At 39.9% G+C, this 120,134-nt stretch overlaps 1 protein-coding gene across 5 annotated transcripts; it reads right to left on the bottom strand.

Annotated features, from left to right (window-relative positions):
* Window positions 1–3,824: 3,824 nt before the first annotated feature.
* creld1b (CRELD disulfide isomerase 1b) lies at window positions 3,825–101,770 on the bottom strand. 5 transcript variants are annotated; one of them, XM_076276364.1, is made up of 12 exons: window positions 101,612–101,770; window positions 101,214–101,417; window positions 86,370–86,491; window positions 62,781–62,863; window positions 60,410–60,520; window positions 48,953–49,044; window positions 47,855–48,034; window positions 35,051–35,146; window positions 26,554–26,637; window positions 26,197–26,292; window positions 6,315–6,455; window positions 3,825–5,957 (listed from the first exon to the last, which is right to left on the bottom strand). In XM_076276364.1, the coding sequence occupies exons 3-12, from the start codon at window positions 86,484–86,486 to the stop codon at window positions 5,725–5,727; spliced, it is 1,233 nt and encodes a 410-aa protein (XP_076132479.1). In that variant the 5' UTR covers window positions 86,487–86,491; window positions 101,214–101,417; window positions 101,612–101,770; the 3' UTR covers window positions 3,825–5,724. The 5 variants fall into 5 exon arrangements, with proteins under 5 accessions (XP_076132479.1, XP_076132480.1, XP_076132481.1 ...); XM_076276365.1 differs by having other exon boundaries at window positions 101,230–101,417; XM_076276366.1 differs by lacking the exon at window positions 101,214–101,417 and adding an exon at window positions 86,992–87,129.
* Between the last annotated feature and the right edge of the window lie 18,364 nt (window positions 101,771–120,134).

Raw genomic sequence — 120,134 nt, 5'->3', positions numbered from 1 at the left:
CTATGTACTTGTATGATGCGTTCTCGCTGCGAAAATAAAGTCTGTTGCACTTTAAGGGACACCAGGCAACGTTTTTTGTGTTAATTATCATCTTCATAAGTCGGTATATGGTTAAATGACTCATTACAGGGCGAATGAAGACTCTCTCGCCCGCCCCTACTGCCTGTAGGAAGAATATCCCGCTTGCAAGTTCAGTGTATCCGACCCTCAGACTTCGCGAGAAGCAGGATCAGTTTACATCCTGCATCCCCAGCACAGAGGCAGGCTAACGAAACGCTAGCGATTGTTGCAAACGTGTGTATAATGGCAGAGCCAGCAAAGAAGCAGCGAAAACCCTTGACGGAAGATGCAAAGAAAAGGAAAAAAGCTTCAGACCGAGCGAGGGCTCGCACATGTATTGACATGTACAGATGCTAGGGGGAACTTCGTAGAGAAAAAGCAGCAGGCTTGCCTGGTGTCCCTTTAAATCGCTATAGGTTCCCGGCTTTCCTGATGACACTTTTCTAGCTGTCCAAATGAACAAGGTTCAGCTGGACTTGCAATGTCACTGTGGCTATCTCGAGGTCACAAATGTTTCTGTTTTGGACGTATAATGCACCTCCATGTCGTAAATTTCTGGGGGCAAGGCCTTTAAAACGAACATATATAGGGGTGTGATATTTATATTATGCTTGTTTCTAGCCGCCACATTTATCAACACAAGTTTATTCTTATGCTGGAATTGGAGTGATACGAAAGTTTCATGAATTACACGTGAGCCCCGTCGTAAGATGATTTCTGCGCTCAGATCTACGATGGTTTCTATGTTGATAAATGAGGTCCAATGGGTGCTACACTCGCAACATTTGCCGAATGTGACACCCATGGTTTGTAAATGATCTCTTAAAACCAAACATTTCAAAGACAACAGCATACAGAGGTGCCTAATGCATACAGAGGTGCCTATACACCACTATTTTAAATTTGACTTACCTCTTTAAACTGATGTTATTAATTGTGCTCACTCTCCAGTATCCAAGGTACTTGCTACATTTAAAGCAACACCAGAGTTTTTTGTTTTTGTACCTTAAAATAATGTTTCCCAAATCGTTTCAGTGGTTCATCAACTCGTAACAGGGTGAACGGCACTTTCTGCATTCGCTTCGCGGCCCTCTATCGGCTATAACCGCACTATGTAAGTTTGCCGGATCGGGTAGCGGATCTGTAGTTCGATGGAATGAGACATGAGATAGGGGTGGGCGATATGGCCTAAAATTCATATTGCGGTATAATTTGGGACACAGACGGTAAACGGTATATATTGCGGTATAATTTGGTGTGTGAATTTCAATATAGGTCTAGCAGGTTCTTGCATAAAATAGTCAAGATTGTTACTTATTTAAAAATGTATTGGCTATAAAAATGATCAAAGTTTTATTTAGCCTATTCACTGCAGTAGACCGGCATCACTGTATGAAACATTACAAAAACATGAAACATGACATATTACATAGAACTGTAAATCATCTGATCATCTAATATTTACAGATATCTAGGCTATATATAACATTTCTTTTATATTTGGCCTGTTATAAAATCATGTATTGAACAATTTAACCACAGCTCAGCTTTAAGAAACTCAAATAGCCTAGGTGCATGCTTAGCATTTTGTGATCATTAGGCTAAGGCTACTTTCACAAACTCAGTCCTCTGATTTACCAATATCTAGGCGATATTTGTAACATTTATTTTGTATTTGGCCCGTTATGAAATCATGTGGAACAATTTAAACACATTGTAAATTGGAGACATCCATGCATGTCGAAATTTACTGCAAATTCAAAACTGGATTACTCTGGAACGGCTAACTGTACAGGGGACTGCTTTACACCTTTGTGTTCGGTAAGGTCTGCTGTTTATTTTGATATGAGGTTTGTCGTGTGTTAAAAGAAGGGTTCGTGAAGTATTCCACCGAGGTGAATGGGTTGGGAGATCATGGGACGCAAAACCTTCAGTAGAATGTATGATTAAATTGAATTATATTATTTACTTTTCTCGCGAACCGTTCAACTAAGCAATTATCGGGTAACATCGTTTAAAAGCTGAGAAAAAGCTCTTTCATGTGATACTTGTGATGTCTGTGTGATGAATAGGCTACTTCGCGAGTAGTTCAACTGAGATGAATGGAATTTGGACGCACTTTCTTTCTTGCGCTGTCACTTTCTCCACTGCGTAAAATACTCAATTAATTTGCGCTGTGAATGCTTAGATTATTTTGACAGGCCACACAGGCTAAATAAAAATCGCTATTAGTAGGACGCAAAGCAGAATATTGAAAATAGGGGGCACCAAGGCCACCGTGGCCTGTAAACCTCTGATTTTCAAAGGGGCCTCACGGCCAACGCAAGAGGCAACGACGTGGCCGCCGTGAAATTCCTACCCTGTTAGGGGGTTTATGTCTGTATTTCTCCTAAGTTATAAGTCTAAAGTTAGCGTCTTTATCGTGACATGTTTCCCTTTTAGTTCTCCCTCGTGTGTGATCCTTTTTGTGTGGGGGGCTGCGTCCACCCCTGTATGTGTAGCGTGTGTGTGTACTTGACCTGCTCCGTGTGTATTGTGTTCTGGATCTGTGTCCCTGCTCTCGTTCTCAGCTAATAAACCTTTGATTGGACAACTGTCTGTGTCGCTATCAAATCGTTACAATACCTTCACCGCTCGCAGCCATTTTTCCTCACCTGTGGCCTCCTCGTGGTTGCTGCCGGTCCCGGCAGGCCAAGCGTGTTGCAATTTGATGACATAATGACCTATCGCAATATGCCGGTATAACAAAAATATCGTTGGCCAATTTTTTATCGCATACCGCTTATACCGTTTATATCGCCCAGCCCTAACATGAGAAACTACAAATTTGACTTGCATCTGATGTCGCAATACATCGTACTTTCATAAAATCACGCAACATATTCTACCTTGTCTGTGGACATTGTTATTTGCAAAGCCGGTGCTGGATAAACAAATAGTGCGTGCGACAGAGGAAAAGTTATTTGGTGTTGTTTTAAATGAATATCACAGAAGAAGTGGTGCATGGAAAATATGTTGCATATACAGGTGCATCTAAAAAACTTGTGGTTCTTTTTTTTCTCATAATTTCTGGATTTTTGATTTCCATGAGCTGTAAGGTGTAATCATTAACATTAAAACAAAAAAAAAGCCTCGACATACTTCAGTTTAAAAATAATACATCTAGAATGTATGAAAGTTAACTTTTTGAAATAAAAAATGTACTTTTTGAAATACATTATGGAACAATTATGGAATATCCATGATATTCTTATGTTTTGAGATGGACCTGTATGCCTCTGCTCAAGAAAAGTACACTTAACCAGTCTCTCTTCTTCCTCTCTTAAGTATAAGTATATAAGTATATATACTCTTTTGATCCCGTGAGGGAAATTTGGTCTCTGCATTTATCCCAATCCAAAGGTTCTGGAGAAAGTAGTCTTAAAGGAAGTCTGTGACATCCTATATCAAAACAACCTACTAGTCCCTAAGCAGTCTGGTTTTAAAAGCGGTCATTCTACTAAAACTGCTCTTCTGTTTGTGACTAAAGCATTGCCTCCTCTGCTCAGTCATCAGTATTAATTCTACTTGAGTTATCTGCAGCATTTTGATACTGACATTCCCCTCTCTACATTGATATTCCCCTCTCTACTTTATCTAAGCTGGGAATTTCTGGGAAAGCTCTTACCTGGTTTGATTTCTACCTTAAAAGATATTCATTCAGCTTGCCTTAGCAAGGACAGGTATCAACTCTTCTCTTAGTTATTCCCCATGGGCTTCAAATCCCTCACTTTGGCCTATGGCCACCTACTGGATCTGCTCCCAGCTATTTGAAGCCCAAATCTAGCTCTACAATTGGCAATCTTTTGTGCCGTTTTATTTATTTATGTATTAATGTTTGAGTAGCAAGAAAGAGTAGGCTACAAAAAGACAAAACATGGTATCACCCCAGGCCCTTCTTCTGATGAAAGAATGAATCATTCATATTTTCTGAGAGCAGTGTATGCAGAAAATTGAAAATTGTAAGAGTACAATGTCAATACATTTTGTTGCATTTAGAATATTAATGCTAATTTAATTATGAACACTACCTTGACATAGCAGCTGATTACCATAAACTGCACAACAAGAGAATTCATATCATGCCACCTGTGTGTGGCGGTTTACCCTGAAGATTTAAATGCTTATCTAACCAATATAAGGTGTGTAAGCTACAATGTGTGTGCAAGTACCATATCAGCTGGGCCAGCCGAAGGATGATAATGGAGGTGGACGTTAAGCATGTTCATGTGCACATGACTTTTTGCTGATTTCATTCTCTTTCAGATTTAGGAAGAGAAGTGTGTATTTCTGCGCGTATGTGTTTGACAACTCTCAAAAAAATCACACACAAATCAGATTTTGCGTACACATAGATTTACAGCAAGTTGTACACAAAGATTGATATATGTGTAAGATTGATTATCTGTAATTGTTTATGGCTCAGTCTGACTCGCTATAATGACTCACTATATTTGTTTGTCTTTCACAGATTCTTAACTGCGGAAAAAAAATAGTATGGACAGCTAGAGAATTGTGAAGAGTAGGCCTAATTTGTTAAAATATGTCAAAACATATAATTGACAGAACATGTCCGGTAATTGAGAAAAATTGACTGTCAAGAGCTCTAAAAAGAGAATAGAGGACATTTATATTGAAAATAAAACCTATGCCCTTAAACTTTAATGCATGAATTGTAGTATGAATTTGTAAACATATTAGCACTTAAGCCCTTTTTAATAATTTTGAAGTTATACAATGGAAATTATCGAAATGATCATCAGATTAACTATTTCCAGTGTGAGAAAAAAGGCATTATTGAACATAATGTTCTCTTTATTAAGTCAATGATGGCTAATGTGATAGACTCAAATTGAACAAATTTAAAAGATACAGCAATTATTCCCTCTAACAATATACACATTGCTTAACTTGATTTAATGAATCTTACCGACATGTGGGTAAATTTACCAAAATATAGTAATGCCCTTCTGTGAATGAGCAGTGCATATTTGATGATTTAGTAACAAAACCAACTTGGGATCAGTGGGCCAGGACACATCTTCCAGCAATACATTTGTGTAGGGATGATTCTTTCCATTTTCTTAGTTACTTCTCAGGCCCCTTAATATTAACAAACCACCTCTTCTGTATCGCTTGCTTTAAAGGTGCTATGCAGAGAGTTCTGTCGGCTTTCAGTTGTTACAGCCACCTGTCACTCTTCCATTGACTTGAATTGTTTTTAACACAGTGCCACAAGTGGTACAAAGTGACTTTACATGAGAGTCAGGCCGACACTAACTAGTTTGCATGTTAAATTCACTGGATATCTGAGCACAGAGCATATATGTTTTGACATTATGTCAAAACGGTTGTTTCCTCACATTCTGTTGATCTTTCTAAATGTTTCATTTTCAACTTTAAAAAAAAAATCTCCACATTGAACTTTGAGCAGGCAAATTGCAGCATTAAATGTTTAACATGTTAAACACTTACTTCCTCTCAGGTTTTCATTACCAAGATTTTTTTACTAACCACAAGTAAAGATGCACTTCACTTGCATCCTTAAACGCACGTTCTAAACCCAAACTTAATTTACTGGCCAACTGAAACTTTTACAAGAGGTCTTTCTTTCATGGTATTTTTTTAATTACCGGGCGAACGTCCTTTAAGTATCCCATCCAACATGCGATCCCCCTTTTCTGATATCCAATAACCAGCCATGGCTGCGATACCACCAATGAAAATAGCAGTGAAGACCATGTCACCCTTTGCTGCCAATGTGGCAAGGGCACAGATGACCACACCAAAGAACATCTGCTGCAAGACCAAGACTTCGTCATCTGTCATGTCATCAAATAATCCCTTCTCTGGCCCAGCTAGACAGAAAAAGGAAGACAGAGAATGTGTCATCACAGCGGTCATTCAATATATGTTTTAAATGTCATCAGCTATTTCTCAATAATTAAGTTGTATACCTTAAAGGAGTGGTTCCTTTAAAGCCACTCATGTGTGTTTTACTTCAGATGTTTATGTGTACAGTAATTCACACTACACGTTTCAATTTGTTGCAATTGCTATGCTCATATTGTACGTTTGAATTGCTCATACGTCAAGATAGCCAACAAAAAGAAATAAATTAAATGGAGGAATTTCAACATATGGCCAATGAAATTACGTTAAAATTCTTTCACTTAATCCTAAAATGCTCACATACATCCTGTTTGTATACTCACTGGGTAGTATGTTTTCCACACATATACTGTCTCTTCGAATGAATCCTTCAGCACACTCACAGCGGAATGAACCCTCCTCATTTATGCAGGCCTCATTAAGACCTGGGCATGCAATGGCACGCTCATTGCACTCATCAACATCTAAGAGTTGGAGCAAGACAAAACATGTACTTACTATATAAAGGTATGAAATACATAGCAAACATTACAAATATTGAACATTTCAGCATTTTCAGTGATATCTTGATCATTTCAACGATCCAAATGCATCACAAAGACTTGTGAACTTGTGTTTGATGCATAACCAAAGGACTCCAAACTGCTCCCCCCCCCACCCCCATGAGAAAATCATAGGTAATGCACTCCACCGCTCATTCTGCATGACTTTATTACCGAAATATGTCGAAGCTCGTCAAAAATTTGCAACATTTGGACAAGCCTATGAAATACTGAGAGAATGGATTCTGGTCAGAGAGCAACATTAAAGCAACACTAAAACACTTTTTCTCTGTCGCATGCACACTATTTGTTTATCCAGCACTGGCTTTGCAAATAACAATGTCCACACACACGGTAGAGTATGTTGCATGATTTTATGAAGGTATGATGTATTGCGACACCAGAAGCAAGTCAAATTTGTATGTGTGTCTCATTCCATTGAACTACAGATCCGCTACCCGATCTGGCAAACTTACACAGTGCAGTTATAGCTGATAGAGGGCCGCGAAGCGAATGCAGAAGTGCCGTTCACCCTGTTACAAGTTGATGAACCACTGAAACGATTTTGGAAACATTATTTGAAGGTACAGAAAACTCTTTAGTGTTGCTTTAAACTTTTTGGATGTAATACTAAACACCATATTTGGAGGAGAAATGGCACTGTGCATCACCCTAAAAATACCATATCAACAGTGAGGTTTGAAGGTAGGCTGGGTGAACTCAGCCTGATCTGACGGCAGTTTCTTTTTCGCTCAGGCTGGTCATCTGTGCATCTTTTTCTGTTGCCTCCATATTTTGCTGGGACCAATCTCAAGCTGGCTTATCCACCTGGCGCGCTATTGGCAGGTTTAAAACGATGACGATAGCAGGAGAGCCTGGAAATTTCGCGTCGCTCTGCAAACGTCACCTGGTTTGTTGGTCAGAGGGGTTTAGTAGATTAAGTGGCAAGGGCTGCATAAGAAAGGTGGGGGAGGATTGGGGGGGGGGGGGGGGGGGGCACCAACAAGGAGCACCCAAGAGCAACAGGGGCAAGGAAAAACTCCCTTACCAAGGAAGAAACCTTGGGCAGATCCACAGCTCAAGGGGCTAACCCAACTGCCAGGGGTCTTGGTGTATGTGTTGGGGGGATGACAGGGGAGATGGGATAGTGTGCTGTGTTGTGGGGAGAGGGCAGTGTGCAATATGTGTGTTGGAGAAGCTTCCTCATGAGACAATGTGCTGTGTATTGGGGGGGGGGGGGCAGTGTGCTGTAAGTATGTTGGGGATGTGTGTATCTTTGTAGGGAATTCTTATAAAAGGTCCTGTTTTATAATGTTTTGAATATTGTTTTTATGAATTTCTGCCATGTCAGAGTGGTTTTGTTATTTCTTTTTGTTACCTTTGTTATCCACACTAAATGATTGCAAGCCTTTGCTTCCTTATAATATGCTTATAAGACTAATCGATTTTCAGGTTGGCTGGTGATTTCTTTAATGTTTAATGCAATCAGCACTGACAATTGTTTTATTTTTGTTTGTTCTATTTTTTTTCTTTCCTTTCATGTGTCTTAATCATTCTGATCAGGGCAAGTCCAGATTACTGTTACTTTTCTTATCTTACTGTATTTTATTTCTATGGGGAACGCAATTGTATACATTTGCAATGAGCATGTATTCAGTGTTATTATTAATGTCTACATTCCAAGTGTCTGTTCCTTTACACACTTCCTTTTCCCCTCTGCACTACTAAGTTTGATTCATGCTTACTTAGTTTTTACTCAAGTCAATTAAAGCTAAAGATAATAAACCTTTAAACACTGTTCGTTGCTACCCCCCAAATTTGACCGGACAGTTTTAACTGCTCTTAACTCATTGAGTGCCAAATGCGTTGAGTGCCAAAAACGTAATATTATGTTTTTAGCGTTTTTGGTAACACTTTATTTTAAGGTTCACATTTTAGCCACCAATACATACCTAATTAATACCTGTATTAGTGACTTGTAAGGCATGTGTTAGGCAACATTAACCATTAGGTGTGTATTCACAAATTTCTTGTTCATGATGAATTAGGCCTTTATTATTGATATAATCTTAATAATGACCGTGTAAGCATTGATCTCTACATACTAATTAGTAGTAAATACCAAAATAGAATATGCATAACCTACTTGTATACTGTCTGAATAAATCCCAAATAGTAGGAGAACAGTTGTAGAATAAGCAAGTGTATGGCTCAACCTCATTGCTGCATTTCACTTGCTTATTCTACAACTGTTCTCCTACTATTTGGGATTTATTCAGACAGTATACAAGTAGGTTATGCATATTCTATTTTGGTACTTACTTACATACAGGTATTAATTAGGTATGTATTGGTGGTTAACATGTGAACCTTAAAATAAAGTGTTACCGCGTTTTTTTTTTTTAATTACGAAACTAGATACTCTAACACACCTTATATGTGATTTTGGGAACTCTGTGATGAATGGAAATGAAATATATGACGATCGTGAAACTAATGAAAACGCACAATCTGGACATTTTATCATAACTCGGTTGCCACTTTGGGTCGAATCAGTGACGCATGCACGTCAGGTCATGACGCATGCACCAGGCCATTTTCGTGGGTCTATCACTAGGTGGCAGTCTCGCCAGGTCTCACTGATCACTTCCCGGAAAGTTTACCCAAGTAAGTAACAGGCAACACTTCATATTTCATGAAAGACGTTATATCTCTATTTCTAAAAAAAAACAGCGATTTTGATGAAAACTAGCCACTGTTTAGCTTGGGATTTCTCAGGAACAGAGGCGTGTAGAAATTCACGGTTTGCACCCACCGAGAGCTTAAAGTCTCTACTTTTAATCGAGCTATTGTTTGTGTTCATAGCTATAACACAGAATATGCTGTGGCTGTACAAAAATCATCAACAATGGTCTAGTTTGCTGGCACTCTAGGACAAAGCTCCCGAAAACAGCTTGGCATTCAATGAGTTAAATACCAATTCCAAGACAAAAAGTATTATTTAATAGAACATTTATTGTAAACAGAACCTTATTAGAACATTAACAACTACAACATGTGTGTTTGTGTGTGTGTGTTTCTGTATGTGCGTGAATGTGTGCAAACACTTGTGGTTCACATGCACAAGTGGCAACATGACAACATGAACTGACAACATGAACTGTGTGTGTGTTTGAACATGTGTGTGTGTGTGTGTGTCTGTTATTCTGTTATTCTCCCATGATCTGTAACCTCCTTCCACACCCTATGACCTGAAAAGGAGGATTTGAAAGTATTGTAAATCAGCTTTATATGGTCATTTACCCAGGTGGATCTCATGTGTGTATCTTTGTCTGTATGCAGTGTCCTGTATCTTATCAGAATTCACTGAGAGCCTGGCTCGGGACCTTTTGCTTATCACTAGGTGTGAAACGTCAACGTTTAATGTGTAAAAACAGTATGAGGCCAGGCCTCTGAAGAACATGCAGGCAAGGGGGAGGGGGGGGGGGGTTGTAACTAAGGCCCTGTCCACACGTACGAAACCGATCTTTTTTTCCTCCGTCTTCCCTGAAACCGCATCAAGAATATTTGCGTCCAAACGGATCCATCTCAACACGACTCAACACGTTACTTCATACCCCAGGCCTATAGGTGGCATTGTTTCTTTACAGAAATTGACCAAAATTTGCGCTTTACAAACAGACAGAATAGGCTACGACCACATGGCTAGTGCAAGGTAACCAGAATTGTTTGTGTGGATTGATGGTGAACTGTCAACTGTAGTCAACTGTAAAACTAATAAACTTTATTTTACGGTTTGTGAAGGGTGCATTCCCGTCCTTTATTTGGCTAATGCAGGTAGGCCTACTAATCACCTTTACTTTCTTTGGTTGTAGGATAGTCCGTGATTCACATTAGTTTTGGCCATCACCGCAATTAGGCTACTAAACGCAAGGGTTACCCAAGTTCTAGGCTATTCTGTCGCCACATTTATACTATTGCTATAAAACCTTCGTTAGTAACAGTCAATACTTTTGCCTGCATCAAATCGCGCATTCGCATTCAGTGTGCTACCATCGGCTTAACGTGAGTTCTAAGCGTCTTTGTATGCTTATATCTGATTTCACTCGACTGTGAATGCATGTATATATGTTGTAAGACATGTAAAATAAATGAATGACACTGGCACTACGCACAAATTAATGTAGCCTAAACTTACACCGCACTTTCCTAATAACTTAAGTTCTCTCGCGTCACTGACAGTAGCTAGAATGCATAAAAAAACACCGGGGAAAACAGTGTTCAGTCCAAGTCATAAGCTATCGGCGCTGCGCAGCACCAGTTGTGATATTTAGTGTAATCGTAGGTAATGTCATGTATGAAAACTAGTATTGTTAGGCAATACTACAAGTGCAAGTCCAGGGCAGCTGAGGTGTGGCAATGACATCATCGCAAGCAGGATGTGCGGTTTCGCTGTCTAAACGAATTCAAACGGGCTACGGTTTCAGATTTCTCCACTCTGGGACCAGGTTTCAGAAAGGTGTGGTTTCGGGCAGTGCGTTTACAGGATTCGTTTGGACGCTCGGCCAAGACGAAGCAAAACCTCTGCGTTTAACCTAAAAAGCGTCTCCGTGTGGACGGGCCCTAAGAATAGTACTTAAGACTTTATAGCACCACAACAAGGGGCCACATCCCCACACATCCCCTTTCTACTGCATATTCATACTGGGTTGTAACTAGAGGTCACTCCCTACTTTGTTTGTAACTTACTTAAGCGTAAGAGACTTGTTTTGTATAGTCAGAGAATACTGGTGAATCCCATGGGGTTACCCATGGGCTGACACAAACATGTTTGTCTCCCTTGAGGGGCACTGGCCCCTCATTTAAAAGAATAAAAGCCTGTATCCTGATTTTCCATCGTTCTGACTGAGTCTCCAGAGAAACATGGTAGTAAGAAATATGCTATCAAGGCCTACTAAATGGCTTGGGCGACTGTAGCAAGATAACAAGGTAGCCAGATACCATGATTGGCCGTGTTAACTTGCTGACTTCTTTTAATAGTATAAGTTAAGTAAATTTCACCGCACGCCAGCAGCAGGTTCGTGGTGCAAGTCATGCAAGCATAGGGCTGGGCGATAAAACGATAGCGATATATATCACGATTAGGGCTGTCCCTTTATGTTCGAAAATCGATTGCACAATCGATTGGACCAACCAACAAGTTTTGAAAACTAAAATAGGGAATCGATTTTAACCTTAATATGTACACTTCATTTTAAATGAATTAAACAAATAAAAAAGATAGATGAGAATGAGCATGCGCGAGTGAGTGAGCAGCAGGTGATGTCGGGTGGCAAACTTCATTAAATATGGGAGAGTTATAAGTATTTTTTCGCGGATTGAAGGTAGAATTCAATTAAGAAACTTTTTTGATTTTGAATGGGCCAAATTTAAGTTGGCGTCACGCTCCAGTGGCACACTTTGGATCCGATTGTTTGATTCATGGCGTCTGACGCAACAAAGACGCCCGGAGTTTCAAACAAAAAAAGAACTGAGCCCCCAAACAAACGACCTAACTCGAAATTAGACAGCAGTCCGGATAATTCTTTTTCACTTACGCCCGATATGGAGGGAATCTTGAGCGATATAAATGAGAAATTAAAGAAACTTGACAAGTTGGACTCAATGTCGGACGATATCAAAGATTTAAAAGAGACTGTGATTGCAAATGGGATATCACTGGAGCAGACACGCAATGATCTCCAGTCTGTGAAAGAAAAGGTTAAGAAGGTCAAGTCAAGTCAAGTCAGATTTATTTATAAAGCGCATTTAACATGCACATAGTGCAATCCAAAGCGCTCTCTAAGGTGCAGAGGTCTGTCAGAGATGTTACCAGGGAAAACCTCAAGCTGAAGGAGAAAATGCTGGAGATGACCGCGCGGTCAATGCGAGACAACTTGATATTCAGCGGTCTCCCCGAGAAGAAGGATGAGAATGTGAGAGATGTGCTCAAAGCCTCTTTTACCAACGAGCTGGGTATCAAGGAAGAGATTGTTCAACGGATTGCTTTCCTCAGAGTGCACAGACTCGGACCAGCAAGTCCAAGAAAAGTTCCTATTCGAATGCTGCGGCGGCGGAGGAGCAGGCCAAACCAAGAGCCATCATCGCCTGCTTCGAGCAGTACACGTACAGAGAGATGGTCTTCGGGCTGGGGCCAAAGCTTAAGGGGAAACACTTTGGCATTAACCAGCAGTACCCTGTGGAGATTGTGGACAGACGCAAAGCACTACTTCCCATATTTAAAGAAGAGAAAAAGGACAAAAAAGAAAAGGGCAGGGTAAGACTTGTTGCTGATAAACTCTATATCGACGGCGAATTATACAAAGACATAACAATCACACCATGGCTCTTTTTATTGGAACCGAATGGTGATGATGATAACTTAGCCTAAATTAAGGTGAATCGAAATGAATTTGAAATGATCTCCCTGGAATAAGTTTTGTTATTGTTGCCACTGACTGACATGGCCTACTCTGTGGTCTTTTAATATGTCAATCTTATGGTATGTTCCTTTTAATTATTTTTTGTTTTTTCTTCGGTTTTGTTTTCTGTTTGTTTGTGCATACATAACATTTCGTTTTCAGAATAAGGCCACTAAGAATAATAAAACTCTATTGGCAGGAAAGCTAATTAATGATTTAAAGCATTATGAGCCTTGAATCCCTGTGTATTGCCAGCTATAATTGTAATGGACTGGCTAATGACACGAAAAGAAGTGAAATATTTACTTGGTTAGCTGAAAAAAAGGATTTGGATATAATTTGTTTACTAGAATGTCATTCTACTCAGGATGTGGAAGAAAAATGGAGACGAGAATGGAAGGGGTCTATTTACTTTAATCATGGAGCAAGAAACCAAAAAGGAGTATTGATATTGTTTAGAGAGCATCTTGAAACTTGTGTGCATAAAATAGAACGTGATATGGATGGTCGTATAAATTTTTTAGATGTTGAAATTGAAAGTAAACGTTTCTGTTTGGTCAATATTTATGCTCCAAATGATAATGATCCAACTTTTTTTGATACTGTTTATAATATGATTAGAAATTATGATATTCCTGTCATTCAAGCTGGAGACTATAATATTGCCCTCCAACCTACTAAAGACAGGGCTGGAGAGGGCAGGGACTGTTATGGACAGAAAAGACATGCTCTTACATCAATGATGTCTGCAATGGATCTTTTTGATGTTTGGAGATTAAAAAATCCAGATTTAATTAGATATACTTGGCGGCAGAATGCTTCTGCAAGTAGAATAGACCTTTTCTTGATTTCTTTCTCTCTTATAGCAAAAGCTATTCAAGTAATAATTGCGGAAAGATTTAGATCTGATCATCATCTTATTATATTAAAATTTAAGTTTGCTGACACTGACAGGGGTAAAGGCTATTGGAAATTTAATCAATCATTGTTAGAAGATGTAAATTTCATTGTTAAAACAAAGCAATTTATCTCAGATTTTTTTCTTTTTAACACTGACTCAGCAAATCCACATATTGTATGGGATGCATTCAAATGTGCTTTTCGAGGCCACGCTATAAAGTTCTCCTCATGGAAGTACAAACAAACCTGTAATAGAGAAAGAATTTTATTAAATGAGGTGCAAAACATTAAAAATCGCTTGGATGCAAATAGATCTGATTGCATTGAACAAGATCTCCAAATATTAGACGATAAAGAAAAAGAATTAGAGAGATTCTATCAGAATAAAATCAAAGGAATTATATATAGAAGTAAAGCTAAATGGATGGAACAGGGTGAAAAATGTAATAAGTATTTTCTGCAACTTCAAAATAGAAATTATCCCAGAAAGAATATATCAAAAATTTTGAAAGATGATGGAACAAATGTTATTTCAACTAATGGCATTCTGAAAACATTGATGGAGTATTATAATGGGATTTTCAACAAAGAGGCACATCATTTATCTCATCTTTCACTGGCTGAGCATATGGAAATGTATCCCCACCCAGAACTTACTAATGCTCAACAAAAATTATGTGAAGGTCTTATTACTGAGGGAGAGTTATATGATGCCATTTGTTCCTTTCAAAATGGAAAAGCACTAGGTCTAGATGGAATACCAGTGGAGGTATACAAAATATTCTTTACTGAAATTAAAGTCCCTTTGCTAGCATGCTATAACTATTCTTTTGAGATTGGTTGTCAATCAAATACTCAGAAAGAAGGTTTAATTTCATTACTTTTGAAACATGATGCAGAGGGCCAGGAAAAAGACCCTGTGAAATTAAAAAACTGGAGACCTCTTACACTCTTATGTTGTGATGCACGTATTTTGGCCAAATGTTTAGCACTTAGACTAAAAAAAGTCATTCAGGACTGATCAAACTGTTTTTTTTAAAAGGGCGCTTTATAGGCGATAACATCAGACGCCTGCTTGAAATAATGGATTATTATGATAAAGAAAATTTGCCCGGCCTGATTTTCATAGCTGACTTTGAGAAGGCATTTGATACAATAAATTGGAATTTTATATATCAATGTCTAAATGTGTATAACTTTGGTGAGAGCTTTATTAAATGGACTCATGTGTTGTATCAAAATCCTTGTAGTAAAATAATTAATAATGGGCACATTTCTGATACAATTACCCTATCCAAAGGAGTGAGGCAAGGCTGCCCCCCTTTCAGCATATCTATTTATTCTTTCAATTGAAATGCTGGCCATTAGAATAAGAAATAATACAACTATTAAAGGATTAGAAATAAATGGGTTAGAATCAAAGTCTTCCTTTTATGCTGATGATGCTTCATTTTTTATTAAACCCGATGTTCTGTCATTAAACTCTCTTATCGCAGAACTGGATTCCTTTGCTTTACTTTCGGGATTAAAACCAAATTCTTAGAACTGGATCGCTGAAAAATTCAAATCATATTTCCTGTAAGGTGCCTATAAAATGTTCAGAAGGCCCTGTTAATCTTTTAGGGATATATATACCAGAAGATAAAAAGCTCCTTGTAAAGATACATTTTGAGCTAAAATTTCAGAAAATGAATAAGATACTTCAGGCCTGGAGAGGTAAATATCTCTCAATATTTGGAAAGGTAACAGTAATTAATTCATTAATACTGTCACAATTTACATACTTATTGCAAGCCTTACCTTCACCTGATACAATGTTCATAAAAACATACGAAAAAGTCATTTTTAATTTCATCTGGAATGGTAAAACTGATAAAATAAAACGCAAATATGTGTACAATACACGTGACAATGGAGGTTTAGGACTAAAGAACCTTGCGACACTAGATATAGCCTTAAAAGGTGCTTGGATTCAACGATTATATAATAATCAACACTGGTTTTCATCTAAATTATTCATAGCTCAATGTGGCACATCAGTAGGTAAGTTATTCATTACAATTCATTTTTCCAGCTAGGCCAGGAATCAAAAGTAACCCTGAACCAAATTTGTCCTAATCTTTCCCTTTTTTTCAGAAACTCTTTGTCTATGTGGTTTTGCTTTCAGTTCTCAATGCCAAATAACACATTAGAGATTAAACAACAGATATTGTGGCTTAATTCCAATATCTGCATAGATAAAAAACCTGTATATTGGCAGTCATTTTTAGATAATAATGTACTTTTTGTAAATGACATATTGAATAGTAAAGGACAATTTCTTAGTTATGAATCCTTTGTGTCAATATATGGAGACTTTTGTCCAAAACTACGGTATTTACAGTTGTTATCAGCAATCCCTTCATCTTGGAAAATAACACTACTTGATTCAAATGCAAACCTAGGTGTCTGCCATCCGGCTAATAAAAATGATAAATGGTTGGGGCATAAAAAAGTAAATTTTGACATGTACAGCTTCTTTTTATTTTTTTAAAATACTGCAATTTCTCCATACTATTTTCAAGACTACTGGGAAAGTATTTTTGATACTCCACTTCCTTGGTTAGATGTCTTTAAGAATCTGTACAAATCATCCTGTTCAACATATGTATGGGCCTTTCAAGTAAAACTGTTCTACAAGATTCTACCAACAAAGAAAATGTTAAAGATTTGGAGAATAAATGAAGACAATATGTGTAGATACTGTGGTGAAGAAGTGGAAGACACCATGCATTTGTTTTGGTATTGTCCAGATGTCATGCTTTTCTGGCGCAAGGTGGCAGCTTGGCTGTCTGAGCAAGGACTTGATTTACCAATAACAACAATCAATATAATTTGGGGTTTGCAGGAAGAACAAAATATGCTGTTAAACATTATTGTGCTCCTTGGAAAAAAATTTATTTTCAAAAAAGAAAAATGTATTACATTGGAACCATTCATCATGTTTCTAAAACACCATTATTTAATGACTAAGAACATGATAAAAAATAAAAGAAAACCACAATCAGATGATTGGAGAAAATTAGCCATCACGAAAAAATGGGATAAAGATCAATACATTTTTTTATTATTATTATTTATTTAGGCTATTTTTTTATTTTTATTCTGATATTTATGGATAAGAATCTATCTGTTGCCACAATGTGTCATACTCTGCTATTTTTCTGTTCATGTCATGGAGTTAATTTACAGCTTAAATATGAAAATGACTGGGTTATATAGCTAAAATATGTATGCTTTTTTGTTTGTTTGTGTATGATTTTGGTTGTTGTTTGTTTGTTTGTTTGTTTTTATTACCGTTATTTACTTGTCTGTCTTCTATGTTGTAAACACCAATAAAAAAAAAATGTAAAAAAAAAGATAGATGTAACAAAACCCACAGACAATCAGAAAAAGAAAATAAAGAATTCCAAAAGTGCAGTAGGCATTGCGAAAGCTAAAAAGAAAATTCCCACCAATTTTATGCACCGGAAACAACTGTTTCAATCGGCTGCTCTGCTGCTGGTGTTTTGCCAAAAAATGAAGGACAACGTGATGAGCCCTAATAACTTGAGGTTTTGGGTAGATCAAACTATGGAGAAGGACAAAGTGGTATGCAAACTGTGCAGTCGTGAGTTCCTACGTCGGCGGAATTTGTTTGACAGTTTTAATCGTTAAAACAGCCACATTGAAGTCTGCAGTAATGTTTTTCACTGATGTTATGGCAGTCCACTCTGCTTATTGTTTTTCGAGAATGTTGCACTCCCGTGTGGCTTGTGCGTCTTCAAGCGCCCTCTTTACGTTCGTCCTAATGCCTATTAGTTGTCTGTGGAATGGCCTTTGAAAATGGAAACGTCTTTAGACATAGAAAATCGATTTTACAATCAATTCAATGAACACTTATGTTTCAAAAATCATTTTTCAGATTTTTTCATAAAAGTGACAGCCCTAATCACGATAGACATCGATAATCGATATCAATAAAAAATATGTTCGATAGAACATTCGATAATTAAAAGCAACACACACCTCCCGCCTTACTTTGTCCATAAATAGGCTATATCTTGCATTGTAGGTAGTATGTTCAATTCAACCAGAGTAGGCGATAGAAGTAGGCCTACCTTAACTCTCATTGAGTACTTGCCCTGTGCACTCTCGCTCTCTCTCCCTCTCAACAGGCGGTGCATCCCTCCTCAGTATGCATGCACATTTAATCCAAACATTCACAATCGTGCAAGACGACTGGCTAAATTGCTATTAAATCCGGTTAGCATCATTAGCACACTGCACTATTTGTTCAAAACTGTTGCATTCAAGTTGACTGCTAAGTTCTTATTATCTCAATCCCGAAAGAGGCTAAATGGAAAAGACTCAAAGGGCCTGTCCCAAGGAGAAAAAGTATTCATTTGAAACTTAAACACACGTGGGGAAACTGAATAGTCCAACCAGTAAACTATAATAAACTAACCAATTAAGCTACTTTGTTTACAATATTTCCAGGCTTCAACCAGTGCCGCTTTTCATTCAGACTTATGTGCACATTTATTTATTTGAGTGTTTTTCATGATTGTGTTGACATTTCTTTTCCCTGTTTGCTTTAAGTGATAACTGAGGTGATTAAAATCAGAGGAAGGTTAAAATAACTTTATACGTTTAAAATAAAATAAGTTTAAAATAAAAGTGTTTAAATTGAACTTTTTTTCCTTCTGTGAAATAGGTTTTAAAAAATCAATAATGATCAATATCGACTGATATAAAACACTTATAACGTGATACAGTTTTCAGCCATATCGGCCAGCCCTATGCAAACAGTTTAATTTGGTAGCGGTTCGATACCCACGTGGAGTTAATATTACGCAATTTAGGTATTTATTTTTTTGGTGACATACAGTGGGCATCGCTTTCAAATGGCCACTTCAGTCGCGCATTACGAGGCGTGAAGCTGTTTGAAGCTTTAGTACCACTTTCAGCCACTGTGCGTCGCTCTGCCACTGTACATCACTCTGTTAGTAGCCTGACTGCCGCCCCTTCTGAAAAAGCAGGAGGCTACCTTTAAACATAATTGTTACCGAGAGGAATCCCAGCCTACGAATTCAATAACAAAATAAATCATGCATAATTAAACATTACCTCGATTAAGGCTACTTGGGTATGGCTTAAGGCTTGACTACACTGTGGTAGCGAAAATCAAAATCTGCTTTTGATAGCCTAAGGTGCCGCTCCACAAAACGAAAAAATATCTTAATTTGCTGTCTACGTTATTGTCAGTGTTGGGGGTAACGCAACTACGCAAATCAAAACAGTGTCTTGTGCGATAATTGAGACAGTAGAGAAATAACTGTTCAGAATCAATCTGTAGCTTCTGCAAAACAATGTTGTTGGCGATTTAATATCTAGCGACATTTTTAACAGGCTAGACAACTATGACCCACGTTAATTTGCCCTACTTCTTGACTGCAATGTAGTCAATTGACTGCTTTACAATAAACAAATACATCTGCTTTATGCCGCAGAATTACATTCATATTTGGCTGACTGCACTCTAAAAAATGCTGGGTTATTTTTTCAACCCAAACGCTGGGTTGAGGCTGTTGGGTCATTTTGTTTGGTTGTTTTTACTCATATTGGGTCATTTCTGTAACCCAGCTTGCTGGGTTGATAGTTTATCACTGCTGGGTTGATAGTTTAGGGCTGTGCTCCCTCCTGTCCCCCACCTGACGTGGAGTACACTACCCAGCACCAGGGTGACTTCCAACACAGCTGCATAGTTATTTGAAGGTTGAGAAAAAAAAAATCGTCAGGCAGGCAGGCATATTCTTTCAACCGTCAAGTCCAGCAGCTGTCAACATGCAATGGAAATCAGGTGATTTCGGAAGGTATGTATCTGCTTTTATTTATTTATTTTAATCCAGACGGATTTTAAAAGTCCACCCAGAGACATACCCTTCGTGATATCAAGGAATATTCTGCCTGCCATTTCGTTCAGCTTCAAGCAGGTTAGCAGGTGTCATTCCACTAATATTAGCTACTGTTAATGTTAAATCTACACAAATACAGACTCATAAAAACATAGTTCTGTATTCACTGGGTAGGAACTGCTGAACAGAAACAAAACAAACTTTTACAACAAACTACAATTAGCATACCAGCAGCTGGTAGGTAATGTTAGCAGACTTTGAAACTTTATGCTAATGAAATATGCTTCGTGGCTAACGTTTGTCAACTAGCTAACACAGTCGAAGTAGCACTAGTCTCTTCACAACACGCAACTTACGATAATAATCATGCCAAACAACATCGTATTAAATCCTTCAGGTTAGCCTCATATTATAGCCATGTAACTTACTGGGTGGTTCTTGGTGGTAACATTAACTTGAATTCACTAATTGAATAATGTGTTAACATTAGCTAGCTAACGTTAGCACTGCTGAACTTATGTTTGTCAGCCTAATGTTAGGCTAATGGTAATGTTGTTATCAAGCTCATCTGACCTAAACGCACGTTTTGTAGGCTATTACCGGTATTATGTTTAAAACAACTCCATAATATTAGGTGGTCATGGTTTCCGAGTGTGTTGCACTAATAATTTGTCTCCTGGTGGATTTTTATGTCTGTCAATATCATTCACTGGTAATGGTTCATGCAAGTCTTAATATAAAGTTCTGTAACGTTAGGCTAACAGTGATTAAAATGCACTCTTTTTTTGTTTGATTGACAGGGCTGACCCCCAAAACGGACTTTGGAATCTGCCTGCCTTCATGGAAGTATCACATGCATTTTATACTAGGCTATCTATTCAAAAATAAAGAAAATTATCAAATAAATAATTGTGTCGAACTGTTTTATTTCATTGCATGGCTTTTGATGGCCATTTAATATAGAGTAGACTGTTTATATCAGGCCTAAAGCTGTTAACAGAAGGTGTGACTTTGTAAGTAAATACAAACCTTGAGTAATTAAAAGTTTGAAATTATCCCTTCGTAATTTAATTGACAAACTTAACATATTGTGACAGCAACAAATAAACGTCCCTTTCACATAATGATGATAACCAACATAGAGATTTGTGACTCACCAAGAAACTTCTGTGGAGGATGAAACGCTGCCATCGGTTCGTCACGTTAGAATTCTAGCTGATACTTTCGTTAGCCAAATGTATCGGTTCTTCACGTTAGCTGATACTTCCGTGAGCCAAATGTATCGTTTCTTCACATTAGCAGAGACATTTCTGGTTACCCAAATGTATTGTTTCTTTTACAGTTCACTGTTTGCTTTAGCTTTCAAGCTTCATAGGTGCATTACTGCCACCAGTTGTTTGGGAACGGAATTGCATCTCTGATCATCGTTCTCAACAAGTTTGACACTTATTGATGATTGACGGTACAGGGGCCAGTCAGGGGCCAATGAGATTTCAGATGGGGCCCGGGCCCCTGTGGCCCCGCCCCTAGAACCGCCCCTGCCCAAAATAAAGGCCTGTGGTTTGCGCAGCCTACAGTAAGTAGGTTAAATAACAGACCCGCCACAATGTGCGGTATGATGCTTTTTTACGATGATTTCCCCATGATTTCTGTCCGACTTTGGAAATTTAGTCGCCGACTGTGAAACAGACCAAAATCGTACAATGTAAGGCCGCCATAAGGCACGAGCGCATCTGTGAGGCCAAGCGTAAGGCCTAGTGCGTAATTCTGCTTCATAAAGGTGAACAAATATATTTGGTTATTTCACAGAAAAATATAAATAGCCAGTTAGGGTCTACAGTGCAGAGTTGGTAAGTTATGGTAGGCCAACTTGGAGTGAACATACAAACAGGGGAAATTCTTTCTCTAGTAGCTGAGTAGCCTGATGGTAGGCAGGTGCGCATGTATAAGGCCGAACATGCAAGCGCCAATGAATTGTGCGCTCACGACAATCCCGGTGTTAAACTTAACACAGATTCAGGTAAAACATCAGTCCTAGTGCTACTGGACCTTAGTGCAGCATTTGACACTGTTGATCACAATATTTTACTACACAGACTAGAACACTGGGTTGAATTTACAGGCATAGTTATCAGCTGGCTAAAATTATATCTACAAGAAAGGAGCTTCTTTGTTGCCATCGGAAACTGTACCTCAACACCAACGTCCTTGACCTGTGGTGTTCCCCAGGGGTCGATCTTAGGGCCACTATTATTCAACCTCTATATGCTCCCACTTGGACAAATCATCCAAAATAACTTCATATCATAGCTATGCAGATAACACACAAATTTACTTAGCTCTGTCACCAAACGACTATAGTCCTCTTGAATCTATGTGTCAGTGTATAGAACAAATCAACACCTGGATGTCTCAAAATGTTCTTCAGCTGAACAAAGAAAAAACTGAAGTAATTATATTTGGTAAAAAGGAGGAAAGACTTAGGGTTGCCACTCTCCTTGACACAAAAGGGTTGAAGGCAAAGGATACAGTTAAAAATCTTGGTGTATTAATTGACAGTTCTAAATTTCAACAGCCACATGAAAGCGACAACTAAATCAGCTTTTTACCACCTCAAAAATATTGCCAGACTCAGAGGGCTGACTCATTCATGCATTTATCTCCAGCATGGTTGATTACTGCAATGGACTGTTCACAGGCCTTCCTAAAAAGACTATTAAACAGCTTCAGATGATACAAAATGCAGCAGCTAGGATACTAGAAGTCCTTGCACTGGCTTCCAGTAAGTCACAGAATTGACTTTATGAGCTCTATTGCTTGTTTATAAATCAGTAAATGGAGCAGGACCTAAATACCTGTCAGACATGCTTCAGCAGTACACACCTTCTCGTCCTCTCAGGTCCCAGGTGAAAAACCTGCTAGTAAAACCTACTGTTAGAACTAAACATGGTGAAGTAGCTTTTAGCTGCTATGTGGCTCAGCTGTGGAATCAACTTTTGGATGACATCAAAAAGGCCCCAACTGTAGCCCGTTTTAAATCTAGACTTAAGACCAAACTGTTCTCAGATGCCTTCTGCTAACTGTGCCGAGTTACAAATTCTGAATCTGCCTTGATATAATTATTCTACTTTATCTTTTATTACTTTTTTTTACTACTTTTGCCTTTGTTTTTTGCTTACTAATTATCCTTTATTTTTAAATTATTTTACCTTGTGTTTTATGTTTTCTTTTTATTATGATCTTTACCTTTTAACTATTCTTTGACTATATTGCCTTTCTATGCTTTTTATTTGTTATTATTGTTTGGTTTTGTTTATGTAAAGCACATTGAATGACCTCTGTGTATGAAATGCGCTATATAAATAAACTTGACTTGACTTGAAATAGGTTAACATCACTCTAAGTTCGCCTTCAAGCAAGGAAAACGATGATTTGAAGACATCTGTTTCGTTGGAAGTGCAAGGGGGTAGCAACAGGGCAACACAGAGACAGGCCCGATGGCAGGGCTGTTATGAGAGTATTAAAATATGGGATATTCTATGGGAAAACATTAAAACGGCAAGACAGCGGGGGAAAGTTAAAATATGTAATAAACACTTAAAAAGTTGGCATGCATTGTTTCGGTCTCCGTGCACAGGGATTATTTGTCATATTATTAATCACATATGATTATTTGTGAAATTGTGCAAACAGGTGCAACACATTTGAAAAGGAAGGACTGGTAGCATGCAAGCTCACGGGAAAGATTGATTTAAGAACGTTATCACAGTGTGTGGGTGTGGCGCAAAGCAGCGCGGGCGGAAGACAGCGACAATTGGCAGGGGAGGGTCATGTCTTTTTTAACAATTCTGTCGGACGGTCATTGAACAATTTCTAGCAGGCAAGGGAGGGTCATGCAACTTTTGACTGAAGCACTCAAAATTCCTCCGGTGGCCCCTTCAATAAATAATGAACAGTCCCTAGATTGCTGCTGGGCTATATGTCTTGGTTCATGTCTGTTAACAACTCATTGCCGTCAAACGCGTAGCCTATCTTGTGGTTGCATCCATTACAAACAAACATGCAATGTGAACGTCTGGGATTGGGGAGAGCACTAAATGCTCTACTGAATAAGCACGAAGTCAAACCTTTAAATGAAAAACACTCTTTAACCCTTAGAACCCTAAGCTGTTTTTAGGACATTTTCACTACCTTTATTCATAAGGATTTATTCTGGTCATTGTAAGTGCCACACACACATATTATATATTGTTTTTTTCAGGAGAGTCGAGGCTATTCAGATCTGCCATCATTTCATGTATTAATACTAGCATTAATTTTATTTTGATTTTTAAAGAATTAAAATATAAAAATTGTATTATAAAAATTCTTATATTTCGACATGTATCTCACCACAGCAAGCTCACAGCTCTACATGCATTTCATGTGTGTGTAGGGCAGACTGTCCTGAATCGGGCAATATAATTGCCATGTTGGAGGCATACTCTGGGGCTGAGCAATTTGCAGAAATATTTGCTGTGTGATTTACGGAAATAAATGCCATTTTTTATTTAGTGATGAAAAATGACCTTTCTGCGCTCCATATCTGTGACACGAACTGATCTGACCTGACTTGACCCGAGGTTGCGTGTTAGCCTGCATGCCTGTGTGTATGCAGTCATAATAATTCTCAACTCTTTACTGCATTGCCATGAACAAAGTAAAGGCAAAAAAGGTGTTTATTTGTTGAACAAATTGGGATGCAATGTGAGCCTTGAATTGGATGCCATGCAGGAATTTGCTAGGATCTCAAAACCGGAATATGAACATGCTTTGCCATAGAGAAACACATGATAGCATTGGATTATAAATATGCTTTGCCACAAGACAAAAACGTGGGGTAAGTCCAGCTATATGAAGTTATTTTTTTGCTGTCACTTCGTCTGTTTTATAACCCAGAAGGATGTACTTGGTATCAAATGATAGCTCTGAGTCTCCTCTTTCATCTGACATGCGTGGCATATCTATGCGATCACGGGTCCGCGAGTAATTCAAACGAGAGTAATGAGTGTGCAGCATTGGTTTGTGTACATGACGTTATTATTTTGCAGTCACTTCGTCTGGTTTTATAAGCCAGAAAGATCGATAAACATGGTACCAATGGATAGCCCTGTGCCCCCTCTTTCATCTGATATGCTTGCCATATCGATGCGATCACGGGTTCGCGAGTAATTCAAACTAGAGTAATGTGTGTGCAGGTGAACACAGAGAAGTATAGACTGTAAATATGATGCAATTTGATTTAATTTCATGATTTTTTTTAATTTTCATACTTGATCGTAGAGACAAGTGTGTAGTCTCGTTGGAAAGCCCCACTTCTGCTCTGTCGTGCAATAAAGGTTTCATCTCGCTGCGATGAACCGTTCTGGAGCAATGTAACAGAGAAGAAAGGGTGTGTTTTTTGACGCACTTTGCGTCAATCGGGTTCTAAGGGTTAATAATCAAAAAAATAAACCGCTAATGAAGTAAACTTCTGACCATCAAAAATAGTTTATCGCCTGTAACTCCGTGATAACAGGACGTAACAGGAAGGTATTTGGCTGAGCAACGGAGGTTAATATGCTCTATATTTTGTCCAAATGATGTCCATCATCGTTGCACTCGGAGAAAACCAGAATGTTTAATTTGTCCTGCGTTTCTTCACTGCGTCACTGGAAAAATACAAATTAAAGTCGCGTGATACCACGTGATCCCGCGCGCGGACCACGAGTGAAGCTGACCAAGTCGAAGCAATGCCCACTGTATTCATGGCACAGTGCATGTAGCCTACTACAGACAATTTTGACATTTAAATGCCATGCGTATTTGTATTTGTTAGTCTCCAGTTTATATCAGAAAGTGACAAATCTGCAAGTGGCCACATCTGTCGAAGAAATGGCATAAATCGTGAAACGTCATCAACGCAGCCAGTTAACATGGGAGGCAGTTGACATGTAATAACGGTAAACAAAATCGGATTTTTCAGGCAGTAAATGCAACCGTTAAGAACCAAACCAGATTTTGTTCAAATCTACACACTAATGGCTACTGCAAAATGTAAGGTTCATTTATCAAATGTTATTTTGAAGTATTAAAAAACATATTTGTTTTAGAATTTTTGAAAGAAAAGGCCAGAAATTGGTGCTTTTACGATATACTTCATGCAACAAAACTTTGCTTGTTGAAAGACTTTGCACTGTGCCCGCCATTTACAGTAAATTGATACCCACTGTGTCAGTTTGGAGCCCTGATGGCCTGCAATAAACAAACAATAACTATAACAACAATCTTGCAGGATATGAAGAACATCATGTAGAAAAGGAAAAAGCTGAATACTGGAAGGCTTACCAAGGCACTTGGCCCCATTAAGCTTATAACCTCTAGAACACTTCTTGCATCTAGCTGGACCACTGCCCATGCAGCCCACACAAGATTGATCACAACCTAGAGAGAGAGAGGGGGAGGGGTAAGATTAAATAATATTGTGTATATATATATATATATATGTATGTGTGTGTGTGTGTGTGTGGAGAGAGAACGTTTTGAACTACTTTTACACAAGTGATTGCGGCCTTGAATTAACATGTTTATGATCAGTTTTACATCGATACACTCAACTTTTGAATGTATCTTTCATACAATTTGTACAAAACTAAATTTAACTAAAGTTTTTACATTTTTTGTTGGTCTTCCATACTCACTAACCTCTGCACTCATAAGATCCATCTGTGTTGAAACAGTAAGTATTAGATGGACAGCGAGCAAGCTCTGTGCCACATTCATCCACATCTGTAATAAACACATTAAAATAGTTATATGCATCAAATAGAGCTTGAATAAATTATTGCTGAAGATACTGCACACTACATGACGGACCCAAAATATTAATGTCATTCAATACATCCCCTTCAGTCTCCATCAATGGGGTAGATGTGGAAGTAGTTCACTTTTATACCTTGGAGTGCACTTATGGGGGCACTTTATGATGTTTTCTAAACAAAGTTCGGGAGGAGCCTGCGGGATGATTGACAGCAATTAACTCACCCACTGCCGCCGCAGGGTATGCCTATTTAAGCCGACCTCCTTTTCCATACGTCACACGCTCCGACGTTCGCGAAATCATTGGAGTCGCAAAGCCTCGGTAGGCAGACGTAATGGAGCTGGGTTTTTCACTCCTAACCATCCGAAAGCTACATCCAGTCCATGGGCTACAGCCACCCGGTTCACCAGCGTTTTCAGGTCACTGCTCAGAGCAAGGGTAGGCTACAACTATCGATTATGCTATAGCCTGCTCACCCCAGCATACTTCAAGGCTCTAACATCAAGCTGCTCCAAGCTCGCGTTTTCACGTCGCAAGATTATCCAGGTAACTCGAAATGCTCTAAATTCCACATGGCTCGGCACGCCAAGCGTCTGAAGTTTGTAGGCTATCCACTATCCAGCGGAGGCCTATCTTCCGAAGATCACACAATCCGTAATCCGTGTTGGCATCGGAAACGAACAGGTATTGTTAATTCACTCCTCTAGTCGTCCAGTGACTTCTCATAAACTGATACTAGCGTTGTTGGATATTTAAGCTACTTATAACGAACTGACAAGCCTCAACCTTAAGTGCCCAGTATTTCGCAGGCTCGTTCTGCAGTCTGTTTAAACAATGGCGCTGCGTCGCAGACGTCAGCAATTATTAAAGCGATAGTACACTTTGTAATTCGCGTCAGGCGACGCAGACAGCAAGGACCCTGATTGTCAACTCGTCCTGTGTCGATGGCCGACTATTCATGTAGCTTCTACGGGGTATAGCAACAAGCTAGTTCACTGATATAAGCTTTGCAAATAAACTCAAGTCATTTTGGTTACAATGACCGGTTATTTGTATGTCTTAAAATTAGCACTTCGCCAGCAAGCAGTGCTTTGTGGGCAGTTGCGTTTGCTCTCAGGAGGCCCTCAAACCCCAGTCTACAGCCAGAATATATTAATGACACTCTTTGAACACCGGTTTATTGTTTCATTCCATGCCAACACCGACAGGAGGGAGTTTACAGTATTGCACTGTAAATAAATGTTTACAGCAAACCCAAAGCAGTTTGCCCAGACAGCCAGGAGATGGCAGCAAAATTCACTGCTTAACACTTGTGTTTTAATGTTAAGACACTACAAGCAATACTACAGCCACAGCCACGCCAGCGGCCCAGGTTCTTAACCACCGACTTCCCTCCCGCAGCATCTCCGCCGTACGTCCGGATCCGACTCCACTTCTTCAGACGGCCCCGGTAGCGACAGCGTCGCTACTCCCTCCGCCCCCTCTTCCCCTTCCCCACCCACTTCCCCCAGCCAGGACCCGGTCCAGGGCTGCCCCTCTTCCAGTCGTTCCGACGACTGCTCCCTCCCTTCCCCCTTTTCCCCCTCCCCATTCCATTCCCGGAGTCACGTCTGTACAGCACGCCACGACTCACGAAGAGGCGTCCATTCAAACTCCCCTCGCTAGCTCCCTATTTTCTTTACGAGTTAGCGAGCACCTGGTCTCAGCCGGCTCCGGTAGCGACAGCGTCGCTACTCCCTCCGCCCCCTCCTCCCCTTCCCCGCCCACTTCCCCCAGCCAGGACCTGGTCCAGGGCTGCCCCTCTTCCAGTCGTTCCGACGACTGCTCCCTCCCTTCCCCCCTACCCATCCCCTCCCCGGCTCCGCGCTAGACCAGCCCGCCACAGCGGGTTATCAGCACTCCGCGAGTGCTTCGGATCACGACGTCCCATTCCGGCTCCCCAGCCATTCACTAGCCACAGCAAAGGCCTTCGACCACCTCCTCACGCTGCACGTTCCAGCTTTAACATCCCGTTCCGTCTACCCAGCTATTCATTGGCCACAGCCATTTCATTCCATCTGGATACCCACCATTCATGCTATTCATGCCTTATCATGTTTATCTGCTTATCATGTTTTATGTGTCGTATGTCGTATCATGCTGAATATGTCATGTTTATCAGGTAACGGTATTCTAAAAGTCTCTTCAGCCCAGGTTGAATTATTTAAGGCTGCCACAGATGGTAAGGAATGAGCTTGGACCCGATGCAACAACAGCTTCAGGGAGACCCATGCAGCAACTGCTCCGCTGAGCCCCTGCTACAACGGCTCCGCTGAGCCCCAAGAGCCATGCAGCAACAACTAAGCCGAGATCCAGGACCCATGCAACTTCGGCTCCACCAAGCCTCGAGAACCATGCAGCAACAGCTACGCTGAGCTCCAAGACCCATGCAATGTCGGCTCCACCAAGCCCCGAGAACGGCTCGCATCCGCAGCACTCTCCATTCCCGCGGCACCGCGTTCCGTAGGTCTGATAGGAAGTTCCATCTCCTCCGCCTTCTAACGCAGTCGGATAGCCCGGTCTTTTCGCCCTCCCGCTCCCTCCCTTTGTTTTCCTCCCCAGACCAGGAAGCAAGCTGCTCCTTCTGGCATCCCGGCGCGGTTCCTTCCGCCGGCCATTCAGCCGGACGAAGCACACACCACCAGCCACCTCGCGAACCGGGCATGCCGACAGCACTTTCCGGCACCACACCTTCAGAGCGTAGCATTCCGCTGCTTCAGCCACAGCCACTGCCACGTCAGCGGCTCAGGCCCATTTCCACCGCATCTCCGCCGTATTTCCGGGTCCAACCCCACTTCGCCAGACGGCCCCGGTAGCGACAGCGTCGCTATTCCCCCCACCCCTTCTTTCCCTCCCCCATCCACCTCCCCTAGCCAGGACTCAGTCCAGGGCTGCCCCACCTCCAGTCGTCCGTCGACTGCTCTCTCCCTCCCCCCTTTTCCCCCTCCCCTTTCCATTCCGGGAGCCACGTCTGTACTGCACGACTCAACTCACGAAGCGTCAGTTCGAAGATTCACCTCGCTAGCTCCCCATATCTCTTACGAGCTAGCGAGCACCTGGTCTCAGCCGGCGCCGATATCCCCCCCTAACCCTCCTCCTTCCCTGTCCCACTTCCCGCGACCCAGGTTGCTCCCCTTCCGGTCGCGTCAGCGACCGCTCACTCCCTCCCCCCCCTTTTCTCCCTTCCCATTTCTTCCCCGGCTCCGCGCTAGACCAGCCCGCCGCAGCGGGTCATCAGCATTCAGCGAGTGCCTTGGATCACGACGTCCCATCCCGGCTTCCAAGCTATTCATTAGCCACAGCAAAGGCCTTGCCACCGCCTCCTCACGCTGCAGCATTTGAACCACCACCCGTCACAGCGTCCACCAGGAACCTCATTTGTCAGGTGCAGACGTAGACCTTTCTACCATTCGTCCCTCCCTTCCTATTCCCTCTCATAACCGGGAATTAGTTGCGGCGAACTGGTTTGTCTTTTAAACATTCTGGCCCAGCATCAAAGATTCTGTCATTCCCCGAGTTCACCGTAGCTTTACCAACTACACAGAACTCATCTGTTTCATGTTCCCCAGCCGACGCAAAGAGCTAAATGACTACCTGGCCATCATCGCCGGCCTAGCCGTGTCCTACGGGGGAGCCCATTTGTATACGTACCACCGGCTGTTTTCAGCAAAATGCGCTGCCAGAGTCGGCCTCTGGAACCAAAACCCCTACTGGGGCGCGCTCGATATGGAGCTCCATAACCGCGCTTTCCTAGGACTCAAGCCATCTTGTCCTCTCTGCAATAGCCCAGTCACGGCGCGGTCGAGTGTCCACTAGTCAACTCATTCCCCAGGGCCGCCCTTTCATCTCGCATCTCATAAACTGCGCCTCAGCAACCCCATCTCTCGAAGATGTCGTATCTCTACATGCCCAGTGTCTGGCCGATATCAAACACTGGAGGATGTTTTAGACGAATGGAATGGTCTGTGCATGTTCTACGACGACTGCCAATCATCTCCAGAAGACCTCCAGTTGTACACCGACGCAGCCCCCTCAACAGGCTTCGGAGGCTTTTCAAAAGGCGCTGGTTTGCATCCCCGTGGCCACTAGAGTTCAGAGAGCTAACAACTGAAAACGAATCGTCAGCCGTGTTCGAACTCTACCCCGTAGCCATCACGGCCCTACTGGGGGAATGAGTGGACCTCCAAGAGTGTGCCAATCCACAGCGACAACGAAGCCGTAGTGCACGTCATTAATAACTCGAGCTCAAATCGCCTGCGCTTTCCCCTCTTATAAGGCGTCTAATCTTGATAGCAGCCAGCTACCAGTTCTTTATAAGAGCCGCGCACGTCCCCGGTCGCCACAATGAAATTGCTGACTCTCTCTCTCGTCTTAGCTTCTGAATCTCTGGAATTCATCTGCAGCCCATCACGGCCGACCTAGCCCTTCAAGCCCTCGCACCCAGGACCATGCAGTCCCGGACTGCTTGGTCGTGCTTCAAACAGTTCCACGCAAAGCACTCACTACCATTTCCCAGTTCGATGCTGTCACCATATCATCATTATTACCTACGCCCACACTTCACTCGGGATCAAAGTCTCTTCCATTAGAGTCTACCTAGCCGGCATTCATTTCTTCTACAAACGCCTCCACGGCTCCGAATGCCCTTCCTTCTCCGACACCATTCGATTTACCATCAAACAGAGTAAAACCGATCAGTCCCGAGTCCCTCCATATCCATTTTAACTCCGCCTCAGATCTTCAGCTTTCCAATACCTATCTCACTACATCTCATATCGGTCAGCTCAAGCTTCGTCTACTAGCCCGCTCTTCGTGTCAGACGAAGGGCTACCCATCACTCGCCACAGATTCCAGACACTCTTAAAATCATTCTAGTCAAATCTGGTTTTCCGCGGATCGCTACTCCGCACACTCCTTCAGGATAGGAGCTGCCACAACAGCTGCGCTCAACGGCTTATCGGAGCAACAAATTAAAATACTGGGCCGTTGGTCCTCGGATGCCTACCAGTCTTACATCCGCTCCAATCTAGCGGATTTATGACTCGCTCAGCAAGTACTTATGTAGTTGGTAGCGGCCAGCGGCCTTTCCCTGTGATCTTTGGGGTGCAAGCGGTCATCTATCTATCGCGATATCCGCTCCAGGCACTCCAGGACCACGGACAGCTACCTTGCCAAACACGCACTTCTCCCATACATTCTAGTCTAGCTGAAGCAATCATATCGAAGGGCGAACTAGTGAAATGATGTTTTCTAAACAAAGTTCGGGAGGAGCCTGCGGGATGATTGACAGCAATTAACTCACCCACTGCCGCCGCAGGGTATGCCTATTTAAGCCGACCTCCTTTTCCATACGTCACACGCTCCGACGTTCGCGAAATCATCCCCCCTCCTCCCCCTACTCCTCCATTTCACCAATTGCCCTATTACTCATCCTCCTTACACAGGGGGTGCAAGCGGTCATCGCTCTATCGCGATATCCGCTCCAGGCACTCCAGGACCACGGACAGCTACCTTGCCAAACACGCACTTCTCCCATACATTCTAGTCTAGCTGAAGCAATCATATCGAAGGGCGAACTAGTGAAACAAGAAAGGACAAAGCTGGCTTTACTTTCTATGGCGACTAAGATCATTCAATGTCTGCAACAAGATGCTACAGATGTTCTACCAGTCTGTTATATCTAGTACCATTTTGTATGTAGTGGTGTGCTGGGGATGTGGCATGAAAGCGAGGGATGCTAACAGACTGAACGGACTTATTAAAAAGCCAGCTCTGTCATATGAACTAATTCGTAACACTTTATACATTTAACTACACACAATTCATCATTGATTAAGCCTTTGTTACTTATTAGTTAAAGGTTTGTTCATTATTACAGTGCATGAAAATGCACTGTACTGTTCTTCCTAGGCTTCTTCTTCTTCTTCCGCTGTTCAGCTTGAACCGTTTAACGTATAAATTTTGTTCAAACTTGGTAATGTAGGTCTTTTTAAGGGCAAAGCTGCTATGTATTTTTTTATCTTTGTGACTTTTATACTTTTTAAACTATTAATTAAAAACTACTCGCCGGTCATTATCAGAAAATAAGTCCCGACAGGACATGCTTCGGACAGGACAGGACTCTTGCTTCGTCCTGAAGGGACTTATTTTCTGATAATGACCACCCTTCTATACATTATCCCGCTTATTACATGGCTACTTGCCAAAACGAAAAAATAAACTCCACATGATATGACTCTTTACATTTATTTGTTACCGTTTCATCGTTGCTTTTGCTGAGAAACAAATAGTTCACAACACACGCTGAATTTGAATCAAACATTCTTTAGAACACAGCTGATCACTTTCACTTTCAATGAAATTCCATTGCAATAAGCGAATGGACTTCTTGCGGAGTGATATGAAAGTCATTAATTAGAAGCACAAAACCCGTTGCCATTGACAGCGGTGATTATATACATTGCCGGTTTAACAGACCTCCGAACGTTGGGAAGGCCTATTCATGTGAATGGAGCATTCTGCAGCACTCTGAAGAGCTGTGTAATAAGTAACTGTTAAATAATGGAAATATTACTTCATCAAAGAATATTATTGCATCATTTATTAAGTATTAACAATAATTTATAAACATATTTTAGATATAGGCTTATTTACTATGAACAAACCATTTATAACTGTGTGTACAAATACTTTTATGAGAATTAACATAGGAGCAATGCTTTACAAAAAAAAAATTAACAAAGCATTTTGCAATAGTTTGCAACTGGTTTATAATGGGAAAATGATTTCATTTATAAGTGGTTGTTTCAAGTATAAATCATGTACTTAAACATATTTTTGGATAGGCTTATTTACTATAAAAAACATTTATAACTGTGAACAAATGCTTTACTGATGATGAATGATATATGAACAATAAACTACTAATGATGAACAAACCATTAACTAATAAGTAACAAAGGCTTAATAAATGATGAATTGTCTGTAGTTATTATAAAGTGTTACCAACTCATTTGTTTCCCACAAATCACCCACAAGTTTGCTGCAAATCTGCCGCAAACATTCATTTTTTGTAAGGGTAAAGTTTAAAGACATGAAAGGATAGCCAGCCCACATTCACCAATTTAACCCTTTGTTGACGAACCGTTCACATATCGTTCCTCCAGGAACGATGGCATTGCGGTTGTTATGATGACAAAATACCTCTACAAAGCAAAATATATGCTTTTGACAAGCCTTACTACAATATAGCCAAGCGAAATTCAAAGAGTAGTAAGCCAATATAAACCAAATTAATTCAAACAATTGTGTCTGTTGTTATTAGGTCCTAACACTCTAGTGCACATTGTTTGTATTTCCACAAGAAAGAACTTGTTTCAATAGGAGCTTTGACAACATTCTAAATCACATTTTTACACTGATCACTAAATGTATCATAACTTACGAACAGATAAGTATATTTGTTCAAATAAGGTTTTGTCAAATCACCCACAAAATTCACTGCATTTCATACACTCTACATTTTTCTCTTTCTTGTACACAAATATAGCAAAAATGGGTTGTTATGTGAATTAAAACAGATTTTGATGATTTCCGGATATACATTAGGAAAGGATTTTCAGAGACTGCACTCTGTATCAAAATTACCCTATGTATTTTACACCATTTTATAGAACTAGACTTTCTTAGTAAAATTATATGTATATTTCATTGGTGGGATAAAATATATTCGAGAAATATGTATTTTGTTTGTGAGGTGGTCATTCAGCAATGAAAATGGAATGTTCGGTACAGGCAACAAAGGGTTAATGGTGCAATTTTGTGATAAAACTTAATCAGTCATGGGTGTGTTTTAGGCGTAACATCCTTTAATGGAATGGAATCCTTTTTAATGGGGCGAATGGGGTTTAAACCCTAAATAAAAATAATAACAATAATAATATAATAATTTGTAATATGAACTATGGGTATGTATTGATTTGTACGAATGACAACACCAGTTATAGTGGGATGGTGAGAACAGATCTTTTTCTATGTGAGCAAAACTACTGGTAACTGGAGACTCGATTATACAACCTTTAATGAGACTCCTGCACTGAGTATCATTTCTCATCCAATCTAACTGACATGCATTGAAACGTGTATGGGAACCATTAAGACTCAACACTAATGTCATAAATGATGACCCACAAGCCCTTCTGTTACGATATTGTAGCCGAGTTACCCATTTACTACTTGTTAATTTACAGCAGAACTTAATGAACTGCCTCATTGGTCTGAGGTATGAGGTAGTTTTGTTCTGAATGTTTTTCTCTGATGTCATTCTTTGTTCTTGATACTCACCTATACATTTGTGGTCATGAAGTATCCATCCTGATTTGCAATCAAGGCAATTGTAATCATGTGGCCCTGTACACTTTCGACATGGGTGGTAGCATGCTGGCAGAGACCGGGAGAGAAAAGGGAGAAGAAACGATAGAGATTACAGTTTTTAAACTAAACTGGGTGTATCACCTGGCAACCATCATGTCATCACCTTCCTAAAATAATGGCATAAATAATTGTTTTCAGGTTTTTCCAGAAAACACAAAAAACGTTTGTAAAAACATTCAGGCTTTTCAGAAAACACAAAAATTAAAGGTAACACTTTACTTGACGGGTGAGTTCATAACACATTCATAGCAGCTGTCATAAACTGCACATAAAGCATTCATGACTGTTTCATGAGACATGACTCAACATTCATACCAAACCTTTCATGAATGTGGAAGACAGACGACAACTTGTCAAAATAAAAGTCCAACATTGTATTTGTGTAACCTGGATACCATTAATTTAATCTCTCTAGCCTTTGTAAATATTTCATGAATATCTTATGTTGTCTACATCGATTGTCACTTTACTATACACGTTGAGAAGTATTCGTTATCACTGAGTTTAACAATGGGAGGTAAACTACATTCAGCTGACCCGTATTTGTGTATCCTGGAACGGTTGGACATTCCCAGTAGCAAAAGATGAGAAATTATCTGCAAAGGTTACATCCTAAAACAAATACATTTTTATAAAACAAAAATTATTTGCTTGACCATGTTCTGTCTTTATGGCACTGGAGTAACCCATTGACTCAGATGTGACGTGATCAGGTAAGAGGTTTGGACCAAAAACGGCAATGCTGCTTTGCGACTTTGGACTTTTATTTTGACAAGCTCTCATTGCTCTGTCTTCCACATTCATGAAAGTAATGAATGCTTTATGTGCAGTTTATGACAGCTGCTGTGAATGTGTTATGAACTCACCCGTCAAGTAAAGTGTTACCAAATTAAATGATGATGATTTAGGCAAAAAAAAAAAAATTGTCAAAAAAGATGCCATTATTTTAGGAAGGTGATTATGTATTAAAACAATCCCAGAAAACTAACCAATACAGAGACATCTGAGAGAAACAACTACATTGAGTGGGTGTAAATGTGCATGAATAATATAACTCCTGTAGATCGATCTAGTGCAATTTATCATAATGGTAGTCAGGGTGGAATATGACGATATCATGATGTGTGTCATGTTCATTGTACTCTTAGGTTCTATATTGTTTTTATTTAATGTGGCCAATATCAGACTCGGTCTGTGTATGATTCGTTCATTTGATATTGAATTGAGAATCCAAAATCAAAAAATGAAAAGAAAAGAAAATACTTGTTATTTCATTATTTGTTTATGAATTTTATACAAACAAACAAATAACGCTTTGTTTTTAAGACTTTTGATTTCATGGTCAGAACAAAAGTAGAACATTTAAAAAATGACCTCAGGGCCAAAACTGATTCTGATATTTATTTTTTCCGATCTCTGTGACCCAGAAATTATTAATTGACTTCCATTGCCAGCTGCTGCTTCTGTTTTGCAGTGTTAAATCAGACTACAAGTCGGATAGTTCCGGTCCTTGATTATGATTGGCTGAATCGCGTTCGATGCCGTTGTAAAATCCAGCTGCGCCTTGAAGTTGCTTGGCAACCATTCTGATAGAAGAAATATATTTCTTGATTATCTATGAATAAATCGTTATATTTCTTGTTGCTGTGCCTTTATTTCACAAAATCTTGCCAAATGTACAGGTGGGTCTAAAAAAAATTAGAATATAGTGGAAAAGTTAACCCCCCCCCCCCCCCCCCCTAATTTAGTTCAAAAAGTGGATCTTTCATATATTCCAGATCAGGGGTTCTCAAAGTTTTGATTGGTGAGGGCCAATTCAGGAACCCAACATTAACTGAGGGCCGCCAAAGGGGCGGGGGGAGAAAAAGAAGAAAAAAAAACCTGAGAAAAAAAAATCCCATTTGTAATCATTTTAATGACCAGGTTGCATCTCTACAGTAGAGATCGACCAATTATCGGCCTAGCCGATTATTAGGGCCGATATTTAGCATTTTTATAATAATTGGTATCGGTCATTTTTTCCACCGATAAGCCGATATTAAAATGGAAGAATGAAACGCGCTACTTTGTCTGTAAAGCGTCTCTCACTCCCTGCATTTGCTACTCTGTGGTCAAGAGCATTGTCCCGCCCACTACACCGTCTGATTTGTTAGTTAGCACGAATGCAGCCAATCAGGATCGAAGACTGAACACAGACAAAGTTTAGGATTCTCACTGAGGCAGACTGTAGACTGGGCTTCAGCTGTACGGAGCTATTTTTCGAAGGTAAGGAAGGTAGCCTACATTGCTGAAGTTGCAATGAATCACAATCATCTACACTGAAGTTACAAAAACACCACGTTGTAAGCTATTGTCTCTTTGATCCGGATCAATAAGTAAAGCACCCACTTCCTTCATTTAGCGAATTCCCGATTGATGCACGTTACTGTTTACTAGTTAGCCTACAAACTCGGGTGCTGCGTGTCGGGAGTTCTCTGCCTCTGCCTCGTTCGTTAATTGTGAATAACGGGACACCATGGCGGAAATAGTACAGACAAGTCCTAAATTATGCGATAGCGAACGTCAAAAAGTCTAATTGCTCCTTTTTGAAACGGACTGTCAGAAAAGACAACATGCACCCAGGGCCAGCCGTAATTTAATCCGACATGAACTAAATCGCGTCCTGAGCTTTAGGCTCTCAAAAGTGTAGCTTGTAGTCTACACATGGACACAAATTGCATACTTAAATAGCCTAAGATCTATTTTAAAACTGTTTTGTTAAACTATTCAACCGTAACACTTGCCATCACACATGCACCTCTTCCTCTCCCTCTCTCGTGCACTCACACACACAATGGCAAAGCATCCTCTTTGTGACAGGTCCCTTAACAACCACATAGCCCATTGTGTAGGCCTAGTCTATGAAAATAATTGCTATCACTTAGCTATTGGATTAACATGATACACTTGCAAGTGATGCAAGTTGATAGACAATTGTGTATCAAAAGAAGAAAGAAAAGTTTACATAATTAAATGCTTTTGAATACATTTTTTGCAACATATCGCCTTTACTACCTACCCCCCTTTTTGACAACTGACATATCGGTTTTACATATCGGTCTCCTGTTTTGGTAATAATTGATATCGGTATCGGCCCTGAAAAAACCATATCGGTCGATCCCTACTCTACAGTTTATATTTATTGCATTAAACACATTTTAATTCATAACTGAGGCTAAACCTGGCAAAACTTGTGAAAATCTTTGCAATGCACACACCATCACTGGGGTTCTCTACCCTCAACAGACAAATTTGGGATATAACTGTTCTGGTTGCAGTCCATTTCAAGTACAAACTTAACAAACAGTCTCAGTGTGCCTTGCTTCTTATCAGCATAGGCCTTATTCAGGGCCAATTCCAGCTACCAAAGCACCGCAGGAAAACCTGACGGCCACTAAACACCACTAAACAAAGATTCATTCTTTTCAAAGCACACAGTACAGTTGTACAGTTTTACAGATGTTATATGTAATCGACGAAACGCTGATGAAGGGGGTGCCCACTTGATAACTCCTCTGTGTCATTTCTGTTGGCAAATCTTAGTACACGCTGGCACATAAAGGATAACTCCAACTCGTCCTGTGTTTCTTCAATCTGAATATCTGGAAAACCAGTGACCGCTGAGAAAGATCAGCTGACAACAGAGGAAAGCCTTTGTGACAGCCTGGAGAGACAGCCGACAGGAGGGAACAGACCCCAAAGGGACAGTATTGGGCTAGCACCCCATGTCTGTAGCCTTCGCATGTTCTCATGTCGAGGGCACCTGCCATTGCTACGTCAAGACAAATGAAGACAATACCCTCAGAGTCTGCGAGAGCATACCCTCAGAGTCTGCGAGAGCGAGGGTGCAAGAAGACTCATCGGTTGAAACTATGGCAGCAGACCCCGGACCGGAAACGACTACGAGACACAGCGCAGTACAAGAGAGTATCATGCCACCCAACACAGCTACGGCAGCAGCAACGGGTCACAAACTGCAGAGATGCGTCTGTGGGTGGAGCAAAGTAACATCACACTTGGGACTGAGGATACACCAGGGAAAGAAAGGGTGTGCGAGAGAAGAGCCTCAGAGGCCCCGCGTTGGCTACTTTCTTAGGAATTGGTCAAGTCAGTCGGATGAAGCACAGCAACGGGACGCCAACCACAGTGTGCAGTGCATCAGCACCTCAACGGCACGGAATGTTACCTCAAACACAGAGATTGCATTGGTGAGTCCCATCCCACCCACTCAACCAGCTAGACCTCCAGCCGAGAGGAAGATGGCTGGGCGCAAACCACAGGTGAAATGGCCTGGTGCGGCTGAAAGGAAGCTGTGGGAGACTGTCAACACCGACCTTGAAAAGTCCCTTGAGCAGCTAAAAGGCACAGCTGGAAAGAAGTTGGAGAGTATGGGAAACCTGATTTACCAGTATGGAGTGGAACGGTTCGGGGTTAAAGAACAGAAGAGCAGAGAGCAAGTCCCAGTGGTGGTTACATCGAGGAGACAGCAGGAGATAAAACGTCTGGTCCAGGAGAGGAGAAAGCTCAAGAAGCTATGGAGAAAGTCCACAGACGTTGAAAAGGAAGGCATCAACACACTTCAAATGGGCATTAAAACGCGACTAACATGTCTACGCAAAGCGGAGACCTTGAGGAAGCGCAGAAGGAAGAAGGAACGCACTAGAACAAGGTTCTACAAGTATCCCTACGCATTCCTAAAAGGCCTGTTCTCAAGCGAGAAAAGTGGATCCCTTAAAACAACTAAAACAGACCTGGAGGACCACTTCAGGAGCATACACTCGGATCCAAAGTGGTATGAACATCTCACAATCCCCTCGGACAACCCACCAATCTTGCCCCCAAAACATCAGTGTGATGATGGCCCCCCAACTTGGAAAGAAGTGGAAAGGGTAGTCCACCGAGCAAGGACAGCGTCAGCCCCAGGAACGAATGGAATACCGTACAAGCTGTATAAAAACACACCTGATGTCCTGAGGTTTCTGTGGAAGCTGATGAGGACGATATGGCAGAAGATCATACCCAAAGTGTGGCGCAGGGCAGCAGGAGTCCTTATCCCGAAAGAGAAAGAGGCAGAAACCATCAGCCAGTTTCGACCAATCTCCCTACTGAATGTAGAGGGCAAGATTTTCTTTTCGGTGGTGGCCCAGAGGATCTTTGCATACCTGATTAACAACCAGTACATAGATACATCTGTACAGAAGGCAGGTATATCTGGCTTCCCTGGATGCTTGGAACACTCTAGCATGATCTGGCACCAGATTCAGACAGCAAAGGCGAAGAAAGATAATCTACACGTTGTCTTTCTGGACCTGGCCAACGCGTTTGGATCAGTACCACATGAGCTCCTTTGGTCTGCCTTCGAATTCTTCAGTATCACAGGACACATTACAGCCTTGGTTAAGTCCTACTTCCAAGACCTGCAGTTTTGTTTCACCACCACAGAGTTTACCACCACGTGGCAATCCCTTGAGGTTGGAATCATGGCAGGCTGCACAGTCTCTCCCTTGACCTTCACAATGGCAATGGAGGTAATAATCAGAGCCTCCAAATGGGTTGTTGGCGGACAAAGACTCAACCCCGACTCGCGTCTCCCTCCACTCCGAGCATACATGGATGACATCACTACTCTCACAACTACAGTACCATGTACCAGAGTATGGAGTATGGAGTCAAGGAGACTCAACTTCATCATCAGGGCAACATATGATGTCCTCCCCACACCCATGAACCTCCAGCAGTGGCGAGGAGAAGATCCAGGCTGTGCACTCTGCTCCAAGCCGGCACCCCTTAGGCATATTCTCACAGGGTGTAAAGTGAGTCTTGCCCCGGGGGCATCACAACCAGGTGTAAAAAGAACTTGCTGCCACTTTGGAACAGAGGCGAACTGCAGCCAACTCAGCAACACCTGCAACACATTTCACCAGCAGTCAGATTTGTGCGAGAGGGGGCAAAGGCAAATCACAGTGCACTCACAACAGCAAAGCACTGCCAGTTACACACAGCTTGTGACTGGAAAATGTTGGCGGATGTTGGTCAATGCCTTGCCTTTCCTCCTGAGATTGCTGCCACCACTCTTAGACCTGACTTAGTGCTTTGGTCACCATCTGCTAAGAAGGTCTTTATCATTGAGCTGACTGTGCTTTGGGAGGAGTCGGTAGAGGAGGCATACGAACGCAAGCATCTACGGTATGCTGACCTTGCTGCAGAGGCACAGCAGCGTGGGTGGAGGACTGGGGTGCGCCCTGTGGGGGTGGGATGCAGGGGCTTTGTGGCTTCGTCTATCACCAGGCTGCTCAAGGATCTGGGAGTAAGAGGCCAAAGCCTGCGTCATGCCATCAGGGCATTGTCGGAGGCAGCTGAAGGGAGTAGCCAATGGCTTTGGCTGAAGCATAAAGACACCGGCTGGGCATCAGGAGGCAGCCAGGAATGACACAGAGGGGGGTACTTCAGGGACGCCTGGGGTTACGTCGAGCCTTCCGGAGGCGTCGTGGGCTTAAATCGACGAAACGCTGATGAAGGGGGTGCCCACTTGATAACTCCTCTGTGTCATTTCTGTTGGCAAATCTTAGTACACGCTGGCACATAAAGGATAACTCCAACTCGTCCTGTGTTTCTTCAATCAGCATAGGCCTTATTCAGGGCCAATTCCAGCTACCAAAGCACCACAGAAAACCTGACGGCCACTAAACACCACTAAACAAAGATTCATTCTTTTCAAAGCACACAGTACAGTTGTACAGTTTTACAGATGTTATCAGATGTTATCACGGGCTGCCAGAAATGTTTCCGCGGGCCGCCATTGGCCCCCGGGCCACACTTTGAGAACCTATGTTCTAGATTCATTAGATATAAAGTGAAATATTTCAAGCCATTCTATGTTGTAATCTTGATGACTACAGCTTACAGGTCATGAAAACCAAAAATGGGTATCTCAAAATATTAGAATAAAGAGGTTATAATACAGAAATGTCGGTTTCCTGAGCCTTTAAACTCTTAGTATGATAGAGAAACGCGGATAAATGTTATGAGAACTGCCAGCTATCAAACTAGATTGTTGTACAAGATATATACAGCAACAACAATAGAAATCTGTTAATCATTAAAGGGACATGGTTGTTGTCAAAATTCGTCGGCGTTAGTTTGAACACATTTTCAAAATATTGATTTTATGGATGAATGGGAGTCAATTGTAGTCGCAAATGTCAGACTAGCCGTGAGCAAGGACTATTTTGCTGGATTGTGTGAAATCGGTACTTTGGCTCGCAGTAAAAGTCTAACTTTAGCTGCCATATCTCCATCATCAAAGCATACAACGGAACTTTACTCAATCTTGACGTATTTGAGCAGCTATCTGAGGTTGTCCCTCATATGAATTCCACCTTGTGCCACTTATATGTTTTTCCATCACGCCTTTTTAAGGAAGTTTTTGTTGTCATTATGATCCTGTTTATGTTGTTGTGTGGGGTGTCATAAGCTACTGGGACCTTGAATTAGCTAATGGAGTGGTCCCCTCCAGTTTTAAACATGGCATGGAATTTCCTACAACTCAATGAAAAGAAAACTGAAATCATTATTTTGATTCAGATGTGACGTGATCAGGTAAGAGGTTTGGAACAAAAACGGCAATGCTGCTTTGCGACTTTGGACTTTTATTTTGACAAGTTCTCGTCGTTCTGTCTTCCACATTCATGAAAGGTTTGGTATGAATGTTGAGTAATGTCTCATGAAACAGTCATGAATGCCTTATGTGCAGTTTATGACAGCTGCTATGAATGTGTTATGAACTCAAGTGTTACCCAGAACACTTACCAACCAGTCCCTCCAGGAATTCCCGATGTTGCGATCGCAACAATTAACGCAAATTCAGCAAATCCTCGTGAATTCTGGGCGACCTTGCAATTTTGTCCAAACACTGCAACTTTTTCACAAATTTGACCAATCATCATGGTTTCCCCGTAAAATTTCACCCACCACAAGAGCCCCTCGCGCAGAATATTGACTCAGATGCCACACTCACTTCTGCAGAGACTGCCCTATAACTTGTTCACTCCTCTGCAGTTTTGATGACAATCAATAGAAGGCTAACGTTAATGATCTGCTTTACTTGCATCTGTCATCTCAACCTAGTGTTGCTAACCTGCCTAAGCTATGAAAGTAAGTTAATTAAGGCCTTCTTGGTTTACTGACATTTGAGTAGGCTACAATATGCAACCCATTGGCAAACGTTTACACCTGGAGATGTCCTTTTAGCTCGTGTCATGTTTGCTAGCTTGTGGGCTCAGTTTGTGTAGTGCAGTGCTACCAAAATCATAGAAATGAATAACATTGTAAGACATTTACCTCTTCTATGATCCAAGAATGATTTCATACGAGTTATTTTTTAACATTTATTTTAACTAATGATATAGAAAACATTCCGAATTCTATCCACATATCGTAATGCACTATGCAAAAAGTTATTTCTTTAAAGAAAAGTGTAGTCTAATAGTTTAAATCAATATGAAATTACTAGATACTTAGTTGGCTATTAGTAATTATGCAAGTCACAGAATATGAATTATTAAAAAGATATGAACTTAATAGGCTATGAATTACAACATATATGAATGTATTGAAACATACTGTATGACATTATGCCATCTCTTTAGGGGGCTGTCTTTTTTGGACAGTTCTACGAAAGGTTATACTGCTTTGTGAATTACCCCAGTCAAAGTATTTACACAAATAAAGTAGGCCTACTTTGATTTTCTGTAACCCTTACTATTTTCCTTTACTTATCCTTTTTAATAAGCAATAATAATAACGAATCAAGATGATCCGTGTAATTTTGGTCTTACTAACCTTAATTACCCTCAATTAAAAAAAAAAAAAAAAAAAAAAAATCGCAACTATTTTTCCAATTTTCACTCCAATTTCTTCCCAACAAACAGCTAAAAACACCGCAACTTCCATCGCAATTTTTTAGAAAAGTTGTCGCAAAATCAGGCATTTTAGATCGCAACAATCTCAAAAAATCCTTGCGAAATCCTGGAGGGACTGACCAAACCCCCTACCAGCTCCTCCAACCCAGTATCGTAAGGATTCGTTGTACTGTCACGTTTGGTTAATCTATTATTCGTTGGAGGAGCTGGAAGGGGGACAGTTGGTAAGTGTTCTTTCTGTAATAAACTCTGGGTTCGCTAACTACATTGTTGGTGCTTCATTTTATGTGTAGGGACCCTGAGCAAGCTACTGACGAGGTTTGGTGCTGTTTTGAACTTTTCCAAGATATTCTAATTTTTTGAGACCCACACTGTAAAAAAAAGAAATGGCAATTGTTGTTCTAACACACAATTGTATTTTAATTTGACTCAGAAATATAAATGTAACATCTAACAAACAAATACATGTTTGCCCGACTCATATTCTCAGAAGTTGGTTTAACAAGGAAATTTGAATAACTTAAACAAGATTTTTTGAATTGCCTCAACTGAAAACTCATGGGCATGTGCATTGCTCATGTTCATGGACACGCTTACTACGGTACAGGTTTTCCATCCCTTTCTCCAAGAGCACAGCCGTTTTCCCTAGAGGTTGAGAAGATTGGCGGATTTGAGATTTTCAGGTAAGCTAATTATTGTTATTTCCCTAAATATGACTTCATAGAAGACTTTTGTGCAAAGTAGCTAAGATATATTTGGTCAGTGAACTAACCATAGTCGTATATTTTGTGTATTTCAACAGAATTACTGAAGTTATTAGCTATTTTTAGTTTGCTAAGTTCATGCAAATTTTTGAACGTGATGTTCTATGCACAGTCAGTAAACCGCTAAAACTGTTCAACTTAATTGGATATACTACATACACATGTTGTATAAGCAATGCGGGTGTTGCACATGTGGTTGTGGAGCGTTTTCAAGCGGGAGAGAAAGAACTACGTCTGCTTAACAATGTTAGTGACAGTATAGGCTAACTTTGGTGGTGGAGGGAGAGGAAGAGTTCGAGCCTGCGTGTCTGAACTGAAGTGGAGGGAAAAGTCCTGTAGGTCTAGAACTAGACTAGGCTTTGTGAGGGCTAGGTTGACAGGGCATTCAGTAACACATGCCACAGCCTTGCAGGTGTCTTAAAGGGAAACTTGGCAGGATTTCCCCCTCTGCTGGAGAAATTGTGCATTATGCTATTTCAAACTGTGGAAAAAGGTAACGATAAAGCACAATATTTGTTTACAAGCTAGCAAAACGGTTAGCATAAGTTCGGCAGACAATGTGGATGTTACAAGGTAAGAAACACGATTTAAAACGAGTTTCTTGTTTCTCACTTCTCTTTCCGGGACGGTAGTATCAATGTTGCAAGGTTGGTTTTCCACCTGGGGACGCTAAGGGCAGCGGGAAAAGTCACCATTTTCACTGGAACAGGTCATTTAACCATCCAAATGATTTCTAAACGGGTTTATTACGTTGAAATAGTTGCCAAGTTTCCCTTTAAGATATTGACTTGGATTTGTATTTTTGTTATTTCCTGGTTTACTTTTAATTTGACTGCAGCTGTACGAAGTCCTTAATGACAGGGGTATACATGTAAAAAGCTCATTGATTTAGTTGGTGTAGGCCTATGTCATTTCTCTTGGCTGGAGAATGTTACTTCAATAGCTTATCACTCACTAGCAAGAAACTGACCTAGGAATATTAATTGAAGGAATATTAATTTAAACAATGCCTATGCTTTAAGTAAGATATATTCTAATGGTTTGTGTGTGATTCTGTTTCAGGAAGGAAGAGTGCATGCAGTGTACATTTTCAAGCTCCTACCAGATCGTTCTTCTGAATTGTAGGCTTTGTCACAGTATGCATTTACACAGATTGTGTATATATTTAAAACATCTAGTGCATTACGGTCACACATCTTAAGATCACACACATCCACACCAAATTCGACATTTTGAATCTTCCAAACTGCAGGACCACCGTTAATTGCTTACTGATTGATACAGTTATGGCCCTTTGGTGGAATTATGGACAATGTAATATTAGGTGAAGGACAACTTTTTTAAAAAAGTGGTTCATGACACTAACAACTAGTAAATTGAACATTTACAATCTTATGAACTTGTTTGTTGAAAGCCACCTCTCTGAAACTGTTGCCTTGGATCCAGATCTGTTGACAGACTATCACCCTCTAGAACAATTCAAAGTTGGTGGGAAATTGATGGTGAACACAAGGACATTCATCCTCAACTAAACCATCAGTCACTGTTATTTCAATTTAAATGTGTTTCAGTGTTATTTTAATTTAACATTGCCATTGCAATTGTGCTGATAACTTAAACATTTAACCCCCCCCCCCCTTTTTACAGACTTTATTACTTGGAGTAGTCATTTCTCCAGAAGAAGCCCATTGAATCCTGCTCAGAGGCACCAGCATCTGTTGACCAGCTCACCAATGTACTTAAAGACACAATCCAGCTTGAAGGTGACTTCTCACTTCAGTTTGAGGACCCATATTTTGCAAATGTTAATACAATCTTGTGAATGTATTGGCTGATTTAGGCTGGCATGACTATACCGCATTAAGCCCTGACATGGAAATCGTAATTAAAGACTGTTTTGTTGCTTGTGTCCAGATATCTGTACCGAGCCAGGAAGGCAGCTTTTGGTCCAGATATGGAGATGTTGCTAAATAAACTTGATGAAGGGGTGGGTAATGTGTCCCAAACTAAACTATATGCAAATACAAAAATGACCTTCAATCATCAAAATCAATCAAACATTGACATTTGATGTTTATAGACAGAGATTTTTGATTTAAGAGTCTTGCTGCATTACAATGTGTGTGTGTGTGTGTATGTGTGTGCCCATGTTTGTGTACACATGTTCACAGACGACATTGTGCGTCATCAAAGGACAGCAGAACTGAGAGGCCTTCCCATTTTTGTTCATGATGATATATCAGAGTTCTATCTGAATTGTGTTGTAAGTAAGTCAAGAGCAATTTGGTGTGATTATGAGATTTGCAGTGCCTATTTCATATCTTCCCAGAGACTGGATAATTATTGGCTGGTAGTCTTTTGCCTTAATGTGACTGTAAATAACTAAATTAGCTTATGTGCTGGGTGATGGCAATTGTTACAGGGTATTATCGCTAAAAAATGTCGCTGTGGCTGTTTTTTTCCCCTCAGAACACAGACCCTAGAATTAAAAAAACTGAGTTGATGTCAAACTCATATAATGAAGTTGGTAGAACTCAGAACTTAAGGGTAAAACTGAAAAACCTGTGTTGGTAGAACTCAAAATGTATGTGTAAAACTCAAAACCCTGAGTTGGTAGAACTCAAAGTTTCTATGTAACTCTCCAAAAACCTGAGTTGGCAAAACTCAAAAATCTTTGTAAACTCAACCACAGTGAATTGAAGTGAGGAAAACTCCAAAATGCATCACGTTGCCTAGAAAAAACCAAATGCATCACGTTGCCTAGAAAATCTGAGTTCTGTCAACCTCTATTTTTTACAGTGCTGTAAAACTGCTGTACAGAGCTGTAGTAACTGTTTTAGAAAAGCAATAAGCCACTCGAGTCGTAGGTTACAAAGAACAGTTTAAGGGGGTTTTAGGCACTCCTCGATGTAAATATGTGCAAATTTGTATTTTGCAATTTACCAACATACTTGGTGCTCGTTGCTAAAGAACAACCTATGTTTTGTTACCTGAGCAAGGGGGCTGTGTTCCATTTGAGCTCTTATCTCTGTAGTAGCCATCAGCACAGTCTTGGCAGAGGTGTCCCGAGTACCCTGGGTCACAAACACACTCTCCATCTCCAAGACGGGTTCCATCACCTTCACAGCGTCCCAGACCTCCACACACACCATGAGGTCCTGAGGGACACTCTTCAAAATGTATTGAATAGAAAAATTAACACATATTCAAGCAATTGAAGAAATAGATTTGTTCATATTGGTAAATTGGTTCTGTGCATGTAGTATTTAGGATATAGGTTATCAGATTGTATACCTCACCACATTTGCCAATCATATCCTACATTGACATTTCCCAAATTAGTTAATTTTGTACTATTTCTTGAATTTCCCCTTGGGAATCAATAATTAATTAATGTATGTATGTATGTATGTATGTATGTATGTATCTATGTATCTATGTATCTATCTATCTATCTATCTATCTATCTATCTATCTATCTATCTATCTATCTATCTATCTATCTATCTATCTATCTATCTATTACATGGTCTTGACTGGCCTTTAAAAATCTGCCTACCTCTATGGGAATTTAGTGGAAAGTGGAACTGGAAGTGTGGTGCCAAATCACTGGCGAACACATTTGCCATATTCTGCCATATTTTTGAACTCATTTGTTTCCCACAAATCACCCACAGGTTTTCTGTAAATCTGCCGCAAACATTTATTTTTGTAAAGGGTAAGGTTGGACTTCTTTCAGTGTGATATAAAAGGTAATTGACCAAAAAGTATACATTTTTTTTATACCTCTTTTTACTTGGTCTATGTGGTGTCAGGGCGCTATATAAATGTTATATGAAACATCAATAGCATTGTCTCTGTTGTGAGTGCAAAAAAAATACATTGCATAACATTTTTATCCAATCAAATTGAATAAAAGCTATATTATATAATCTAAAATCTGACCTGATAACATTTAGATTACTCCTTCACAGGTTAGATAATTAAACCTTTGTTGCCTATCTATTTCTAGCTTAACAATGACATGTCCCCCCTCCCCCCAAGGAAAAACACTTTGATAAATCCTTTTTAAATAAGTGAACACATACGTGCACAGTCAGGCCCAAACCGTCCCGGAGGACAGCACAGTCTAAGCTCCTGGATGCATAACCACTCAAAAAGATCTGGAGCCTCCAGTTGCCTGTGAACATAAAGAAAAAAACAATGAGAGTTCTTAGACAATAAACTGGATTGGAGATAGAACACTGAGGCTGTATAAAAGAAGGGTCAGAGCAATTTTCTTTTTTCTACACAACTTAGATGGTTAGATAGATAGATAGATAGATACTCTATTGATCGCCAAGGGAAATTCAAGAACAACTTAACTGGTCAAACAACTTAACTGGTCAAACAACTTAACTGGTCAAACAAAAAAGTGTTTTTATTTGGAGGCTAAGCCAACTAAGCTGAAAGAAAGACAGATACAGAAATACTTTTTTTCAGTGTTGTACCTCCAATCCAGTTTATTGTCTATAAGAACCCTCAAATATTTGTAGTTCTGTACAATGTCTACTTCCTCACCCAGTATTGAAATGGTATTTAGCTCAGGCCTGGCCCTCATAAAGTCCACCACCATTCCCCTTGCCTTAGCTAGAACAAGGCAGGATGTCTCCAACAGCATAGGCACCCTCCCTAAGTGTTGTACCTCCAATCCAGTTTATTGGTTAGGCTGAGGTTAAGAAGGAGCTGCAGAATACCGCAGATTAGGGTATGGCTACAGTATGACTGTGATGAGAGGTCTGAGTGGCTGGGGGAGGCAGGGGAAGGTACTGAACCTGTTGAAAATTGTGTTCAGCTCATTGGCCCTATTCAGACTCTCCTCAGCCCGATTCCCCTTCATCTTAAAACCTGTTATGGCTTTCATACCCATCCACACATCTCTCACATTGTTACTCTGGAGCTTGCTCTCCAGCTTCCTCCTATATGCCTCCTTGTTCTCTCTCAGCCTTGCTTTCACGCTCCTCTGCATCTCTCTGTCACCATCCCTAAAGGCTTTCTTTTTCTTGTTTAATGACTCCTTTATATCTCTGGTGATCTAGGGCTTGTCATTGGCAAAGCATCTCACTTTCCTAGTTGATATGACATTGTCAACGCAGAAGGTGATGTATTCTGTTACACAGTCTGTCATTAAGTCAATGTCATTTCCATGGGGTTCACAGAGCACATCCCAGTCTGTGACCTCAAAGCACTCCTGCAGAAGCTCATCAGCTTCCTCTGACCACCTCCTTAACTGTCCTTGTGGTCACAGGCTGCTGCTGAACAATGGGTGTGTAAGTGGGTGTGAGGAGATTGGTTGAAGGTTATGATCTTATCTGCCAAGTGGAGGCAGAGCTGCGGAACTAGAAGAGTCATGCACATTTTATTATTATTATTAACTTTATTTGTTATAGAGGGACAGTGTACACTAATTGACATTTTACAAAGAAAATGTAAATGCACCCAATTATAGCCAAAAGGCTAGTTTCCATTGGTAGTCCCCATGCCAGAAGGAGCATGGCAAAATTACCTATTCATTAAAAGAATAAATTACAGCAAAAAAACAAACAAAACAAAAATAAAACAATTACAATATACATAAAAATTACACCAGAGATACACACGCGCCCACACACACACACACACACACACACACACTCCAACAATCATACTCTTCTAATCTCATACACTAATGCTGACAGACTTGGTTGTCTATCAGCCATTTCTTAAATTTTAATTTGAATGAACTATAAGAACTGGACTCTCTTATGTTTTGTGGGATTGTATTCCACTCACCAGCTGTTTTATAAGTGAAAACTGATTGGCCAAAAGTTGATTTCTTGTAAGGCACTGCACAATCACCTCTAGCAGCCCCTCTAGTAACACTGGTTACAGATGATCTAAATTGCAGTAGGCTGCAGAGTGGTGGTGGAGCTAAGCTGTGTCGGATTTTATATACAAGACAACAATTTTTAAACATAACAAGATTGTTATATCATATATCATTAAGTCCAACAGTTCACAAATTGCTGGAAAGTTGGAAATCACCATGAAGGCATCTGGATGTTGTGTAAATAACTTAACGGTGACTGAATTGATGAGGTCACACGCAGCGTCGGCATCAGCTGATGGCGGGATGTAGACAGCTACAGCAATGGCACAGGTAAATTCCCTTTGGCATATAGTATGGACACAAGCTCACGGCCAACAGTTCAATATTCAGGTTGCAGATGTGCTCCATCACAATAACATGCCCTGGATTGCACCATCTGTTATTCACAAGCACAGCAAGACCTCTCCTTTCTGTGATGTCATCGCGCCACACTGGTGGCTGCCTGTTGCAGCAGCTGCTGTCTTTTGTGTTTTAAGTCATTATTAAGTGTTTTTGTTGCATTATTTGGTAACAGTATCGACATAAGAGTGGCAGGACACTGTCATGATCCAACGTAACAGAGAAAGTCCGCACACTTGCTCTCCTTTTTTTAATTTGATTTGAGTTCAATCCCCAACACACATGACGTTTCGAGCCCTTCCGACTCTGTCTCTGTTACGTTGGATCTTGGACTTTTGGCTCTTGCACCTTATTTTGGATTTTGGACGCACGTTCCCAAACTGAAGGACATGGTCATGACACATTAACCCTAACCCTAATCCTAACATCTTACCCTAACCCTAACTTGTTATGACAAAAACCGAATGACACTTAATGACAGAAGCGTTATGTCATAAACTTTCATGACAGTCTCATGTCACTCTTATGTCGATACTGTCAAGTAAAGTGTAACCCATTATTTTCTGTCTGTCTGTCAACACATACAGAACTTTTTGTAAATCCTTTTTTAAATCGGGTTGGATACCAAGTGGCTAAATCACGTTTTTTTATTTAGTTTCTCATTTTTCGTATAGCTTTTATTATGTTGACTTGGCAAATTAAATGAAATTGAATCATAAATTCTAGGTTCTACGCCTATCTCCCTACCCATTCATCTCGGTGGAATACCTCACAAACCCTTCGTTCAACACATGACAAACCATATATCAAAATAAACAGCAGACCTTACCGAACACAAAGGTGTAAAGCATTCCCCTGTACGGTTAGCCGTTCCAGAGTAATCCAGTTTTGAATTTGCAGCAAATTTCGATATGCATGTATTCAAATTTGGGCTTTAAATTTCACAATATGTTTACATTTTTCTACATGATTTCATAACAGGCCAAATACAAAATAAATGTTACAAATATCGCCTAGATATTGGTAAATATTAAAATCAGGGGATATACAGCTGACTAAGACTTTGTGTGCCGATCACAAAATGCTAAGCATGCATCTAGGCTATTTGAGTTTCTTAAAGCTGAGCTGTGCTTAAATTGTTCAATACATGATTTCATAACAGGCCAAATATAAAATAAATGTTAAATATAGCCTAGATATCTGTAAATATTAGATCAGATGATTTACAGTTCTATGCAATATGTCATGTTTCATGTTTTTGTAATGTTTCATACAGTGATGCAGGTCTACTGCTGTGAATAGGCTAAATACAACTTATCATTTTTATAGCCTACTACTGTATAGTTAACTTTGGCCCCCCACCAAATATGCCCAACTGAAGGCCAAGTGGCCTTGCCCCTAAAATGGTGAAATTCCAAGCCTGGTTGTAAACATTCAAAATTTTGTCAATCTGTCAGACTTGCCGATTGCAGCTTTAAGGAAAGCAAGGAGAAGGAGATTCAAACCTTACATGCCATCGATGATCATGTATACACATCAATACACATGTATACACATCAATATAATGTGTTTCACTTAGAAAATGGCCAGAATTTTCATTTAAGGCATCAGGAGGGGTGGTTAGCCTACCTAATACACTGCAAAAACAGCTTGCAGTGGGTCCCGGTTAAAAATTGACACTTCATTCACGAAAAACGTGATTCACGCAGCTGGGTGAAATGTAAGTACAACTGCAGCCGCTTGGGGACAGCATAGTCCGCTGTGGAGTTCCGCGGTCGAACCGGACGGAGCGTTCGACAGCAAGGGCTGTGATTGACCGAGTTTTCAGTGTGTTTCTCTGTGTTTTTAGCAGCCCCTGAAACATGCTAGTCCACTGTAGCCTATAAGCTTTGTTCATAATGTTAAACATAGTTTTTGATTCAGTGGCAAGATTTCTTGATTGTACAGTGCCTGTCTCTCAGTAATGTTTTAAAATGAGAGCTTCGTCAGCTGGCAGTAGGCTACTTTGTCGGCAGTCATGAGAAGTTTGCTTGCTAACAGAACATAAATATGCTGCCCAGAAACCTTGTGAATAGTTCTGATTTTTTTTTACTACACTAACGAGGTTTAAATATAGCCTTTGCCTACAGCATCTCTCTTAACCTATCTATCTCTTAACAGTAATGTTAACAAAATGACAGCATTCATATGACAAAGGAAAACAAATTCGGTCACTCAAGACTGTGCCACAGCAACCAGTGTAGGCTACAGTCCTACCCAATAGGCCTACTCGAAGCAGATGGCGTTGTCTGACGGTCGAGTGGGTTAATGCACCTATTTCCAGAACAGGTCTGCAACTTTCAGGCAGTTCTGTGTTCGAATCTAGGCAGGATTAATGATGCAACGGTTTTCCTTTAGAAATCTTTTTTTTTTAATCGAAGTTGTAGCCTACTACAGACATTCGATGAAGTGTTCTGCAATGAGTCTGTTTTTAACCCAGCTAAAAGATAGCCCAGTAAATTAACTAAACTTATCCCAGTAGCAAACAGTTTTTTCTGGATGTAGGCTACTTTGAAACTTCTGCGGGGTAACGGGAGCATTTGTTTTTAAAACATAGGCCTAACTAGCATCTTTCCATTCCAACCATTATTAGGCCTAGGCCTATTGTTATCATTTTTTGCAAGGTGTTGCTCCTGGCAAGACTTGTTTATAAGACGTTTGGTGATTAATTGATAGCTGTTTTGGGACACGTTAAACTTTCTTTATACACGGGTATCCCGTTTACCAACAAAACTAGATGCTATAATGTGTTTATAGATGTTATAATAAACATATTTAACATTCTCTAACCATCGTGATTTCGAATTGGTGCAGTTTTCAGCACAAAAACTCATTTTATTCTTTTGCTCTTTTGCATTGCTCTATGCTGTTCTATGGTGCTTTCTGCCTCTTGGTTGCGCACGCATGTTTTCGTGACGTTTCGAATCCATGTATAGCCCATTCAACTACTTCTTTTTATTTTGCTTGTGCAGATGCTGTTTTATGTATGCCAGTGTCTGAAGGCATGTTTTGTTTGAACTTTTCCTAAAGGAATAAAAATGATAAGCCAGTTTTGGTCTCAGTCCCTTCACTGTCTGACTAATAGTTATACATTACTAATATATTAATAAAGCTTAACCAACTTTATTATAAGGGTCCCCCATACTGATAGTTATATATTACTAATATATTAATTAAGCTTAACCAACTTTATTATAAGGGACCCCACGCTTATAGCTATATAATATATTAATTAAGCTTAACCAACTTTATTGCAAGCGTTTCTGGCGCCGACAAGAGTGGCGGCATGTCAAGGTAGCTCCGTGTTTTTTTCTTGAATTTCCCCTTCGGGATCAATAAAGTATCTATCTGTCTATCTATTGTAAGGGTCCTATGGGGAATGGTTCATATTGGGATAGGCAGAAGCACAGTTTAATATCAATTAGTTAAATAATAATAAGTCATTAACTTTTCTATTAACATATAGTTTGTAAATAAATATTTAACATTTAAATGATGTAAGAAATAACTGTTAATTAGTGCAAAAAATACATTTAGTTAACTATTAACACATATTAATACAATATTAGTTAATAGATTTGCTAAAACATTAACATACAGATTTTATGCAAACAACAAATATTTAATTGATGATGAAAAAACAATTAACTTGTGCCAAATAGATATGTTAGTAACAATTAACAAATATTAACAAAGGGTTAGGTAATTACTAGTTTGCTATTTATTATGACACCTTATTATGGAGTGTTACCCAACATGCTTGTTAGGCTGGGCTACTGTCAATGTACTTGTACAGGTAAATGTTCAACAATTGCTGGTGTACAGGCTATAATCAATTAGCTAAATCATTTGTCCAGCTGTTTAAACATTTTTTCGTGCTACATTCAAACGCAAAAGGTGCTTTGATATCTTTTTCGTTTAAACGTCAGCAAGCAGGCATGCTGCGGTTGCAATGAATGAGGATAATTGGTTTTACTTGCGGATTTATTTTTTGCATTATTTTGAATATGACTCGCTCCAGTCTCAACAGCACGTCTACTTTTTCCACATGCATCTAAGTTCTAACACACATATCCCCTCTCGCTTTCTCTCTCTCCATCCCTGCGCACGGTGCTTTCTTAAAGGAGCTGCACCATTTTACAACAATTGCATCTACATTTTCATATTAGAATGTTTTGTCAAGTGTAAGCTTAAACTACTGTGACCAATTTAAGTTCCCGAAGGAACCCGTCCAAACTTAACTGGGACCCACTGTATCTAATAAAATCTAACCAAGCTGTCTTTCCATCATGCTTCAAACAATCCATTATTGCACCTGTGTCAAAAAACAAAAGTACCTCATGCCTGCACGATTACCGCCCGGTGGCTCTGACATCAACAGTGAAGTGTTTTGAGAAGCTTGTGAAGAACTTCATTTGCTCATCCCTGTCAAGCTCCTCCAATTTGCATAGTCCCCCTCACTCTTGTCACAAAGATGAGGACTCTTGGATTGAACACATCACTGTGCAAATGGATACTCAGTTTTCTTACCAACTAATTACAGGTTGTCCAAGTGGGTGGTCTTACATCTGGCATATTAACCATCAGCACAGGTGCCCCCCAAGGCTTTGAGCAGCCTGCTGTACAACATCGATAACAACTTGACGTCAGCAAAACAAAGGAAATGGTGGTGGACTACAGGAGACAGCAAAGCAATTACACTCCATTAAAGATTAGTGGGCAGCCTTAGAGTTCTCAACGGGTCGGGTCGGCCCGGCCCGACAAACCCGACGGGACCCGCAGGTTCGGGTCGAAAATATAAGCAAATGACTCGGGTTGGGTCGGACCTCGGGCTTAATCTTTTCTGCTCAGTGAAAAAAAAAGAAAAATTATTAATCATCGCAGCTGTTCGTAAAGAAAGTCTGCTGCTGCGTGCAACGTGCATCATGAGGGGCAGGGGCAGACCTGCCGCTGCGTGCACGCCTTTAGCCTGGAGAAGAAGATGGAGTTGGTGAAAAGTAAACTAAACTTGCCACAGGTGAATTCACCGTCGCTACTACAGGAGTGGGAAAATCAGAGGTCTGGAAAGTGTTTGGAGTGGTGCTGGATTCTGATGGAAATTCTACAGGTTATGTGCAATGCTCAAAATGCAAGGTGCTGATGAAATATGTGACCATGCAAGGCAAAACCAGTCGCTTTGGTAACATTTTCAAAATTAAGTTATTGTGCTCATATGAACGGCCATAAACTAAGCTTTCCAACGATATGTATATCGAGGGTATTGCAAAAAGTAGGCTATCGCTAAGATAACCGCATCCAAAGTTGGCATGGTTCTTCCGTCACGATACGCCAGAAGAGGAGAAAATCACTGTTTTAAGTAGGCTAAATTGTCACGCTATGTGTTGAATCTTTACCTAAATAAAGTCAGGGTTTAACAGTCGAAACGTAGCCTATGTTTTACGTCGGGCCGCGGGCCGGGTTCGGGCAGATAATTCATGTTGATGTGTCGGGTTACATCGGGTCCGGGCTTTAAAAGCCACGGGCCGGGTCGGGTCGGGTTGTAATTTTCAGGCCCGTTGAGAACTCTAGGCAGCCTGACCATGGGCTTTTCAAACCACTGAGGGCAGGCAAACGTCTCTGTTCTCACATGGTTTAAACAGAAAGACTGAGGAGTTTCTTTCCTCAAGCCATCCGCATCCTGAACATATATAAAACTCTGTAAAATACATTACATGGACACATGCCATACTGCAGTTTTTGCCCCCTTCTCTCTCAATATATATTTTTTTTAAATTTTTCTAAAACTTTCTTCTTTCTTCTTATGAAAGTTGAGAAGCTAAATGCCATTTCACTACATGTTTCTAGAAAAGTATCTCTATGTATGTGACAAATACAATTCCTCGAATCCTTCACCCCCACTTCTCTTTGTGCTCTGAGCAGAGAGGTCCAGAGCACTGTGGTGTGTGTCCTGGCTCTGATATACTCAGAAATGGCTCTCTGAGTAACATCAGCTTGCAGCTTTTTGAACTTGGTGAATTCTGACAAGTGATTTAGTGAGAATGAATAATAGTAAGTGAATAATGTGGTGAGAGGCACTTTTTACCATCTTATTATATTGCTAAAGTCAAGTCATTTTCAACCTCTAAAAAACCTGGAGACAGTAATCTATGGTTTTATTACTTACAAGCTGCATTACTGCAATGCACTGTATCTAAGGCTGACCTATTCAGCTCTAGCCTGGCCATTTGCCATCCCCTTGGTACGCTTCGCTTCTAAGGGTCTGGGATCTCGGCTAACGTTTGGCTGTGACGTATGTTATGCGCCAGCTCGATCGTGAAGTGAGCTACACTACAACGCTCAGAAATTGTGTGCGCTACAACAACCATTCCCCACCAAAGCGAACAAGATGGATGTAAATGACCGATACCAGCTTTGCGATACAAATGTAAGAGTTAGTGGAAGAATAGCAAATAGCAGATTACTTTTCAACAGTAAGGTTGAAGATAACATATTGTAACGCCGATAAGAAGTTAGGAGACGGGGAGGCTGATATATCGTTCCAAAACTCCGGTAGTTTATTTCCTATAGATGTACAGGCTAGTGCTCGGGCAACAGGAGGTGTCCACTACACTACAAAACAACAAACTGATCGCTGATAAATCACGGTCTATGTTTACACGAAGCAGGGTGTTTTCCTAAACGAATATCTGGCCATCTACGTTTGCAAATAAAACTGCATGTACACGAGACCGTTTATTTTTAAAATGTGTTTACACGAACCCGTGTGTACATACATGTCATGAGCACGCCAAACCACAGTGGCAGTCTAACGATAAGCTCAAGCTCACATTAACCAATCAGAACCCTGAAAAGTAGCACGTGAGAACATGTAAATGTAAACATTGGTCGCACATTTGGTGTACTTCTGTCGCATACTGTGACGTTGGCTGCCCAATACTCCGTTTACCACAGTTTAGAACCAAACGCATAAACGGAGTTTTCCAAAAAAAAACACTTTGGCCGGAGTTTTTTTGGATAACCGTTTTACGGGGCGAATTCTCCGTTTGCGTCTAAATGAAAGGCTCAAACGTAGGGAAATGTCTTCGTTTATAAAAATACACATGCTCGTGTAAACGGGGTCTCAATCACTCGTCATTCACACTCATCGGCCAACAACACAACGAAACACAACTCACTCGCACGTAATCCACTTCTACTCTGACTAAACTTACTAAATGTCTTAGAACCCCCTATTCTATTCCCTCCCCTTATCAATCGCTAACCTTTCTGAACCCCTAAATATTCCCTCCCGGACACCTCCCCCCAATCAAAACACATCAGAACTCATTGACACAATCTATGACACAGGAGGGAGAGGGAGACACAAACACTCGCACACACACACATACACGCCGGAAAAACAGAAGACACAGGGGAACACAGGGGAAAGCCCAACACGGGGGCAAATAGCCTCGTCGCTACAATATCATCACAATTGTCAAAGCTAGATGTGATCATTGAAAACACGCCGCTTCGTTCATACCGGGTCTGCCGCACATGCTGTAATTTAATAGAGGCTACTGCGCGATACAAATCAAACGTTTCCCAAATCCCGTAGGGAGTAGGGCCACAACATCTTTGCCCGAAATAAAATGTGTTAAACACTCCTTTTGTTCGGACTTCAATTCCTGAATATTTGGAAGTGTAGCCAGCACGGACTGAATTGCTTCATTAACTTATGCCTTTGCCAACTCCTCGAGGACTACAATTCAATTCAGCGCAGAATCTCAACGTCGTCTCTCACAACTCCCGCCTCCTGCTCGCTGATTGGCTCAGTGTCGAATTCTCCGTTGCGAGCGAGGCCAATGGCCGGAATCCCAGACGGAGTCGTGGAGGGGGATGCAAATCGAGCGGAAGTACGTAGGAAGGCAAGTCCAGGCTAATTCAGCTCCCTCATGCTTACAAATGGTCCAAAATGCAGCAGCTAGGCTTTTGCAAAAGAAAAAAACACATCACTCCAGTCCTTGCTCAACTTCCCTGGTTACCAAAGTATGAGGTTGGTTTTAAAATTCTATTATTAGTTTTCAAAGCCCTAAATGGTTTAACACCTCAGTACATTTCCGATCTGCTCTCACCTTATTCTGCCCCCCGGTCACTTAGGTCATCTTCACAATTCTCGTCAGTACCATATAGGGGTGTCAAGATCCTCCAAATTCTCGATTTGTTTTCATTTTCGATTTTAAAATCACGATTTGAAGCGATTTTTTATATTTTTTAAATATTACTATTAATGCATTCCTTATGTTGTTTACTTTTTTGGCCTTTTCCTATTCTGTTTCAGGGGCTTTTACTTTGAAATAAAAACCACAAGGTTGTAAACAGAACAGACATCAAATATAGACGTGAACTTAGTGAAATGAAACAACACAGAATGCTAATTCGATTGTTTCAGCACATTCCGAAGAGACCCAAGGTTAGTGTTCATGGAGCATACACTTATCAATGTGCATTGTATGCCTTAAAGTAATTTTGGACTGTAACTAGATCATCTTTTCACTTGCTAAATTTAGTAAGTAGTGTTAATTGACGTGAATGAACGGCAAAATACTGTACTTCCACACCAGTGAATTCAGAGTAGCAAGAGGGGCTTCGATTTCGGTCAATTGATTGAGACTGGTTGCAGCCTAAAGTTAGACTGTTGACGTTGTGTGTTTTTTTGCATCTTGGCATACATGCTGGACGTGACATTGGGGGTGTGGCTACATCGTTGATTCTACGTTAGAGTTTGAAGATCGAGAACGAGATGTAATTTTGATCTATTTTGAATTTCCTGCCACCCCTAGTACCCTATTCACGCCTCAACAAAAGGAGACCATGCCTTTTCTGTTGCTGCCCCCAAGCTATGGAAGTGTAAAGACTTGCACTTTTACTTTAAATTATTTCCCTTTTATTTCCCTTCTACCTTTTTAAACTTACATTTATTTGTATGACCCTATTAATCCAACTGTTTTATATTTTTATTCCCTTCTCTGTATCACTTTATTTTTTAATTATTAACTCCTTGCTCCTCAAATATTTGTTCTTTTAATTGCATGTTGTCCTGTCTAACCTCATCGACATCAACACTTTGGGTCAACTCTGTTGTTTTTAAACAAATAAAATGACTTGACAAAAACAGTCATTGACACAAAACCTCTTGAGTAAGTTTCTTTTTTTTCCATATATTTTTTTTAAATGCAAGTAACTTCTGAAGACATGAAAGCAAACCGGGTGCACTTACCTGTGGAACCACCATGTCTCCACCTGGTCTTCTATCTGCTCTAGTAGTCTGTTGCACTCAAAGTCAGACTTCTCACAAGCTGTCTCCACAATCTCCAATAGACGGGTTTCACTAAAAGGAAAGAAACATGGTCTGTGCAAATTCCTTGTCCTTATCTATACTGAGCATAAGAACAAAAGCAACTATGACACTCAGCAGAATATATACAGTTAAGAACAAAGAACAAAATTATTCATACCCCTGGCAAATATTGATTCAATGTTGATTTTGTATTTATCAATATGTTTGTTCTGACTGAAAATGACAGTACCACATGCCAAAAGGTTGTAAGACAATGTGGTAGAAACATGGAATCAAAAAAAAGAAGCATTTTTATCTTTTTTAACATTTTTATGAAAAATGGTGTCCAAAATTATTCATACCTTTTTTAGATAATCAATGGAAACATCTTTATTTACATTCACAGCTCTCAAAATGGTTCTTATAATACCTACCAAGCCTCTCCATGTCTCCACAATGATTCTAGACTGCACCTTTTTAACAGCAATCTGGGTTATGTCTTACAACCTTTTGGCATGTGGCAGTGTCATTTTCAATCAGAACAAACATATTGGTCAAGAGAAAGTCAACATTAAATCAATATTTGCCAGGGGTATGAATAATTTTGTTCTTAGCTGTATCTCTGCCAAGCGCTTCGGATCTATAACATCTTCCACCAAGGGGGTCATGTTTTCACCCTTTTTTTGACTTGGTTGGTTTGAACCATTACATAAGGATCCACCCGACAAACCATTTTACTACAGATTTAACAAGGTTCATCTTAATACATAACAATTTCCTTTTTTAAAATGAGTACTATCTACAGCTACAGAGTACAACCATGGGCACTCCATTGGCACCTAGTTGTGCAAATCTGTTCATGGGGAAATTTGAGCTGGATTTTGTTTACAACAACAATACGTTCAAATAAAACATTAAAGCTGCAGTTGGCAAGATTATATTCACTGAAACCAACACTATGCTCCGACAAAACAACATAAATCAGCCGGTTTTAGAAAAAAAACACGCACTTCTGCTTCCACCTAGAGCCTGTTATTTGTTTTGCAAAAATCCTCAGCTCCCGGTTCTTCTGGTCCAATCAGAGCAGGGCTGTGTGAGATCTGACTGTCAATCACAGTCTGGTGCAGTCTGGTGCTCACTGACGAGCACCAACTCGATGAGAGGGTGCTTGGTGGTAGTGGGGGAGGGGCATTAGGGTTGTAAACATTCAACATTTTGGCTAAGTCCCTTCAATCTGTCAGACTTGCCAACTGCAGCTTTAAATTGTGGGTCAGATATGAAGAGCTCAGATGCAATACCCTCTAAACGTTCATTTATATTACTAAAAACCATTCCACCTTCTTAATTGTATATTATTGTCTACACTGCACTATATATCTTATACTGTTTATGCACCTCCTGCCTATACTGTGTATATGACATTGCAGTTTTCTGCTTTTTTGCACTTCTGGTTAGACACAAAATGCATTTTGTGTCTCTGTATATATTCTGCACAATAACAATAAAGTTGAATCTAATCTAATCTAATCTATTGATTAAAGCACTGATCTTATTCTGCTTCATTGGGTTATTGGACACTGCGGTTAACACATGTGTGCAGTTAATACAAGGTTTTACCTTTTTAAATTGCATAAAACACCATCATGCAGTTTATACACAAAGCGCCAAATACACTGGAAATTACTGTATCCATGTAGCTACCAATTACATGACACATAGACCTAAATATTTTCTTAATGTCTCTGATATGATATTTCAACTTTTCACAAATGTTTGGGTAATATTCAAAGAAAAGTAAGTAGTGCTCTGAAACTGGTGAAATTTGTTTTCTACCGATTTCTTCCCATTTTGTTCATTTTCGGTTTTCATTTGGATTTTTCAAGCGAGGGGGACAAATTGCAGCAATTTTCCTTCAGTACATCGTCTGGGATTTCGGTATATTCGTGGGTTTTCTCAGGCCAAATTTGACCTGTCCAATCAGCGAACAGAGGGGGTGACTGAGAACGATGACGTTGAGGTTGTGTGCTAGTTTGAGCATGACATGACCAAATGTTAGTGATTGGTTAAGGCAGATCCAGAGTGGCTCTGGGCAGATCCAATAGTTTTAAACTTCAACAGAGTACTCGCCTTCAATGAAGTTAACGCTTGGCGATGGAAAGTGGCCAGACTCTCTACATTATGAAATGTACGAGAGTTTGGTAGGACCAGGCTAGACAAACTGATGAAACAAATGCAATTTTGAATGTATGATGTGCCGCAATAAAAAAAGGGGGGGGGGGGGGTTCAAAAACAGTGGCAGTTTGTTTCCCACCTGCGAGCATATTTCGCCAGCTTTTCCTCCTCCCAAGCTGTGTTCCCACCACCAAAGTTCTTGTTAGCTGTTCGCTCAATACCCTGAAACATACACAAGAAAATTCCTTTAAAATTAAATTTGACAGTGACATTAATTGACCTGAATATCCATGTATGAAGCAAATAAATTATTCATATGCTCTCAATTGGCCTGCTTACATTGTCAGCTAAACCTTGTGTTTGAACTGCAGCCTTCTAAATAATCTTCCCAGCTTAAGTTAATCCTGCGCGTAACATAAGGGGGCACTATGGAGTCTGTGTGGGTGTGACGTTTTACACTGCGGCGATGATACTCACTAGGTGGCACTTACAACTTTTGGATTTTCAGGCAATGTATTGACTTTATGACATATCATGTTCATTCAGCAAGATATTTAAATTCAAAAATTTACATCATTGAGTCGGTGTGTGTCTGATTATGAGACAGAGAGAGAGAGAGAGAGCAGAAGAAAGAGAGAGTGTGTGTGTGGGGTGTAGTGAGACTCTTTTTGACTGGTCATGTTAACAACAATGCCTTTTTTGTGTGTCAGATTCTGTAAGTGTGTGTGTATATCAGTGTGTGTGTGTGTGTGTGTGTGTGTGTGTGTGTGTGTGTGTGTTTCAGTGTAGATATGTAAAGTCAGGACACTAGTAAGTTGACATGCACCTAAACTGAATTAATCTAAAGAATCTGACATCAATATCCAGAATAAATGAAAAAAGAAAAACTTCTATTGCCAGTTGGTAGAGCTATACCACACACATTAATTAGGCATGTGAATATCATCATAATAATAATATCCAATATTTTTGAAAGTTTCCAACCAATTAACCAAGGTGTTGTCAACGTCTGGCACACTTCCTGTTCAGTAAGTTGGTGGCACTAGACCAGGTTGGCAGTTCGGGCATGTGGATATCATCAGATTTATATTAACTAATATTTTGTTAATACATTCCAAAAACTATTCTGACTTCTGGCCAGCTGGTGGCGCTACGCAAGACAGGCATTGATGCCAGACAGTGTCTGGATGTCATATACACAAGGGCGTAAGTTTGGTCTGAGCTTTGGTGGAGAAACTACCTAGCCACCCCCCCTCACCCCGAAAAATAAATAAAATAATGTATGATGCGCGCCTGACTTTAACTTTGTATGATGCATTACCTACTGATGCATAAAACATTTAGTCAAAACACTCCAAACACCATGTGAGTCATTCCACGTCAATTCAACCAGGACCCATGCACTTAGGTCTCAAAAACTTCTGAAAAAATTACCAGGTGTACCTATGTTACCCAGGAGACACACTGTAAAATGTATTTTATGTAAGATCAATACTTTCCAAGATACAGCCAGTTTTACGAGGGGCCAACCGTGCAACACTAGTCAAAGGAGAACAAACACTTAGTTTGTGGAGAGACAGCGATGCAAGGTAAGTCTAGGCGCTCACCCTTATGACATTAGGTGCACCAGTGCGACCCAGGAAAAAATGTTGTCGCACTCTTAAAGAGGCCCTATGCAACAATTTTAGCAAAAATTACCTTAATTGTGCAGGTTGAGAGTCGTTCTGATGGTTCTACAACACTTTTTGGGTCGTTTGGTGGGTGCTTAGTCTCCCCCTAGTGCTTCTCCGTGGAAAAACCGAATATGCAACTTTCTGGTCTCGGACCGAAGAAATCCGGATGTGACTCGGCAGAAGGCCTCGAAAATGTAATAAGATTGTAGTTTCTAAGAAGACTGCAAAACGGACTCCGACTTGGCTTTGTTGCTGCTGAAATTGTAAGTAGCCTACCCTTGGGTGAACTTCGTTTTTGTAATGTGGTTTGATAGTCTCTTGAACAATGTGTTTGCTCGACCGTTTTATTGTGAGCCCTGTATGTGTTTAGCTTGGTTTCTTGATGGCTAGCTCGCTAGCTAGTGGGGGTTTAGTGTAGCAGTCACTTGCTACCGAAGCTGCAGGGGGAGCTATGTTGTGAAAAATGCTAGCCAAAATCAGGCGAAAACCCAGAAACAGCGAAGGAATAACCAGACTTGCATAGGGCTTCTTTAAAACTTGGTCGCATTCTAGAACCATGTGTGGCCTCTCTACTCTCAAAAGTGCCGATGCTAGGATGCTGGGTTGCCTTGCACAACATTATGCCAATGTGCTAGAGCAGTGGTTCTCAACCTTTTTTTAGTGATGTACCCCCTGTGAAATATTTTTTCAGCCAAGTACCCCCTAACCAGCGCAAAGCATTTTTAGTTGAGAAAAAAGACTTAAAACAGAGCACTGTGCCATCAGTGTCTAATTTATTAAACTTTGGAACTGATAAACACATACAACTTATATTTTCCTGAAATATTTATTAAATAATTGTTTTTAAGTATTTTTGCATGGATTCTAAGCTGTTTTTAGGGCATTTTCACTACCTTTATTAATAAGGATTTATTCTGGTCATTGTAAGTGCCACACACCCATATTATATATTGTTTATATGTTGTGATTTTTAAAGAATTAAAATATAAAAAGTGTATTATACAAATTCTTATATTTTGACATGTATCTCACCACAGCAAGCTCATAGCTCATAACTCATACAGTGGGCAGTGCTTCGACTTGGCCAGCTTCCCTCGCGGTCCGCGCGCGGGATCACACGGCATCACGCGACTTTAATTTGTATTTTTCCAGTGACGCTGCAACGACGCTGCAACAACCGGCAGAGGTCTCAAGTGAGCAGGGTGTCTCGTAAAAAGAAATGGAGCTGGAAAACCCTACACAGACTTCACTACAGACTTTAGCAGACTGGTTTAGAAATAATTTAATAGCCAGAAATATGCCTGCCCTGCCCTAATAAAGAAATATTTGGTTAACGGCGAGTGAATCCCGTTTGCAGCCGTAGAAGAAACGCAGGACAAATTAAACATTCTGGTTTTCTCCGAGCGCAACGATGATAGACAGACATCATTTGGACAAAATATAGAGCATATTAACCTCCGTTGCTCAGCCAAATGCCTTCCTGTTACGTCCTGGTATCACGGAGTTACAGGCGATGTTGTGTGATGTTTGATGGTCACAAGTTTACTTCATTAGCGTTTATTTTTTTGATTATTAAAAAGTGTTTTTCATTTAAAGGCTTGACTTTGTGCTTATTCAGAAGAGCATTTAGTGCTCTCCCCAATCCCAGACGTTCACATTGCATGTTTGTTTGTAATGTATGCAACCGCGAGATACGCTCGTCATAGTCGCCGATACCGTGGGTGCTCCGTCTCTCGGGCACCCACTGAAAACATCGAGCACCCACGTGTGCCAGCTTACAGTCCCGGCTAAATTTACATTAATTTAAAATCAAAAGAGCGTCTCTCGTATGAAAATTCCTGACACTTCCCACCTGAAGAATTAACGCAAGGCTTTGTCGGGTCTTCAGCCCCGAATGTTTAAAATTTATATAGCCCTGAATATCATTTTAAAAGTAGTCTGACAAAGCTTATTGTTTTGTGACACAGCTAAACACTGGTACCTCATAGAACGTCTATAATATAGCCTAGGTGGTCGCAACTCACAAAAGTAAAGCAGATAGAAACAACTCACGCAAATCTAGCCTACAACACGCAGACAGCTTCATGCGCAGGGGAGAGAGCGCGCGCGCGCACAGGTGCTTTTTATGATTGTTGGCTTCTGATGGTATCTTGCTAATTCACTGAACTGCATTAGGTGACACAAATGGTATTGCCTTTATCTTATAACTCCTTGTCTGAGCGACTATGGTTTTTAAAAGTCAGATGTTCCCTGACAAAGACATTCGAAAATTAAGAATGTTTATTGATTTGAAAAATACACTAATTTTTGCAAACTCCCTTCATTCAACCCTTGAAGACTTCGCGGTCTGGTGCGCTATGTAGATCGTTTCTCGTACCATTTAATTTCTCAGAATTTAGGTCTACTAGGCCTACAATAACATCATCACCAAATACATCTTTTATTTTTAGTTGATCAACCACAAAGAGTAGCATAGGCCTACTGTGCACAGTGCACTGACGACTGTAGCAGCCCAAGGTAACCAGTTGTTGTAGATGAGAGGCAACCCCTTGTTTCAGATAGCCTGGACAACATGTTACCTGGGTGTTGCCTACGTAATTAATTAATGGTAGCCTACAATAGTTAATTGATTCGCGTAACATATTAGTTGGCTCAAAGAGTAGGGAATCAGGATGGAGAGAGTCACGCGTGTGTTGCTTTTGCGGGATCGAATCCAGTTTAATGCTAGTTTTCAAAACATATATTTTTTTACATGTCTTTTGTCCGAGTGGCTGTAATGTAGCCGAGCGCTCATGGCGTATGAAAAGCGACTTCAAACCGCCTAAAACAACTTGTTTGTGAATGTCTGACAACTGCTGCAGCGCATGCACGCGCAAGGAAACCAGTAGGTGGAGAAACCAGAAGGCACACAACACCGGAACGATTTTAAGGCTATTTCGCATAAGCTACTCAATGGTGCTATTTCACACGCATTATAGCGACCCCCACTCACCGGGGTTAGGTGGAAGGTGTTAATAGACGATTGGCGTAGCCAGTGGACTAGGGCTGTCAAAATTGCTCAAAAATGACGTTCGAATATCCCCTCTAAAATAAACACATGTATTCGAATATATTGGAATATCTAGGCTATATTATTTGCGCATTATGTCAGTGACGCGCATCATGTCATCTGTTTTTAACTTTTTGTATGGTTATTGCTTGACAGGGGGGATCCCAAGCAGCTTTCAGCCATAAGGCATTTCCTAATTCACCCGACACTGATATTCAAAATGTTGAAACTATTTCGGCATAGCCTATAAGCAGTTTAATTAAATGTAATGTTAGTTGTAAACAAACGGGCTACTTGGTGAGGCTTGGCCTCACAGATGCGCTCGTGCCTTAAATGGCAATACAAATCTTCACGATAAGCACGATAGGCCTATTAACTGACCGCCCGATTCACATTGGCTGGGGGGCAGGGGGGGCCATCAGACATTTGTTCCCAAGGGTCTATGAATTGTTAATCCGGCCCTGCCTCCAACTAACGCAAAGTTCCACCTCTGAGACAGCTTAAAAGAAGTCTAGAGGACTCCTAACTCACTAAGACCTACTTACTGTAGGCAAGCCTGCATTCGAGGCAGGCCTTCTGTTGAAGAATTTTATATAAATCCTGCGCTAACAGTAATCCTCCTACCCCCCACTACCACAGCTGTGGATAGTGTGGCATGCTCACGCTTATGTCTCCTTCTTGCAAACTAGGCCTATAGCCCAACCATTTACATCTTCAAAAAATAACAACTTGCCAGATATGCCTTCATATCTTTGGGCTTCATTCAGCATTTTGTTCTTCCACTGGAAATGACTCTTCTACATTTGCTGCCTGCTGCATCCTTTCTGTTTGTATTGTTTAGAAAATTTTTGACGTCTTGAGTTAATGCATTAAACATTGTTTGCTGGTAACCAGCCACAAATAGCCTACAGATTCTTGCGTGCGTACATTCTCTATTCTCTCCAAAATGTGCCCGTTCTATAGGCTGGCCAAGTGCGTAATTCTGCGGCATAAAGCAGATGTATTTGTTTATTGTACAGAAAAATAAAAATAACCTGTCAAGCAGTCAATTGACTACATTGTAGTCGATAAGTAGGGCAAATTACGAAACCAAAACGTGGGTCATAGTCAGGGTAGGAATTTCACGGCGGGGAATTTCCCCTTGCGTTGGCCGTGACGCCCCTTTGTAAATCAGAGGTTTACAGGCCACGGTGGCCTTGGTGCCCCCTTCTTTCAATATTCTGCTTTGCGTCCTACTAATAGTGATATATATTTAGCCTATGGCCTGTCAATCTTAGCATTCACAGCACAAATTACGCAGTGGAGAAGTTAGCGCAAGAAAGAAAGTGCGTCCAAATTCACCCATTCTTCTCAGTTGAACTACTTGCGAAGTAGCCTACTCATCACACAGACATCACAAGTATCACACGAAAGAGCTTTTTCTCAGCTTTTAAACGATGTCAGCCGCTAATTGCTGTGATGAACGGTTCGCGAGAAAAGTAAATAATATCATTCAATAATCATAAATTCTACTGAAGGTTTTGCGTCCATCTCCCTACCCATTCATCTCGGCGGAATACTTCACGAACCCCTCGTTTAACACATGACAAACCATATATCAGAATAAACAGCAGACCTTACCAAACACAAAGGTGTAAAGCAGTCCCCTGTACAGTTAGCCGTTCCAGAGTAATCCCGTTTTGAATTTGCAGTAAATTTCAACATACATGGATGTCTCCAAATTTGGGCTTTAAGTTTTACACTGTGTTTAAATTGTTCCACATTATTTCATAACGGGCCAAATACAAAATAAATATTACAAATGTCGCCTAGATATCGGTAAATCAGAGGACAGCTGACTAAGAGTTTGTGAAAGTAGCCTTAATGATCACAAAATGCTAAGCATGCATCTAGGCTATTTGACTTTCTTAAAGCTGAGCTGTGCTTAAATTGTTCAATACATGATTTCATAACAGGCCAAATATCAAATAAACGTTAAATATAGCCTAGATATCTGTAAATATTAGATAATCAGATGATTTACAGTTATATGTAATGTGTCATGTTTCATGTTTTTGTAATGTTTCATACAGTGATACAGATCTACTGCAGTGAATAGGCTAAATACAACTTTGATCATTTTTATAGCCTACTACTGTATAGTTAACGTTGGCCTTAGTGCCCTGACATGTGGCCTTTGTGCCCTCCATCAAATATGCCCAACTGAAGGCCAAGTGGCCTTGCCCCCAGAATGTTGAAATTCCAAGCCTGGTCATAGTAGTCTAAGCCTCTGCTGTGAGGCCAAACCCATGAACAAAGACGCATTAATATCTGCAATAGAGTTGTTTTTGGCGAAACAAGCTCACAGCCGAACGAGTCATAGCACTGAAGGGAGAGGCAACTGGCATGTGCTCTCCCCACGGGCCAATGGATGTACAAGTTTTCTCCTGTGCCTACGATATTTAATCCAGTGTTTTGTCAAGTTGCAAAATGCTATTCGTTTTAACGAATTTTTATGATAGTACCCTATACAAAAAGTACTTCATACTATCTTAATTGCTTTATACTAAATACTTGACCAATGGCTATTGCATCTGTCTATTGAAAGTGAGAATGTGGCATGTGATCTACTGTGTAGGCTTCATAAAATAAAATAAACAGATTGCTAACGGCCTACAAGCTCATCTGGGGTGCGTTTCCCATACAACTACGGAGGTTAGCTTTTTACTAACAGGATGCATCGTTCAACTAACCAACAGTTTCCCAAAACTGTCGTACTTACATAGTACTGTAAGTTTGGACCATGATAGTTTCCAAAGTTCAGTAGTCTGGACTAAGGTGGTTAATGACATTTAGTAGCACGTGAACGGGCACCTGCACATACTTCTGTGGCGCATTGCGTTAAGGCCGGCAGATGAGAGCCGCCGTTGCACAGCAGTTACCAGTCCCCTGTCCAAGAGTTCGAATCTGGGTAAAGATTTTGACAACAATATTGACGTTAAGTTTAACTAAGTTTAACTAAGTTTATCTTTTGTGCAGATCATATTATCAAAATCAGAATCAGCCTTCTTGGCTTGGTTTGCGTAAACTAAAAAGGACCCCCCCCCCCCCCCCCCATGAAAATCAAAGGCTAAATATTCTCAGCTGACTCGTCAAAAAGTGCTCACCACCTTATTATTATCTGCAGGTGTGTGACTTTTACTTACGTGCACATGGCTGCAAATTGACTTTTAATTTATGTATTTTCTGCCTTGGGCATTTTAAAATATGGATGTATGGTGGTTAGAAGTGTAAATATCAATTAGAAACCTAAATATATTTATAATTATTAATTTGCAAACAAATAACTGGCGTCAGTGACGTCTTTGACATGAAGATCCCTGGAACTATGCTTCTACTAGCATTCTACCACAGGTCGAGAGGTGTAGTTGTAACTACACAACTTTACGATAGTGGTTGCAAACGTTCGTTGCTACTATGTTTTTGGGAAACACTAACGTAGTGTAACGATGCATTGGACTATGTAAGTTCCAAATATGAATGTAATTCTGCGTCATAAAGCAGATGTATTTGTTTATTGTACAGAAAAATAAAAATGACATGTCAAGCAGTCAATTGACTACATTGCAGTCAAGAAGATTAATTTACGAAACCAAAACGTGGTCATAGTTGTCTAAGCCTCTATAGCGTAGCCTGTTAAAAACGTCGCAGAAGCCTACTCAAGGCTACAGATTAATTCTGAACAGTTATTTCTCTACTGGCTCAATTATCACACCACTGTTTTGATTTGCGTAGTTGCGTTACCCCAACACTGACAATAATGTAGATTAGTAGAAATTTCGATTTCGATTTTCGTTACCACCGTGTAGTCAAGCCTTAAGCCATACCCAAGTAGCCTAAATCGAGGTAAATCGAGCTTTTTCAGAAGGGGCGGCAGGCAGAGCGATGTACAGTGGCAGAGCGACGCACAGTGGCTGAAAGTGGTACTAAAGCTTCACGCAGCTTCACGCCTCGTAATGCGCGACTGAAGTGGCCATTTGAAAGCGATGCCCACTGTAGCTCTACATGCATTTCATGTGTGTGTAGGGCAGACTGTCCTGAATCTGGCAATATAATTGCCATGGTGGAAGGATTCTCTGGGGCTAAGCAATTTACAGACATATGTGGTATGCGCCTTACAGAAATTAATGGCATTTTTTTATTTAGTGATTAAAAATGACCTTTCTGCGCTCCATATCTGTAACACGAACTGATCTGATCTGACCTGACTTGACCCGAGTTTACGTGTTAGTGTTCTGCACTAATGGTTCTCTACAACTTTTTACTGCATTGCCATGAACAAAGTAAAGGCAAAAAAGGTGTTTCTTTGTCGAACAAATTGGGATTCAATGTGAGTGTAGCGCCCTCAATTCAATGTGAGTGATTTAAAAAGAAAGATAACAGATATGTGGTGTTTGTTCAAGAGTTTGGGTTGTATTTAGTTGTTCACTACATCAGCCGCGCCAGTAGGTGGCAGCAGAGCGCTGTGGAATCAGTCTGTATTCACGAGAATCTCAGCAGGGAAGTAGAGTAACTGCGTTCTTTGTTGAAGCAAGCGTGAATGTTCGTTGTGTCATCCTACTGAGTGTATTTTGTATGTTTCTACAGAAACAAAGATTCATTAAATATGTGGCATCAAGACCATTGAGCCTTTGAGTCTTTGAGGTCGCTACATGAGCCTTGAATTGGATGCCAGGAATTTGCTACGATCTCAAAACCGGATTATGAACATTCTTTGCCATAAAGAAACACACAATAGCGTTGGATTATAAACATGCTTTGCCACAAAAACACACAAATACGTGAGGTAAATCGAGCTATATGAAGTTATTATTTTGCTGTCACTTCGTCTGTTTTATAACCCAGAAGGATGTACTTGGTATCAAATGATAGCCCTCTGTCTCCTCTTTCATCTGACATGCGTGGCATATCTATCCGATCACAGGTCCTCGAGTAATTCAAACGAGCGTAATGGGTGTGCAGTTGGTTTTTGTACATGACTTTATTATTTTGCAGTCACTTTGTCTGTTTTCATAAGCCAGAAGGATCGACATACTTGGTACCAATGGATTAACCTGACATTAGCCAGATGAATTTTGTTTCGCTTAGCTCCGCCTAGCTTCACTCCCATCCATCTGGGACCTCTTCCATTGAGAGTGATTTCTGCAACCGACTTCATGGTTCAGCCAATCAGGACGCAGGGCGGGAGTTTCATAGATGTGACATAGCGTAGAAGCGACTGTGAGACTGTTATTAGCGTCACGGGTGGGCTTCGATGTGAGTGGTTGAAGTAGCACGTCAATAGATGACGGACAAGTGGCTTATTCAATCATATGCAAGCATTTTTTGATTAGGCCCAGCCTTCTGAAGCAACACTTCAATGGATCGGTTCCAGATGGATGAGTGGAGCCAGTGTTTCCAATTTAGCGACTTTGTTGCTAGATTTAGCGACTTTTGGCCGTCTCTGGTGACTGAAAAGTGTATCTAGCGACTGACTACAAATCTGGCGACTTTTTCGTGTGTCTGGCGACTTTTGTTTTATCTTTGCGTTATCCTTCGGTTTGCCCAGGCTGACTGCAGCAGCAGCTCAAAGCGTGAGAATCTTCTCGCAAAGATGGCAAATCTCCCCTCTCATGCCTGTTTCGTTAGTGAATTACTGTACATCGCGAATTTGCCCAAAGCGTTGCCCCATGATTATAAAAGGAATGACTGACCTATATAGTATCCGCCCATTTTATTACAAGGAAGTAGATGCTCTATAGATCTAAGCTCAGACAACGCTCATTGGAAGGTGCAGCAACTATACGGGTGAGATTACAAGAGTCAACGAGACGAGAGCAATGACATGATGACAGGGAAACAGGGACACGCTTGCCAGCATCGTTCAACAATTGAACAAAGGAAGTAGGCTACAACTTCATTCACAAGCAAAGCAGATAGTTAATCGAACATACATAGAAAAACGTATAGCATTCGTTTAGGCTATGTAGGCCTAGCTTCAATTTTGTTAATGCAAGTTGATGCAGGACTGTCGGCTGAGTAAAAAAAAAAAAAAATTCTATCGGTCTGTCCGAGTGACATTTAAGCCTATATTATGTAGCCTAAATATATCCAAAATATAGCCATTGCCGTAAGGGTACATTGCGTGTAGGCTACCGGTCACGTTATAATCAGACTTCAAGCAGTGCAAAGCAGATGCAGCAGTGCCAGTGAATAGGTTGGAAATGACTGCTTTTCAGCCACCTGATGCTCTAGTGTAGCCTAGTCTAGATGATAGGCTACAGAAAGTAAAGTGTAGCCTATCAATAAATATACAAGTAGGCTATATTAAATGAAATGTATTTAAACTAGGCTCCTAAAGTTGCCTATATGGGTAGGAGAAAAGCAAACAGGAGTAAAAGGGAATTAAAGGGCCATCACCGTTTTTTTTTTTTTTTTTTTTTGGGGGGGGGGGGGGGTTGCGACGTGCTGACGTAATTAATATGGAAATTATTGCGTGACGTCATCTAGCGACATTTAGCGACTTTTGGAGCTGGCTTTAGCTACTTTTCATTTTAAATAGTTGGCAACACTGAGTGGATCTATGCGGAGCGAAATTCATCTGGCTAGGGTCAGGTTACCAATGGATAGCCTTGTGTCTCCTCTTTCATCTGATATGCTTGCGTTCTATCTATGCGTTCATGGGTTCGCGAGTAATTCAAACGAGAGTAATGGGTGCGCAGGTGAACGCAGAGAAGTATAGACTGTAAATATGATGCAATTTTGATTTAATTTCATGATTTGTTTTAATCTTCATACTTTAACATACAGACAAGTGCGTGGTCTCGTTGGAAAGCCCCACTTCTGCTCTGTCACACAATAAAGGCTTCATCTCGCTGCTATGAACAGCGGGGGTACGTGAAGGCAGGGGCGCCTGCAGGAATTAATGCTATGGTACGCACACCCATCACCCCAGAGATACAAGTCCATTTCAGTGTCACTAGTCCTGAAGAAGAGAGGTTTTTATTTTCAAATAGGCCTAATGACCCTTCCTTCTCATTTAGACCAGTAAACCAATCTGAGGTTCTCTATGGACTGTGTAATTCCAAGTGTATGAAAAGCTCTCTGGGTGCAGATCAGTTAGACCCACATCTCTTAAAGATTGCAGCCCCTGTCATTGCTGAACCTTTAACTCACATTTTTAATTTAACATTCTGCTCTGGTTCTATTCCAGAAGTCTGGAAATCAGCCCTAGTGACCCCTCTACATAAAGGAGGAGACCCAAGTGATTTGAATAACTATAGGCCAATCTCCAAGCTTCCATGTTTAGCTAAGATGTTAGAATCCTTTGTAAATGAACAGTTTCGTTCCTTTTTGTCATCATATTCTATGTTAAGTCCTTATCAATCTGGGTTCAGAGCTGGCCACAGCACAATTACAGCAGCAACTGCTGTAGTAAATGATATAGCTACTGTTGTTGACAGTAAGAAACAGTGTGCAGCTTTGTTTATTAACTTGTCAAAGGCTTTTGACACTGTAAATCACAGGTTACTTCTTGAAAAACTAACCTCTTTTGGTCTAGATGAAGTTTCCTTTAAATGGTTTAAAAACTACCTCTCTAATAGAACAAAGTGGGTAGATGTGACAGGATCAACCTCAGAGCCATTGAGACTAAATAATGGTGTTCCACAGGGCTCAATTTTGGGACCACTGTTGTTTACATTGTATATCAATGACATCTGTGCTTCAATAGAAAATTGTAAAGTGCATTTCTATGCAGATGACACAATCCTTTATGCCTATGCACCATCTGTAGAGCAAGCCGTGTCATATCTTCAATGTGCATTTGATTGTGTGCAGAAATCCTTGAAAGATCTTAAACTGGTTCTAAATGAAGCAAAAACAAAATATATGATCTTTACTAGACAGAGAAAGTGTGACCTTGATGCCTATAACATTTGTTCCCTAAATGGGGCACAAATTGAGCAAGTTTCTCAATACAAATATCTGGGCATTTGGCTAGATAACAAACTAACATTTAGAACACATGTGCTTGATCTCACAAAAAAGGTAAAAATTAAATTAGGTGCACTTTAGGTTAGGTTAGATTAGGTCTTGCTTCTCTTTAGAAAGCAGAATGACCATTATTCAAGCAACTATAATGTCAGTCCTAGACTATGGTGACATTGTGTATATGCATGCAGCCCCTTCCACTCTGAAATCACTTGATGCAGTTTATCACAGTTCACTACGTTTTATAACTGGAGATGGGTTTAAAACTCATCACTGTAAATTATACCAAAATGTAGGATGGTCTTCCCTCTATGATAGGAGGGAAAGGCACTGCCTCCTTTTTGTTTATAAGGCATTACTGGGAAAGTTACCTTTATACCTAACTTCTCTTCTGAACATAAAATCAATCTGCCACAATACACGCTCACAGGGTTTTATATCTCTTCAAACTCCTCAAATTAAATCTGAATTTGGTAAATTAGCTTTTACATGTTTTGCATCAAATAAATGGAACAAATTGCAAGAGTTATTGAAATTAGATTAGACCAATTCAAGGGTATGATTGATGATATGGCTGATATGGCAAAATGTTCTTGCTTTGACTGATATTTTAGACCTTTTATATCATTATTATTATTTATACATTCTCCTTTTCTTTCTATTTATTATTATTATTTTTATTTGATTTTTGTTATTATTATTATTATTATTATTATTTGCCTTTTGTATCTTTTATTGTTCTTGTTTTGTTGTTTTGATTATTGTTGTTGTTTTGTAACTCAGGGCATTGCTGTAAAAGAGCTTGATGCTCAGTCAATTTCTCCCTGAATAAAAAACGGTTGATGATGATATCCATGATGAGTATTGAGTTAGTGAATTAGCTCAACATTGTGTGCTGATAACCATATATAGATAGCCGAGTAAAAGAAAACAACAAGTAGCCTATTGCGTGCCTGCGTGCGTATTCTCTCTCCTGCTCAAACAAAATGTGTGCACGTTAAATTTGATAACGTGTTCACTAACTTTACGTAATAGAAAATGGTAAATAGCCTGATGGCATGCAGCTAATGGGATACTGTGCATAGTTGGGAAGGTATGGTAGGCCAATTTGGTGTGAATACACACACACACACGGGAAATTTTCTATCGCTGTTGAGTAGCCTGATGGTACGCACAGTGCGTACGGATGTACACCTGCAGGCGCGCCTGCGTGAAGGCACTCCAGGGGGTACGTGAGATTTAACAGAGAAGAAAGGGTGTGTTTTTTGACTCCCGTTGCGTCAATCGGCTTCTAAGGGTTAAAATCTCACGTACCCCCTGGAGTGCCTTCACATACCCCCAGGCATGGCCGGATCTAGAATAGGGCTGGGAGGGGCAATGCCCCTCCAAATATTTCTTCTGCCCCACCTAATTGGTCAATTTTAATTGACAGCTATTGAATCTGCCAATCACACTTTTCTAATTTGTCCTGTTTCAATTTCGCGGGTGCTGATTTGCTGGTTGGATCGTATAAATACGCTACCAGAGCAGCAGCGACACGTTCCCCTACCATTCCACACTGAGTGCATCACTTGCTGTTTCATACTTTTAGAGAGGGCTTAGCTATATTTCCATAAAGGTTGTAGCCTACTAGATATAATATAGATTATTGTTGCTGGTTTAAATAAAGACCTTTTTATATTATTATTCTCGTTTGAATAAGGTTTGTTTTTAGCTAATGTGCATGTTAGCTTTCTAAGGTGATCTAGCCAGCTACTGTAGTTTGTTAACATTGGTCATTCCTTAACTGTGTTATAAGCAGGGTAGGAATTTTACGGCGGCCACGTCGTTGCCCCTTGCGTTGGCCGTGATGTCCCTTTGAAAATCGGAGGTTCACAGGCCACTGTAGCCTTGGTGCCCATTTCTTTCTATATTCTGCTTTGCATCCGACTAGCGATTTTTATTTGGCCTACGGCCTGATACTTAGCATTCACAACACAAATTAATTTAGCCTATGGCCTGATACTTAGCATTCACAACACAAATTAATTTAGCCTATGTCTTTTACGCAGTGGAGAATGTAAACAGCGCACGGCAAGAAAGTAAGTGCACCGAGGTGAAGTTAGTTTGATATTTGATATTCGGATATTCGGATACAGATATTTTAAAAAAAATGTATGCGGCCGGTTTCACCCCGTGTTTGCAGACAATGTACAAACAGATGACCTGTCTACTTGCTCCCAGCCGACCTTAGGGACCGTCTAAAAAGTACCTTCTGAAATACCTTCATAGTCTTTTTTGTCAATAGCTTTGACATCATGTGACCTAGTGACTCCAAACCAATTCAAAATAGTTATCCTATATGGGACTCATCAGACACACCTATTTTTATAGTCACTATATGCACACAGTATTTTATATGAATATTTTAAAGAAAATACCTTATTTCCCATAAGGAATGGTCTCCTTTTTTTCAATACCTCCCAAGCCATGTGACCTAGTGACTCCAAACCAATGCAGAATATTTATCCTATATGGTACTCATCAGACACACCTCTTTTTATAGTCACTGTATGCACACTGTATTTTATATGAATATTTTGTAAAAAAAATACATTATATCCTATATGAATGGTCCTCTTTTTTCAATACCTCCCAAGTCATATGACCTAGTGACTCCAAACCAATGCAGAATTGTTATCCTATATGGGACTAATCAGACACACCTCTTTTTACAGTCACTGTATGCACACTGTATTTTATATTAATATTTTAAAGAAAGAATACATTATTTCATATAAGAAACAGTCTCCTTTTTCTCAATACCTCCCAGGTCATGTGACCTAGTGACTCCAAACCAATGCAGAATAGTTATCCTATATGGGACTCATCGGGCACACCTCTTTTTATGATCACTGTATGCACTGTATTTTACATTAATATTTTAAAGAAAATACATTATTTCATATAAGAAACAGTCTCCTTTTTTTCAATACCTCCCAGGTCATGTGACCTAGTGACTCCAAACCAATGCAGAATTGTTATCCTATATGGGACTCATCAGACACAACTCTTTTTATAGTCACTGTATGCACACTGTATTTTATATGAATATTTTGTAAAAAAAAAAACCATTATATCCTATATGAATGGTCCTTTTTTTTTTAATACCTCCCAAGCCATGCGACCTAGTGACTCCAAACAAATGCAGAATAGTTATCCTATATGGGACTCATCAGACACACCTCTTTTTATAGTCACTGTATACACACTGTATTTTATATGAATATTTTAAAGAAAATACATTATTTCATATAAGAAAGTCTCATTTTTTTCAATACCTCCCAAGCCATGCGACCTAGTGACTCCAAACCAATGCAGAATATTTATCCTATATAGGACTCATCAGACACACCTCTTTTTATAGTCACTGTATGCACACTGTATTTTATATGAATATTTTGAAGAAAATACATTATTTGCCATCAGGAATGGTCTCCTTTTTTCAATACCTCGCAAGCCATGTGACCTAGTGACTCCAAACCAAATGCAGAATAGTTATCCTATATAAAACTAATAAGACACACCTCTTCTTATAGTCACTGTATGCACACTGTATTTTATACTAATATTTGTAAAGAAAATACATTATTTCCTATTAGAAACAGACTCCTTTTTTTCAATACCTCCCAAGCCATATGACCTAGGTGACTCCAAACCAATGCAGAATAGTTATCCTATATGGGCCTCATCAGACACACCTCTTTTTATGGTCACTGTATGCACACTGTATTTTATATGAATATTTTAAAGAAAATACATTTTTTCCCATAAGGAATGGTCTCCTTTTTTTCAATACCTCCCAAGCCATGTGACCTTGTGACTCCAAACCAATGCAGAATAGTTATCACATGATGTCAAAGCTATTGACAAAAAAGACTATGAAGGTAATTCAGAAGGTACTTTTTAGACGGTCCCTAAGATCGGCTGGGAGCAAGTAGACAGGTCATCTGTTTGTACATTGTCTGCAAACACGGGGTGAAACCGGCCGCATAATTTTTTTTTTTTGAATATCTGTCGAATATCCGAATATCAAAAATCAAACTAACTTCACCTCGGTAGAAAGTGCTTCCAAATTCACTCATTCTTTGCTGAACTAGCCTACTCCCGATAGCCTACTCTTCACAGATAGTAGGCCTACATGTATCACATCACAAGAAAAAGCTTTTTCTCAGCTTTTAAACGATGTTAGCCGCAAGCTGTGGTAAACGGTTCGCGAGAAAAGTAACTTTAATTTATCATGTTACATTCTGCGCCCATCTCCCTACCCATTCATCTCGGTGGAATACTTCACAAATTTTTCCCGAACACATGACAAACCATATATTATAAGAAACAGCAGACCTTACCGAATACAAAGGTGTAAAGCATTCCCCTGTACAGTTAGCCATTCCAGAGTAATCCGGTTTTACATTTGCAGCAATGTCTAAATGCATGTCTCCAACTTTGGGCTTCAGGTTTCACAGTGTGTTTAAATTGTCCAATACATGATTTTATAACAGGCCAAATACAAAATAAATGTTACAAATATCGCCTAGATATCTGTAAATATTAAAATCAGCTGACTAAGAGTTTGTCAAAGTAGCCTTCATGATCACAAAATGTAATATGTCATGTTTGCTATTAAATACGGGTTTTAAGGTGAAAAGTAAGGCATTTGTAGGTGAAACTGTGCGGTGGGGGGGGGGGGGGGGGGGGGTATTCATTGTGCCCACCCCAAATTTCTATTTGCCCCCCAATCTGAGCAGCCTAGATCCGGGCCTGCCCCCAGGTGCTAGAGCATGTGAATATATGCACATATGCAGTATGTAGGCTAGGACTAATGTAATATAGTGTACAGTTATACTATATCTTCAAAAGTTGTAGCGGATATGTGTGCTTAATTGTATGGTTTTATGAGGTCTGCCTGAGGAGCCTGAGTGTTTGTATTTATAGTATCCTTGAGACAGCTGGTGAATATACAGCTAGCCATTGTGTTTGCATTTCATTTCATAATTCCCTTACTTTGGCAGCCACTGTATGCTTTAAATAGAGACATATCTATAAGAGAAATACCTAATTAGAATTAGGTTGTTTAGCTGGCCTTTGAATTAGCTGCCAATTTTGTGCAGCCTTTTTCATTTTTTTTTTTAAAAGTTCACTTCCTGTTTGAGATTTGTTTGGGTAATCTTCCAGGATGATCCAAGGGATATAACAAATGTCAAGCTTTAAGGAGGTTTTTTAGGGGGCCTTTGAATCAGCTGTCAATTACTGTACAGTACCCTCCAGAATTATTGGCTCCTCTGCTAAAGTTGAATAAAAACCTTTATCATACATAATGTGTTGGTGATTTATTGTAATCTCACAATGAAAAAAATAGGAAAAATACAACCTTGAAGGGAAGCAAATTTATTCTGAGAAAAAAGAAAACCCCATAAAGAAAAATTTTTTTAACAAAATCACGTCACTCACAATTTTTGGCACCCCTGCTTGTAATACCTTCTTTAGCCTCCCTTTGCCAATAAAACAGCTTGTAATATTCTCATATGACACCCCATAAAGTTGGAGAATACAAAGCAAGGGATTTAAGCCCGTCGTCTTTACAAAATCTCCCCAGATCATCCAGATTCCTAGGTCCACACTTGTGCATTCTCCTCTTTGACTCACCCCACTGTTTTTCTATGGAGTTTAGATCAGGGGACTGAGATGGCAATAGGGCTGGGCGATAAAACGATAGCGATATGTATCGCAATAGACATGTAATCGATAATCGATTTATTGATCTATAATCAATAAAAAATATGTTTGATAGAACATTCGATAATTAAAAGCAACATACACCTCCCGCCTTTTATTGTCCATAAATAAATAGGCTAAGTATCTTGCATTGAGTATAACTCTACCAGAGTAGGCATTAGAAGTAGGCCTACTTCAACACAGACTCTCAATGAGTCCTTGCCCCTTGAAATAGCTTTTAAGAAAAGATTCTTACCTACCTCTATTACACTCTTTTTCAGTCCCTTTCAAAGTGTGCTGTTTCTGCTGCTCATTACATATTAATGAGCTGCTGCTCACTTACCCACGCCCCACTCCATTAACTGTTACCAGGGTCATTCGCACCAAATCAACAAATGCCTCCAGCCTCGCCTGACCATCTTGGCTTTGCTTCATACTTTGTCAATAATGCTAAATATTACCCAACAACTACTGTGCAAAGGTTTAAGCTTATATCTACATTATTTTGGGGTGTTGATTATGCAACGTCTGAAACACGGCAATTCAAAATCCCCTAACATCTACTACACCTTCGTTTTACATAGTAGCATATAGTTAGGCTACAGAACTGCATCTTCTCAGATGAAGCACCATGATGTTATCTTGGTCAATAATTGCCAATTGGATTATTTAGCGTCCATGTAAACAAGTCGGTTGAAATCTTTAATCAGATTCATTTCAATCGGATTTAAATTAAAATGTCAATGCAAAACGTGGCTATTGATTCCAATGGGAAAGACAGCTAGATGCTAGTCACACGTTACATATTGATTCACAGGACATTCAATCCTTTTACTAACACAATGGTTATGAAGAATTGTGTATATGTAACTGCAGTGTTTCCCCTACAATGTATTCATCAGCGGCGCTCCTGGAATTCAAGCGCCACTCCAAAAAAAGTTGCCTAATTAAAAAAAAAAAAAATAGACGCAAGTGAACTTCAGGAACAGCTGCCGTTCGTTCAGGTTTCATGTCAACAAATAATAGTAGGCTAACGTTGAAGGCGCAGTCAGGGATTCCACAGGCGATCACGCTTGTTTGTGTTTATGTTTAAGTTTATTAGCAGATGCAATTTTGTGCAAAAGAACGTAGCCTACATTATGTTAACCAAGGAACCAAATTAAACACGCCAGCGAGATAGCTCGCCCCTACCTTCAGTAGCCCATTCCCAGATAAATTCCACGCATTGTTTCATTTTTGTTTGTGATACAGGCAATGCTTTCAAGCCCTGTGTTGCTAACATACCTAGGCTGTGAAACTAAGGTCTAGCTAGCCTATTGGTGGGTTTAATTGAATTTGAGTAGGATACGCAAGCATTTACATCTGAGATAGTTTGTAATCCCTTTAGAGCTCACCAAAATTATAGATACGATACAAGACACTTATCTGCTATAATCCAAGATAGATTTTCTTCGAATTTTTGACCATTTATTTTACCAAATGACATGGGAAACATAATTAATTTCATCCACATATTCTTATGCACCATGCACAACAACGCTACTAAGTTAGCTTAAAACCGTGAGAATCAAGCCAGCGTCACGGGCCGTCACGGCATTAAAGTGACAGGCACTCAATTCGACTTGCACAGCACCAATACAGTGTAATGGCATGAAAGTGAAGTTTATATAGTTTATACAGTGCTGTGCAAAAGTTAAGACACCCATGCTGAAATTGACTAAAGGGAGGAATAAAAAACATATTTTGCCTTTTGTCTCAATGCCTTAATAAAAAAAAAATCAATTATTTTTTAATGTATCATGTATCATAAATTATTATATATAGTTATTATATATAAATGTCTTCACTTATGCACAGCACTGTATATTCTAAATAGTAATAGTTTGTACAGTGGCCTACAGTGTACAGTTTTACAGTGGCTAATACTAATAATGTAAATGAAAAAGGTGAAAGAAAAACATGAATAATCCTGTTCAAGTACTGCAATAATCATGCTTTGTAAATGCTTGTGTTGATAGTTATATCATAATTTGTAACTCAATCTGTCCATTTATTTCACAAAATCCACCAGAAGTCACCATTTAAGAGTCATGTTTTCAAATTTTTCTCTTTTTTTTTGGGGGGGGGGGGGTGGCTTCCTACGATCAACAGCACCGCTGCTGGAAAAAATTCTAGGGGAAACACTGAACTGACTCATGCCGAAACTATGTACACTACCAACCTAATTAGTTTCCAATACCCCAGTGTTGAAAGGACGAATTTAGCCCCTAGCTAACACTTACCATAATCTCTGAATCCCATGAACAAACAGATAACTCTTACACCAACCTTATTTTGTGCATTTTATTCACGTTTGTTCAACGATTTAGTAAGTATCCTTTTCCCTGCCCACTTCGATGCAGCTCCATAGGTTTCCATTATATCCACGTAACGTAATTGCCCTAAAAGGAGGTGGTGGGTGGGAATATTGACATTTTTCGGCTTGTGACATCAAAAGCCTTACCGATTTTGACCAGCTCACCCTGGAGGCTGAAGGCAGGATACATCCAGAAACCCTTATCTCACTTAAAACAGCATGGATGTTTTTTTTCCAAGTTTGTATGCGTGTGGAACCAGAGACACACAATAACACATCAAATCCCAGAAAAAGTGATTTTTTCATAATATGGGCACTTTAATGGCTGTTCACGACAATTTGAAGGCAACGCCAAAAACTGCCATGAATTGTCAGAAATTGACGTGGGCCTTGCTTGGCAGTTGTACCCCCATGATGCCCTCCTCCTAATTGTAGGGGAGGCTTTAACATGTAAATGAAAATGCTGTAAGCTATACAAATGCAAATCAGGGTAGCAGGGGGAGGGCACTGTGCATGGTGGCATGACTGGCCTTTGGTCTTGCTTAAACAGTGGATGTGTTAACCACACAACTCCCAGTAATACGCTCAACAGCCAGAAATGATGCTGGGTATGGCATGTCTGTTCCCTGCAAGCTCCAATAATGTAACCTGACTTTAAACTTGAGTCTTACATAATGAGAATTTCAGAGGCAAATATATAAATGATTGTCTTTATCACTATTTTCATTCAACCAAAATATATGCAGAACTGCATATATTTTTGTTGAATGAAAATATCTATTTTTTATATATATATATATATATATTTCCCCAGTAGTAGACCAGTAGTAGTAGAGTAGACATTCTCAGTCCATATGCCACAGCAGAGAGAACGTCACTTCAATAAACTAACCGTTACGCCCCCACGCCAGCAGGGGAGACAATTCCTCTAGTGGGCAGTGGAAGACCCGCCCGTCGCGCTTCCACCAGAACAGCTGATAGGGTAAACAACAGTCAGTGCGCAGTCAGTGCGTGGCTTGCCGCAGTGTGCAGCGGCAAATTCAGAACAGCAAGGCTAGCCTACAGTTTGGTTAGGCTACTACTTCACGTATCTTGGACGTATGTGGATGTGAATGTGGTTCATAAACAACGCGCCCGTGATCGTCGGCGCTCATTCCTTCTAGAAGAGGGGACCTTGAAACGAGCACTTCCCTTTGCTTGGAGGAATGGTGAGCGTTGGATCATCTAGTGTCAGACAAGTGGTTACTTGTCTCGCCAGGAGAAGCTGTCGAGAAATCAGAGCCGCGGTAGCCAGCCATAGCCTACCAGGGTTCACTCGGAGACACGCTGTAGGCGCTACAAACAGGAGCAATGGTAAGATTTAAGACCATGCTTTCATTCTGCTGCAGGCTATAAGGAAATATATAGGCTACGTTAATAGATACCGATCTTAACTCTACATTTTGTTTTCACAGACTAACTTTGGCCATGACCTCCTCATTGCTTGGAGCTGTCTGCAAGTCATTCAAGCAATTCGGTAAACTCCAGGTTGCTGTCCATAGAGGACAGGTTGGCTGCTCTGGAGTCGAAAAACTGTGCGGGAGAGACTAACTCTAAGAAGAGAAGACGGGTGCACAATCCCAAGCTAGTAAGAATATGTTCGATTACTGCTAGCTAAGCTAAAAGTAGCCTAAAACCAAAGCTAAGAGTAGCCTAGTAGCCTTGCAAAAGAACAAGTGAGCAGAACCAGTGTAAGTTGCTTTATTAAAGTGTATTTTTTGAGCCTTTTTTTGGTGACTATATTTCAGGTGCATTGATAGATGTGTTGTGTCCATACGCAGTGCATCGCACAATACTGATAGTGTTTATTAAAGTGATGGTTCGGAGTAATTTCATCCTAGGGTCCTTTGCACAATGACCCCGAGCCAAACACCCTCCCAGAACCTGTTTTCCCTTGGTCGAACCCTGGTCGAGTAGCGCGGTCAGAAACTAATGAGTTTCTGCAGTCGTAATGGTACCAACTTTTATCTCATAAATTATCCCACTAATAATGCCCTGAATGGTACGAAACTTCTACAGTAGTACAACTAGGTTCTTTACTCATAAAACGAGGCATTGAAAAGTTTGTAAATACACCAGGAGTTTATTTCAATAACACTTGCCTGATTATCTGCTATTATACCGCTGCGTCGATGTTTCTTCCATGATTTGGGAAAAGCCCGTAAAAGTCCTGGCAGGGTGACCAATAGTGACAGATCTGCCAAACAATCACGAGTGATTTTTTTCTTGTTTGAAAGTTGTGGTTTCATCCAATACTAAGTAAGGAAATTTACACTTTTCATGCAGTGTATGTCACTTTATTTTCATACCTTAGTGAAAAAGAAAGTCATGAACTGCTTCTGAAAGTTCAAAGACACTCTATTTAACTTAAATAAGTTGAAATTAGATAGGAAAATGCTTCTGTTGGGTTTTGTATATAAGACTTTTCTAGGGGTGCCAATATTTGTGAGCAACATGTTTTTGTTAAAAATATTTATTTCTTTATGAGATTTTCCTTTTTCTCAGAATAAATTTGCTTCCCTTCAAGGGAATCTCCAACGGATTATTTTTTATACCCGTTTTTAGTCAACTTTACCAAAGGTGCTAATAATTCCGGAGGGTACTGTATATTTTGGATTTTTTTCAAAATATTACTTCCTGTTTGAGATATTTTTGGGCACCCTTTCTAGGATGTCTTAGGATCACCTAAGGAACATATACCAAATGTCATGCCACTATCCACCACATGAAGATATTTCACATAATGTCCCCTACTATCACAATTGTGGAACACATCACATTTGGATTTATTCAATCACATGTAGATTTCTTCACTCTTTGACATTCAGACACATAAAGCAACCATACCTTTATGAAGCTCTGAGTGAGTTTTCGGCATGTTTGGCAGGGTGCCGTGTGCACCGTCATCACATAGGCAAGGGGCATCAATGCCAGAGCAGGTAGAAGAGAATATGACCATGCCATGACTTCTGTCGCAGCCAATAAGGAGAGATAAAAGGGGCGCACCAAGAGTCAATGGAAATAACTGACAATAACCACAGTTTAAATAACATTACATTAATTACATTTAGCAGTACAGTTTCCTTATCAGATTTTAACCCACTTAAAGCCCATAAAACTGATACAGTAATTTCATTTTTTTTAATTTACACAAATAAGTACATTAAATGAACAGTGTAGTGCATCATAATTAAGTGTGCTTGCAAAGTTTTATTATTTTTCCCGTCTCCCTAATTTTTTGTCAGCTCTAGTGCCTAGGCCCTTTGAGACAGAGACACCGTTCCAACTTTAAAACGTCCGGTCAGTACCGGTGTAAGTTGGTCACGAAGATGAAGTCAGGTGGGCGTGTCGTTCGTCCGCCATATTGGATTGAACAGAAAGCGAAACTAAATTTTCACAGGTCACAAATTTGGTCCGAACGCCACGAAACTTGACGTACATTATCCTTGGACCAAGCCTCACAAGTTACCGGAAGGATTTTTGATTTTCGAAAGCGTTTGCCCGTCACAGCCAAACGAAATCGGCGGCGAAGCTCCGAAACAGGAAGTCGTCCATATCTCAGGAACACTGTCACTCCAGTGGGGACTCCAATGTGAGGGTGCATAAGCTAAAAAAAAAAAAAAAGAAATATTCCAAAAGTTTCCATCATACCACCCACAGGTATTTGGTAACTCTCACCATTCACCTTTGCACCATTCACCTTCTATCACAATGCCTTCCAAGTATGCTCAATGCCTCTGGGCAGCCACAATGTCTCCGGGCAACCTTGCCCACTCATGAAATCCTTGCTCTGCCATGGGATAGTATGGACTTACGAACTGAAATAGCAAGGAGAACAGTAGCTATATATAGCTTACATAATAGAGTTGTTTTCACATTGATGGTATTCAAATAAAATTTTTCATTATTGTTAAATATCATGATGGGAGAGTATTATTAAAAATGTTACAAGTCTGCAAATGCATATGTTTACGGGCATTTAGGTTTTACTGTTGTTTTGTTATAAAGACATGCAAGGCATTCTGGGCCGTAATGAACAGTGGTCGGCAGCACTCCATAGGCTACGTATTAATATGAATAGGTGTTTCTGTAAACCTAGGGACAATAAACAGCTATCTCTTTTACAAAAACGAGCTGGTAATCGCTCATTGAAGCATTGAACTATGATAAAAAGATTGTTTTTCTAAAAGCATGGAGTTGACGAAAGAATAAGCAAGCAATGTCACGTTAATGTTAAATAGCCTAACGCTAGGTGGCAACGTTGTATTACATTTCACTGAATACGTGTGAGCTTCACAAGTAAGGAAGGTGCAAATATTATGTAATTTATCATGGGAAATTATTGGAAATGTTATTTCTTGAAGATTCTAGAACAGGGCTTCAGAGAGACACGTTTTGAGTTTGTGGCCAAGAACCTAAAATATCGGTTTCCATGTGCTGGATGGTGTGCGTCCTTTATGAAAGTAAGTGTTTTATACAGTTAACGTTACAGACATAATGAGTCATGTTGTAGTGGTCAACATAAATGTGCCCCTTCTGTTATTAGAATGCTAAGCGGAGAAGCATGCTAAGCAGAGATTTAGTATCATTAATTTCTTGTGTGGCTAGCTATAGGGAGGAGATGTATGTTGCTAATTGGGATTTATGTTGTTTAGCGTAATGCCAGTGGCGTAACTATAGTAGGTGCAGCAAGTACAGTCGCACCAGGGCCCGTCACTACACCCGCAATGCAATTGCTGGAAAATTCTATACAGGTCCTTTCTGACTGCCGGCGTGCCTTTGACCAGGCCAAGGCTACAGCGCAGACGCTCGCAAATTAATTGGGGGTTCAGAGTACATTTGAAAATGTTAGAGCACGGAGAGTGAAGCGAAGCGAAAGATGAGCGCTTAACCGATGCAGAGAAATTCTTCAAAGTGCAGGTATTTAATGCAACTCTGGACATCATAATCAGTCAGCTCTCCCAAAGATTTGCAAGTATGCGGGAAACTTGTCATGTGTTTGAGTCTTTACGTCCTATGACCCTTCAACTCGCAGGTGATAATGAACTGCTTGAAAAGGCAAGACGTTTGTCAGACCATTATAGCAGGGACATTGCACCAACATTCCCAACACAATTCCTCTCATTCAGGTCTTGCTTTAAAGCAGAGATTTCACAGAAGTCATCTATTTTTCAACTTGCCAAAATGCTGGTGGTAGATTATGACAGTGTAACATCCACATTCGGGTAAGTGTGTACTGCTCTCATGTTGTTTCTGACATTGCCTGTGACTGTGGCAACAGCTGAGCGATCTTTTTCCAAACTCAAACTTATTAAGGAGCAGCATGGGGCAGGAGAGGCTCAGTGGGTTAGCTATCCTGTCCATTGAAAATACGAGAGCAAGAGCATTAAATATTGGGAACATCGTTAACGATTCAACGAAAGGCTCGTAAGATGGCCTTTTTCTAATGGCCTAATTCACGCATATTGGGGATTGTATGCATATGAATGATTTTATTTGGTTTCTGCACGGTTAAATAAGTTAGGCTACATTAAGTTTTGTTTCTGCGCAGTGCGAGTTTTTAAGCAAGCAACGCTTGCAGTTTCAGCAGAGGGTTGAAGAAGCGCATTGAGCGCATTGAGTGTTCCCATAATTCCATGCGAGTTGATGTTAATGCAGTAATATTAGATTACCATGGCCTGCAGGCTGTTAATAAAAATATTTTTAATGTTTTCACATGTAATGCATCCTATGTAGTCGTGTGTTTTTATTTGAAATTGTAATATGTAACTACTAAACTACTTCGGTGCCTCAGGCCCTTTGTATAAACAATTGAAGTCACCCTTAATGTGTATTGGATGTATCAGAGCTAATTCATCCTGGGCCAAAATATGTCGATATGGGCCCGCATAGTGCTCTCGCACCTTGGCCCACCATTGGTTTATTACGCCACTGCTTCGTCACGTGTAACTTTAGGACTGCTATTTTTTGTTACTAACAGTAATTCACGAAGCACATTAGCCCTAAAAGTAGCACCTACGTCTGTGACAGCTTAAGGGAACTTGCATTGTAGGCATAACTAAGGGATGCAATAACACCACCAACAACCAAAACTAGCCTACTCATTGTCAACATGTACATGAAATGTAACGTTTCATGTGAATCAAATTAAAATGTTTTCTTTGCAAACGTAGGCATAGGCGTATGGTGACAGATTAATTTAATAATGCTGCTGTGTGAATCACGGTAAGCGTGAATGAAGTGGCCACTTCTTAATGGGACCCACTGTATGGAAGTGGGCTAAGTAAAATAGAGATGTTTTCAATAAGATAAGGTTAATCAGAATTCTACTATATGCCCGCTTGACAACGGCAGAGATAGAACTGGCCTTTGGCCATAGCAACCATCCATTTAGAACGACTGGCCTTCATAGCAACCAAAGATCTGAGCTGTGTTGCAATGTGAGGCAAAGTATAGAAAGGTGATGAAACATACAGAGACAGGTCAAGAAATATAGTGCAGTGTAGACAGTAGTATACAGTTGATTTACAGACGGTGGTTTAGATTAATATGAAGTATTCCTTTATTCTGAGATAGGCTACATCAATAGGCTCTCAAAACAACCCCAGGCTCACAAAACAATCCCAAACAGACGTAAGGTCTTTATAGAGCAAATCTATATAGATTATTTGTCAAATAAACCAGTAAAACATAATTTGTGGGATGGAATATATAACATTCACACTCATAGCTCATATTTTTTTTAAATAAATCAGTGAAAAAGTATCCTTTTTAATGCCTTGGTCATATTTCATAATTTCAATTCCTCTGTAGGTTACCTGATAGCCCATCACTGCTGTCATTTTATTTTATTGATTTGATCTCAGTCATAGAAGCTAAATTCGAAGGCAGGCCAAAGGTGAAATCCAACGAATCACATTCAACCCGCAAGCCAATAGTTGAATAGCCCTCTCCTAGAGCTTTTGAGATATTGCCACTGCTCCAACATTGAAAGGCACTGTTACAATGCCTGGATCAAGCCAGGTTCAGCATAGCGTATGCCACTGTCCGCTCATGTTGCTGACCGGACCAGGGCAAGCACACTTTCGCAGTTCCCGCCGGAAATGCAGTCTAGTTAATGTTTTTTATTTCACGGCTCTTCAGAGTGCTGCAGAATGCTCCATTCACTTAAATGGGCCTTCCTAGTGCTGGGCGGTATGACCAAAAATTTATATCACGGTATTTTTCAAAATTCTAACGGTTTCACGGTATATGAAGGTATTTTTTTTATTATTATACAATTATTATACAATTCAATATAAAACCTCTCTGCTAATACCAGTATGCTTACTCTGTCAAATAGGCCTATCAGAAACATGCCTTATTGTTATTGTGTGGTTTACATGACGTTAGTGGTATGTGGATGTCTTGTTAGCCTGCCATGAGCTTCGGTTCGTTTCGCTAGGCAAAACATTAACAAAAAAGTTTGTTTTGGTCCACTGATGACAGTCAGGATAATTTCTAACTAGTCAGTTGTTCAGTTCATGTCTATAACATGCTTTACTTGCTACCTGGATAATTTCAGCGAATATTCTTAAGGTGAGATGAAAGAACATTAAACTTCACTGTGTTCGGTGGGTTGCTAACTAACAACATCGTCTACTACTAGCCAGCTAGTTACAGCTGTTGAACAATCTCAATAGAATTTTCATGAAGGTAAATCCCTTTCAATGCAGTATCCCTTAACGTTTTTCCTTAACTAAAGAAACATTTTAAGGTATTCTGTGCAACACCCTTAAATAAACCCCTTACCTAAGGAGAAATTAAGCCTTAAGGGTCATACTTCAGGGGAAAAACTTGTGTTTTGTGTTTACCATCACTACGCCTCGCAGTCGCACCATGAGTGCGTGTGAAAAAAAGTCCCGTCTGAAACACTGTCGCGCAGCACAGCGTTCCAAACGTTGTGTAATCAAATACACCGGTATGGCGGTATATTAAAAATTCATATCATAACGAAAATATACACCGGTATACGGCGTGAACCGGTATACCGCCAAGCACTAGGCCTTCCCAACGTTCGGTGGTCTGCTAATTCTCAATAACAGACCGTTGCTAAGTATAACAGACCGCTGTCAAGGAAAATGGGCTTTGTGCTTCTAATTCACGTCTTTCATATTACTGCGCAAGGACTGGAACTTTATTCAAAAATGAAAGCTGCCGGTAGATCAGCTGTGTTCTAAAGAAAGTTTGATTCAAGTTCAGCGTGTGCTGTTGCGAACTATTTGTTTCTCACCAAAAGCCACGATGAAATGGTAACAAATAGGCTATAGCCTAGGCTATGTGGGCTAAAGAGTCATATCGTGGGGAGTTTATTGTTTCGTTTTGGCAAGTAGCCGTGTAATAAGCGGGATAATGTATAGAACGCCGGTCATTATCGGGAAATAGGTCCCTTCAGGGTGGAACATGTTCATTACCTTGGCTTCACTTTGCAACACTGTGCTGTCCGTACAACAGAGCTACCAGAACTCTGTTGTAACATCCAGAATAAAGAAGTATTCTTTCGCAAGCCAGCCTCAAGTTTTTATCTGCTCTCTACATTCAGATCTACTCAGTCAACGGTGTCTCCATTTGCAATTAAGGAAATAATTTGAATAGTATTCTTCATCAGTAATGATGCAGTATGTAGGCTAGGACAACATTGTAACAGAATAAAGATCATGACTAGGGCTGGGACAACGCGTCGACGTAATCGATGACATCGACGCAAAAAATACATCGACGCAAAATATGCGCGTCGATTCGTCAAGCATAACGTGTGCTGCTTAATATTTTTATCAAAACCGGCCAGCACACATTGATGTTGTACTATTTAAATTAAAGATAAGATCATTGAGCTGCACTTTTTACTCACACAGCCTTTCCTCGCCCCGCTTGCTCTCTCTCGTAACTAGCCCGCTACTCCTCCTCTGCATGTGCATTTAACAAGATATTCACGATTGTTGAAGGATTGTTGTTGCCACATAGAAGCACTGCATAGAACACAGTGGGCTAAATTGCTATTAAATCCGCTTAGCATCGTGACCATGCAGCGCAAATTTGTTCAAAACTGCTGCATTAAAGTTAAAGTAAACTCTGCTAAGGTCTTATCACAACATAGTACATTGAGGAGACTAAACTAAGTTAAGTTACAGTATGCAATCAAGCAGTATCTCAAAGCTAATGTTAGAATACTGTTTGGATGTCAAGTTGAGCATGCTTGTATTTCGTTACTCATGCAGGGCTCATTTTATTGACTCTGAATGTTTGCAAAATCCCGATGTAAATGGAAAGGTGTTTTCCAAGACGCAAAAGTGCTTGTCCCAAGGAAGTACGAACCGTTATTTGAACTAACTACGTTATGAATTGCATAAACACATCAGCAGCCTTTTAACTGTGTTAATGTTAATTGCAAGACGTCTTAAAGTGACAGGCACTCAATTAGACCTATACACTACTGAACTTTATTGAATGCTACCTCTGACTAAGAATGCATTACTTTGCACTTGTATAGTCTTTTATTTTGGAATCTTAAGAGCAATAAACATATATTGCAATGTTAAATAATTCATGTTTAATTCATTCAGATATGTACATAAACATGTATAAGTTGCTATTAGCCAATAGCCTAGAAATCTAGACGCACCCTAGCGGCGGCAAATTAATTTGCTCAGCTTGTACGTCTAGTATCGAACCATAGGAATTTCTATTGGCTTAACATCGTGGATGACGGCCAATCACAGCGCTCTATTTCGTTAGAGAGTCTTAAGGCGGGCTTAACAGGATAACGACATCCTGCGACGGTGAACAACAAGGAAGGTGGCTATGGCAAACGAAGAGCGGTTGTTTGAATCGGCGTTGGCGTCAACTTTGGAGGAGTTGGACTTGTGCTTTTCTTTGAAAGTAGATCAACACAATGCACTTAAGTCATTCCTTTCGAAGAAGGATGTATTTGCCGTTTTGCCGACCGGATACGGATATGGTCGTAGCGCTGGCCTATTGCATGCCTAGGCAGTTTGAAAGACAATTCTCTGCCCGCCCCTTGGATTAAGCGAGGTGAATGATTCGATGCCAGACTATACATGTCAATGATATAGGATGGCCCGCCAGGCTAATTAGCCAATGAATAAGGAGATAATCGATAATCGAATCGAAATCGAATCGGACTGAAAAAATGAATCGTTAGATTAATCGATGCATCGAAAAAATAATCGCTAGATTAATCGTTTAAAAAATAATCGTTTATCCCAGCCCTAATCATGACATTAAAGGACAAGTTCGGTATTTTACACTTAAAACCCTGTTTTCAGATAGTTTATGATTAAATAGAACGTTTAAGATTGAAATTTGGACACATGCTGCGGTCCTGAGAATTTTTCGGTTTCTGTGGTAGCACCCCCCCACCTCTACAACGCTGCATAGGTGCACTGGAACAATCCTCCCTAAACGCATTAAACTTTCGTTTACAAAGATGTGAAACCCACCAAGTGGTCAGGGGTGTTCACTGATCTGCTCATCTGCTCTGCTCATCATTCTGGTTCTCATTTTCACTTTTCTCTTTTTTATTTTCCACCCTGAACATGGGCATGGACACTCCATCTTCAAAAAACCTCCTGAAGACCCAGCTCTTCATAGAATATATCCTCTCGTAGCACTACTTACAACTAGTCTGGCTAATTCTATCGCTTATCAGCTGACTAAAACTGACACTTGACTGTATAAAAACACACTCACTGACCCACTTGTTCTTATTGTACTCTACCTTTTAAATTGTTTTAAATTGTTGGGAGAATTGTTTTTAAAAAGCTTTAAACTGTTTACCATGTTGTAAGTCACTTTGGTTAAAAATGCATCAGCCAAATGTAATGTAATAAAGGTTTACAACACAGTGTCAGGTTGTCTGTAGAAACTGGACCATGAATATGCCACCAAATAAATAAATACCTAAATTGCCTAATATTAACTTCGCGTGGGAATCAAACAGATGCTAAAATAAACTGCATGCATGATATCCTGGCTTGCAGCGAAATTTACTTTACTTATACTATTAAAAGAGTAGTATAATGATTGTAGCAAGTTAACACGGCTGATCATGATATCTGGCTACTGTGTCATCTTGCTACTTGACAGTGAAGTTAGCACGATGAGGACAGACATTTTAGTTAAACAAACTGCTTACACATGACGTTTATTTGTGAATGTATAGAACATGTAGGCTACTAAGTGAAATAGGTACTTTTGTATCCTTCTGCATGTTTAGCCTAATGTTTTGCCACGCCGAAACGTCAAAATAAATTTTCTAGGAAATTTTTATGTCTAGGCTGATGACAGTTCAAAATAAAAGTCCCTTGACAGTTTGTGCACACAGAGGGTAATTTGTGTGCTGTAAGTGTACTGTAAGTTGTGCTATAACCCAAAAAGGAAAAAGGACCCAAAGCTGTCATCTTTGCCCATGTAAGGAAATCCTGGAGATAGTTAACTACGTATTGCAAGTTAACAGGTGTGATTATTCAAAATCCCCATTATCTTCCTATACTATTCACCATTTTAGATATGTATTTTCTTCCAGCTTGTGTGCAATATTCCAGTCGGCTTGTTCCGGTTAGTTAGCTTCATTGGGATAACACGGCAGAGAGGATGGAGAGGAAACGAAAAATGCCATCAGCATGTCAGATGGCAAGATTGTACTTCGCCACTCAAGGCTATTCACCTCTACCAAGTGGGTAGATATACGGCGGTGGCCTCCCGTATCGTATGGAGATATATTTAAGAGACGGACTGGCCATTCTCAGCACAGTATGTCAATACATAATTGTCATAATATATTCTTATATAGTGCTTTCTTTATTTTTACCCAAAACCCAATGCATTATCTGATTATTTATTGTCTAAAATGCTAACACCAAAACACTTACTACGGGCCGTATTACAGAAACTTCCTAACTCGCAAATCCTATCTCAGGGCTTAAATTTCACTGCGGGATTGCGGGTATTGCGCATAATTTGTTCAAGTCCCGCAACTCTAGCCATCATAATGCGAGAAATTCCCGCATACACTTTTACAGCCTGTCTGATGACGTTAATATATGTGGCGTGAATGCGGTGCTATTGACCGGACTGATCAACTACCGAGTTGAATTGAACATAGCCTCATGCAGACGCACACACACACGGAGAGAGAAAGAGAGAGAGAGAGAGAGAGAGGGAGAGAGAGAACCACTTTGCGCTTACGCAAATAGGCTACGCAACCATGGTAAACTTTTACATCTGGAAAGAGCTCCTTGGTAACTATCCTGCTAGCTCTGGTCAAGTCAACACTTGATCCCAGAAAGATTGTCTTCGACATGTTAGTTTTTTGAACATTTATTATATCTAATGACATAGAAAACATAATGATTTGCATCCACATACCGCACTATGCACAACTTTTATTCACTAGCGACTATAGCCTAAAACCGTCAGGCTGAAGGGAGGCTAATTACTCCATAGAATTACTCTCACGTATTTTCTTAAAGTGACAGGCACTCAATTACACCTACTCATCACCAATGTGCACTCAATTAGACCTACACACCACATTAAAGATATGCCTAAGTGTTATAGGTTAAACGTCAATATGAGGGAATCAAATTACTAAATATGTTTAGCTACTAGTAATTACTAGTAAAATGCTATACTTTAAAAAATGCATTATTAAATAAATACACTCTATATGAATTCAAAAATATATGATAGAAACATATCACATAAGCTATCATTTTCAGTGTGTGTTTGTGTGTGTGGAGAGAGTCAAGCAGAATCTAGGATGTCCACTGTTGTGAATGATCCCACTACAATATATATTACTGATGACGTCAGGGTGGTGGGGGCCCCAAAATCAAACACTTTTTAAAAAAAGTATCGAAGAAGTATCGAAATCGCAATTCTTGACTTGGTATCAGAATTGACACCCCCCCCCCCCCCCAATTGTGTAAATCCCCCCTACATGAATAACCTAAGGGGGGAATTCCAGCCCATTTTGAAAAATGAATTTTAAGCCCTGTATCTTATCTGTTTGGTAACCATGGTAACTATGTTTAGAAAGTAATTTTAGAACAGTCACTCCTAAGTCAGTGTTCTCCTAACTTCAGATAGGAAAGGTGTAGGCCTATTACAGAAAAGTCTTAAATAACCAAAATCCTAAATAAACATTCCTAACTTTAGGATGACCCATAACATATGATGCCAGTCATCGCGATAGAACTCTGCTATCTCAATGTATCGCAATGGATGTAGGCCTACTGCTAAACAGGAAGTTCGAACACAAAGGAGGCGAAGATGGCGCCGCCCATGTTTGCCCTTTTTTGTAGGGGAACTTCAGAGGTTTATACAAATGGTATGAACTGAAATTCTAAATAAATTAATTTCATTCCCCTGATCAATATATAAAAAATTTGGCTAAGAAAGGTTTCGCCGATGAAAATCACAGTGGTGTTGAGGGTCCATGTAACGCTTATCAGTTAAATTTTCTATTGAAAATTAAAAATTGGATTCAATTTTCTAAAATCGTGGTTTTTTTGCATGTCAATAAATGCATATTTAGGATTTTGGAGTTGTATCCTGATTTTGTATTTGTGTAACGGTTGATAGAAAAATGGGTAATTGAAAAATAGTAACTGATGCTGTTTCTATACGTGCCTGGGGCTGCCTAAGACGGGCATGGTCTGAGTGCTGATTGGCTGCCGAGGGCCAAGTCCCACCCCTCACCACGCTTGCTTTACATTACATGGACAGAATAGCTGTTTGGGAAGTCTACTCGGATTTGGCTATGGTTTCCCTTGTAAATGCACATTTGATTTGACAGAAATTATGTGAATATGATAGCCATGGTGATTTACTGTGGTGCGTAAAATTAAAAAGCTAAACAAGCTAAACAAAGGATTTATCAAGTTCAACGCTGCTCAGATCATATAGCCTAGGCCTACTATGCATCTAAAACTATACACTACAGAAACATTTGAACACATGTTGCACAAATTCCTCACAGCTCGTAGCCTATCGCTGAACTCCTACAGTCGGACATTGTTGTATTTTAATCTATTTCAGTGAAGTAGGCTACATCACTACTATTTATGGTTCTCAAACGACATGCTGCATATCTATCATCCCAGCATCATATGCTGAGCCTTCTGTCGAATGGCAAAACCTGCACAAGCCATAACCCTTGAATGCAAGCATGGTAAAAGGTGGAACTCGGCCCTCGCCAGCCTATCAGCTTTAACTTGCGTCGGTCACAAGACCCTGCCCCTCTCAGGCAAGCCCAGGCACAAAGAGAAACAACATTATTTCGGATTTTTCTTGTCCGATTTTTCTTGTCTAGTTTTCTATCCAATGTTACACAACAAAATCAAGATACAACTCCAAAATCCTAAATATGCATTTATTTGACGAGCAAACCCCCCCCCCCCCCCCCCCCTCCACGATTTTAGAAAATTGAATCCAATTTTTCACGTGTTACACGGACCTGTTGAGGTTTTAAATTATTTGAGAAGGTAATAAAGGTATTGAATTTCACTTCAGGATTTCTTATAGCCTGGTGTGCCACTTGCACTGGTTTAGTTTCAATGGAAATGGAGAAGGTATTAGGCTGCATAGATTCAACACAGGTCCATGAATCTTGCCAACTTTATGTTTTTGAAGTCAGCTGTGCAAGACTGAAATAAGCACAGTGGCGCAGTGTTTTAGGGACACAAAAATGTAATTGAGTGGTATTGTTTCCAGCAGGTATCCAAACGTAAAAGTGGATGTGGCACTGTTAGTCATGGTGGCTACAGCTGGATACTTCTCCACGAGACAGATTTTTACCTTGACGAGAAATATTGTGATATTCTTGTCTCGCCAGATCTCATGGCATGAGATCTCGTCAGATTTTTACTTTGACGAGAAATATCGCAACATTTTTATATAGCGAGATTTCGCGAGATCATATGGCACGAGATCTTGTTACACCTATTCCGTAGTAGCAGAGCTCTGGTAGTAGTGAGTGTTAAAAACATGCGAGGTAGAAATTGATTGCGTACATGTTGTTCCTATGATACATTATATTTAGTTAAATTGCTAGCTCCCTGACTTAGCTAAGGCAGGCAGCTAAGCAACGACCCATTGTTGAAAAGAAAATGCAACCTCAAAAAACCAGCTTACATCAATAAAATGAAATGCTACATCAACACAATAACAATCACAATAGCAATCGTCAGGAGAATAGCTGGTTTGTCAGTAAAGATCTGTGGTTGGGTTTACGTGATCTTAGTGAGCATTTAAAATGGGCGACCCTGGATTTCCCATCTAAAATACAAATAGTTTGAAATAATGCTAAATATATTAGCTTTCCTGCAACCAACTGCAACTGAAAGAATTCCTGCGAAATTCATAGAATAAAACTTAAAAGTAGGCTACTCAGCTGCTTGTGAAAGTTGAAATCAAAAACATATTTTTCATAGGCTAATATACAGAGCCCCCCTGGGGACAGGGTGGGCAATATTTTTAGACCGCACTTTTGCGTTCCCACGCAATACTTTTTGCGTTCCCTCGCAATACTTTTGCGTTCCCTCACAATAGTTTTTGCGTTCCCTCGCAATACTTTTGCGTTCCCTCGCAATACCTTTTTGAGTTCCTCAGGATCATTTTTGTTCTGTTGCTTTGCAGTTTCAACTTGGGCTCCATACATTTCAGTCCCCATTCACGCAGCGCTGTCAGCACGTTAGTTCATGGTCAGTGTCATATCAGAGCGCACAGTGAGTGAGTGGGATCTAGTGGGGGGAGAGGGTAGGCTAACTCAATTTGCACACACACACACACACACACACACACACAGCAGACGGCAACATGGATTCACGAGAGAACGGGATCCGTGAGAGGAGAAATAGTTGCTGCAACTTGCACAGCTGTGAGGCTCCTTATGAACTGGCATAACTGGGCATTTCTCAGATTTCGGGCCTATTTGGGTAACTGAAATTTTGAAAAATAAAATTCTAAATTTTACTAATTGGTATGCATCAAGTTATCAGTCATTTTGATAGGAGTAACCTTGTGAGCTTGGTTAAGACCACAGTATAAGGGAATTTATGCTTTTTTGTCATTTTTCAGGTAAATGTCATTACCATCACATCATCTAATATGTACATTTTAAAGATGAAATGGTCAATCAATGATCAATCAATGATCAATTATGGTTTCACATGAAGTCTATTTTATCTTGAACTTATTAGAATTGTTGAATTTTACTTACAACATGAATTATAGTCGTTTAAGTATCTTATTTTTTGATTTTTTCACTCGACCCTGGCTTGGATTTTCTTATGTTTCTGGACATCAAGGCATCAATCTTTCTGCTTGACACCCATGTATTCCACTGTGATATTAGGTGACCATGGTTACCAAATATTTTTTTGATTAAAAAACAGTAGCAAAGTGCTTTTATGTAGAGTGTGCTGGTAATGACGGCTAAACCATGGGACAGGTATACATTAAGCAAAATAGAGCAGGAAATGCATATATATGCATAATGTGTGCATGCAGTTCATTAGTTCAGATAACATTTAATTCATATGCATGATTTTTTAAATAAATTTTTGATAAATAATGTTTGAGATATGGCACAATATGTGAAAACTCTGGTTGCGGACAACACCAAAACACTGATATTGTACCATAAAACACCAATAAAATGTGTCTAAATCATGAGTAGGAGCAACCATTAAAAAAGTCTAGGCTTGTTTTTCTTTATACTAATTAGTGATGCTAAACATTATTAGATTTAATGTGTTTTTAATAGAATTACACCCTGTGGACAGAAATAGGCCCCAATTCTGGGAAATACCCAACTATAGTTGCCAGCCTCACACAGTAACATTAAAGTGAGGATTTTAAAGTATCGTTTGTCCAATTCGACATGGGATGTGGCACGGCTCACTGAGGAAGCAGCAGCATAGAGTTATTGTGAGGAAACACAAATTATTGCGAGGGAACTCAAAAGTTATTGCGAGGGAATGCAAAAAGTATTGCAAGGGAACGCAAAAGTATTTCATGGGAACGCAAAACTATTGCGAAAGAACGCAATAGTGCGGTCTAAAAATATTTACCAACGTGACCTAAAAATATTTACCAATGTGACCCTTCCCGGGCTCCGTAATATAATATAAGCCTGATTTGTTACACTTACAAATATGAACTAGCCTGGAAATAGTTTTTTTTTTTTTTCATTAGAAGAAGAGTGCCTGGAATCTATCCGTTTTGCATTAAGGTAGAAGTATTTCAGCAAAGAGCACCTTCTGATTACAAAGTGAGTTTACCCATTTGAGGAACTCCGAAGCCCTTCTGTCTTTAGAAAAGGAACAATCAGAAAAAGAGCAAGAGGGTTCCTGTGTTGTTTGAACCATAATAATAATAATAATAATAATAATAATAATAATAGACGAGTGTCTTGCATGCACTGTAATAATGAAGAAAAAGCCACCAGATAACAATACAGCGCACACTGTAATAATACTAATGATAATAATAAAAAAGAAGCCACCGGACAGTACTTTGTCTGTAGCCTAATGATAATCACCTGCACATGTTTTGTATGAAATAAAACAGTAGCCTACTAAAGCCCACACATATCTTAGGTGACATTACTTATTTGTTTATTTTTACCTTTATCCTCACTTACAAAACTCTTCAACGCACTTTACTTTCCCACGTGTCCCATGTGTAGACATGCATTTTATGGGAATCAGCTGCAGCATCACCAAGCCCAATCAGATTTTGCAGACGAATCTTGCGGGTAAGTCGTAGCCTACACTAACAGGAACTGATCTGTAATGATGGTTTCGCGGTCCTCTGTTTTTAATTCAGTGCCTATGTTTGAAAAAGAGAGCATTTTACGTGAAGCCTATGCCTATTGCGACAGATTGCTTATTGAGATCTTAAAAAAGAAACTATATAGTGCATTTTCATATTCCGTGCTAATGCAGATTGTAGCATTATATTCTATGGAGAGCTAGCAAGACTGCTATAGGTTTTGTCTAAATACGTGCCACTAGATCACTTACCTTCCAGATGTCTGAATCACGTCAAGAAAGTCCGCACGTAATTGCATCAAAATGAATAGCTGCTTTCAGCTGCTATTGTTTATAAATAGCTCCGCCAAATCCTTTATCATAATTTCATTGTGTGCCCCACCTTTCATGGCTACGGTTTGAGGCTGTGAAGTTTTCCGGTCTGCCCTAATAGGACGAAAGCTTACAGCCAATAACATGTCACGCCCGCAGTATACTACCAATCACATCACGACGGGTGTGTGTCATCCTAAAAGCTTTGATAACATGCGTCGATTTTCAGACAGGTTGCTAGATGACCTAATATAACGAACAACGATTTCCGGAACTAATCAAAATAAGGTCATTAACAGAAGGCCTATCATGTGAAACTTGTCTGTGCCGGAGTCAGTAGCCTAGGCTAGGCACAGAAAGGGGGTTTGATAGGGCCCTACACTGATCCACAAAATTAATCAGGCCTATTAGGGCCTACTACAGTCTATAATTGCGATCGCAATTAACGCAAATTCAGCAAATCCCCGCGAATCGGGGCGACAAACACCCCAACTTTTTCGCAAATCTGACCAATCATCGGAGATTCCCTGTGAAATTTCACCTACCACTACAGTCTCTCGCGCAGAATATTGAGCCACTTGGTTTACTGACATTTGAGTAGCCTAGGCTATGCAACCCATTGGCAAACGTGTAGCCTACATCTGGAGATGTTTTAGCTCGTGTCATAGTGCTACCAAAATCATAGATGAATAACATTGCAAAACATTTACCTCTTCTATGATCCAAGAATGATTGTAATTTATTAACATTTATTTAACTAATGACATAGAAAACATGAATTGCATCCACATATCGTAATGCAGTAGCCTATGCAAAAAGTTATTTCCACTCTGGCCGAACACAGTGAGATGCAAGCCTTCCTATCCACTCAGAAATGGCTACTCTCACGTCCTTAAAGCAGGCAGTCAATTAGACTTACACACCACCAATGTAATGACATTAAAGAGAAGTGTAGTCTAATAGTTTAAATCAAAATGAAATGACTAGATATTTAGTTGACTATTAGTAATGCAGGTCACAGAATATCAATTATTAAAAAGATATGAACTTAATATGAATTACAAAATATATGAATGTATTGAAACATATGACCTGATGATCTCTTTAGGGGACTGTCTTTTTTCGGACACTTCTACAAAGGTTATACTGCTTTGTGAATTACCCGTCAAAGCATTTACACAAACAAAGTAGGCCTACTTTGATTTTCTGTAATCCTTACGTTAATTGCCCTCAATAAAAATTAAAAAAAATCACATACCCGTCGGGTACCCGAACCCGTGCAGGACTCTGGTTGCCACTATCTTTTCAAGAACTTTGGAGAGAAAAGCCAAGTTGGAAAGACTGTGCCAGAGAGAAAAGAAGTGTTAAATATCGATTTAATAATTGGAGCAATAGGTGATAGGCAGCTCTTAACCAGGCTTGTTGGAAGAGGGTCCAGCTGACAGGTGGAGGAATTGCACTTTTTGATGAGGCCATAGATGGTACTTTCAGCAGGGAGACTGAATTCACAGAGTTTATTGATGGAAGGTGAGCCCAGAGTGCTCAGTGAGCATGGTTGTTTTAACTGAGTAATTGAACATTCTAATTGCTGGTGAATTGCCTTAATTTTGGTATTGAAAAAATTCAGGAAGGCTGAGCAGCAGCGTTCATCAGAGAGTTCCTGGTGGGTGATGTTATCAGGTGGCTTAAGGAGACCATTAACAATGGAAAAGAGAACCCTCATGTTTCTTTGTCCTTCACTGATTATCTTTGCATAGTATGATGTTTTTGCAACACAGAGTGCATTTTTATACTGATGCAGGTGTTCAGAATACATGTCTTTGTGTACATTAAGACCAATCTTTTTTGACAGCCGCTCCAGGCGTCGGCCCAAGGATTTCATATGCCGAAGTTCAGGTGTAAACCAAGGAGCGGATTGCACAAATGAAACAGTTTGCATCTTCATAGGAGCAAGTCTGTGAAGTGCTGTAGACATGCAGTCATTATACTGGTCAACTAAAGCCCCCAATGAAGTATTAAAAGCAGGGGAGGGATAAGTGGCAATTAGAGAAGGGAGTTCCTCTGGGTCCACCTTTTTAATGTTGCGATATGACATCACACGCTGAACCTTGGACTTCATGACAGGCAGATGGGTGTCAAACAGTACAGCTTTGTGATCAGAGATGGGTAGTTTAGCAGTACTGATATTGACAGGCTTGATACCAGAGCAACAGACCAGATCTAAAATATGCCCTTTATTGTGGGTTGGAAAGTCAACATATTGTGCAATGCCAAAGGAGTCAAGCATATCCATAAAGTCTTTTGTGAATGCATTAGAAAATGTGTCCATATTACACGTACACATACACATACACGTACCACAGTTTGGGAATCCCTGAGCTAAAGACTAGGGATCATGGTGTGGGCTGTTTTTCATCTCATGGTACTGGCAGACTTCATACGTTGAAGGGAATGATGAATGGAGTCATTTTGTTCCAGGGAAATCTTTACATCCACCAGGATGATGAGGATGAGACATGGCTAGACCTTCCAGCAGGACAATAATTCAAACCATTCAGCAAAGGAAACTCTCAATTGGTTTCAGAGAAATTTTTCGAAGTTTTGGAAATTCACTAAAGATCAGGATTCAAAAGAGGGACCCCTGGAATCTTCAATATTAAAGGACTATCTGTTTAAAAGAATGGGCCAAAATCACACCAGAATACTGTGACTGATTAGTTTCGTCATACAGGAAATGCCTTGAAGCGGTCATTACGAATAAAGGCTTTTCCACAAAGTATTTAAGAAATTTCAGCAGGCGTGTTCAATACTTTTTTCCTGTGTCATTCCACTTCATTACACATAACTCTACCTATGGACTTTAATGGTTGTATGTAATGTTTAATGTATGGATTTTTTTATATGGGTGGATTATCTGAGTTAATACCAATGTCTGGTGAAAATGTCATGCAAATAGCTTCATTGGAAGTATACTTACTGAAAAAAATGTTGACGTGTTCAATACGTATTATCCCCGCTGTATTTACATTTGTATAGTTGCTGATACCAATATTTCTATTTTTCTAATTTAAACCGAGTGATTAATGCTGGCATTGTCATTGTCATCTGCAAAAACCTAAACTTATTGCAAGTATATAAAACATTTTACTAAAGCCGACCAATATGTGCTATTATTTAAAAAAAAATAAAAAAATATCTATGTTGGGAAAAAATATATAGGCTGGACGAATATCTGGGTATCGCGCATGTTGTCAATTGTCTTGTGGCTTAAAGGCAGCGCGTCAGTGCACTACGCGCTCGGCCGGAGTTCGCATCCTATCTCTTCTCTTCATCTCTGAGTAAGAGTAGGCCTACGAGACCCAACAATAGTTTTTGACCATACATATTTATGTATATAGTTAGCCTACTCTACATCGAGAGACCATAGGTACAAGACATCAGTCAAAAACAATTATATCTACACTAGTTCACCTGCAGGTAGCGAGAAGCAAGAGGACAAACTCACATCTTAAGAAAATCGAACCTACTGTACAACATTGGGATCACAAGTCATCTGCCTTAGCCACTACACCATTTATCACTGCTGTAGTAAGAGTCTGTGAAGATTATAATACTAAAAGCAAGGCAATACTCGAATTCACATAAATAGCAAGAATGAGCCAAGTAGGGGAGTCAGTGTCTTAATCAAAATTAAGCTACAGGATAGATCAATTATTGAGTCACGAGATAAACATCCACTTCGCAATTTTTGGTTAGGCGGTTGGACACCGGACACCAACAGGAACTACCAAGGAACGACACAAGTGTGACTGCCTAGGGGCAGTAGTTCAAACGACCAAACTTTGCGTCCTTGTTTTGGAATTGAGAGTTCGAACTACCCTTTCTAGAAACACCAAATCCAAGAACGATGGAGCGAACTACCAAGGTTGCGACGCAAGTTAGCAAACAACGCTTTCTAGAAACGAGCCCCAGGAGAAGCTACAAAAGACAGCAGCCTGCCCCGAACACACATATTAAAAAAAAAAGAAATCATATTTCACTGAACAGCTGATGGATAGTTTGGGTGTTATGGAAAGCAAGATAGAAAATGTATGCTTGGTTTTTATTATCATTCCAAAAATATTTATCATTTAAGATTTATTATTGTGTTATTATTAGGGGTCCGAGCAGCGTAGCTGCAGGACCCCTATTGTTTCTGTACCGTTCATTTTTTGCCAAAATTCTGTAAAAGTCATACTGCAGCCTAAACCATAACTCCAAAACTCTTCAAATGTTCAGGTATGGTTACCAGTACCCCCCTCTACCCATAACCCAACATTTGGGGTACTGCACCCAAAGGTGGCGCTATTGGAAAAAAAAGTTAATTATGCTAATTTCTCCTTACCAGATTGACCTAGACTCAAAATTCTTTCATAATATTAATCTCTAAACTCAGATGCATCTTTATGGCCCTGGTCTTATGGTCTACAAATGTTTACTTTTGACACAATTTCATGGAAAAGCCAAACATTATAAAAAGTTTCACACTTCACCAAAATTCTCATAGACAATATTTACACCAAGCCTCACAAAAGTTACTGCTCAGAATTTTGATATGTTGTTCCATTTCAGAGATATAGGCCAATAAAGTTAGACCACTTAGGCCTTTTTTCCTAGATCACCTATATTCCTATAAACCGTAAGTCCTAGAAACTTGACATTTTCAAGTATTGTTACCAGTACCCCCCACTACCCATAACCCAAAATTTGGGGTACTGCACCCAAAAGTGGCTCTTGTCAAAAACGCTTATTTCTCCTTACCAGATTGACCTAGACTCAAAATTCTTTCATCATATTAATCTCTACATTCAGATGCATCTTTTTCACCCTGGTCTTATGCTCTAAAAATGTTTACTTTTGCCACAATTTCAGAGAAAAGCCAAACATCATAAAAAGTTTCACAGGCTTAAAAAATTATCAAATCTTCACCAAAATTCTCACAGACAATGTTTAGACAAAGCCTCACAAAACTTATCAAAATAATTTGGATATGTTGTTCCATTTCAGAGATATAGGCCAATAAAGTTCGACCACTCAGCCCATTTATCCTATATCACCTATATTCCTATATGAGTCATTTTTTTTCTTGGATAACAACCATACAACCATCATTAGGTGGATACCATTAACAGTGCACATTTTCAGATCTGTACTCTTTTTTTATAAAGCCCTTAATTCTATTGTCAAATGTATACTAGGAATTTTCTTGATGTTGTGTGTTTGCCAACACACATTTTCACCATGTGAATGTGACGGTGAAATATGTAGGATTGTCAGTGGCTCAGTGGGATAATGCCTAGTGCTGGTGTTTGTTAGGTTGAGAGTTAGGTTGAAAATCCCCAGTAGTGCTTTAGGCTCTAGATCGAATACTATTGGTTATTGAAGATTCACACCATTGAACAGCACCTGAATGACATCAGGCAATCAACATACACAGTCATTAGTTGCCAAGAATCAGAATGCCGAGACACTCTGACATTTAGGGGAACTTCTTTGTTTACTATTTTTCCTTCATCATTAAGTCTATCATATTTATATTTCATCCATTAGTGTTCTTCTCTACAAATGTCTAATTGCCCCAGAATTTCACCAAGTTTTCAGGTGTACTCTTTCAGGAAAGCCCTTCATTTTATTGTCAAATGTATGCTTGGAGTTTTTCTTGTGTATTTACCAACACACATTTTCACCATGTGAATGTGACTGCCCAATGTGTATGATTGTCAGTGGCTCAGCGGGCTAATGCCTTGTACTGATGTTTCTTAGGTTGAGTGTTCAAATCCCCGTTAGATCTTTAGGATTTGTCATTTAAGATTCACACCATTGAACAGCATCTGAATGACATCAGCCAATCAACATTCACACTCATCAGTTGCCAAGAATCAGAATGCCGGGACTCTCTATTACATTTAGGGGAACTTCTTTGTTTACTATTTTTCCTTCATCATTACGCCTATCATATTTATATTTCATCCATTAGTGTTCATCTCTACAAATGTCTAATTGCCCCAGGATTTCTTCTTTCTTTTAGGAAAGCCCTTCATTTTATTGTCAAATGTATGCTTGGAGTTTTTCTTGTGTATTTACCAACACACATTTTCACCATGTGAATGTGACTGCCCAATGTGTATGATTGTCAGTGGCTCAGTGGGATAATGCCTTGTACTGGTGATCCTTAGGTTGAGAGTTCAAATCCCGTTTGAAGCATTAGTGTTCGAATGCTGTTGGGTTGTGGAGGTTAGCATACTAGAATAGAATGCTGTTGGGTTGTGGAGGTTAGCACACTATAACATTACAGCTACTTGTCAATATGGACTTGTAGTGCAAGGCAAGTATAACTGTATAATTATAGGCTGTTTATCTTATTGACTCCAACACATAACCCACCCCCCCTTCACCTACCACCACAAATATAATTCAATTCTGTGGGAAACACTGCCTTCCATTATCAAACCCTTCATCTTATCCACGACAAATAAATAGGCCTGTAGAATCAAGTATTGTTAGAATACTTTTGGGTTGTAGAGATTAGCACACTAGAATAGAGTACTGTTAGAATACTGTTGGGTTGTGATGGTTAGCAAACTACAATAGAGTATTGTTAGAATACTGTTGGTGAAAAGACTCCCTAAGTTTATATATATATATTTTATTATTATTATATTGATTCTCATTTTCGAATGTACACTTAAATCTGCACAAAGTCCTTGAGATGAAAGTGCTGTGGAGAAATTGCAGGATTGTTTGTCTCTGCAACCTAACCACGCCCAGTTTACCTGCTGGGAAACCCTGTAGCTCTGGAGCAGGGGCTCAGACCAGGATAAATTGTTTTTTTGAGTTAACGTAAGTCATCACTTTAATGACCCTCACTATGACTTTTGTGATGTTTATCAGTTTGTAGAGTAGCTCTGCCATCATGTGTAAAGTTAAGGTCTTTGTTTGTTGGTTTGGTGTGTTGGAGTCCCATGTGAGAGATGATTAGGTGATGTTGGTTGACTTGGGATGTCAAGTATTGTTTAGTTGTATTTTATATAGCCATATGATTTCAGTTTATTGCTCAAATGTCAATTGGTTTGTTTGTGAGTTGGGATCTGTACTGATTTACCCCATTTCACTGATTACTCCATTTTCTGTTTGTTTCCTCTTTGATGCAGCACACATACAAGTAAAGAACAAAAGAACAGATGAATTGAAACTCAAATAAAGTTCACTTGTGTTGCACCGAAACCTGCCATATCCGTGTCATCACTCCATACCATTGAGCCTTCTGACCGAGGCTCTGCCTGCTCGCCACACACTCACAGTACCTCGACCCACATCGCCCCCTACAGTTCCTTCAGTTGGGTTGTGGAGGTTAACATACTAGAATAGAATACTGTTAAGAATACTGTTGGGTTGTGGAGGTTAGCACACTATAACGTTACAGCTACTAGTCAGGACTTGTCGTGCAAGGCAGGTATAACTGTATAATTATAGGCTGTTCATCTTATTGACTCCAACACAGAACCCACCCCACCCCCCTTCACCTACCACCACAAATACAATTCCATTCTGTGGGAAACACTGCCTTCCATTATCAGACCCTTCATCTTACCCATGACAAATGCATAGTCCTGTAGAATAGAGTATTGTTAGAATACTATTGAGTTGTGGAGATTAGTGCACTAGAATACTACTGTTAGAATACTGTTGGGTTGTGGAGGTTAGCACACTAGAATAGGGTATTGTTAGAATACTATTAGGTTGTGGAGGTTAGCACACTATAATGTTACAGCACAGGGTAATCCTAATTTTATGCATCAAATTTATTCCAATCCAACTCAAAAGTTTTGAACAACACAAAGTGAAGGTTTTATCCAGATCAAAACCAAGAATAGATTATGTGATCTAATCCAATTTCAGGATCCTTGTTTCCCTTTGAACAACCCATTTTCAAGATTTGATCCAATCCGATAGCCGAAATCCGCTAACTGAAATCCGATAACCGAAATCCGATCACGTTTCTTTTGAACAATTGTGCCCAAACAATCAAAGCATATGTAAAACTAAAAAGCTATGCTACCTCATGTTCGTTTTGCTCGGACCCCGTAAATCACCGCTTGCGGTTATATTTATAATTGTTATTATTAATAATCAATCATATGTATTATTTTATTTATATTATTATTATTATTATTATTATTATCACTTATCATTATTATGGTCACATTTAAAAGTATTAGCATCTAACATGTTGACAGTCGCTCAAAGAACACATATAACCTCCAGATCTCATTTTCATGTTCAATTTGTTACATTCAGGGTCCTATTTTGACAATCTACACATGGTCTGAAGCATATGGTTCAGGTGTATGGGAGGGAGGGAGTGTCTAATTCACTTTTCCTAGTTTGACAGCGGAATAAGTGATCAGACACCAGGTGCATGGTTCAAAAGGATTGTTCTAATGTTTCTTAATTAAGGGGATACTCCAAAGTAAAAACAACCTAGGGTTTAAGTTTGCAATATTATCTATAGGATACCCATGGACACTATCACCGAAGTGTAAGGCTATTTTGTTTTGGTTGTTTTTACGCTGGAGTATCCTTTTAAACATGAATGTTTCTTGGGTGTAACACCCATAACCAATCAGAAGAAAAACTGTAAGAGTGTCATCTCCCATTCCCTAAGAGCAATAGTGCATGTACCATGGCACAGTGCCATTATACGGACAAGTAAACACATTTCTGCAAAGGTTTTTTGGTCTCACACAATGGGCGTGAGACACACGCAATTCAACAAGTTCACACGCCACACCTTGCATTTCTCACGCAGAAATATTACTAGTGATGTGAAGGTATCTGCATAATTATTAGAGGAGGCGCAGGGATACGAGAGGATTTGTCGCAGGGTTCAGAACTAGCGCACCACTCACCTAACCCAAAGTCCTTTTAGGCAAGTCCCTCCACTCGGCGGCCATTTGACGCTTTTTGGGCACTCGTCAGGCATCCATTTCGGCAGAAATGCACGTGCGCAAGGCTTCACGACACCAATCTTGCTCCAGCGGCGAGATCACACAACACATGATTGGCACAATGTCTTCACAGCACACCATATGATTGGCTCAATGTATTCACATCACACCACATGATTGGCTCAATGTATTCACATGTCGACGTTTTGCTGAGAAAGGGGTGTGTAGACAACGGCCATATTGGCGTGACAAACTAGCCCCATGCATTTCTATGGAGTATTTTTTGAGTGCTGTGTCTCCACATTAGAAAGTCTCTGCCTAACCTGACATTCGCCAGATGAATTTCGTTCCGCCTAGCTTCACTCACATCCATCTGGGACCTCTTCCGTTGAGAGTGATTTCTGCACCAGATTTTATGGTAGAGCCAATCAGGACGCAGGGCGGGAAATTTTTCCAGTAGCGGTGCTGTTGATCGTAGCAAGCCCCCCCCCCAAAAAAAAGAAAACATTGAAAAAAATACTCCTTAAATGGTGACTTCTGGTGGATTTTGTGAAAGAAATGGACAGATTGAGTTACAAATTATGACATAACTATCAACACAAGCATTTACAAAGCATGATTATTGCAGTACTTGAACAGGATTATTCATGTTTTTCTTTCACCTTTTTCATTTACATTATTAGTAATTAGCCACTGTACAACTGTACACTGTAGGCCACTGTACAAACTATTACTATTTAGAATATACAGTGCTGTGCATAAGTTAAGATATTTATTTATATAATAACATTTATTTATTTACGATACATGATACATTAAAAAAAAATTGATGTCCTATTTTTTTTTTTTAATTAAGGCATTAAGACAAAAGGCAAAACATGTTTTTTATTCCTCCCAATTTCAGCATGGGTGTCTTAACTTTGGCACAGCACTGTATAAACTACATAGACTTCTCTTTCATGTCATTACACTGTATTGGTGCTGTGCCTGTCACTTTAATGCGGTGACGGCCCGAGAGGCTTGCTTGATTCTCACGGTTTTAAGCTAACTTAGTAGCGTTGTTGTGCATGGTGCATAAGATGAAATGGATGAAATGAATTATGTTTTCCATGTCATTTGGTAAAATAAATGCTCAAAAACTCGAGGAAATTCTATCTTGGATTATAGGAGATATGTGTCTTATCATTTCTATAATTTTGGTGAGCTCTACAGGAATTACAAACTATCTCCAGATGTAAATGGTTGCGTATCCTATTACTGAAATTCATTTAAACCCACCAATAGGCTAGCTAGACCTTAGTTTCACAGCCTAGGTATGTTAGCAACACAGGGCTTGAAAGCATTGCCTGTATCACAAACAAAATTGAAACAATGCGTGGAATTTATCTGGGAATAGGCTACTTGGGCGAGCTATCTCGCTGGCGTGTTTAATTTGGTTCCTTGGTTAACATAATGTAGGCTACGTTTTTTTGCACAAAATTGCGTCTGCTAATAAACTTAAACATAAACACAAACAAGCGTGATCTCCTGTGGAATCCCTGACTGCGCCTTCAACGTTAGCCTACTATTATTTGTTGACATCAAACCTGAACGAACGGCAGCTGTTCCTGAAGTTCACTTGTGTGTTTTTTTTTAGTTTTTTTTTTAATTACGCAACTTTTTTTGCAGTGTCGCTTGAATTCCAGGAGCGGTGCTGCGCCGCTGATGAATACATTGTAGGGGAAACACTGGCGTAGAAGCGACTGTGAGACTGTTATCAGCGTCACGGGTTGGCTTTGATGTGAGTGGTTGAAGTAGCACCTCAATAGATGACGGACAAGTGGCTTATCCAATCATATGCAAGCATTTTTTGATTAGGCCCAGCCTTCTGAAACAACACTTCAATGGATTGATCCCAGATGGATGAGTGGAGCTAGGCGGAACGAAATTCATCTGGCGAGAGTCAGGTTACCACTCACCAGCCAAATCAAAAAAATAAATAGATAGATAGATACTGTAGATAGATACTTTATTGATCCCCAAGGGGAAATTCAAGAAAATGCCACCGACATCCAATCAAAAAATCGTGTTCGTTGTATCCGGGTAAAATTCCAAAATAGGAAATCCCCTCCCTGCAACCACGTTATGCTTGTGCGCTTATGTGGGGTTACAGGTTTAAGATTTCAAAACTGCACCAAAATTCTTTTTATTCAGAAATTCAACTGTCTGTCATTTGGTAAACCAGCCTATGGTACTTTAACAATGTGTGTAAATCAGGCCTTTCTACGAGCACTTGTAACGCTATAGGCCTAGCCTACTTTATGGCAAAATTATGTTTTATTTATAAACTAAACTAAACTGTCGGTCATTAAGAAAACATAATGATTGTGTCGTTGTAGCTTTGTGTAACCCAGACATCAGAAACGTTCATTTTATACGACCAATCACTCTAGTGGCTGCCTGCACTTTCCCTGTCGTCACGGCTGCAACTTTCGCATTCGTTTGTGCTTTTTAGCGGCGTGTTCATCAGGTCCCGGGACACCCGTCTGAGCCTCCATGGACCATATCAACAATGAATGAAAATTAGCTTATTATCAATATGTTATCAATTTGAGCGAGTATACTACACATACATTTTTTTCTAAAGATACAGGACTGCTGCAGATAATGAGCTGCCTGCCAACCACCATAATGTAGGCTAATAGCAACCCAAAATAATGAACTTGCTGTCCTAATAAAACAATTTTAAAAGTTGGTCTCGGCATGCACATTCTTAGTCCAATGGTTCAGTGACAATAGACTACTCAAGTGGTGACATAAAAACAGAAATGGTTTCCCCTTGATATAAAGGCTGACATAAGAGACATAGGCTATGCAAGATGGGTACAAATCCCAGACTGTCCTGAAAAATAAACAAAAACAATATATAGGATAGGATGTATAGATACAATGACAAATTCAACGTCTTAAAGGGTTAATGCTTCTTTCCAAAAAACTCACCAGAAGTCGTTATTTAAGGAGTTATTTTTTAAAAATTTCTTCTGAGGGAGCATGCCCCCAGACCACCCTAACTAAGCTTAGTTACCAACCTTTTGAAGTGGCCAGGGGGGCCCACTGGCTGATAATCCGTCCATGTGTGCGCACCTTTTTCTACATAGTGCGCAAGTTTTACACACTTATTTTAGTAAATGGTGCACTCATCTTAGTAAATAGTGCACTTACTCTATTCAATTCTACACTCATTGTACAACAATTAAAATTAGCACATTATTTAGCACACAAACCAAACATTTTAGTGAGTGAGTGGAATGGAATAAGTTTGTGTCTGTGTACTGTCTGAAGTGCTCATGCACTTCGCTTCCTAACACCCTGATAACACTCCAATGAATGTTAAAAATGCTAAGGACATTCATGCACACCAGCACAGTCTTTGAATTGTGTTGCAAGAAACTTGTTGCTTAGGTCTCACTACTAGACTACGTTTACACGAAGCAGGGTATTTTCCTAAACGAATATCTGGCCATCTATGTTTGCAAATAAAACTGCATGTACACGAGACCGCTTTTTTTTAAATGTGTTTACACGAACCCGTGTACATACATGCTGTCATGAGCACGCCAAACCACAGTGGCAGTCTAACGATAGCCTCAAGCTCACATTAACCAATCAGAACCCTGAAAAGTCGCACGTGAGAACATGTAAATAGGCGAGTTCAACTTGCGGCAGATCTGATTTGATGTGATGCATGCTGGGTTGAACACAATGCATACTGGGATGGACGCAATGCTTGCTGGTTAGAAATTCTCAGGGGGTCAAGAGCGTGCAGATTAGCTTCGGCATGTTAGCATACGCCATTTTCAAATATGCCGCTGCATGGAGCATTTGGAACCAGCTCCATGCATGAAAATCCGTGTTGGGCACGAGCTCTCATGCGCATACATGTTGGTGGGCGGGTACCTATCCGGCGGCTACAGCCAAACGTTATTCAGTGCGTATTTCTTGAGGATCCTATGAGAAGACGTGCATATTATGGTTGTTTATCCATCATATGACAAATAAACAAATAAATTAAATTGTATTGATCTTGTTTCGTTGTTGTTTGTCCCGAACAAACATAGCCTAAACATGATTAAAGACAATAAATTACACAACAGCGGCATAAAGACCTTGTCTCGTTACACCATGGGTCTTCAACACGTTGCTCTCAACCTATAGCCGCCCCCCTTTGGAGTTTGCCAGAGGCTGAAGCACTAGGCTACTACATTTAAACACAATTATTGCTGCGAGGCATTCCAGCCTACGAATTTAATAAAAAGTAAACCATGCATAATTTAAAAAAAACTCAATTTAGGCTACTTCGCTATGCAATAAGGTTTCTATTAGAGCACAGCGCACGTTCAATGAAGGAAAGGCCTTGTCTCGCAATAAACAGCTGGAAATTCCAACAGTTTTTCAACTACACGAAACTTTACAGTGATCATCAAATACCCTCTAGATTTAAATGCCCATCAGTCTCAACATTTAACTATATAATAAAAGTCAAAAAGTAAATTAAATCCCATACCAAAACCGAAAATCGTCTGCGTTTGATAGCCTGGTATGCCGCTCCAAACAAAACGCATGTCTCACAATAACATACAATGTAAGAAATAAAGGTCTGCCTCGAATAAGCCTACCTCAAATAAATACCTGTGCTTTGCAGCCTAAGTAAATAGCAGACCCTGGACATAATTTAGGATTTACGGAAAGTATGCAGTCATACGATGTTGGACGCCTGGCGATGCTCTGGCCGTCTACTGTGCCTCTGACACCGCTGCCTCATTTGGATGGTAACTCCACAGGTGAGCGCGAAGATTGGATGTCGTGGATGCGTAAGTAAACTGTTTTTTGCTGAGTCCGCAGACAACATTCTCTTTAACCGTTACTTTACCATCTGCGGTGTAGCCTACAACTCAAAGTAAAGACACCACATTTTAGATGAGTTGGGGACGTAATTGTCCGCTCAGGCTGACCGTTCTGTGCGTTATCTTCAATACTATCTTCAATAATATTGAATATCTTCAATATTATTTTCAAAACAGGGTGGCTATTGAGGGCTCTGGCTCCAGTCATTATTGTGGCTACTGGCTATTGGCTTGATTTGGTCATGGGCCAACGCTAGAATACGTTTAGAGCACCCGCTATGAGATGGCAAACAATAAAATAAAAAAAAAAACTAATCATAGACTGTAAAAATGCGCTACACTGTGCACTAAAAACCGAATAGTTTATTTATAGTTCGACTACATATATTTCACGTCATGTTCGAATGCATATTTGCAGCAGGACAGCAGGCAGACCGCTCTTAGTTAGAGCCGCTGTGTTATCCAATGAAATCAAGTTGCGCTTCAGGGCGACTCCACTCGGACTCCATGCGTGTTCCCGAGCAACTTTTTCTTCTTCTTGTTATGAGGCAAGGACTTTATGTTTTTCTGTCCGACTTCTGTCAGCCGGGGAGGGACTTACCACCGTGACACCATGTCACATGGCCTTAAAATATTGCGGGAGTCTTAGCCTGCAGACAGATCTTGCAGTTGCCTTCCACGAGCTGCACGAGCTGAAACACGCCCTCATGACGTCAGTTCAAAGATGTGATAGGGCCATTTGGGAAGAATGTCCTCATGACGATTATGACGGGAGGCTCATGCTGCTTCCTTATGTTGGAATATGCGAAAATAAACAGAAATCGAAGGGATACCTTCTTATATGTGATTTCTGCAACAATGGTAGGCTAGCCTACTGAAAACGTTTGGATATTCTGTTATTTTCTGCTGTTGGCTAAATACACTTTGGCCGGAGTTTTTTTGGATAACCGTTTTACGGGGAATTCTCCGTTTGCGTCTAAATGATTCCTGACAGTGCACCCTCTAGAGATGCGTGGATGGGCTATTATTTCAACCGTAACCGCATAGAAAAACGTATCATCCATCCGCACCAACGTTTTTTGACCAATTTTCAAAACCGCACCCGCCCGCCATCCGCTGGTTGTTTTGTGATGCGGTGCTGCTGACATGAGGCTAGAAAGCTCTTGCCTGTTCTAGAAAGACTGTTTCTGATCCAATGCAGAAAATATATTAAAAGGCTAAAGTCCTACATTGGCTATGTTAAAAAAAACAGTGTGGAGAATGGTTAGGTAGCATCTCACTGCAAACCACGTACTGTTGCTTTGGGCAGTCTGTCTCCCAATCCACATGAAGCCTATGCTATATGCCTCATCATACTTTCGTTTTCTTCGCGCAGTCTTTTCTGTCTCGTTCTTTCTTTTATCCCCCTGCGCTCCATCTCCACCTTCATTAGTCTGCCCCCCATCCCATTCCATCGTTACCTGTGTCCTGCTCTGTTTCTCTCGCTTCTCCTCTTCGATCGCTTTAATTAGGCCTTTTGGACCTGATTCGAAATTATGTATTATTTATGAATTAATTATAGTATTAATTAATTAATCATTTTTAACTCCTTTCCGCCATTGCCCTTTTCATCTCGCGTACCCCCTAGTGGCAGCTCGCGTACCACAGTTTGGGAATCCCTGTTGTAGCCTATCCCCAGAATAACAGCAGAAAACTCAGTCTCTGTCTCGCAAAAGTCTCCAAATAAAACGCACATCGGCCTGTAGCCTACAATTTTATCATTGTAATAAAAAACATAATTTGGCACATCCTTTCAACATGCTGCTATTTAGCCTACTAATTAATGCCTATTGTACTTTATTTTTTGCAAAAAGAAAGAAATCCTTAATAAAATAACAAGTCATTCACATTATAGGCTACTTTACGCACTGTCATGTCAGGGCACTATGTCAAGCCTGTTCTGAAGAAGACTCCTATTCATTTTGACTGCATGGGAAGAGAGCGCGTCTTTTTCAGACAGACAGCGCAATTCATTTTATAACAGCAGGCCGATCGGACAAACTATGGCGCCTCGATATTAAAGAAACGGCGACTCTATTCATTCCGAAAGTCCACCGCACAGCAGTGCAACATGCATGTTCTTATTTTTAGTAACAACCGCCAAACTTGCTTGCTTGCCTTACACATCTAAGTTTTCCGACTATTTTTCTTACCTTCTTTTTTCCGCTGTGGATGTTACTGAGCTTGTAGAAGTTTTAGCTCTTACGTTCTGAACATCTCGCACTGCCATTGCCCGATGTCAGTTCTGAGTCATATCACTCCATAATCTGTCTCCCTTTTAAATGCCTATTCCCTGAATGGTAGGCTGCAATGACTATGTGTTTTATATATAATATTGAAACAAAATAACCCAGTCAGTCTTATCTACGAGATGTTTAGGCCTCCTCCAATACTGGCAGCTGGGCTCATAGGTTGCAGATTTGCTTAGTGGCCTAAGGCTCTGCAACGAGACACGACATGGGAGATGAATCATCGGTCAACTTGCAATGTAGCCTATTCTACTTTGTTATTGCACACAGGAGAGGAAAACATGCTGGTAGGCTACGATAGGCTACTTAATTTAAACTTTGTTACCTTTGTGTGTGTGTGTGTGTGTGTGTGTGTGTGTGTGTGTGTGTGTGTGTGTGTGTGTGTGTGTGTGTGTGTGTGTGCGCGTGCGTGAGGGGTTGCTCAGTGAAACATCGGAATACACCAATTCTGCAACACCGTCTCTGATAGATAAACAAAGCAGCATGCATAGAAGCAACTAGGCCAAACTGCCTGATGACAATTTGACTATTTCAAAGTGTGCTCGTTTTTTTCGGATGTAGGTAACACAATTTAACAATGTATAGGCACCCTCAAAGTAACTGTGAAATAATGCCAATTTAACTTTGGACCACATTCCTTGGTCAGTAGTGTTATCATTTTCAGTGGCATCAAAATAGCAATTTGTGATCATATGCCTGACCACACCTGTTTTTTTTTTTTATAGATACAACCGTGGGTGTGCAAGGATCACACAGCATGGGTCTGGCGGAATAATGATAAAATGCGCTGACCTAAACTAATAACCTGTAAATAAGCTTGTTTTCTAGTACTTTTCTAGTGTTTGTTAGGTAAGCATTATATTGGCAAGTCAGTATACTGTAGCATATACCAAAGCTGAATAAATCAATGGGTGCCACGTTTCTAATTTGCGTTGTTACGTTCTCTGACAAAATAAGTTGAGCGATATTTTTACTCCTCTCAATATGTAGTTGTAGAAAACAAGATGTGAAATCACGGATTCTGTCAGAAATGTAATTATTGCCTTTCCTTGGGTTGTTACCCCGCTAGGTGAAATGTAATCTGTCTTTATCTTGATGCCAGCTAGGCAATCAGATCTGTAATAAAATTACTTTTCATACTCCTAAATATTTTTGAGTTACTCAGAATGCTTCAATAGTTTAGGCTACCTCTTCTTGTGTATGTATGTGCACACACACACTTATCTGTAGTTTTGTGCTTTTATTTTTTAAATTAAAATATTTTTGAGTTACTCAGAATGCTTCAATAGTTTAGGCTACCTCTTCTTGTGTATGTATGTGCACACACACACTTATCTGTAGTTTTGTGCTTTTATTTTTTACATTAATAAAGGTATTACATTTGCATGATTTAACTGTTGTTTCAGATGGAGGATGACAAGACCTACACTGACCTTGCAGGCCTGAAGAAGTAGCTGACTGCTGATGAGATGATGCACTCATAATGTTGAAGACCATGAGAGGATGGAGGAAGAAGGTATAGATTTAGGTGGCGTGCGTAGGGTGGTGCAGACTGCCACTAAAACACTGTGTGAAATAGACTTGTTATGTTGTTTTTTACTCACATTATTGTCCCAGGCATATGTGGTTTTACCAACCGGAACGGGTGGGAGGTTGTGCTTAGTAGGCCGTCGTATGCAAACAGACAGTGCAGGGGCATGGAACGAAGAGACCCCAGAAGAGTTTCACAGTTTTCTGGGATTGATCATTGACATGGGGCTTCACTTCCCTCCCTAATATCCATTGCTACTGGGGAACCAAGTCTCTGCAAGGATCAGGGAGCGTTGACCAAATGATAAATACATATTGTGTAAATTTTTTCTCCATTGACATTGCCGTAGTTTCTTATTATTTGAAGTTTGGCAATGCAGAATCTGTTGAACCTAGGTTTGGTAGCTACAGCCAGAAAGACTTTGGAGAAAATCCATCACGTGTGTGTGTGTGTGTGTGTGTCTGGGTGTGAGTTTGTGTGTATATGTGTGTATGTTTATTCTCAACAGGCTTGTTCTATGTAATCCAGTTTCAAATGTTTAGAACACATTGATTTTTGAGTGATGTTGAAGTTGATTGTATTCCTAGCTTTTTATAAATAGTAATACATTTTATATATGTATATCATTTTTATATTATACTGATTTATATAAGGAAGTTGTATCTGTTGAATCAAATGTATTTCATGTCACTATTCCGAAATGATCTTCAATAAATATACAGTATACTTACTTCCTGTATTACTGGTAAGGTACATGTTTTTTTTTATATCATT

This window comes from Alosa pseudoharengus, unplaced genomic scaffold, assembly GCF_046254945.1.
Source record: "Alosa pseudoharengus isolate Yale_2024_CS ecotype anadromous, Long Island Sound unplaced genomic scaffold, YU_APseudo_1.1 YU_APseudo_1.1_scf_9, whole genome shotgun sequence".
Lineage (NCBI taxonomy): Eukaryota > Metazoa > Chordata > Actinopteri > Clupeiformes > Clupeidae > Alosa > Alosa pseudoharengus.
This window is presented reverse-complemented; position numbering and strand designations above follow the sequence as displayed.

Excerpts from the sequence above, each read along its gene's own strand:
- creld1b (XM_076276364.1), bottom strand. The coding sequence starts at position 86,486 with ATGGCATGGTCATATTCTCTTCTACCTGCTCTGGCATTGATGCCCCTT. Across the intron at positions 62,864-86,369 it reads TCACTCAGAGCTTCATAAAG|GGTATTGAGCGAACAGCTAA; the intron begins GTATGGTTGCTT and ends TGTATGTTTCAG. Across the intron at positions 6,456-26,196 it reads TAATGGGGCCAAGTGCCTTG|ATGTTGATGAGTGCAATGAG; the intron begins GTAAGCCTTCCA and ends TCCAACTCTTAG.